The sequence below is a fragment of the Cucumis melo genome, unplaced genomic scaffold (genome assembly GCF_025177605.1).
Source record: "Cucumis melo cultivar AY unplaced genomic scaffold, USDA_Cmelo_AY_1.0 utg000291l, whole genome shotgun sequence".
In the NCBI taxonomy this organism is placed as follows: Eukaryota; Viridiplantae; Streptophyta; class Magnoliopsida; order Cucurbitales; family Cucurbitaceae; genus Cucumis; species Cucumis melo.
The window spans coordinates 1-102928 of NW_026123892.1; the positions used below are offsets into that span (position 1 = coordinate 1).

The following is a 102928-nucleotide window of genomic DNA, read 5'->3' on the forward strand; positions in this document are numbered from 1 at the left end:
CTCCCAACGTACCAAAAAGTCAAGAACTGTGAAAAAAGCACTTCAAAGACCACAAAAGAAATGGCAACCAAATGTGTAAGTACAACAAACTTACCCTCAAACCAACCTTAAAAGTGTTCAAAACGAGTCTAATTATCACTTGAATTTTAGAAACGATCTAACAAAGCTTATGTGTAAGTTCGTTACTCATAACCTAGCAAAAAGTTAAAAAAAAGTGAGAAAAGAGCCTTTCAAGACCCAAAATGGCAACAAAGTGCGTAAGTTCAACAAACTAAGTTTAAAACAAACCTAAAAGGTGTTGAAAACATGTCTACGTATCACTTGGACCTTAAAAAACGACCTAAGACATCTTAAGTGTAAGTTCATAGCTCACAACCTAGCGGAAAGTTCAAAAAGTGTGAAAAAAGCACTTTAAGACCCAAAGTGGCAACCGTGTGTGTGAGTGCAACAAACTTAGTGTCAAACCAACCTAAAACGCATTCAAAACATGTCCAAGTATCACTTGAACTTTCAAAACGATCTAACAAATCTTAACTGTAAGTTCGTAACTCACAACGTACCAAAAAGTTCAAAAAAGATTGAAAAAAAGCACTTCAAGACCTAGAATGCCAAGTGTGTAAGTGCAACAAACTTAGATTCAAACCGACCAAAAAGGCATTCGAAACACGTCTTAGCTTTCAAACGACCCAATGACGCTTAAGTGCAAAAGCTTGTAACTCATAACTTGCCAAAAAGTTCAAAAAAGTGTGGAAAAAGCCCTTCGATGGCAATCATGTCTGTATGTGCAACAAACTTAGTTCGAAACAACCTAACACCTGTTCAAAACATGTCTAAGTACCATTCGAACTTAAAAAATGGCCTAACAATGCTCAAGTATAATTTCGTAACTCATAACCTACCAAGAAAATTCAAACATTGTAAAAAAAGCACTTCAAGACCCAAAATGGCAATTAAGTGTGTGGATGCAACAAACTGAGTCTCAAACAAACCTAAAAGGTGTTCAAATCGTGTCTAAGTATCACTTGAACTATCAAAATGACCCAACAAAACTTAAGTGTAATTTCGTAAACCATAACCTACCAAAAAATTCAAAAAGTGTGGAAAAAGCACTTCAAGACCGAAAATGGCAACCAAGTGTGTTAGTGCCACAAACTTTGTTTCAGACCAACCTAAAAAGAGTTCAAAACGTGTGTAAGCTTTCAAAACGATCGAACAATGCTTAAGTATAAGTTCGCAAATCACAACCGACCAAAATTCCAAAAAGTGCGATAAAAGCACTCTAACACCCAACATGTCAGCCAAGTGTGCAAGTTCAACAAACTTAGTTCCAAACCAAAATAAAAAGAGTTTAAAACCTCTGAACATTGCTTGAGTGTAAATTCGCAACTCATAACCGACTAAAAAGTTCAAAAAAGAGTGAAAAAAGCACCGAGGACCTAAAATGGCACAACCCGACCAAGCATGTAAGTGCAACAGACTTAGTCTCAAACAAACTTAAAAAGTGTTCCAACCGAGCCTACGTATCACTTGACCCTTAAAAGCAACCTCACAAAGTTTAAGTGTAAGTTTACAACTCCCAACGTACCAAAAAGTCAAGAACTGTGAAAAAAGCACTTCAAAGACCACAAAAGAAATGGCAACCAAATGTGTAAGTACAACAAACTTACCCTCAAACCAACCTTAAAAGTGTTCAAAACGAGTCTAATTATCACTTGAATTTTAGAAACGATCTAACAAAGCTTAAGTGTAAGTTCGTTACTCATAACCTAGCAAAAAGTTAAAAAAAAGTGAGAAAAGAGCCTTTCAAGACCCAAAATGGCAACAAAGTGCGTAAGTTCAACAAACTAAGTTTAAAACAAACCTAAAAGGTGTTGAAAACATGTCTACGTATCACTTGGACCTTAAAAAACGACCTAAGACATCTTAAGTGTAAGTTCATAGCTCACAACCTAGCGGAAAGTTCAAAAAGTGTGAAAAAAGCACTTTAAGACCCAAAGTGGCAACCGTGTGTGTGAGTGCAACAAACTTAGTGTCAAACCAACCTAAAACGCATTCAAAACATGTCCAAGTATCACTTGAACTTTCAAAACGATCTAACAAATCTTAACTGTAAGTTCGTAACTCACAACGTACCAAAAAGTTCAAAAAAGATTGAAAAAAAGCACTTCAAGACCTAGAATGCCAAGTGTGTAAGTGCAACAAACTTAGATTCAAACCGACCAAAAAGGCATTCGAAACACGTCTTAGCTTTCAAACGACCCAATGACGCTTAAGTGCAAAAGCTTGTAACTCATAACTTGCCAAAAAGTTCAAAAAAGTGTGGAAAAAGCCCTTCGATGGCAATCATGTCTGTATGTGCAACAAACTTAGTTCGAAACAACCTAACACCTGTTCAAAACATGTCTAAGTACCATTCGAACTTAAAAAATGGCCTAACAATGCTCAAGTATAATTTCGTAACTCATAACCTACCAAGAAAATTCAAACATTGTAAAAAAAGCACTTCAAGACCCAAAATGGCAATTAAGTGTGTGGATGCAACAAACTGAGTCTCAAACAAACCTAAAAGTTGTTCAAATCGTGTCTAAGTATCACTTGAACTATCAAAATGACCCAACAAATATAATTTCGTAACTCATAACTCATAACCTACCAACATGTCTAAGTACCATTCGAACTTAAAAAATAGCCTAACAATGCTCAAGTATAATTTCGTAAGTCATAACTTACCAAAAAAATTCAAACATTGTAAAAAAAGCACTTCAAGTCCCAAAATAGCAATTAAGTGTGTAGATGCAACAAATTGAGTCTCAAACAAACCTAAAAGGTGTTCAAAACAAACCTAAACCAAACATGGGAACAATCAAGAACAACCTCAAGATTTTCAAGAATGGCATGAAAACATGCAACAAAAACTATTAAGAAAGCAAAAATTACCTCAGGTAGTCTAGAATTTCCACCAAGAATTAAAGAACCTACAAGATTACCTCAGATGATTGGAAACAAAAAAGAAGACCTTTGTATAGATTTAGATTCTTCTAAGAAAGAGGAATTAATTCCTAAATCTTCATTCCAACATTCCTGCAAGATTTCAACCCCTAACTTTGTTTCATACCCATTCAACATTACAGAAACATGAATCAAAAAAGTTTCCAAGATTCAAAAGCAGAATCCGACTCAAACAAAAGAGAAATGCAATTTCATTCAGATTTTCAAGTAAAAAAGATAGTTGTTTCAATATCCAATCTCAAATTCAGCAGACTTTAATTTTTTTTACAAAACCAACATTAAATTAAAGACTATATCAACCTTAATTTTCATGAAGTATTCCAAACCTCTCAACTTAAATAGATTAACATTACCTGTCAAGATCGACATTACTATCGATTGCAAAAGTTAAAGAAATGGGAGCCATGGAATCTCTCGCCCATTTCTCAATGAATCCAGTGCCCCTCTTGTTATGGTTCTTCTATTCAATGTTAGCTCACCTCCTTTTCCAGCCTACATCTTTTAGAAATCAAACTTAATCATGCGATTGAAACGACCAAAATTGAATTCAATTAAGTCACTTCATTCTTAAAAATTTGAAAGCGAAATTAAATGAATTTAGAATCACATATTCACATTGAGTTTACTTGATATATGTATGAATTTAGACTCATATATGTATGTGTCTACTTGACCTAACCGGTTGGACTCTAAGGGATGGGTAGGTCTGGTTTTGGTTAGGCCAAGAGTGAAGAGTTCCCCACACAAGCTCTGATACTGAGGGAGCTCAACGCATTCTACTTGACCTAACTGGCTGGAATCTAAGGGCTAGGCAGGTCTGGTTTTGGTTAGGCCAAAAGTGAAGAGTTCCCCACACAAGCTCTGATACTGAGGGAGCTCAACGCATTCTACTTGACCTAACCGGCTGGACTCTAAGGGCTAGGCAAGTCTGGTTTTGGTTAGGCGAAAAGTGAAGAGTTCCCCACACAAGCTCTGATACTGAGGGAGCTCAACGCATTCTACTTCACCTAACCGGTTGGGTTTTAAAGGCTAGGAAGGTCTGGTTTTGGTTAGGCCAAGAGTGAAGAGTTCCCCACACAAGCTCTGATACTGAGGGAGCTCAACGCATTCTACTTGACCTAACCGGCTGGACTCTAAGGGCTAGGCAGGTCTGGTTTTGGTTAGGTGAAAAGTGAAGAGTTCCCCACACAAGCTCTGATACTGAGGGAGCTCAACGCATTCTACTTCACCTAACTGGTTGGGTTTTAAAGGCTAGAAAGGTCTGGTTTTGGTTAGGCCAAAAGTGAAGAGTTCCCCACACAAGCTCTGATACTGAGGGAGCTCAACACATTCTACTTGACCTAACCGGCTGGACTTTATGTGCTAGGTAGGTCTGGTTTTGGTTAGGCCAAAAGTGAAGAGTTCCCCACACAAGCTCTGATACTGAGGGAGCTCAACGCATTCTACTTGACCTAACCGGCTGGACTTTAAGGGCTAGGTAGGTCTGGTTTTGGTTAGGCGAAAAGTGAAGAGTTCCCCACACAAGCTCTGATACTGAGGGAGCTCAACGCATTCTACTTCACCTAACCGGTTGGGTTTTAAAGGCTAGGAAGGTCTGGTTTTGGTTAGGCCAAAAGTGAAGAGTTCCCCACACAAGCTCTGATACTGAGGGAGCTCAACGCATTCTACTTGACCTAACCGGCTGGACTCTAAGGGCTAGGCAGGTCTGGTTTTGGTTAGGTGAAAAGTGAAGAGTTCCCCACACAAGCTCTGATACTGAGGGAGCTCAACGCATTCTACTTCACCTAACTGGTTGGGTTTTAAAGGCTAGAAAGGTCTGGTTTTGGTTAGGCCAAAAGTGAAGAGTTCCCCACACAAGCTCTGATACTGAGGGAGCTCAACGCATTCTACTTGACCTAACCGGCTGGACTTTAAGGGCTAGGTAGGTCTGGTTTTGGTTAGGCCAAAAGTGAAGAGTTCCCCACACAAGCTCTGATACTGAGGGAGCTCAACGCATTCTACTTGACCTAACCGGCTGGACTCTAAGGGCTAGGCAGGTCTGGTTTTGGTTAGGTGAAAAGTGAAGAGTTCCCCACACAAGCTCTGATACTGAGGGAGCTCAACGCATTCTACTTCACCTAACTGGTTGGGTTTTAAAGGCTAGAAAGGTCTGGTTTTGGTTAGGCCAAAAGTGAAGAGTTCCCCACACAAGCTCTGATACTGAGGGAGCTCAACGCATTCTACTTGACCTAACCGGCTGGACTTTAAGGGCTAGGTAGGTCTGGTTTTGGTTAGGCCAAAAGTGAAGAGTTCCCCACACAAGCTCTGATACTGAGGGAGCTCAACGCATTCTACTTGACCTAACCGGCTCGACTGTAAGGGCTAGGCAGGTCTGGTTTTGGTTAGGCCAAAAGTGAAGAGTTCCCCACACAAGCTCTGATACTGAGGGAGCTCAACGCATTCTACTTGACCTAACCGGCTGGACTTTATGTGCTAGGTAGGTCTGGTTTTGGTTAGGCCAAAAGTGAAGAGTTCCCCACACAAGCTCTGATACTGAGGGAGCTCAACGCATTCTACTTGACCTAACCGGCTGGACTTTAAGGGCTAGGTAGGTCTGGTTTTGGTTAGGCGAAAAGTGAAGAGTTCCCCACACAAGCTCTGATACTGAGGGAGCTCAACGCATTCTACTTCACCTAACCGGTTGGGTTTTAAAGGCTAGGAAGGTCTGGTTTTGGTTAGGCCAAAAGTGAAGAGTTCCCCACACAAGCTCTGATACTGAGGGAGCTCAACGCATTCTACTTGACCTAACCGGCTGGACTCTAAGGGCTAGGCAGATCTGGTTTTGGTTAGGCCATGTTTTCAACAGCACATGTTTTCAACACATATTATTAAGTATGTACAGTATTTACAATATTTAGAAAATGAATAGCATGTCTTCTACGCATTTCTATGCTATCAAAGAATGCATTTTCAACATATTTAAGATATTCAAATGACAAACACAATCACAAACCCGAGCTCCATGCTCAAGGGTTAGGCAGACATGCTTGTCTAAACTAGAAAGCAAATTAGACATGGTATTTATTTTAAGAATAAAGACATTGAAAAAGTTTAAAATTTGAACATTTCTGGCAAAATGAAAATTTCCCAAAGGACATAGAACATGCAAAGCTACAACCCTACCCCCCACTTAAAACTTTAATTTGTCTTCAAAGCATTTTAAGCAAGATTGTAAGGATCGAAAAAAGAGATAGGGAACAGAAAACTTCCCCTTGCTTGCAAAGGTTCCAAATTCGATTAGACTCCATTTTTTCCTTTATTCCTACAAAAAGAAAACAAGATTTTCTATCAAATTTTATTAAAGAGGTTAAACTAAAAATTTATGGATATCTAGGATGTTAAAATCAGCGAGAAAAATAAGTCCTCCTGCCTTAATAAGAACATCCTCAACTATGCCTAAGGGGCTAACATATAGGACCTATCCACTAATTGGATGCTTACATTGGTCTTTTGCAAATTATTTAACCCCTAGTTCTTTTCCCACATACCCCACAAATCATCAATTGATGGGTATCTAAATCCATATCCTCTTAAGCTTGGAATGAGAACTAAAACCACCGCCTACACACGAGTATTTTTCACATGCATCAGAATAATACCATCACCCTAAATAAATAAAAAGGCTACGATCTTGGGGTCTACATATAATCTATCAATTCCAATTCCTTGAAAGTTAAATTCTTCCATCTATTACAGCGAGGAAAAGGGATACTAAACATCCAAGTACAACGAAACATCCATCATACGTTCCACAATTTAATTATAGATCAAATATCATCCCAGATTCGTTAATTTGTATGCACTTCAAAATTTTAGACTACTTGCTTAGTTGCTTTCACATGGGAGACTTCAGCAGCTGGTTTTTAAATGTTTGCATGTGGAAAAACTTCATAGCAGCTATGAAATATCTATTCAAGATACTTTCATTGGCCACTCTCTAATCTACTTTTTCTGTGATTTTATTATGTCAAAAGAATGGAATGATCTAGAGTTTCACTAGCGGTGCATTAAGGATCCCATCCGAAACGAGATGCATAAAAGTGGACAGACAGAAAAGACAAGCATACCAGTCCAGAAGCTGGTGGCATTCCATATTCCAAAGCAGTAAGAAAATCATCATCAAGTGTCACTTCATAAGAATCATCCTCATCTTTTTGGCAATTGAAGTCCAAAGAGTCATTACATAAGAAACGAGATACATAAGAAACAGCTGAGCCATGCTTCTCATTGTGTTGCCTGATCTGGTCTTCTAATCATCCTCTGTGCCAATTTTGTTTGTTTTAAAAGAAAAAGATCATTACAACCATTCCAATTATCATGGAACCGGAACACTAAAACGTTCCAATAGAAACTATTATTTCTTGACATGGCACATAAACCAATAATGCACAAGTATACCAAGCAAGAAGAATAGAATGCTCATGTAGAGCTTGGACGCACATTGTTATGGAGTTAAGCACATAACACATAACAAAAACGATTCCTTTGGTAACCTTTCGACTGAAAGGGTCTATACAAGATGGAACAAAGTACAGGAAAGTTATCTTCCAAAAGGTGATAGACTATCCAGTTTAACTTGAGTTCAATACTAATGTACTTTCTCTCTTTCAAATGCCATGAAATTGGCTAAAAAGTTTCATCATCTGTGCACCCTTCTAACATTAATGATTGATATAATCACCTCTTACCTGATAAATACGATCGATCAATTCGAAAAATGCATTGGCCAGCTCACGACCACAAATGAAAAGTTCAAATCTTTCTGTAAACCCTGCATGGCTAATAATGCACAAGAAATGAAAATTTTTAACCCCTCCCAGGTAAGAAGAAAGAAAAGATAGAAAAGACATTCAAACAGCTGTTGGTGTAAAGATTTGAGATCTCAATCATGGTCATCCTCCAATAATTTCCCAAAGAGGAGAATAATTGAATATTTTAGGATGGAAAACAAAATTGATAATGACCCAGAGCTTATTTCTTTGGAGTTCTTGTAGATTACTAAAGGGATTAGACAATACGACTTTGTGTTTTAACATCAAGAGTGGATATCTTGTTATAGCACAAACTTAACTTAGGACAGTATGCTCCGTAAATTATGCTTTTATGTTTCTGCTTGAATAATTAGTTGTTTTTGTGTGTGCACTCTCACATATATATTCTAAATGATGATTATCTTTCTTGTCCTACAAATGAATCCTTGGTTACAAATGGAATGGACAAATTTGACAATAAGATTGATAGAATCTAAGCCAGCAAAAGGCTGAAGTTTCATACCTGGGGGAGTGGAAGAACTGAAAGAACGTCAATTGTGAAGTAAGATAAAAAGAATCTCCAAGCTCTTGTGCAAACACCATCATCGGCTTCATCAGGTTTTGCATTATAAAATTTGGAATATCTAAAATGAAAATGACAGACTATAAGAATTATGTAGAGGAAGTCTATGATTGAGCTAACAATTACAACTACTATTCTCATCTTGTTGTCAAATCCAACACATCTTTTGCCTTAATCAACCAACAAGGTGTAACAGAACAAAGGATCCAACAAGGTAGCAATCACACACAACATGACAAGTATTTCATTCCACAAATGAAGAAATACCGGGTTCCTATCACCCAAACATTTAAGATATCCCAAACCTTTACTCCTAACTTCTCGATCAAATCTTATGTTTCCAAAACTCGTAAGCCTATCAAAACTAGTAGTAAAGCTTGTTGAAATTGATCTCAATGTTCTCAGTGAGCATGTTTCTCCAATATACGAAGGTTTACTCCTGGACAGGGAACAAAGCAAGTGGAACAAATGAACCAACAGATACTTCTACTATTTGATTTTGAAGAAAAGAATCACAGGAGATGGGGGACATCAGAAGAATTTCAACCGCACACAGAAAACAGATAAAAAATAGTATAGTTGACAACCCAACAACCATTTAACTGCAATACTTCCTAAATGATTAGCTGGTAATTATTTAATCTTAGAAGAGAACTAGAAATCGCCCTGGTCTATAGACAATACATAGAGAAATGACAATGATGTGAGTGATTGTTACTAAAGGAAAAAAATAGTTTACTGATGATGAATTGAAGTAGCCTTTCCTTTGTAATTGAATGATTTAAAGAGTGATCTAATGAATGTTATAAAAAATAAATGAGGGGAGAAACTCAACCATGGAGAGAAAATGGATGGTGAATGAAGTACCAAAAAACAAACTAGCAAATGCAGTCATAGTTAAAATAAAACCATCTTCAAAAGTAGTCATAACTCAACCAAATGGCACTTATTTTCTACAAACCCAACTACTTTTCACTTTTTAAATATTCAATTTGTGTTAGTTCCTACACACAAAAAGATCACAAACTCCTGAAATGGATAGAATTACAGGGCTACAGGTTATAGTATTTTTGTGAATCTAAAGCAATTATGAAGCATAACCAAGTAGCAAACACAAACACTTGATGAAACTACTAACAGTCACAAAAACTTTGGAAGTTAGAAGTGCAGAGAAAGAAAGTGAGAGAAGTCAATTCTGGCAAAGTGAGAGAAGTCAGTTTTGGCTTAAAAAATCCCTTTTGACTCCTTCCCAACTTCCCAGATGCAGTTGAACCCCTTCAAAATGACCACAACTGACTCAACTTACAGTAAAAAATCAAATTGAGTGAACATATGGCAAGTGGGTCCAATTCCTTTTACCACATAAAACTATAATACAAGTTCTTTCACTACCTAAAACCCAAATTCCACAACCACAGTTATGCAAGAAGAAGAACAACAACAAAAATGCCTCTCAAACTCCAACAAGAAGTACAGAAGAACTTGAATTCCAAAAGGGAACTTTACTTACCTCCGTACATCCATGGCTGAATTGAGTGAGCTAGAAATTAGAAAACACAAAGAATGAAGCTGATTTTGAGGTGCATCCGGAAGGCAATTTAAAGCTTTTGGCAGTAGCTATGTAACAAGTTTCCAAAGTGAGCCACCATAATCGACTAAAAATGGAAACCAAAATGAATGAGCAATCAATGAAATATTAAGTATATCTGAAGAAACAAACATATTATTCTGATAAACCCTGCATAATTATTCTGAGATTATAAAGATGGTGTTTAAAATTGTATTCGATTCATTTTAAAAGGTTAACCATGAAAAGGAAGAACAGTGGAGACCATGAACTACTAAAGGCATGCAATTTTTCACAATATCATGATGAGAGACTTCATGCTTTAAGTAGTCTTTGACACAAATCAAGACTATAAAGTGTCGAACATTTTCTAATCTTTATTAAAGTTTATCTTTTTTCATGCTTTAGTAATAGAACTAATTTCACTTAACAAGGTCCAAAACTTGATGATTAATCTTGAGTTTATGATTTCAACCGCATACTGAAGTCAGTTCAACCAATCTACGAAATTACAAAATTAAAAATATAAAGGATGGCATACAAATTATATATAGACATTTTGGACAACTGCAACTTTTTTTTAGTACACGGTTGCAGGGATAGGGGTGCACTCAGGTGCGCATATTAGCACGAGGAAGATAAAAACCTTCATTAGAAGCCGAGTAACGGCTGCCATTGTGGATACACACTCCTCTGTTAAATTTTCTACACCAGATTTTACATCTTCTCTAATCTGTGAGATGATTCAACATAAGACCAAATTAATTTTTCATATTACAGGAAAATATCATTTCACCACACAAATTAAGAAAAAAATATACCAAAACATCCATAATCACACCACGTAAACTACCTTAACAACAGAATCAGACAACCCAGGGATGGAATTCTCAGGAACGGTCTCCATACTGAGCTTCCGCTTAAGTGGGTTAGAAGATGGAGCAGGCTCTTCAACTTAGTCGGCGAGGGTTTGGAATCGGGAACCATGGAGTTGGGAATTTGGGATCTGACGGTGAAGCATTTTCTTTGGAAGACGACATAGGCTTCCGAGGGGTCTTCCGCCCTTGATTCCGGCGCCGTTAGCGCATGGAATAGAAAATGGCAGTGGATCGGCGAGATGGGTATTTAGCAAGATAGGGTTTCTTGGGTGGATGCTTCATTTTAGAGAATAGAAATTGAGAGAAAGGAAGAGTGAAGATTCTGAGGAAGACGAAGGAGACAAGAGATCGAGAGAGAAGGGGAGGCGGAGAGAGGGGGAAGAGGAGGGAGATAGTTGCCGTTGAGAAGAAAGATGAAGAAATTTAGAAATGAGAGAGAAGCTGCGAAGGGAAGTTGTTTTTTGAAATTTGAAATGAAATGAAATGAAACTTTTTAATTTTTAACTAAGTTATTAGAGATTTTGAATTAAAAAAATAATATATAATTAAAGTTAAAAGAATGTATACGTGCATACACATTTTTTGCAAAAGAATACTTAATGCACTTGTTTTTTTAAATAGTTTTTAGACAAACTATTATAAATAGTGATACTATTTTACTAATAGACATTATTTAATAGAATCTAAAAATTTAATATATTTAAAAACGACTCTAATTTTTAAAACAACTCTATTTTTATATTAATAAAAATAATAAAACAGATAAAATATTTTTCTATCAAGTATAAAAAAATTTATCTCGGAGAGGTTTCTTATTAAACATAAATAACTATATGTCATTAAAATATTTTATTTATAAATATTTTAAAAAATAAATTCTGTTATTTAAAATAATTTCTTCAGAACTTTTCATCAAACTATGTTTTCTCCATAAATGATTTATTTTGTATTTCTATAGCCACGTGGAGAAAAAAACAAAAGGTGTGGAAATGTGTCCTATCGAGCGCCGATTCGATGTTTCGTTTTAGTGCCCGAAATTCAACCATTTATCTATTTAACTACAATTTACAATAAATCACAACTCATTCTTATTTCTTAATTCTCCCTATTTAAGTATTCCGTAATTAGTTATAAGTTTCCACCATATAATTTGATCACAATTGAGTCTTATCATATTTCATGACTTTAGTTTAATATTTATGGGGAAAATATAAAAAAGTACATAGTCATTTCTATAAAAAAAAAAAATAAAGAAACCTAAATTCTTTTGAAACGTTACAATATTGTTATTATTGTTTACTTTGGAAATAGTTGCAAAATTAAAATTAGATTCAATAGAATCTTGAAGAAATTTCTAATACTAGGATAGCAAGAGATTCATAAATTATTTATAGTACCTTTATTGGCTATATCTAAGCATTGCTTAAAAATTGTAAAAGAGCACTTAAGCTCCCTTTTTTAAATAGCTATCTATGTCGCAAAAATGTGAGCGTTCAAGGCATTGTGGAAATGGCTCGAAGTTGGAATACAAAGAAGGTCCACCCGTAGCTGCTGCTTGCTGACGTAGATTCTCAATCACACTTAATTATCTAATGTATAAAATTTTCAAAATTTTATTTATTTGTTTTTCCTTTTCAATATTTGGTAATCTCCTTTAACCAAGGAACAAATTAACCCCCACCCTCTGGACCAACAAATTTTGACAGATCACAATAAACTCTTCTTTACCCATTTCTCATTTTTCAACCTCCTGCCTACTCTTTTTACCCAAAAATAAAAGCTGTAACTCTCTTTTATATAACCTCTTCTCTAACTTTTTCAAGAAAGTTCTTAAGCTGTATTGTAAGATTAATGATTTTTGTTAAAAAAAATAATGTTATCTATTAACTAATCAAATGGTCCAAAGTTTAACATGGTATATTTGTCAGAAAGTGAGCATCAAAATGACAGATTGTTAGATGTATATATTTCATTAACTAAGAGTTGTTAAGAACTTCAATGTATGATCAAGCTTTTGATTTCTTATCATGCTTGCTGGAGCTATGGATATATCTTTAGCATTCGGTAGAAATTCCAGGACATGGGTGGGTAAAAAAAGTTTCCTAGTTTTATATCTGCTCTTTGTGAGAAAAAAAGAAAAATGCAAGAGAGGCCTTAACTAGAAAGACAATAAAATTAAAAGTAATAGTATTAAGGGCAGAATTTGTTCATCACCTTATGAAATTGTACTTGGATTGGAAAACCACGTGAACGACTTAATTAGGACTTGAGGAATGATCTAGGATTAGGAAAACCACAAATCTTTTTCCCTTTTTTTTTTCACAACCACCAACTGAACAGAACACTCTATCTCCATTAATGAGTGAATATTTATAAGGCAAAGATCTCAAACTGATGCACAATTCATTATTTGAACTTCCTTAAAAAACAATCTACGAATCTAATCTTGCTTTTGTACTTACCATTGGATACATGTACTCCATTTGGATTTTAAACCTAATTGTCATATTAACTAGATTTTCAATCTACTATATTGTCTACAAAGATAGATTGTAAAAACTCAAAATGGATCATTTATGGGTCTACTCACTTACCTTCTCTGTATTTTGTTCATTGAAAGACAAGGGCCAAACTTGTTCAACTACAATAATGTCTCTATGTTACGAGACTTATGACTAATGACAAATATTATAATTTTATTTCTTTCTTTTTTGTTTATTGTAGTATGACTAATATTGACTTTAATAACTCTTTGCTCCACAAGGGCTAAGTGACTTCAAGTGTAAAAAAGTAACTAGTAGCTGGGAGGTAGTTATACATTTCATTGAATTGGGATACTTTATGTTTTTTTTTTTTACGGTAGGATTCTTGTACTCAAACTGATGTTTTATTGATTTTACAATATCAGATTATGTATATGACTATTTAATTCCCCAGATCATTTTCCAATAATTCAAAAGAATGTCTATTCTTGCTATTATGAATCTATAGAACGAGAAATAATTAGGGACATGCATAATAATAATAATAATGCTTCAGAACCAACTTCCTTTCTTTGTTCTTCAAGCTATGTATGACCAGCTAGTTTCGTCAAATAAATATTTTCCAACGAACGTAACCAAGGTTGGGATATATGATGGAAGAAGGTGATGTTCGAAAAAAGAAAAGAAGGAAGAAGAGCATCCATAGCTACGAATTCACATGAAGAAGAGGAACTCGACGAACTCAAATGGCAAATCGGAGGAGTGGGTAGCAAATTAGAGAGATGGAGAGAGTTTTCGTGGAAGGGGAAGGGTAATTTCACAAATAATCAAAGACAAACCTTTTTTATTACCAACCAATTTTTAAAGATTTTATTAGGTATGACAAAATATAAATCTATATTGTTACCTTTATCTATTCAATTTTATTCAACTTAACTTTATGTTTTCTTTTTCTCTCCATCTAACTTTTTCGATGATCACCTCCCTCCCTCACTCACACCTCACCTCACCTCCGACGGTCACACCACTTTCAGTCTCTTAAATCTGGTTGTCTCCACTCCAACATCTCTCACTCTTACCGCTACCGCCATGCCATGCCACTCTCACTCTCTCATAGCCACGATCACTTTCAGGAATTTAAAAAATATATAAAAAAAAAAACATATGTTGATAAAAGGCAAACTGTGAAGCCAAACCAAACCACATAATGCAATTTGATTTTCGATTTTGGTCTGATTCTATTCTAGAAAACACAAGCTCCAACAAACTATGAACACACCCATATATAATAGGGTAGATTATTAGTTTAGTCTCTTTTTTTCACTTTTTTTTCAAAATATTTAATAACACATTAATGTTAACACTATTAGGCCAACCAATAATAATAACAATAAAATTTATAGCTACATGATTTTATGTATCAATACTTCATCCTATCTAACCTATTTGTTCAACCATCAAATATTGCTTATGTTTATGGATGTCTCTTAGCAATTGCCAAATAACATGGCTAATTAAGCAATAATTAAAATCTCATATACTAGTTCAACGAGTCACTATAATTTTGATCCCAGGGAATTTGAGACTTTGTATTGAAAAAAAACAAAGGCAGGTAAGTGTCAACAATGTATACATCGATAATTATGTAGAAAAAATGTAGTCCATGAAACCGTTGCTTAATTAAATAATTTATAAATACACTAAAGTCTAAATTGAGCTGGGCCATATATTCGAATGTTAGGGACTGCACGAAGGTTTTCATATAGATAATTCGCCAATTCTTCCTGTTAGCATACAACACCTCCTCGTCGTTAGACTAAAGTCTTAAAACTAGTAAACATATTTATCATATCATTCTGAATTTTCAGTGTTCCAGGTAACCTAGTTGATAGAAAAATAATACATAAATTCCTTGATTAAAGAAAAAAAATTCTATTACTAACTTACTATGAAGGTATTTATTTAGTTGATACCCTGATTTAGTTGCTTCACGCATTTTTCACCGCCCAAAAATTCTCAAACAAAGGGTATATACCAAATTTCAATCAACTCACTTCGTAACTATGAATTTTTTGCATTTCGATCCTAGATAGATAATCAATAGCAGCTCCCCAAACCAATTGCTTCTCCAATTGTAGGCGTCCCAGCTTCAAATCTAACGAAGGGGGATATGAGTAATTAGTAGAATTAAGGACAATATTGTCCACCAAAAAGACTTCTTAATGCAAATATCAAAAGGCATTTGGGTAGGAAGAGAATACATAGAAGAGATGAAAGGATATGTAAAAAGGCATCAATTAATGAATAGTTCGAATAAAATAGACATCACAAAATGTTAGCACCATTCAAGAAGTCATCTATTTAAATCTCATAATGACTTCAAAAAGATGATTTATCAAGTGTCAATTATTATGAGAACAAATGAGCAAACAAATAATGCTAAATAAACGACAGTTATTTAGGTCTCTTGCAATTCTTGAGCCCTATATATTGAACGTTTTAATTTTTCCACATCATATAAAATAAATACATTGAGAAAAATTTCATTTTAAAGTAAAAAGAAAAGGACAAAATTGCAACCATGGAGTCCACTAACCTGGAACGAGGTTGTGCAAATGTGGAATGGTCAAGAAATCTCCACCATCTAGAGCCATGTAGGACCAAATATGAAAATTAGATATTGACTTCTTAAAAACGAACTGATGCAATTTTAATTTCATAACTTATCTTCTCAAAGGACATACCTAAGAATGGAGGCATTGCAAACAATAGATCAATCTACAAGAATCCAATGCCTGTAGGCCCACACATCTGAAGCATGTTTATTCCTTATCTTCATATGCCCAAATGTAAGGCTTGCCATTTAATTAATAAGAAAACAACCTAACCTTGTGAGAAGAAGCAATAAGAAAGTCAGCATCAAGTGCCTAGATGTCGACAACTATGTGTAGAACACTCTAGCACGAATCTACAAGCACTTTTGCCCCAAAATGATGTGCTAAGCCAACTATTTCTTCAATTGGAAGAACATAAGTTGCAGAGAAAAAAATCAAATCATACTGAATTCCACTATTTGCATATAGTTATTATTAGAAAGATATCAAGAGTAACTGGACACAGATCAAGAGAAGGAAAAATGTCTGACAGTTCTTTTCATTCTTCATTCATTTGACTTTATTATTTTTATTCAGCTGCAAACCTTTCCACTAGAAGTGTGATAACTGAAGTAATATGATAACACTTCAGTTTGAAATATTCACCTACTACTTGTTTTATTTGAGTAATGTTTATAAATTGAATGGTATAAAAAGGAAATAGATTAAAAAAAATGCTAAATATCAAATAGAATGGTGTACCCAGTACATTTTGAGACATGATAGGTAACCACAAGCTTTGTTTTTGTTGAAAACATTTCCTTTAACTCTAGTAAGTTTGGGACATTATGTTCACCTAAACTTACAAACTTCAGAACAACACCGGTCCTTTCAGCTATAAGTTGCCAAGGAACAATGGCACTATGATGTTCAGCAACCGTAAGTATGATTTGCACTGAAAGAATAGATTGTTACAGTTTAAACTTAAAGTTAAAGCAGTATATGGCTACACATGTTTAAAGAGATAAAGGATGCAACTTCATGATGTAGGAATGTAAAACACTTTCATTAACTTAAATATGAAATCATAATCTTCACAAATAAAACCTTAAAGCCTACTGTTAGAATTAGTAGGGCTTTGTCCTTAGAGTATTTTTGGAAAGAATAATATATAAGATTTTATTTCCTAAATATTTCCTAGATCTTTTCCTTTCTTACTCCTATTGTACTATATTTATTTTCTCTATTTGTACCAATTGTATTCATAAGAAAAATAATAAAAACTAAAGTATCGTGGTTTTTCTCCCAGTTCTCTGGTTTCCACGTAAGTCTCGGGTTGTTGTTAATTGCTTTCAATATGGTATCAGAGCAAAGCAATAACAAAACCCTAGGAGAAACCCAGATCGAAATTGAACCCGTCACTGTCGTCGCTGCCGCCATGGAGAAACTGCTTCAAAACCTACAGAAACCGCCGATCTACCCAACGGGAGTGGTTTCGCAGTCGTACGAGCCACCGTCTGACCAGAAGATGCTTCACGCGCCGCTTCTCTCCAGCGCATGGGCCGTTTCATCTCACCGCCCAGCCCATTCCCTTTTACGCGCCGTCGGATGTCCAACCGTCAAGCCCTTCCGGGCATTCGCATCCTCACGCGCCGCCTATGAGCTCCGGACAGCAACCCTCAACCGTAAATCTTTCAAATCTGTACAGTAAGCATCCGCTGTACGTTGACTCTTTACAGCAACCGTTGTTTTCTGGTAACGGAATTAATCAACCTCAGAACAGATCAAACATTGAAGCGGGTGAGTCTTTGATGCATTTCAAACCAACCGAGTTACCGATGTATTCCAAGAACCCGATAACTTCGTTCCCTAATTTACTGTCAAATTATATAACTGGCTCTTTGGGTTCGTCTACAGAGAATTTTTCAGGTGAAAAATTAAATGGGCAAAATTATTTTTCTTGGTCCCAATCAATAAAGATGTTCCTCGAAGGTCGCCACCAGTTCGACTTCTTAACTGGAGGGACTGTACGTCCTCTACCAGGAGACGCCTTGGAACGACTTTGGAAAGGGGAGGACTCACTTATTCGGTCCATGTTGATTAATAGTATGGAACCACAGATCGACAAGCCTCTACTATCTGCTGCCACAGCAAAAGATTTGTGGGATACAACTCAAACCCTTTACTCGAAACGACAGAATGCCTCTCGGTTGTATACACTGCGAAAACAGGTCCATAATTGCAAACAAGGGACTCTGAACGTGACTACCTATTTTAACAAGCTCTCTCTCCTCTGGAAAGAGATGGATTTGTGCAGAGAGACAGTTTGGGACACACCAAATGACGATACTCAATATGCTAAACTTGAAGAGGTTGACCGTGTTTATGACTTCCTTGCAAGACTTAATCCCAAATTTGATACTGTTTGTGGTCGTATACTCGGACAAAGACCTCTTCCCTCCCTAATGGAAGTTTGTTTTGAAGTCCGCCTGGAAGAGGATCGCACTAATGCCATGGGTGTACTACTACCCCTACCATTGACTCCGCTGCCTTTAGCGCTCGGTCCTCAAATCATGACAGTGACAAGAATAATGGGAAGTCAATTCCTGTGTGTAAGCACTGCAAGAAACAATGGTACACCAAGGATCAGTGTTGGAAACTCCACAGTCGTCCCCCAAGAGGTAACAAACGATCCTCCAACGAGAAACAGAACTCATGACGTGCATACATTAGTGAGACTACCCCTGCCAGCACCTCTCAATCAACTGATCCTACTGCGAGCCAGACCAAGACTCCGACTCTGGGTGCCATTGCTCAGTCAGATATGCCTCAGTCCCTTGGGCTTATTAGCGTTGATGGGAAGAATCCCTGGATCTTAGACTCAAGGGCTATAGATCACTTGAAAGGTTCTTCGAAACACTTTATCTCTTATGCCCCGTGTACCGGTAATGAAAAAATTCGAATAGCTGATGGCTCTCTAGCTCTAATCGCTGGCAAAGGACAAATAGTTCCCTCTGACGGTTTTACTCTCCAGAGTGTTTTGCATGTCCCTAAACTGTCTTACAATTTGTTATCTATAAGCAAGATCACTCGTGAATTGCATTGTAAAGCTATCTTCTTATCTGTATCGGTTTATTTTCAGGACATAAGCTCGAGGAGGACGATTGGCACTGCTTGACATAGAAGGGGACTTTACATCCTTGATGATGATACCTCCTATAGTAGTTTGTCTAGGGTTAGTTTACTGTCATCTTACTTTAGCACTTTTGAACAAAGACTGTATGTTGTGGCATTTTCGACTGGGCCACCCAAACTTTACATATATGCAATATTTATTTCCCCACCTTTTTTCTAAACTTGATGTCTCTTCTCTATCTTGCGATATGTGTATCCGGGCTAAACAACATCGGGTCTCTTTTCCCTCACAACCATATAAACCTACACAACCGTCTACCCTCATCCATAGTGACGTTTGGGGCCCTTCCAAGGTCACCACCTCATCGGGAAAGCGGTGGTTTGTAACTTTCATCGATGACCATACCCGTCTTACCTGGGTCTACCTAATAACAGATAAATCCGAGGTTTCGTCCATTTTCCAAAACTTCTATCATACTATTGAAACATAATTTCATAAAAAATTGCAATTCTTCGAAGTGATAATGGTCGGGAATTCCAAAACCATAACCTTAGTGAATTTCTAACCTTCAAAGGGATTGCTCACCAAACCTCATGTGCCTACACTCCTCAACAAAATGGAGTGGTCGAACAAAAAAACCGTCACCTTGTGGAAGTAGCTCGCTCCCTTATGCTTTCCACTTCCCTTCCATCATACCTGTGGGGAGATGTTATTCTTACAGCCACTCACTTAATCAATAGAATGCCTTCTCGTATCCTCCCCCTTCAGACTCCCTTAGATCGTCTTAAGGAGTCTTACCCCTCTACTCGCCTTGTGTCTGAGGTTCCTCTTCGTGTGTTTGGGTGTAACGTCCCAACAAACTCGTTTTTGTTCATCTTACTATTAATATTTATGTATGGTCTTGGAAAAGACAAATTTATTGGGAGAACCTTATCATTTTGAATTTTCCGGTTTATTAAAGTTGGGTTTTCCACTTTTTTTATTATTAAGTATTTTTCTATTATGTTACCTATTTTAGTATTTAGAAATTATTTAATGAGTTATTGCTAATTGAAAGGAGGGTTGGTTGAGTTTGGTGAGATTTGGAGAGAGAGAGGAGATGGTTGGTTTGGGTTATTTAAAGGAAAAGAAAAGAGATATTGTCTTATAAAAAGCCTTGGGTCTCGTGCATAAAGAAGAAGAGAAAAATCAAAGAAAGAAAGGGGAAAAGAAAAGAGAAAAAGGGAGAAAAAAAAATTATTAATAAAACCCTAGCCGCCGCCGCGAACCCGAGCCGCCAAGCCTTCCTCTCTCTGTTCAGCAGCGCAGTCGAGTCTGCAGTCCACCCGAGCCGTCGCCGAGCTTCCAGCCGCATCAGAAGAATCGTCCAAGCCGATCCGCGCACGCCGAGCGTCCGCCGGAGCAGCCATCTCTCGCAGCCGTCGCCTGAAGCCGAGCCCGCGTCACCCTTTGCGATCCGCAGCCGATCCGTCATCAAGCCGCGTCGCGCCGCTTCGATCCGACGCAGCGCAGCCGAAACGTCCGTCTGCAGCCGTCGCCGAGCGAAGCCGTGGTGTAGCCGGAACACCCGCAGCCGTCGCGCCACCCGGATCCGGAAGCCAGCGCCTCGTCGCGTGAGGACCCGACCCGGCCGAAGCCCCGCTCCGTGACCCGAAGCCTGGCCCGTGCCGCGTGCCTCTGACCCGGAACCCGAGCCGCGTGCACCCGCGAGCCGAGCAGCGCCCGCGTGCGAGCCGCACGTGCGTAGACGCTGTACCAAGCCGAGCCGCGCCTGTCTGCACCACGAGCCGCGCCAGTCTGCGCCGCAAGCCGAGTCGATCTTCAACCTCCAAGCCGAGCCGGTCCTTGTTCTCTTTCCAGCCGAGCCGCCAAGCCTAATTTGGCTCCTGCCATCCAATTTTGGATAATTAAACTAATTATTTTGGCATTACCCAGTAAGACTTAATGACTTTGGACACTAAATAATTTAATTTGGAATTAAATTAAATTATTTTCCTTAAGGGACGTCTTGGACCAAGTAACTGCTGCAGCGTGGGATTTCTTCAGTAGGGGCTCAGCATTGCAACCTCTTTCTAGGGTAAGTCATTTCAACTGAATTTTGAACCGTTAGTCGTTGGTGACTTAATTACGAATTTTGGCGTATTAAACAGTTAGGACCTCGTTGCTTGGAAAGCACACTTGCCTCGCGGTTAGAACTCGCCAAGTAAATCTCCAGGTAAGAGATTTCTACTACTAGCTCCATGTTTAGAATTATGAGGTCACGTATACCTTCAATTGTGCATGTCGAGGACTAGACTGTACGATGCATGAAATTAATGATAGTATGATGCGATTGATGATATGGTTATATTATAGCATGATGTTGTGATGACGAGAACTGTTATGGCTGTACGACGGGTGTCGAGATGGAGAGTGTAATGATGATTTATCTGTTATGTTATATGATGACGCCATGTGTATGTATACTGCGATTAGGGTACCTGTTAGTTTAACCTGTTAGAGTCGTACCTGCATGGGTGTCCTTCGGGATCACCACCTATTTAGGACTGTGCGGTCCGACGGGACACCAGTCTAGCATGGATATAGATATGACTCGAGTGACTCGACGGGGTCCTCGCATCCCGATTGTCCTAGGTGTCCCCCGGGGCACCGAAGACCAGAGTTACGTTCCTACGGGAGCGCATGTTGCACGTGTTCGGGAACGTGCCAACGATTGGGTACCAGTTACAGGACTCTGACAGGAAGCTAACAGGCACCTAGTGGGACTAGTAGTGGGTCCCTTACTGAGTATTTTGTACTCACTCTTTTCATGTCATGTTTTCAGGTAGAGGACGAGGTAAGGGCAAAGGCAAGCTGGCGAGCGACCAGAAATGACCGTGGCAAGCCATAGGGATTTCTGCTTCTGCCTATTCTTGTTTTTGACTTTAGTACCTGAGTTTGAGTATTCTTCACTATTTACCATTTCGTTTTAGATAGGGCCCGAGTAGGACTTTAGAACGAAACATCATTTTTTTTTTTTTGCATGTTACCTTGTTGGATTTTCATAAATAAATTTCTAAAACCTTATACGTTTTTACTAAATTTTGTCCTAAACCACTTGTCCTATATTTAGTAATGACTTCGACTCAGTATAAGGAGTTGGGCCGTTACATTGGGTGTACCACTTATGTCCATAATTTTGGCCCTAATTAGACTAAATTTACCCCTCGGGCTCAGGCCTGTGTGTTTGTTGGATATCCCATTCACCAAAGCGGGTATAAATGTTTTCACCCGTCGTTTAGAAAATACTTTGTCACTATGGATGTTACTTTCTGTGAAAACCGACCCTACTTTCCTGTTAGCCATCTTCAGGGGGAGAGTGTGAGTGAAAAGTCTAACAACACTTTCGAATTTACTGAACCTACTCCTAGTACTGTATCTGACGTTGATCCTCATCCCATAATCTTACCTGCAAACCAAGTTCCTTGGAAAACATATTACAGGAGGAATCTCATAAAGGAAGTTGGGTCCCCTACTAGTCAACCGCCGGCTCCAGTCCAAGACTTCGAACCTCCTCGAGACCAAGGTATGGAAAACCCTACAGAACCTTGTACTAATAATACGATGAGTGAGAATGACAAGTCTGATGTTGCTGTTCTTGAAAATATGGAAGAAAAGAACCATGGTGATGACATTGAGGTTAGAATAGAAATCAGTAATGATGAAGCAGAACAGGGTCATACAAGGAAACTTGATGAGTATGATCCCTCTCTTGACATTCCCATTGCTTTGAGAAAAGGTACCAGATCCTGCACTAAACATCCCATTTGCAACTATGTTTTCTATGATAATCTCTCTTCATAGTTTAGAGCGTTTACAGCAAGCCTTGACTCTACCATAATACCGAAAAATATCTACACTGCTCTAGAGTGTCCTGAATGGAAAAATGTTGTTATGGAAGAGATGAAGGTTCTTGAAAACAATAGAACTTGGGAGATCTGTGCTCTACCCAAGGACATAAAACTGTAGGATGCAAATGGGTGTTTTCTCTCAAATACAAAGCAGATGGTACACTTGATAGACACAAGGCAAGGTTAGTTGCAAAAAGATTTACTCAGACCTATGATATTGACTATTCAGAAACCTTTTCTCCAGTTGCTAAGTTGAATACTGTTAGAGTCTTGCTATTTGTTGTTGTGAACAAAGATTGGCCTCTATACCAGCTAGATGTTAAGAATGCTTCTTTGAATCGAGACCTTGTGGAGGAAGTCTACATGAGCCCCCCGCCAAGATTTGAAGCCCAATTTGGTCAGTAGGTGTGTAAACTCCAAAAATCCCTATATGGTCTGAAAAAGTCTCCGAGAGCATGGTTTGACAGATTCACTATCTTTGTCAAGTCTCAAGGGTATAGTCAAGGGCACTCTAATCATACTCTATGTACAAAGGTTTCCAAGACAGGAAAGATTGCTATTCTAATAGTTTATGTAGATGACATTGTTTTGACCGGAGATGATCACACAAAAATCAATCAATTAAAACTGAGAATGGGTGATGAATTTGAAATCAAGGATTTGGGAAATCAGAAATATTTCCCTAAAAAAGCACTTCAAGACCTAGAATGCCAAGTGTGTAAGTGCAACAAACTTAGATTCAAACAAACCAAACAAACTTAGATTCAAACCAACCAAACAAACTTAAAAAGTGTTCCAACCGAGCCTACGTATCACTTGACCTTTAAAAGAAACCTCACAAAGTTTAAGTGTAAGTTTACAACTCCCAACGTACCAAAAAGTCAAGAACTGTGAAAAAAGCATTCGAAACACGTCTTAGCTTTCAAACGACCCAATGACGCTTAAGTGCAAAAGCTTGTAACTCATAACTTGCCAAAAAGTTCAAAAAAGTGTGGAAAAAGCCCTTCGATGGCAATCATGTCTGTATGTGCAACAAACTTAGTTCGAAACAACCTAACACCTGTTCAAAACATGTCTAAGTACCATTCGAACTTAAAAAATGGCCTAACAATGCTCAAGTATAATTTCGTAACTCATAACCTACCAAGAAAATTCAAACATTGTAAAAAAGCACTTCAAGACCCAAAATGGCAATTAAGTGTGTGGATGCAACAAACTGTGTCTCAAACAAACCTAAAAGGTGTTCAAATCGTGTCTAAGTATCACTTGAACTATCAAAATGACCCAACAAAACTTAAGTGTAATTTCGTAAACCATAACCTACCAAAAAATTCAAAAAGTGTGAAAAAAGCACTTCAAGACCGAAAATGGCAACCAAGTGTGTTAGTGCCACAAACTTTGTTTCAGACCAACCTAAAAAGAGTTCAAAACGTGTGTAAGCTTTCAAAACGATCGAACAATACTTAAGTATAAGTTCGCAAATCACAACCGACCAAAATTCCAAAAAGTGCGATAAAAGCACTCTAACACCCAACATGTCAGCCAAGTGTGCAAGTTCAACAAACTTAGTTCCAAACCAAAATAAAAAGAGTTTAAAACCTCTGAACATTGCTTGAGTGTAAATTCGCAACTCATAACCGACTAAAAAGTTCAAAAAAGAGTGAAAAAAGCACCGAGGACCTAAAATGGCACAACCTGACCAAGCATGTAAGTGCAACAGACTTAGTCTCAAACAAACTTAAAAAGTGTTCCAACCGAGCCTACGTATCACTTGACCTTTAAAAGCAACCTCACAAAGTTTAAGTGTAAGTTTACAACTCCCAGCGTACCAAAAAGTCAAGAACTGTGAAAAAAGCACTTCAAAGACCACAAAAGAAATGGCAACCAAATGTGTAAGTACAACAAACTTACCCTCAAACCAACCTTAAAAGTGTTCAAAACGAGTCTAATTATCACTTGAATTTTAGAAACGATCTAACAAAGCTTAAGTGTAAGTTCGTTACTCATAACCTAGCAAAAAGTTAAAAAAAAGTGAGAAAAGAGCCTTTCAAGACCCAAAATGGCAACAAAGTGCGTAAGTTCAACAAACTAAGTTTAAAACAAACCTAAAAGGTGTTGAAAACATGTCTACGTATCACTTGGACCTTAAAAAACGACCTAAGACATCTTAAGTGTAAGTTCATAGCTCACAACCTAGCGGAAAGTTCAAAAAGTGTGAAAAAAGCACTTTAAGACCCAAAGTGGCAACCGTGTGTGTGAGTGCAACAAACTTAGTGTTAAACCAACCTAAAACGCATTCAAAACATGTCCAAGTATCACTTGAACTTTCAAAACGATCTAACAAATCTTAACTGTAAGTTCGTAACTCACAACGTACCAAAAAGTTCAAAAAAGATTGAAAAAAAGCACTTCAAGACCTAGAATGCCAAGTGTGTAAGTGCAACAAACTTAGATTCAAACCGACCAAAAAGGCATTCGAAACACGTCTTAGCTTTCAAACGACCCAATGACGCTTAAGTGCAAAAGCTTGTAACTCATAACTTGCCAAAAAGTTCAAAAAAGTGTGGAAAAAGCCCTTCGATGGCAATCATGTCTGTATGTGCAACAAACTTAGTTCGAAACAACCTAACACCTGTTCAAAACATGTCTAAGTACCATTCGAACTTAAAAAATGGCCTAACAATGCTCAAGTATAATTTCGTAACTCATAACCTACCAAGAAAATTCAAACATTGTAAAAAAAGCACTTCAAGACCCAAAATGGCAATTAAGTGTGTGGATGCAACAAACTGAGTCTCAAACAAACCTAAAAGGTGTTCAAATCGTGTCTAAGTATCACTTGAACTATCAAAATGACCCAACAAAACTTAAGTGTAATTTCGTAAACCATAACCTACCAAAAAATTCAAAAAGTGTGGAAAAAGCACTTCAAGACCGAAAATGGCAACCAAGTGTGTTAGTGCCACAAACTTTGTTTCAGACCAACCTAAAAAGAGTTCAAAACGTGTGTAAGCTTTCAAAACGATCGAACAATGCTTAAGTATAAGTTCGCAAATCACAACCGACCAAAATTCCAAAAAGTGCGATAAAAGCACTCTAACACCCAACATGTCAGCCAAGTGTGCAAGTTCAGCAAACTTAGTTCCCAACCAAAATAAAAAGAGTTTAAAACCTCTGAACATTGCTTGAGTGTAAATTCGCAACTCATAACCGACTAAAAAGTTCAAAAAAGAGTGAAAAAAGCACCGAGGACCTAAAATGGCACAACCCGACCAAGCATGTAAGTGCAACAGACTTAGTCTCAAACAAACTTAAAAAGTGTTCCAACCGAGCCTACGTATCACTTGACCTTTAAAAGCAACCTCACAAAGTTTAAGTGTAAGTTTACAACTCCCAGCGTACCAAAAAGTCAAGAACTGTGAAAAAAGCACTTCAAAGACCACAAAAGAAATGGCAACCAAATGTGTAAGTACAACAAACTTACCTTCAAACCAACCTTAAAAGTGTTCAAAACGAGTCTAATTATCACTTGAATTTTAGAAACGATCTAACAAAGCTTAAGTGTAAGTTCGTTACTCATAACCTAGCAAAAAGTTAAAAAAAAGTGAGAAAAGAGCCTTTCAAGACCCGAAATGGCAACAAAGTGCGTAAGTTCAACAAACTAAGTTTAAAACAAACCTAAAAGGTGTTGAAAACATGTCTACGTATCACTTGGACCTTAAAAAACGACCTAAGACATCTTAAGTGTAAGTTCATAGCTCACAACCTAGCGGAAAGTTCAAAAAGTGTGAAAAAAGCACTTTAAGACCCAAAGTGGCAACCGTGTGTGTGAGTGCAACAAACTTAGTGTCAAACCAACCTAAAACGCATTCAAAACATGTCCAAGTATCACTTGAACTTTCAAAACGATCTAACAAATCTTAACTGTAAGTTCGTAACTCACAACGTACCAAAAAGTTCAAAAAAGATTGAAAAAAAGCACTTCAAGACCTAGAATGCCAAGTGTGTAAGTGCAACAAACTTAGATTCAAACCGACCAAAAAGGCATTCGAAACACGTCTTAGCTTTCAAACGACCCAATGACGCTTAAGTGCAAAAGCTTGTAACTCATAACTTGCCAAAAAGTTCAAAAAAGTGTGGAAAAAGCCCTTCGATGGCAATCATGTCTGTATGTGCAACAAACTTAGTTCGAAACAACCTAACACCTGTTCAAAACATGTCTAAGTACCATTCGAACTTAAAAAATGGCCTAACAATGCTCAAGTATAATTTCGTAACTCATAACCTACCAAGAAAATTCAAACATTGTAAAAAAAGCACTTCAAGACCCAAAATGGCAATTAAGTGTGTGGATGCAACAAACTGAGTCTCAAACAAACCTAAAAGGTGTTCAAATCGTGTCTAAGTATCACTTGAACTATCAAAATGACCCAACAAAACTTAAGTGTAATTTCGTAAACCATAACCTACCAAAAAATTCAAAAAGTGTGGAAAAAGCACTTCAAGACCGAAAATGGCAACCAAGTGTGTTAGTGCCACAAACTTTGTTTCAGACCAACCTAAAAAGAGTTCAAAACGTGTGTAAGCTTTCAAAACGATCGAACAATGCTTAAGTATAAGTTCGCAAATCACAACCGACCAAAATTCCAAAAAGTGCGATAAAAGCACTCTAACACCCAACATGTCAGCCAAGTGTGCAAGTTCAGCAAACTTAGTTCCCAACCAAAATAAAAAGAGTTTAAAACCTCTGAACATTGCTTGAGTGTAAATTCGCAACTCATAACCGACTAAAAAGTTCAAAAAAGAGTGAAAAAAGCACCGAGGACCTAAAATGGCACAACCCGACCAAGCATGTAAGTGCAACAGACTTAGTCTCAAACAAACTTAAAAAGTGTTCCAACCGAGCCTACGTATCACTTGACCTTTAAAAGCAACCTCACAAAGTTTAAGTGTAAGTTTACAACTCCCAGCGTACCAAAAAGTCAAGAACTGTGAAAAAAGCACTTCAAAGACCACAAAAGAAATGGCAACCAAATGTGTAAGTACAACAAACTTACCTTCAAACCAACCTTAAAAGTGTTCAAAACGAGTCTAATTATCACTTGAATTTTAGAAACGATCTAACAAAGCTTAAGTGTAAGTTCGTTACTCATAACCTAGCAAAAAGTTAAAAAAAAGTGAGAAAAGAGCCTTTCAAGACCCGAAATGGCAACAAAGTGCGTAAGTTCAACAAACTAAGTTTAAAACAAACCTAAAAGGTGTTGAAAACATGTCTACGTATCACTTGGACCTTAAAAAACGACCTAAGACATCTTAAGTGTAAGTTCATAGCTCACAACCTAGCGGAAAGTTCAAAAAGTGTGAAAAAAGCACTTTAAGACCCAAAGTGGCAACCGTGTGTGTGAGTGCAACAAACTTAGTGTCAAACCAACCTAAAACGCATTCAAAACATGTCCAAGTATCACTTGAACTTTCAAAACGATCTAACAAATCTTAACTGTAAGTTCGTAACTCACAACGTACCAAAAAGTTCAAAAAAGATTGAAAAAAAGCACTTCAAGACCTAGAATGCCAAGTGTGTAAGTGCAACAAACTTAGATTCAAACCGACCAAAAAGGCATTCGAAACACGTCTTAGCTTTCAAACGACCCAATGACGCTTAAGTGCAAAAGCTTGTAACTCATAACTTGCCAAAAAGTTCAAAAAAGTGTGGAAAAAGCCCTTCGATGGCAATCATGTCTGTATGTGCAACAAACTTAGTTCGAAACAACCTAACACCTGTTCAAAACATGTCTAAGTACCATTCGAACTTAAAAAATGGCCTAACAATGCTCAAGTATAATTTCGTAACTCATAACCTACCAAGAAAATTCAAACATTGTAAAAAAAGCACTTCAAGACCCAAAATGGCAATTAAGTGTGTGGATGCAACAAACTGAGTCTCAAACAAACCTAAAAGGTGTTCAAATTGTGTCTAAGTATCACTTGAACTATCAAAATGACCCAACAAAACTTAAGTGTAATTTCGTAAACCATAACCTACCAAAAAATTCAAAAAGTGTGAAAAAAGCACTTCAAGACCGAAAATGGCAACCAAGTGTGTTAGTGCCACAAACTTTGTTTCAGACCAACCTAAAAGGAGTTCAAAACGTGTGTAAGCTTTCAAAACGATCGAACAATGCTTAAGTATAAGTTCGCAAATCACAACCGACCAAAATTCCAAAAAGTGCGATAAAAGCACTCTAACACCCAACATGTCAGCCAAGTGTGCAAGTTCAACAAACTTAGTTCCAAACCAAAATAAAAAGAGTTTAAAACCTCTGAACATTGCTTGAGTGTAAATTCGCAACTCATAACCGACTAAAAAGTTCAAAAAAGAGTGAAAAAAGCACCGAGGACCTAAAATGGCACAACCCGACCAAGCATGTAAGTGCAACAGACTTAGTCTCAAACAAACTTAAAAAGTGTTCCAACCGAGCCTACGTATCACTTGACCTTTAAAAGCAACCTCACAAAGTTTAAGTGTAAGTTTACAACTCCCAACGTACCAAAAAGTCAAGAACTGTGAAAAAAGCACTTCAAAGACCACAAAAGAAATGGCAACCAAATGTGTAAGTACAACAAACTTACCCTCAAACCAACCTTAAAAGTGTTCAAAACGAGTCTAATTATCACTTGAATTTTAGAAACGATCTAACAAAGCTTAAGTGTAAGTTCGTTACTCATAACCTAGCAAAAAGTTAAAAAAAAGTGAGAAAAGAGCCTTTCAAGACCCGAAATGGCAACAAAGTGCGTAAGTTCAACAAACTAAGTTTAAAACAAACCTAAAAGGTGTTGAAAACATGTCTACGTATCACTTGGACCTTAAAAAACGACCTAAGACATCTTAAGTGTAAGTTCATAGCTCACAACCTAGCGGAAAGTTCAAAAAGTGTGAAAAAAGCACTTTAAGACCCAAAGTGGCAACCGTGTGTGTGAGTGCAACAAACTTAGTGTCAAACCAACCTAAAACGCATTCGAAACATGTCCAAGTATCACTTGAACTTTCAAAACGATCTAACAAATCTTAACTGTAAGTTCGTAACTCACAACGTACCAAAAAGTTCAAAAAAGATTGAAAAAAAGCACTTCAAGACCTAGAATGCCAAGTGTGTAAGTGCAACAAACTTAGATTCAAACCGACCAAAAAGGCATTCGAAACACGTCTTAGCTTTCAAACGACCCAATGACGCTTAAGTGCAAAAGCTTGTAACTCATAACTTGCCAAAAAGTTCAAAAAAGTGTGGAAAAAGCCCTTCGATGGCAATCATGTCTGTATGTGCAACAAACTTAGTTCGAAACAACCTAACACCTGTTCAAAACATGTCTAAGTACCATTCGAACTTAAAAAATGGCCTAACAATGCTCAAGTATAATTTCGTAACTCATAACCTACCAAGAAAATTCAAACATTGTAAAAAAAGCACTTCAAGACCCAAAATGGCAATTAAGTGTGTGGATGCAACAAACTGAGTCTCAAACAAACCTAAAAGGTGTTCAAATCGTGTCTAAGTATCACTTGAACTATCAAAATGACCCAACAAAACTTAAGTGTAATTTCGTAAACCATAACCTACCAAAAAATTCAAAAAGTGTGGAAAAAGCACTTCAAGACCGAAAATGGCAACCAAGTGTGTTAGTGCCACAAACTTTGTTTCAGACCAACCTAAAAAGAGTTCAAAACGTGTGTAAGCTTTCAAAACGATCGAACAATGCTTAAGTATAAGTTCGCAAATCACAACCGACCAAAATTCCAAAAAGTGCGATAAAAGCACTCTAACACCCAACATGTCAGCCAAGTGTGCAAGTTCAGCAAACTTAGTTCCCAACCAAAATAAAAAGAGTTTAAAACCTCTGAACATTGCTTGAGTGTAAATTCGCAACTCATAACCGACTAAAAAGTTCAAAAAAGAGTGAAAAAAGCACCGAGGACCTAAAATGGCACAACCCGACCAAGCATGTAAGTGCAACAGACTTAGTCTCAAACAAACTTAAAAAGTGTTCCAACCGAGCCTACGTATCACTTGACCTTTAAAAGCAACCTCACAAAGTTTAAGTGTAAGTTTACAACTCCCAGCGTACCAAAAAGTCAAGAACTGTGAAAAAAGCACTTCAAAGACCACAAAAGAAATGGCAACCAAATGTGTAAGTACAACAAACTTACCTTCAAACCAACCTTAAAAGTGTTCAAAACGAGTCTAATTATCACTTGAATTTTAGAAACGATCTAACAAAGCTTAAGTGTAAGTTCGTTACTCATAACCTAGCAAAAAGTTAAAAAAAAGTGAGAAAAGAGCCTTTCAAGACCCGAAATGGCAACAAAGTGCGTAAGTTCAACAAACTAAGTTTAAAACAAACCTAAAAGGTGTTGAAAACATGTCTACGTATCACTTGGACCTTAAAAAACGACCTAAGACATCTTAAGTGTAAGTTCATAGCTCACAACCTAGCGGAAAGTTCAAAAAGTGTGAAAAAAGCACTTTAAGACCCAAAGTGGCAACCGTGTGTGTGAGTGCAACAAACTTAGTGTCAAACCAACCTAAAACGCATTCAAAACATGTCCAAGTATCACTTGAACTTTCAAAACGATCTAACAAATCTTAACTGTAAGTTCGTAACTCACAACGTACCAAAAAGTTCAAAAAAGATTGAAAAAAAGCACTTCAAGACCTAGAATGCCAAGTGTGTAAGTGCAACAAACTTAGATTCAAACCGACCAAAAAGGCATTCGAAACACGTCTTAGCTTTCAAACGACCCAATGACGCTTAAGTGCAAAAGCTTGTAACTCATAACTTGCCAAAAAGTTCAAAAAAGTGTGGAAAAAGCCCTTCGATGGCAATCATGTCTGTATGTGCAACAAACTTAGTTCGAAACAACCTAACACCTGTTCAAAACATGTCTAAGTACCATTCGAACTTAAAAAATGGCCTAACAATGCTCAAGTATAATTTCGTAACTCATAACCTACCAAGAAAATTCAAACATTGTAAAAAAAGCACTTCAAGACCCAAAATGGCAATTAAGTGTGTGGATGCAACAAACTGAGTCTCAAACAAACCTAAAAGGTGTTCAAATCGTGTCTAAGTATCACTTGAACTATCAAAATGACCCAACAAAACTTAAGTGTAATTTCGTAAACCATAACCTACCAAAAAATTCAAAAAGTGTGGAAAAAGCACTTCAAGACCGAAAATGGCAACCAAGTGTGTTAGTGCCACAAACTTTGTTTCAGACCAACCTAAAAAGAGTTCAAAACGTGTGTAAGCTTTCAAAACGATCGAACAATGCTTAAGTATAAGTTCGCAAATCACAACCGACCAAAATTCCAAAAAGTGCGATAAAAGCACTCTAACACCCAACATGTCAGCCAAGTGTGCAAGTTCAACAAACTTAGTTCCAAACCAAAATAAAAAGAGTTTAAAACCTCTGAACATTGCTTGAGTGTAAATTCGCAACTCATAACCGACTAAAAAGTTCAAAAAAGAGTGAAAAAAGCACCGAGGACCTAAAATGGCACAACCCGACCAAGCATGTAAGTGCAACAGACTTAGTCTCAAACAAACTTAAAAAGTGTTCCAACCGAGCCTACGTATCACTTGACCTTTAAAAGCAACCTCACAAAGTTTAAGTGTAAGTTTACAACTCCCAACGTACCAAAAAGTCAAGAACTGTGAAAAAAGCACTTCAAAGACCACAAAAGAAATGGCAACCAAATGTGTAAGTACAACAAACTTACCCTCAAACCAACCTTAAAAGTGTTCAAAACGAGTCTAATTATCACTTGAATTTTAGAAACGATCTAACAAAGCTTAAGTGTAAGTTCGTTACTCATAACCTAGCAAAAAGTTAAAAAAAAGTGAGAAAAGAGCCTTTCAAGACCCGAAATGGCAACAAAGTGCGTAAGTTCAACAAACTAAGTTTAAAACAAACCTAAAAGGTGTTGAAAACATGTCTACGTATCACTTGGACCTTAAAAAACGACCTAAGACATCTTAAGTGTAAGTTCATAGCTCACAACCTAGCGGAAAGTTCAAAAAGTGTGAAAAAAGCACTTTAAGACCCAAAGTGGCAACCGTGTGTGTGAGTGCAACAAACTTAGTGTCAAACCAACCTAAAACGCATTCGAAACATGTCCAAGTATCACTTGAACTTTCAAAACGATCTAACAAATCTTAACTGTAAGTTCGTAACTCACAACGTACCAAAAAGTTCAAAAAAGATTGAAAAAAAGCACTTCAAGACCTAGAATGCCAAGTGTGTAAGTGCAACAAACTTAGATTCAAACCGACCAAAAAGGCATTCGAAACACGTCTTAGCTTTCAAACGACCCAATGACGCTTAAGTGAATCAGATTATGTATATGACTATTTAATTCCCCAGATCATTTTCCAATAATTCAAAAGAATGTCTATTCTTGCTATTATGAATCTATAGAACGAGAAATAATTAGGGACATGCATAATAATAATAATAATAATGCTTCAGAACCAACTTCCTTTCTTTGTTCTTCAAGCTATGTATGACCAGCTAGTTTCGTCAAATAAATATTTTCCAACGAACATAACCAAGGTTGGGATATATGATGGAAGAAGGTGATGTTCGAAAAAAGAAAAGAAGGAAGAAGAGCATCCATAGCTACGAATTCACATGAAGAAGAGGAACTCGACGAACTCAAATGGCAAATCGGAGGAGTGGGTAGCAAATTAGAGAGATGGAGAGAGTTTCCGTGGAAGGGGAAGGGTAATTTCACAAATAATCAAAGACAAACCTTTTTTATTACCAACCAATTTTTAAAGATTTTATTAGGTATGACAAAATATAAATCTATATTGTTACCTTTATCTATTCAATTTTATTCAACTTAACTTTATGTTTTCTTTTTCTCTCCATCTAACTTTTTCGATGATCACCTCCCTCCCTCACTCACACCTCACCTCACCTCCGACGGTCACACCACTTTCAGTCTCTTAAATCTGGTTGTCTCCACTCCAACATCTCTCACTCTTACCGCTACCGCCATGCCATGCCACTCTCACTCTCTCATAGCCACGATCACTTTCAGGAATTTAAAAAATATATAAAAAAAAACATATGTTGATAAAAGGCAAACTGTGAAGCCAAACCAAACCACATAATGCAATTTGATTTTCGATTTTGGTCTGATTCTATTCTAGAAAACACAAGCTCCAACAAACTATGAACACACCCATATATAATAGGGTAGATTATTAGTTTAGTCTCTTTTTTTCACTTTTTTTTCAAAATATTTAATAACACATTAATGTTAACACTATTAGGCCAACCAATAATAATAACAATAAAATTTATAGCTACATGATTTTATGTATCAATACTTCATCCTATCTAACCTATTTGTTCAACCATCAAATATTGCTTATGTTTATGGATGTCTCTTAGCAATTGCCAAATAACATGGCTAATTAAGCAATAATTAAAATCTCATATACTAGTTCAACGAGTCACTATAATTTTGATCCCAGGGAATTTGAGACTTTGTATTGAAAAAAAACAAAGGCAGGTAAGTGTCAACAATGTATACATCGATAATTATGTAGAAAAAATGTAGTCCATGAAACCGTTGCTTAATTAAATAATTTATAAATACACTAAAGTCTAAATTGAGCTGGGCCATATATTCGAATGTTAGGGACTGCACGAAGGTTTTCATATAGATAATTCGCCAATTCTTCCTGTTAGCATACAACACCTCCTCGTCGTTAGACTAAAGTCTTAAAACTAGTAAACATATTTATCATATCATTCTGAATTTTCAGTGTTCCAAGTAACCTAGTTGATAGAAAAATAATACATAAATTCCTTGATTAAAGAAAAAAAATTCTATTACTAACTTACTATGAAGGTATTTATTTAGTTGATACCCTGATTTAGTTGCTTCACGCATTTTTCACCGCCCAAAAATTCTCAAACAAAGGGTATATACCAAATTTCAATCAACTCACTTCGTAACTATGAATTTTTTGCATTTCGATCCTAGATAGATAATCAATAGCAGCTCCCCAAACCAATTGCTTCTCCAATTGTAGGCGTCCCAGCTTCAAATCTAACGAAGGGGGATATGAGTAATTAGTAGAATTAAGGACAATATTGTCCACCAAAAAGACTTCTTAATGCAAATATCAAAAGGCATTTGGGTAGGAAGAGAATACATAGAAGAGATGAAAGGATATGTAAAAAGGCATCAATTAATGAATAGTTCGAATAAAATAGACATCACAAAATGTTAGCACCATTCAAGAAGTCATCTATTTAAATCTCATAATGACTTCAAAAAGATGATTTATCAAGTGTCAATTATTATGAGAACAAATGAGCAAACAAATAATGCTAAATAAACGACAGTTATTTAGGTCTCTTGCAATTCTTGAGCCCTATATATTGAACGTTTTAATTTTTCCACATCATATAAAATAAATACATTGAGAAAAATTTCATTTTCAAGTAAAAAGAAAAGGACAAAATTGCAACCATGGAGTCCACTAACCTGGAACGAGGTTGTGCAAATGTGGAATGGTCAAGAAATCTCCACCATCTAGAGCCATGTAGGACCAAATATGAAAATTAGATATTGACTTCCTAAAAACGAACTGATGCAATTTTAATTTCATAACTTATCTTCTCAAAGGACATACCTAAGAATGGAGGCATTGCAAACAATAGATCAATCTACAAGAATCCAATGCCTGTAGGCCCACACATCTGAAGCATGTTTATTCCTTATCTTCATATGCCCAAATGTAAGGCTTGCCATTTAATTAATAAGAAAACAACCTAACCTTGTGAGAAGAAGCAATAAGAAAGTCAGCATCAAGTGCCTAGATGTCGACAACTATGTGTAGAACACTCTAGCACGAATCTACAAGCACTTTTGCCCCAAAATGATGTGCTAAGCCAACTATTTCTTCAATTGGAAGAACATAAGTTGCAGAGAAAAAAATCAAATCATACTGAATTCCACTATTTGCATATAGTTATTATTAGAAAGATATCAAGAGTAACTGGACACAGATCAAGAGAAGGAAAAATGTCTGACAGTTCTTTTCATTCTTCATTCATTTGACTTTATTATTTTTATTCAGCTGCAAACCTTTCCACTAGAAGTGTGATAACTGAAGTAATATGATAACACTTCAGTTTGAAATATTCACCTACTACTTGTTTTATTTGAGTAATGTTTATAAATTGAATGGTATAAAAAGGAAATAGATTAAAAAAAATGCTAAATATCAAATAGAATGGTGTACCCAGTACATTTTGAGACATGATAGGTAACCACAAGCTTTGTTTTTGTTGAAAACATTTCCTTTAACTCTAGTAAGTTTGGGACATTATGTTCACCTAAACTTACAAACTTCAGAACAACACCGGTCCTTTCAGCTATAAGTTGCCAAGGAACAATGGCACTATGATGTTCAGCAACCGTAAGTATGATTTGCACTGAAAGAATAGATTGTTACAGTTTAAACTTAAAGTTAAAGCAGTATATGGCTACACATGTTTAAAGAGATAAAGGATGCAACTTCATGATGTAGGAATGTAAAACACTTTCATTAACTTAAATATGAAATCATAATCTTCACAAATAAAACCTTAAAGCCTACTGTTAGAATTAGTAGGGCTTTGTCCTTAGAGTATTTTTGGAAAGAATAATATATAAGATTTTATTTCCTAAATATTTCCTAGATCTTTTCCTTTCTTACTCCTATTGTACTATATTTATTTTCTCTATTTGTACCAATTGTATTCATAAGAAAAATAATAAAAACTAAAGTATCGTGGTTTTTCTCCCAGTTCTCTGGTTTCCACGTAAGTCTCGGGTTGTTGTTAATTGCTTTCAATATGGTATCAGAGCAAAGCAATAACAAAACCCTAGGAGAAACCCAGATCGAAATTGAACCCGTCACTGTCGTCGCTGCCGCCATGGAGAAACTGCTTCAAAACCTACAGAAACCGCCGATCTACCCAACGGGAGTGGTTTCGCAGTCGTACGAGCCACCGTCTGACCAGAAGATGCTTCACGCGCCGCTTCTCTCCAGCGCATGGGCCGTTTCATCTCACCGCCCAGCCCATTCCCTTTTACGCGCCGTCGGATGTCCAACCGTCAAGCCCTTCCGGCCATTCGCATCCTCACGCGCCGCCTATGAGCTCCGGACAGCAACCCTCAACCGTAAATCTTTCAAATCTGTACAGTAAGCATCCGCTGTACGTTGACTCTTTACAGCAACCGTTGTTTTCTGGTAACGGAATTAATCAACCTCAGAACAGATCAAACATTGAAGCGGGTGAGTCTTTGATGCATTTCAAACCAACCGAGTTACCGATGTATTCCAAGAACCCGATAACTTCGTTCCCTAATTTACTGTCAAATTATATAACTGGCTCTTTGGGTTCGTCTACAGAGAATTTTTCAGGTGAAAAATTAAATGGGCAAAATTATTTTTCTTGGTCCCAATCAATAAAGATGTTCCTCGAAGGTCGCCACCAGTTCGACTTCTTAACTGGAGGGACTGTACGTCCTCTACCAGGAGACGCCTTGGAACGACTTTGGAAAGGGGAGGACTCACTTATTCGGTCCATGTTGATTAATAGTATGGAACCACAGATCGACAAGCCTCTACTATCTGCTGCCACAGCAAAAGATTTGTGGGATACAACTCAAACCCTTTACTCGAAACGACAGAATGCCTCTCGGTTGTATACACTGCGAAAACAGGTCCATAATTGCAAACAAGGGACTCTGAACGTGACTACCTATTTTAACAAGCTCTCTCTCCTCTGGAAAGAGATGGATTTGTGCAGAGAGACAGTTTGGGACACACCAAATGACGATACTCAATATGCTAAACTTGAAGAGGTTGACCGTGTTTATGACTTCCTTGCAAGACTTAATCCCAAATTTGATACTGTTTGTGGTCGTATACTCGGACAAAGACCTCTTCCCTCCCTAATGGAAGTTTGTTTTGAAGTCCGCCTGGAAGAGGATCGCACTAATGCCATGGGTGTACTACTACCCCTACCATTGACTCCGCTGCCTTTAGCGCTCGGTCCTCAAATCATGACAGTGACAAGAATAATGGGAAGTCAATTCCTGTGTGTAAGCACTGCAAGAAACAATGGTACACCAAGGATCAGTGTTGGAAACTCCACAGTCGTCCCCCAAGAGGTAACAAACGATCCTCCAACGAGAAACAGAACTCATGACGTGCATACATTAGTGAGACTACCCCTGCCAGCACCTCTCAATCAACTGATCCTACTGCGAGCCAGACCAAGACTCCGACTCTGGGTGCCATTGCTCAGTCAGGTATGCCTCAGTCCCTTGGGCTTATTAGCGTTGATGGGAAGAATCCCTGGATCTTAGACTCAAGGGCTATAGATCACTTGAAAGGTTCTTCGAAACACTTTATCTCTTATGCCCCGTGTACCGGTAATGAAAAAATTCGAATAGCTGATGGCTCTCTAGCTCTAATCGCTGGCAAAGGACAAATAGTTCCCTCTGACGGTTTTACTCTCCAGAGTGTTTTGCATGTCCCTAAACTGTCTTACAATTTGTTATCTATAAGCAAGATCACTCGTGAATTGCATTGTAAAGCTATCTTCTTATCTGTATCGGTTTATTTTCAGGACATAAGCTCGAGGAGGACGATTGGCACTGCTTGACATAGAAGGGGACTTTACATCCTTGATGATGATACCTCCTATAGTAGTTTGTCTAGGGCTAGTTTACTGTCATCTTACTTTAGCACTTTTGAACAAAGACTGTATGTTGTGGCATTTTCGACTGGGCCACCCAAACTTTACATATATGCAATATTTATTTCCCCACCTTTTTTCTAAACTTGATGTCTCTTCTCTATCTTGCGATATGTGTATCCGGGCTAAACAACATCGGGTCTCTTTTCCCTCACAACCATATAAACCTACACAACCGTCTACCCTCATCCATAGTGACGTTTGGGGTCCTTCCAAGGTCACCACCTCATCGGGAAAGCGGTGGTTTGTAACTTTCATCGATGACCATACTCGTCTTACCTGGGTCTACCTAATAACAGATAAATCCGAGGTTTCGTCCATTTTCCAAAACTTCTATCGTACTATTGAAACATAATTTCATAAAAAATTGCAATTCTTCGAAGTGATAATGGTCGGGAATTCCAAAACCATAACCTTAGTGAATTTCTAACCTCCAAAGGGATTGCTCACCAAACCTCATGTGCCTACACTCCTCAACAAAATGGAGTGGTCGAACAAAAAAACCGTCACCTTGTGGAAGTAGCTCGCTCCCTTATGCTTTCCACTTCCCTTCCATCATACCTGTGGGGAGATGTTATTCTTACAGCCACTCACTTAATCAATAGAATGCCTTCTCGTATACTCCCCCTTCAGACTCCCTTAGATCGTCTTACCCCTCTACTCGCCTTGTGTCTGAGGTTCCTCTTCGTGTGTTTGGGTGTAACGTCCCAACAAACTCGTTTTTGTTCATCTTACTATTAATATTTATGTATGGTCTTGGAAAAGACAAATTTATTGGGAGAACCTTATCATTTTGAATTTTCCGGTTTATTAAAGTTGGGTTTTCCACTTTTTTTATTATTAAGTATTTTTCTATTATGTTACCTATTTTAGTATTTAGAAATTATTTAATGAGTTATTGCTAATTGAAAGGAGGGTTGGTTGAGTTTGGTGAGATTTGGAGAGAGAGAGGAGATGGTTGGTTTGGGTTATTTAAAGGAAAAGAAAAGAGATATTGTCTTATAAAAAGCCTTGGGTCTCGTGCGTAAAGAAGAAGAGAAAAATCAAAGAAAGAAAGGGGAAAAGAAAAGAGAAAAAGGGAGAAAAAAAATTTATTCATAAAACCCTAGCCGCCGCCACGAACCGAGCCGCCAAGCCTTCCTCTCTCTGTTCAGCAGCGCAGTCGAGTCTGCAGTCCACCCGAGCCGTCGCCGAGCTTCCAGCCGCATCAGAAGAATCGTCCAAGCCAATCCGCGCACGCCGAGCGTCCGCCGCAGCAGCCATCTCTCGCAGCCGTCGCCTGAAGCCGAGCCCGCGTCACCCTTTGCGATCCGCAGCCGATCCGTCATCCAGCCGCGTCGCGCCGCTTCGATCCGACGCAGCGCAGCCGAAACGTCCGTCTGCAGCCGTCGCCGAGCGAAGCCGTGGTGTAGCCGGACCACCCGCAGCCGTCGCGCCACCCGGATCCGGAAGCCAGCGCCTCGTCGCGTGAGGACCCGACCGAAGCCCCGCTCCGTGACCCGAAGCCTGGCCCGTGCCGCGTGCCTCTGACCCGGAACCCGAGCCGCGTGCACCCGCGAGCCGAGCAGCGCCCGCGTGCGAGCCGCACGTGCGTAGACGCTGTACCAAGCCGAGCCGCGCCTGTCTGCACCACGAGCCGCGCCAGTCTGCGCCGCAAGCCGAGCCGATCTTCAACCTCCAAGCCGAGCCGGTCCCTGTTCTCTTTCCAGCCGAGCCGCCAAGCCTAATTTGGCTCCTGCCATCCAATTTTCGATAATTAAACTAATTATTTTGGCATTACCCAGTAAGACTCAATGACTTTGGACACTAAATAATTTAATTTGGAATTAAATTAAATTATTTTCCTTAAGGGACGTCTTGGACCAAGTAACTGCTGCAGCGTGAGATTTCTTCAGTAGGGGCTTAGCATTGCAACCTCTTTCTAGGGTAAGTCATTTCAACTGAATTTTGAACCGTTAGTTGTTGGTGACTTAATTACGAATTTTGGCGTATTAAACAGTTAGGACCTCGTTGCTTGGAAAGCACACTTGCCTCGCGGTTAGAACTCGCCAAGTAAATCTCCAGGTAAGAGATTTCTACTACTAGCTCCATGTTTAGAATTATGAGGTCACGTATACCTTCAATTGTGCATGTCGAGGACTAGACTGTACGATGCATGAAATTAATGATAGTATGATGCGATTGATGATATGGTTATATTATAGCATGATGTTGTGATGACGAGAACTGTTATGGCTGTACGACGGGTGTCGAGATGGAGAGTGTAATGATGATTTATCTGTTATGTTATATGATGACGCCATGTGTATGTATACTGCGATTAGGGTACCTGTTAGTTTAACCTGTTAGAGTCGTACCTGCATGGGTGTCCTTCGGGATCACCACCTATTTAGGACTGTGCGGTCCGACGGGACACCAGTCTAGCATGGATATAGATATGACTCGAGTGACTCGACGGGGTCCTCGCATCCCGATTGTCCTAGGTGTCCCCCGGGGCACCGAAGACCAGAGTTACGTTCCTACGGGAGCGCATGTTGCACGTGTTCGGGAACGTGCCAGCGATTGGGTACCAGTTACAGGACTCGGACAGGAAGCTAACAGGCACCTAGTGGGACTAGTAGTGGGTCCCTTACTGAGTATTTTGTACTCACTCTTTTCATGTCATGTTTTCAGGTAGAGGACGAGGTAAGGGCAAAGGCAAGCTGGCGAGCGACCAAAAGTGACCGTGGCAAGCCATAGGGATTTCTGCTTCCGCCTATTCTTGTTTTTGACTTTAGTACCTGAGTTTGAGTATTCTTCACTATTTACCATTTCGTTTTAGATAGGGCCCGAGTAGGACTTTAGAACGAAACATCATTTTTTTTTTTGCATGTTACCTTGTTGGATTTTCATAAATAAATTTCTAAAACCTTATACGTTTTTACTAAATTTTGTCCTAAACCACTTGTCCTATATTTAGTAATGACTTCGACTCAGTATAAGGAGTTGGGCCGTTATAGTTGGTATCAGAGCACAGTGTTTTAGGTTCTGTAGACTGACCTACGATGTAAGTCATTGTTTTGTTTTGGTTTTACTTCACCCTATGGCTATACGGTCCTTCGACACTCGCCAGGTATGTCTAAAGCCTTGCTAATGTTAAGATTACAATTTTGCCTGAATAGACTAGACCTAGAGATAGGTGTGTTAAGTTCTTGTGGTGAAAAGTTTTGTTGGTGAATTTTAGGGAGAATGCCGCCACGTAGAGGTGCACGCCGAGAAGGTGGTAGGGGAGGCAGAGGAGCTGGTCGTGGCCAGCTGGAGGCGCAACCTGCTGCACCGGTGGTCGACCCTAACGCACCGGTCACCCAGGCGGATCTCGCCGCGATGGAGCAGCGTTATCAGGACATGCTGCAAGCTGCTTTGGCACCTTTCCTCGCCGCCCAGCAGAACCAGGCCACCCCTGTTCAGGCCCAGGCCGACGTTCCTCCAGCCCCTGAGGAAGCTCAACCCGTACCAGTTCAACTGTCGGCCGAGACTAAACACTTACGGGACTTTAGGAAGTATAATCCTAAGACCTTTGACGGATCCATGGACAACCCCACAAAGGCCCAAATGTGGTTGACGTCCATAGAGACTATCTTCCGGTACATGAAGTGCCCAGAAGACTAGAAGGTGCAGTGTGCAGTTTTCTTCTTGGAGGATAGGGGCACCGCCTGGTGGGAGACTGCTGAGAGAATGCTGGGGGGCGACGTCAGCAAGATAACTTGGGAGCAGTTCAAGGAGAACTTCTATGCTAAGTTCTTCCCTGCCAACGTGAAGCACGCTAAGCTGCAAGAGTTCCTAAACTTGGAGCAAGGCGATATGACGGTGGAGCAGTACGACGCCGAGTTCGACATGCTGTCCCGTTTTGCTCCCGATGTGGTAAGGGATGAGGCTGCCAGGACGGAGAAATTCGTTAGAGGACTCAGGCTAGACCTTCAGGGCATTGTCCGAGCTCTCCGGCCAACCACTCATGCTGATGCACTACGAATAACACTGGATTTGAGCCTGCATGAGAGAGCTGATTCGTCTAAGGCTGCCGGCAGAGGGTCAGCCTTGGGACAGAAAAGAAAGGTGGAGATGCAGCCTGACGTAATACCGCAGCGAACTCTGAGGTCAGGAGGTGTCTTTCAGAGACACCGACGGGAGCTTGCAGCAGCCGGGAGGACTTTGAGAGAGCTACCCGCTTGTACTACCTGTGGGAGAGTCCACGGAGGTCGTTGCTTGGCTGGAAGTGGAGTCTGCTTCAGGTGCAGACAGCCGGGGCACACTGCTGATATGTGTCCTCAGAAACCCTTTGAGACGACACCGCCCCAGCCTTCTGCTTCCCAGCAGGGGAGAGTTTTTACCACTACTCGGCAGGAGGCCGAGCGAGCTGGTACAGTGGTGACAGGTACGCTCCCAATTTTGGGGCATTATGCTTTTGTACTATTTGACTCTGGGTCATCCCACTCGTTTATATCTTCTGTTTTCGTTCAGCATGTGGGTTTGGAGGTAGAACCTTTGGGTAGTGTTTTGTCTGTTTCTACTCCATCTGGGGAGGTCCTGTTGTCCAAAGAACAAATAAAGGCATGTCGGGTAGAGATAGCGAATCATATGTTAGACGTGACCTTACTAGTGTTAGACATGCAGGATTTCGACATGATTCTAGGCATGGATTGGCTGTCAGCTAACCATGCAAATATAGATTGTTTTGGCAAGGAAGTTGTCTTTAACCCTCCCTTCGGGGCTAGTTTCAAATTTAGGGGGGCAGGCATGGTATGTATACCCAAGGTCATCTCAGCCATGAAGGCTAGTAAACTACTCAGCCAGGGTACTTGGAGCATCTTGGCAAGCGTAGTGGATATTAGAGAGCCAGAAGTTTCCCTATCTTCCGAACCAGTGGTAAGGGAGTACCCTGATGTTTTCCCCGACGAACTCCCAGTACTTCCGCCTCCCAGGGAGGTAGACTTCGCCATCAAGTTAGAGCTGGGCACTGCCCCTATCTCGAGGGCCCCTTACAGAATGGCTCCAGCCGAGCTAAAAGAGTTGAAGGTCCAGTTACAGGAGTTGCTGGACAAAGGTTTCATCCGGCCCAGTGTGTCGCCTTGGGGAGCCCCAGTGTTGTTCGTGAAGAAGAAGGATGGGTCGATGCGCCTTTGTATTGACTACCGAGAGCTGAACAAGGTGACAGTTAAAAACTGCTACCCTTTGCCCAGGATTGATGACTTGTTCGATCAGTTGCAGGGAGCCACTGTCTTTTCCAAGATCGACATGCGGTCAGGCTATCACCAGTTGAGGATTAGGGACGGTGACATTCCCAAGACGGCCTTTCGTTCGAGGTACGGACATTACGAGTTCGTTGTGATGTCTTTCGGCTTGACTAACGCTCCTGCAGTGTTCATGGATTTGATGAACAGGGTGTTTAAGGATTTTCTAGACTCGTTCGTCATAGTCTTCATTGATGACATCTTGATTTACTCTAAAACTGAGGCTGAGCACGAGGAGCACTTGCACCAGGTTTTGGAGACTCTTCGAGCCAACAAGTTGTATGCCAAGTTCTCCAAGTGTGAATTCTGGTTAAGGAAGGTGACGTTCCTTGGCCACGTGGTTTCCAGTGAGGGAGTTTCAGTGGATCCAACAAAGATTGAAGCGGTGACCAACTGGCCTCGACCGTCCACAGTTAGTGAAATTCGAAGTTTTCTGGGCTTGGCAGGTTACTACAGGAGATTCGTGGAAGACTTCTCACGTATAGCCAGCCCGTTGACCCAGTTGACCAGGAAGGGAACCCCTTTTGTCTGGAGCCCAGCATGCGAGAGTAGCTTTCAGGAGCTCAAGCAGAAGCTGGTGACTGCACCAGTCCTGACAGTGCCCGATGGGTCGGGAAACTTTGTGATCTATAGTGATGCTTCCAAGAAGGGACTGGGCTGTGTCCTGATGCAGCAAGGTAAGGTAGTTGCTTATGCCTCCCGCCAGTTGAAGATTCATGAGCAGAACTACCCTACCCACGACTTGGAGTTGGCAGCTGTAGTCTTTGCACTGAAGATATGGAGGCACTACCTGTACGGTGAGAAGATACAGATTTACACCGATCATAAGAGCCTGAAGTACTTCTTCACTCAGAAGGAGTTGAACATGAGGCAGAGGAGGTGGCTCGAGTTGGTGAAAGACTATGACTGCGAGATCCTGTACCACCCAGGTAAAGCAAATATAGTGGCTGACGCGCTGAGTAGGAAGGTTGCACATTCAGCAGCGCTAATCACCAAGCAGACCCCCTTACTCAGAGATTTTGAGAGAGCCGAGATTGCAGTCTCAGTAGGTGAGGTCACCGCACAGTTGGCTCAGTTGTCAGTTCAGCCAACCTTGAGGCAAAAGATCATCGCTGCTTAGCTGAATGATCTTTACTTGGTCGAGAAGCGTCGTATGGTAGAGACAGGGCAAGGTGAGGACTTCTCCATATCCTCTGACGATGGCCTTATGTTTGAGGGACGCTTGTATGTGCCGGAAGACAGCGCAGTCAAGACAGAACTTTTGATTGAGGCTCACAGTTCTCCATTTACCATGCACCCTGGAAGTACGAAGATGTACCAGGACTTGAGGAGTGTCTACTGGTGGAGGAACATGAAGAGGGAAGTGGCAGACTTTGTTAGTAGGTGCTTGGTGTGCCAGCAGGTGAAGGCACCTAGACAACGTCCAGCCGAGTTGTTACAACCCTTGAGTGTGCCAGGGTGGAAGTGGGAGAGTGTGTCGATGGATTTTATTACGGGACTGCCCAAGACCCTAAAGGGCTATACAGTGATCTGGGTTGTGGTCGACAGACTCACGAAGTCGGCCCATTTCGTGCCAGGGAAATCCACTTACACTGCCAGTAAGTGGGGCAGTTATATATGACAGAGATTGTGAGACTACATGGAGTACCCGTATCCATCATTTCAGACAGAGACGCTCGTTTCACATCGAAGTTCTGGAAAGGACTTCAACTTGCTTTAGGTACGAGGTTAGACTTCAGCACGGCATTCCACCCTCAGACTGATGGTCAAACAGAGAGATTGAACCAGATTTTGGAAGACATGCTACGGGCCTGCGTGCTAGAGTTTTCAGGAAGTTGGGACTCTCATCTGCATCTGATGGAGTTTGCCTATAATAACAGCTACCAGGCTACTATCGGTATGGCACCGTTCGAGGCTCTATATGGCAAGTGTTGTAGATCTCCTGTCTGCTGGGGCGAGGTTGGAGAGCAGAGGATGCTAGGCCCCGAGTTAGTGCAGACTACCAATGCAGCCATACAGAAGATCCGAGCTCGTATGCTGACAGCACAGAGCAGACAGAAGAGTTATGCTGATGTACGACGTAAGGATCTCGAGCTTGAAGTGGGAGACATGGTCTTTCTGAAGGTAGCACCTATGAAGGGTGTTCTGAGGTTCGTGAAGAAGGGGAAGCTGAGTCCACGCTTCGTAGGGCCGTTTGAGATACTGGAGCGGATTGGCCCCGTGGCTTATCGCTTGGCGCTACCCCCATCTTTTGCTGCAGTGCATGACGTATTCCATATCTCCATGCTGAGGAAATATGTCGCAGACCCAACACATGTGGTGGACTTCGAGCCACTACCGATCAGCGAGAACTTGAGCTACGAGGAGCAGCCTGTCGAGGTCTTGGCAAGGGAGGTCAAGAAGCTTCGTAGTCGAGAAATTCCACTGGTCAAAGTCCTTTGGCAGAACCATGGAGTGGAAGAGGCCACGTGGGAGAAAGAAGAGGACATGAGAGCTCAGTACCCCGAGCTGTTCGAGGATTAGAACTTTCGAGGACGAAAGTTTTCTAAGGAGTGGAGTATGTAACGCCCCAACAAACTTGTTTTTGTTCATCTTACTATTAATATTTATGTATGGTCTTGGAAAAGACAAATTTATTGGGAGAACCTTATCATTTTGAATTTTCCGGTTTATTAAAGTTGGGTTTTCCACTTTTTTTATTATTAAGTATTTTTCTATTATGTTACCTATTTTAGTATTTAGAAATTATTTAGTGAGTTATTGCTAATTGAAAGGAGGGTTGGTTGAGTTTGGTGAGATTTGGAGAGAGAGAGGAGATGGTTGGTTTGGGTTATTTAAAGGAAAAGAAAAGAGATATTGTCTTATAAAAAGCCTTGGGTCTCGTGCGTAAAGAAGAAGAGAAAAATCAAAGAAAGAAAGGGGGAAAAGAAAAGAGAAAAAGGGAGGAAAAAAAAGATTTATTAATAAAACCCTAGCAGCCGCCGCCGCGAACCCGAGCCGCCAAGACTTCCCCTCTCTGTTCAGCAGCGCAGCCGAGTCTTCAGTCCACCCGAGCCGTCGCCGAGCTTCCAGCCGCGTCGGAAGAATCGTCCAAGCCGATCCGCGCACGCCGAGCGTCCGCCGGAGCAGCCGTCTCTCGCAGCCGTCGCCCGAAGCCGAGCCGCGTCACCCTTCGCGATCCGCAGCCGATCCGTCAGCCAGCCGCGTCGCGCCGCTTCGATCCGACGCAGCGCAGCCGAAACGTCCGTCTGCAGCCGTCGCCGAGCGAAGCCGTGGTGTAGCCGGACCACCCGCAGCCGTCGCGCCACCCGGATCCGGAAGCCAGTGCCTCGTCGCGTGAGGACCCCACCCGGCCGAAGCCCCGCTCCGTGACCCGAAGCTCGGCCCGTGCCGCGTGCCTCTGACCCGGAACCCGAGCCGCGTGCACCCGCGAGCCGAGCAGCGCCCACGTGCGAGCCGCACGTGCGTAGACGCTGTACCAAGCCGAGCTGCGCTTGTCTGCACCACGAGCCGCGCCAGTCTGCGCCGCGAGCCGAGCCGATCTTCAACCTCCAAGCCGAGCCGATCCTTGTTCTCTTTCCAGCCGAGCCGCCAAGCCTAATTTGGCTCCTGCCATCCAATTTTGGATAATTAAACTAATTATTTTGGCATTACTTAGTAAGACTTAATGACTTTGGACACTAAATAATTTAATTTGGAATTAAATTAAATTATTTTCCTTAAGGGATGTCTTGGACCAAGTAACTGCTGCAGCGTGGGATTTCTTCAGTAGGGGCTCAGCATTGCAACCTCTTTCTAGGGTAAGTCATTTCAACTGAATTTTGAACCGTTAGTCGTTGGTGACTTAATTACGAATTTTGGCGTATTAAACAGTTAGGACCTCGTTGCTTGGAAAGCACACTTGCCTCGCGGTTAGAACTCGCCAAGTAAATCTCCAGGTAAGAGATTTCTACTACTAGCTCCATGTTTAGAATTATGAGGTCACGTATACCTTCAATTGTGCATGTCGAGGACTAGACTGTACGATGCATGAAATTAATGATAGTATGATGCGATTGATGATATGGTTATATTATAGCATGATGTTGTGATGACGAGAACTGTTATGGCTGTACGACGGGTGTCGAGATGGAGAGTGTAATGATGATTTATCTGTTATGTTATATGATGACGCCATGTGTATGTATACTGCGATTAGGGTACCTGTTAGTTTAACCTGTTAGAGTCGTACCTGCATGGGTGTCCTTCGGGATCACCACCTATTTAGGACTGTGCGGTCCGACGGGACACCAGTCTAGCATGGATATAGATATGACTCGAGTGACTCGACGGGGTCCTCGCATCCCGATTGTCCTAGGTGTCCCCCGGGGCACCGAAGACCAGAGTTACGTTCCTACGGGAGCGCATGTTGCACGTGTTCGGGAACGTGCCAGCGATTGGGTACCAGTTACAGGACTCTGACAGGAAGCTAACAGGCACCTAGTGGGACTAGTAGTGGGTCCCTTACTGAGTATTTTGTACTCACTCTTTTCATGTCATGTTTTCAGGTAGAGGACGAGGTAAGGGCAAAGGCAAGCTGGCGAGCGACTAGAAATGACCGTGGCAAGCCATAGGGATTTCTGCTTCTGCCTATTCTTGTTTTTGACTTTAGTACCTGAGTTTGAGTATTCTTCACTATTTACCATTTCGTTTTAGATAGGGCCCGAGTAGGACTTTAGAACGAAACATCATTTTTTTTTTTTTGCATGTTACCTTGTTGGATTTTCATAAATAAATTTCTAAAACCTTATACGTTTTTACTAAATTTTGTCCTAAACCACTTGTCCTATATTTAGTAATGACTTCGACTCAGTATAAGGAGTTGGGCCGTTACATTGGGTGTACCACTTATGTCCATAATTTTGGCCCTAATTAGACTAAATTTACCCCTCGGGCTCAGGCCTGTGTGTTTGTTGGATATCCCATTCACCAAAGCGGGTATAAATGTTTTCACCCGTCGTTTAGAAAATACTTTGTCACTATGGATGTTACTTTCTGTGAAAACCGACCCTACTTTCCTGTTAGCCATCTTCAGGGGGAGAGTGTGAGTGAAAAGTCTAACAACACTTTCGAATTTACTGAACCTACTCCTAGTACTGTATCTGACGTTGATCCTCATCCCATAATCTTACCTGCAAACCAAGTTCCTTGGAAAACATATTACAGGAGGAATCTCATAAAGGAAGTTGGGTCCCCTACTAGTCAACCGCCGGCTCCAGTCCAAGACTTCGAACCTCCTCGAGACCAAGGTATGGAAAACCCTACAGAACCTTGTACTAATAATACGATAAGTGAGAATGACAAGTCTGATGTTGCTGTTCTTGAAAATATGGAAGAAAAGAACCATGGTGATGACATTGAGGTTAGAATAGAAATCAGTAATGATGAAGCATAACAGGGTCATACAAGAAAACTTGATGAGTATGATCCCTCTCTTGACATTCCCATTGCTTTGAGAAAAGGTACCAGATCCTGCACTAAACGTCCCATTTGCAACTATGTTTTCTATGATAATCTCTCTTCATAGTTTAGAGCGTTTACAGCAAGCCTTGACTCTACCATAATACCGAAAAATATCTACACTGCTCTAGAGTGTCCTGAATGGAAAAATGTTGTTATGGAAGAGATGAAGGTTCTTGAAAACAATAGAACTTGGGAGATCTGTGCTCTACCCAAGGACATAAAACTGTAGGATGCAAATGGGTGTTTTCTCTCAAATACAAAGCAGATGGTACACTTGATAGACACAAGGCAAGGTTAGTTGCAAAAAGATTTACTCAGACCTATGATATTGACTATTCAGAAACCTTTTCTCCAGTTGCTAAGTTGAATACTGTTAGAGTCTTGCTATTTGTTGTTGTGAACAAAGATTGGCCTCTATACACGCTAGATGTTAAGAATGCTTCTTTGAATCGAGACCTTGTGGAGGAAGTCTACATGAGCCCCCCGCCAAGATTTGAAGCCCAATTTGGTCAGTAGGTGTGTAAACTCCAAAAATCCCTATATGGTCTGAAAAAGTCTCCGAGAGCATGGTTTGACAGATTCACTATCTTTGTCAAGTCTCAAGGGTATAGTCAAGGGCACTCTAATCATATTCTATGTACAAAGGTTTCCAAGACAGGAAAGATTGCTATTCTAATAGTTTATGTAGATGACATTGTTTTGACCGGAGATGATCAAACAAAAATCAATCAATTAAAACTGAGAATGGGTGATGAATTTGAAATCAAGGATTTGGGAAATCAGAAATATTTCCCTAAAAAAGCACTTCAAGACCTAGAATGCCAAGTGTGTAAGTGCAACAAACTTAGATTCAAACAAACCAAACAAACTTAGATTCAAACCAACCAAACAAACTTAAAAAGTGTTCCAACCGAGTCTACGTATCACTTGAACTTTAAAAGCAACCTCACAAAGTTTAAGTGTAAGTTTACAACTCCCAACGTACCAAAAAGTCAAGAACTGTGAAAAAAGCACTTCAAAGACCACAAAAGAAATGGCAACCAAATGTGTAAGTACAACAAACTTACCCTCAAACCAACCTTAAAAGTGTTCAAAACGAGTCTAATTATCACTTGAATTTTAGAAACGATCTAACAAAGCTTAAGTGTAAGTTCGTTACTCATAACCTAGCAAAAAGTTAAAAAAAAGTGAGAAAAGAGCCTTTCAAGACCCAAAATGGCAACAAAGTGCGTAAGTTCAACAAACTAAGTTTAAAACAAACCTAAAAGGTGTTGAAAACATGTCTACGTATCACTTGGACCTTAAAAAACGACCTAGGACATCTTAAGTGTAAGTTCATAGCTCACAACCTAGCGGAAAGTTCAAAAAGTGTGAAAAAAGCACTTTAAGACCCAAAGTGGCAACCGTGTGTGTGAGTGCAACAAACTTAGTGTCAAACCAACCTAAAACGCATTCAAAACATGTCCAAGTATCACTTGAACTTTCAAAACGATCTAACAAATCTTAACTGTAAGTTCGTAACTCACAACGTACCAAAAAGTTCAAAAAAGATTGAAAAAAAGCACTTCAAGACCTAGAATGCCAAGTGTGTAAGTGCAACAAACTTAGATTCAAACCGACCAAAAAGGCATTCGAAACACGTCTTAGCTTTCAAACGACCCAATGACGCTTAAGTGCAAAAGCTTGTAACTCATAACTTGCCAAAAAGTTCAAAAAAGTGTGGAAAAAGCCCTTCGATGGCAATCATGTCTGTATGTGCAACAAACTTAGTTCGAAACAACCTAACACCTGTTCAAAACATGTCTAAGTACCATTCGAACTTAAAAAATGGCCTAACAATGCTCAAGTATAATTTCGTAACTCATAACCTACCAAGAAAATTCAAACATTGTAAAAAAAGCACTTCAAGACCCAAAATGGCAATTAAGTGTGTGGATGCAACAAACCGAGTCTCAAACAAACCTAAAAGGTGTTCAAATCGTGTCTAAGTATCACTTGAACTATCAAAATGACCCAACAAAACTTAAGTGTAATTTCGTAAACCATAACCTACCAAAAAATTCAAAAAGTGTGGAAAAAGCACTTCAAGACCGAAAATGGCAACCAAGTGTGTTAGTGCCACAAACTTTGTTTCAGACCAACCTAAAAAGAGTTCAAAACGTGTGTAAGCTTTCAAAACGATCGAACAATGCTTAAGTATAAGTTCGCAAATCACAACCGACCAAAATTCCAAAAAGTGCGATAAAAGCACTCTAACACCCAACATGTCAGCCAAGTGTGCAAGTTCAACAAACTTAGTTCCAAACCAAAATAAAAAGAGTTTAAAACCTCTGAACATTGCTTGAGTGTAAATTCGCAACTCATAACCGACTAAAAAGTTCAAAAAAGAGTGAAAAAAGCACCGAGGACCTAAAATGGCACAACCCGACCAAGCATGTAAGTGCAACAGACTTAGTCTCAAACAAACTTAAAAAGTGTTCCAACCGAGCCTACGTATCACTTGACCCTTAAAAGCAACCTCACAAAGTTTAAGTGTAAGTTTACAACTCCCAACGTACCAAAAAGTCAAGAACTGTGAAAAAAGCACTTCAAAGACCACAAAAGAAATGGCAACCAAATGTGTAAGTGCAACAAACTTACCCTCAAACCAACCTTAAAAGTGTTCAAAACGAGTCTAATTATCACTTGAATTTTAGAAACGATCTAACAAAGCTTAAGTGTAAGTTCGTTACTCATAACCTAGCAAAAAGTTAAAAAAAAGTGAGAAAAGAGCCTTTCAAGACCCAAAATGGCAACAAAGTGCGTAAGTTCAACAAACTAAGTTTAAAACAAACCTAAAAGGTGTTGAAAACATGTCTACGTATCACTTGGACCTTAAAAAACGACCTAGGACATCTTAAGTGTAAGTTCATAGCTCACAACCTAGCGGAAAGTTCAAAAAGTGTGAAAAAGCACTTTAAGACCCAAAGTGGCAACCGTGTGTGTGAGTGCAACAAACTTAGTGTCAAACCAACCTAAAACGCATTCAAAACATGTCCAAGTATCACTTGAACTTTCAAAACGATCTAACAAATCTTAACTGTAAGTTCGTAACTCACAACGTACCAAAAAGTTCAAAAAAGATTGAAAAAAAGCACTTCAAGACCTAGAATGCCAAGTGTGTAAGTGCAACAAACTTAGATTCAAACCGACCAAAAAGGCATTCGAAACACGTCTTAGCTTTCAAACGACCCAATGACGCTTAAGTGCAAAAGCTTGTAACTCATAACTTGCCAAAAAGTTCAAAAAAGTGTGGAAAAAGCCCTTCGATGGCAATCATGTCTGTATGTGCAACAAACTTAGTTCGAAACAACCTAACACCTGTTCAAAACATGTCTAAGTACCATTCGAACTTAAAAAATGGCCTAACAATGCTCAAGTATAATTTCGTAACTCATAACCTACCAAGAAAATTCAAACATTGTAAAAAAAGCACTTCAAGACCCAAAATGGCAATTAAGTGTGTGGATGCAACAAACCGAGTCTCAAACAAACCTAAAAGGTGTTCAAATCGTGTCTAAGTATCACTTGAACTATCAAAATGACCCAACAAAACTTAAGTGTAATTTCGTAAACCATAACCTACCAAAAAATTCAAAAAGTGTGGAAAAAGCACTTCAAGACCGAAAATGGCAACCAAGTGTGTTAGTGCCACAAACTTTGTTTCAGACCAACCTAAAAAGAGTTCAAAACGTGTGTAAGCTTTCAAAACGATCGAACAATGCTTAAGTATAAGTTCGCAAATCACAACCGACCAAAATTCCAAAAAGTGCGATAAAAGCACTCTAACACCCAACATGTCAGCCAAGTGTGCAAGTTCAACAAACTTAGTTCCAAACCAAAATAAAAAGAGTTTAAAACCTCTGAACATTGCTTGAGTGTAAATTCGCAACTCATAACCGACTAAAAAGTTCAAAAAAGAGTGAAAAAAGCACCGAGGACCTAAAATGGCACAACCCGACCAAGCATGTAAGTGCAACAGACTTAGTCTCAAACAAACTTAAAAAGTGTTCCAACCGAGCCTACGTATCACTTGACCTTTAAAAGCAACCTCACAAAGTTTAAGTGTAAGTTTACAACTCCCAACGTACCAAAAAGTCAAGAACTGTGAAAAAAGCACTTCAAAGACCACAAAAGAAATGGCAACCAAATGTGTAAGTACAACAAACTTACCCTCAAACCAACCTTAAAAGTGTTCAAAACGAGTCTAATTATCACTTGAATTTTAGAAACGATCTAACAAAGCTTAAGTGTAAGTTCGTTACTCATAACCTAGCAAAAAGTTAAAAAAAAGTGAGAAAAGAGCCTTTCAAGACCCAAAATGGCAACAAAGTGCGTAAGTTCAACAAACTAAGTTTAAAACAAACCTAAAAGGTGTTGAAAACATGTCTACGTATCACTTGGACCTTAAAAAACCACCTAAGACATCTTAAGTGTAAGTTCATAGCTCACAACCTAGCGGAAAGTTCAAAAAGTGTGAAAAAAGCACTTTAAGACCCAAAGTGGCAACCGTGTGTGTGAGTGCAACAAACTTAGTGTCAAACCAACCTAAAACGCATTCAAAACATGTCCAAGTATCACTTGAACTTTCAAAACGATCTAACAAATCTTAACTGTAAGTTCGTAACTCACAACGTACCAAAAAGTTCAAAAAAGATTGAAAAAAAGCACTTCAAGACCTAGAATGCCAAGTGTGTAAGTGCAACAAACTTAGATTCAAACCGACCAAAAAGGCATTCGAAACACGTCTTACCTTTCAAACGACCCAATGACGCTTAAGTGCAAAAGCTTGTAACTCATAACTTGCCAAAAAGTTCAAAAAAGTGTGGAAAAAGCCCTTCGATGGCAATCATGTCTGTATGTGCAACAAACTTAGTTCGAAACAACCTAACACCTGTTCAAAACATGTCTAAGTACCATTCGAACTTAAAAAATGGCCTAACAATGCTCAAGTATAATTTCGTAACTCATAACCTACCAAGAAAATTCAAACATTGTAAAAAAAGCACTTCAAGACCCAAAATGGCAATTAAGTGTGTGGATGCAACAAACTGAGTCTCAAACAAACCTAAAAGTTGTTCAAATCGTGTCTAAGTATCACTTGAACTATCAAAATGATCCAACAAATATAATTTCGTAACTCATAACTCATAACCTACCAACATGTCTAAGTACCATTCGAACTTAAAAAATAGCCTAACAATGCTCAAGTATAATTTCGTAAGTCATAACTTACCAAAAAAATTCAAACATTGTAAAAAAAGCACTTCAAGTCCCAAAATAGCAATTAAGTGTGTAGATGCAACAAATTGAGTCTCAAACAAACCTAAAAGGTGTTCAAAACAAACCTAAACCAAACATGGGAACAATCAAGAACAACCTCAAGATTTTCAAGAATGGCATGAAAACATGCAACAAAAACTATTAAGAAAGCAAAAATTACCTCAGGTAGTCTAGAATTTCCACCAAGAATTAAAGAACCTACAAGATTACCTCAGATGATTGGAAACAAAAAAGAAGACCTTTGTATAGATTTAGATTCTTCTAAGAAAGAGGAATTAATTCCTAAATCTTCATTCCAACATTCCTGCAAGATTTCAACCCCTAACTTTGTTTCATACCCATTCAACATTACAGAAACATGAATCAAAAAAGTTTCCAAGATTCAAAAGCAGAATCCGACTCAAACAAAAGAGAAATGCAATTTCATTCAGATTTTCAAGTAAAAAAGATAGTTGTTTCAATATCCAATCTCAAATTCAGCAGACTTTAATTTTTTTTACAAAACCAACATTAAATTAAAGACTATATCAACCTTAATTTTCATGAAGTATTCCAAACCTCTCAACTTAAATAGATTAACATTACCTGTCAAGATCGACATTACTATCGATTGCAAAAGTTAAAGAAATGGGAGCCATGGAATCTCTCGCCCATTTCTCAATGAATCCAGTGCCCCTCTTGTTATGGTTCTTCTATTCAATGTTAGCTCACCTCCTTTTCCAGCCTACATCTTTTAGAAATCAAACTTAATCATGCGATTGAAACGACCAAAATTGAATTCAATTAAGTCACTTCATTCTTAAAAATTTGAAAGCGAAATTAAATGAATTTAGAATCACAGATTCACATTGAGTTTACTTGATATATGTATGAATTTAGACTCATATATGTATGTGTCTACTTGACCTAACCGGTTGGACTCTAAGGGATGGGTAGGTCTGGTTTTGGTTAGGCCAAGAGTGAAGAGTTCCCCACACAAGCTCTGATACTGAGGGAGCTCAACGCATTCTACTTGACCTAACTGGCTGGAATCTAAGGGCTAGGCAGGTCTGGTTTTGGTTAGGCCAAAAGTGAAGAGTTCCCCACACAAGCTCTGATACTGAGGGAGCTCAACGCATTCTACTTGACCTAACCGGCTGGACTCTAAGGGCTAGGCAAGTCTGGTTTTGGTTAGGCGAAAAGTGAAGAGTTCCCCACACAAGCTCTGATACTGAGGGAGCTCAACGCATTCTACTTCACCTAACCGGTTGGGTTTTAAAGGCTAGGAAGGTCTGGTTTTGGTTAGGCCAAAAGTGAAGAGTTCCCCACACAAGCTCTGATACTGAGGGAGCTCAACGCATTCTACTTGACCTAACCGGCTGGACTCTAAGGGCTAGGCAGGTCTGGTTTTGGTTAGGTGAAAAGTGAAGAGTTCCCCACACAAGCTCTGATACTGAGGGAGCTCAACGCATTCTACTTCACCTAACTGGTTGGGTTTTAAAGGCTAGAAAGGTCTGGTTTTGGTTAGGCCAAAAGTGAAGAGTTCCCCACACAAGCTCTGATACTGAGGGAGCTCAACACATTCTACTTGACCTAACCGGCTGGACTTTATGTGCTAGGTAGGTCTGGTTTTGGTTAGGCCAAAAGTGAAGAGTTCCCCACACAAGCTCTGATACTGAGGGAGCTCAACGCATTCTACTTGACCTAACCGGCTGGACTTTAAGGGCTAGGTAGGTCTGGTTTTGGTTAGGCGAAAAGTGAAGAGTTCCCCACACAAGCTCTGATACTGAGGGAGCTCAACGCATTCTACTTCACCTAACCGGTTGGGTTTTAAAGGCTAGGAAGGTCTGGTTTTGGTTAGGCCAAAAGTGAAGAGTTCCCCACACAAGCTCTGATACTGAGGGAGCTCAACACATTCTACTTGACCTAACCGGCTGGACTTTATGTGCTAGGTAGGTCTGGTTTTGGTTAGGCCAAAAGTGAAGAGTTCCCCACACAAGCTCTGATACTGAGGGAGCTCAACGCATTCTACTTGACCTAACCGGCTGGACTTTAAGGGCTAGGTAGGTCTGGTTTTGGTTAGGCGAAAAGTGAAGAGTTCCCCACACAAGCTCTGATACTGAGGGAGCTCAACGCATTCTACTTCACCTAACCGGTTGGGTTTTAAAGGCTAGGAAGGTCTGGTTTTGGTTAGGCCAAAAGTGAAGAGTTCCCCACACAAGCTCTGATACTGAGGGAGCTCAACGCATTCTACTTGACCTAACCGGCTGGACTCTAAGGGCTAGGCAGGTCTGGTTTTGGTTAGGTGAAAAGAGAAGAGTTCCCCACACAAGCTCTGATACTGAGGGAGCTCAACGCATTCTACTTCACCTAACTGGTTGGGTTTTAAAGGCTAGAAAGGTCTGGTTTTGGTTAGGCCAAAAGTGAAGAGTTCCCCACACAAGCTCTGATACTGAGGGAGCTCAACGCATTCTACTTGACCTAACCGGCTGGACTTTAAGGGCTAGGTAGGTCTGGTTTTGGTTAGGCGAAAAGTGAAGAGTTCCCCACACAAGCTCTGATACTGAGGGAGCTCAACGCATTCTACTTCACCTAACCGGTTGGGTTTTAAAGGCTAGGAAGGTCTGGTTTTGGTTAGGCCAAAAGTGAAGAGTTCCCCACACAAGCTCTGATACTGAGGGAGCTCAACGCATTCTACTTGACCTAACCGGCTGGACTCTAAGGGCTAGGCAGATCTGGTTTTGGTTAGGCCATGTTTTCAACAGCACATGTTTTCAACACATATTATTAAGTATGTACAGTATTTACAATATTTAGAAAATGAATAGCATGTCTTCTACGCATTTCTATGCTATCAAAGAATGCATTTTCAACATATTTAAGATATTCAAATGACAAACACAATCACAAACCCGAGCTCCATGCTCAAGGGTTAGGCAGACATGCTTGTCTAAACTAGAAAGCAAATTAGACATGGTATTTATTTTAAGAATAAAGACATTGAAAAAGTTTAAAATTTGAACATTTCTGGCAAAATGAAAATTTCCCAAAGGACATAGAACATGCAAAGCTACAACCCTACCCCCCACTTAAAACTTTAATTTGTCTTCAAAGCATTTTAAGCAAGATTGTAAGGATCGAAAAAAGAGATAGGGAACAGAAAACTTCCCCTTGCTTGCAAAGGTTCCAAATTCGATTAGACTCCATTTTTTCCTTTATTCCTACAAAAAGAAAACAAGATTTTCTATCAAATTTTATTAAAGAGGTTAAACTAAAAATTTATGGATATCTAGGATGTTAAAATCAGCGAGAAAAATAAGTCCTCCTGCCTTAATAAGAACATCCTCAACTATGCCTAAGGGGCTAACATATAGGACCTATCCACTAATTGGATGCTTACATTGGTCTTTTGCAAATTATTTAACCCCTAGTTCTTTTCCCACATACCCCACAAATCATCAATTGATGGGTATCTAAATCCATATCCTCTTAAGCTTGGAATGAGAACTAAAACCACCGCCTACACACGAGTATTTTTCACATGCATCAGAATAATACCATCACCCTAAATAAATAAAAAGGCTACGATCTTGGGGTCTACATATAATCTATCAATTCCAATTCCTTGAAAGTTAAATTCTTCCATCTATTACAGCGAGGAAAAGGGATACTAAACATCCAAGTACAACGAAACATCCATCATACGTTCCACAATTTAATTATAGATCAAATATCATCCCAGATTCGTTAATTTGTATGCACTTCAAAATTTTAGACTACTTGCTTAGTTGCTTTCACATGGGAGACTTCAGCAGCTGGTTTTTAAATGTTTGCATGTGGAAAAACTTCATAGCAGCTATGAAATATCTATTCAAGATACTTTCATTGGCCACTCTCTAATCTACTTTTTCTGTGATTTTATTATGTCAAAAGAATGGAATGATCTAGAGTTTCACTAGCGGTGCATTAAGGATCCCATCCGAAACGAGATGCATAAAAGTGGACAGACAGAAAAGACAAGCATACCAGTCCAGAAGCTGGTGGCATTCCATATTCCAAAGCAGTAAGAAAATCATCATCAAGTGTCACTTCATAAGAATCATCCTCATCTTTTTGGCAATTGAAGTCCAAAGAGTCATTACATAAGAAACGAGATACATAAGAAACAGCTGAGCCATGCTTCTCATTGTGTTGCCTGATCTGGTCTTCTAATCATCCTCTGTGCCAATTTTGTTTGTTTTAAAAGAAAAAGATCATTACAACCATTCCAATTATCATGGAACCGGAACACTAAAACGTTCCAATAGAAACTATTATTTCTTGACATGGCACATAAACCAATAATGCACAAGTATACCAAGCAAGAAGAATAGAATGCTCATGTAGAGCTTGGACGCACATTGTTATGGAGTTAAGCACATAACACATAACAAAAACGATTCCTTTGGTAACCTTTCGACTGAAAGGGTCTATACAAGATGGAACAAAGTACAGGAAAGTTATCTTCCAAAAGGTGATAGACTATCCAGTTTAACTTGAGTTCAATACTAATGTACTTTCTCTCTTTCAAATGCCATGAAATTGGCTAAAAAGTTTCATCATCTGTGCACCCTTCTAACATTAATGATTGATATAATCACCTCTTACCTGATAAATACGATCGATCAATTCGAAAAATGCATTGGCCAGCTCACGACCACAAATGAAAAGTTCAAATCTTTCTGTAAACCCTGCATGGCTAATAATGCACAAGAAATGAAAATTTTTAACCCCTCCCAGGTAAGAAGAAAGAAAAGATAGAAAAGACATTCAAACAGCTGTTGGTGTAAAGATTTGAGATCTCAATCATGGTCATCCTCCAATAATTTCCCAAAGAGGAGAATAATTGAATATTTTAGGATGGAAAACAAAATTGATAATGACCCAGAGCTTATTTCTTTGGAGTTCTTGTAGATTACTAAAGGGATTAGACAATACGACTTTGTGTTTTAACATCAAGAGTGGATATCTTGTTATAGCACAAACTTAACTTAGGACAGTATGCTCCGTAAATTATGCTTTTATGTTTCTGCTTGAATAATTAGTTGTTTTTGTGTGTGCACTCTCACATATATATTCTAAATGATGATTATCTTTCTTGTCCTACAAATGAATCCTTGGTTACAAATGGAATGGACAAATTTGACAATAAGATTGATAGAATCTAAGCCAGCAAAAGGCTGAAGTTTCATACCTGGGGGAGTGGAAGAACTGAAAGAACGTCAATTGTGAAGTAAGATAAAAAGAATCTCCAAGCTCTTGTGCAAACACCATCATCGGCTTCATCAGGTTTTGCATTATAAAATTTGGAATATCTAAAATGAAAATGACAGACTATAAGAATTATGTAGAGGAAGTCTATGATTGAGCTAACAATTACAACTACTATTCTCATCTTGTTGTCAAATCCAACACATCTTTTGCCTTAATCAACCAACAAGGTGTAACAGAACAAAGGATCCAACAAGGTAGCAATCACACACAACATGACAAGTATTTCATTCCACAAATGAAGAAATACCGGGTTTCTATCACCCAAACATTTAAGATATCCCAAACCTTTACTCCTAACTTCTCGATCAAATCTTATGTTTCCAAAACTCGTAAGCCTATCAAAACTAGTAGTAAAGCTTGTTGAAATTGATCTCAATGTTCTCAGTGAGCATGTTTCTCCAATATACGAAGGTTTACTCCTGGACAGGGGACAAAGCAAGTGGAACAAATGAACCAACAGATACTTCTACTATTTGATTTTGAAGAAAAGAATCACAGGAGATGGGGGACATCAGAAGAATTTCAACCGCACACAGAAAACAGATAAAAAATAGTATAGTTGACAACCCAACAACCATTTAACTGCAATACTTCCTAAATGATTAGCTGGTAATTATTTAATCTTAGAAGAGAACTAGAAATCGCCCTGGTCTATAGACAATACATAGAGAAATGACAATGATGTGAGTGATTGTTACTAAAGGAAAAAAATAGTTTACTGATGATGAATTGAAGTAGCCTTTCCTTTGTAATTGAATGATTTAAAGAGTGATCTAATGAATGTTATAAAAAATAAATGAGGGGAGAAACTCAACCATGGAGAGAAAATGGATGGTGAATGAAGTACCAAAAAACAAACTAGCAAATGCAGTCATAGTTAAAATAAAACCATCTTCAAAAGTAGTCATAGCTCAACCAAATGGCACTTATTTTCTACAAACCCAACTACTTTTCACTTTTTAAATATTCAATTTGTGTTAGTTCCTACACACAAAAAGATCACAAACTCCTGAAATGGATAGAATTACAGGGCTACAGGTTATAGTATTTTTGTGAATCTAAAGCAATTATGAAGCATAACCAAGTAGCAAACACAAACACTTGATGAAACTACTAACAGTCACAAAAACTTTGGAAGTTAGAAGTGCAGAGAAAGAAAGTGAGAGAAGTCAATTCTGGCAAAGTGAGAGAAGTCAGTTTTGGCTTAAAAAATCCCTTTTGACTCCTTCCCAACTTCCCAGATGCAGTTGAACCCCTTCAAAATGACCACAACTGACTCAACTTACAGTAAAAAATCAAATTGAGTGAACATATGGCAAGTGGGTCCAATTCCTTTTACCACATAAAACTATAATACAAGTTCTTTCACTACCTAAAACCCAAATTCCACAACCACAGTTATGCAAGAAGAAGAACAACAACAAAAATGCCTCTCAAACTCCAACAAGAAGTACAGAAGAACTTGAATTCCAAAAGGGAACTTTACTTACCTCCGTACATCCATGGCTGAATTGAGTGAGCTAGAAATTAGAAAACACAAAGAATGAAGCTGATTTTGAGGTGCATCCGGAAGGCAATTTAAAGCTTTTGGCAGTAGCTATGTAACAAGTTTCCAAAGTGAGCCACCATAATCGACTAAAAATGGAAACCAAAATGAATGAGCAATCAATGAAATATTAAGTATATCTGAAGAAACAAACATATTATTCTGATAAACCCTGCATAATTATTCTGAGATTATAAAGATGGTGTTTAAAATTGTATTCGATTCATTTTAAAAGGTTAACCATGAAAAGGAAGAACAGTGGAGACCATGAACTACTAAAGGCATGCAATTTTTCACAATATCATGATGAGAGACTTCATGCTTTAAGTAGTCTTTGACACAAATCAAGACTATAAAGTGTCGAACATTTTCTAATCTTTATTAAAGTTTATCTTTTTTCATGCTTTAGTAATAGAACTAATTTCACTTAACAAGGTCCAAAACTTGATGATTAATCTTGAGTTTATGATTTCAACCGCATACTGAAGTCAGTTCAACCAATCTACGAAATTACAAAATTAAAAATATAAAGGATGGCATACAAATTATATATAGACATTTTGGACAACTGCAACTTTTTTTTAGTACACGGTTGCAGGGATAGGGGTGCACTCAGGTGCGCATATTAGCACGAGGAAGATAAAAACCTTCATTAGAAGCCGAGTAACGGCTGCCATTGTGGATACACACTCCTCTGTTAAATTTTCTACACCAGATTTTACATCTTCTCTAATCTGTGAGATGATTCAACATAAGACCAAATTAATTTTTCATATTACAGGAAAATATCATTTCACCACACAAATTAAGAAAAAAATATACCAAAACATCCATAATCACACCACGTAAACTACCTTAACAACAGAATCAGACAACCCAGGGATGGAATTCTCAGGAACGGTCTCCATACTGAGCTTCCGCTTAAGTGGGTTAGAAGATGGAGCAGGCTCTTCAACTTAGTCGGCGAGGGTTTGGAATCGGGAACCATGGAGTTGGGAATTTGGGATCTGACGGTGAAGCATTTTCTTTGGAAGACGACATAGGCTTCCGAGGGGTCTTCCGCCCTTGATTCCGGCGCCGTTAGCGCATGGAATAGAAAATGGCAGTGGATCGGCGAGATGGGTATTTAGCAAGATAGGGTTTCTTGGGTGGATGCTTCATTTTAGAGAATAGAAATTGAGAGAAAGGAAGAGTGAAGATTCTGAGGAAGACGAAGGAGACAAGAGATCGAGAGAGAAGGGGAGGCGGAGAGAGGGGGAAGAGGAGGGAGATAGTTGCCGTTGAGAAGAAAGATGAAGAAATTTAGAAATGAGAGAGAAGCTGCGAAGGGAAGTTGTTTTTTGAAATTTGAAATGAAATGAAATGAAACTTTTTAATTTTTAACTAAGTTATTAGAGATTTTGAATTAAAAAAATAATATATAATTAAAGTTAAAAGAATGTATACGTGCATACACATTTTTTGCAAAAGAATACTTAATGCACTTGTTTTTTTAAATAGTTTTTAGACAAACTATTATAAATAGTGATACTATTTTACTAATAGACATTATTTAATAGAATCTAAAAATTTAATATATTTAAAAACGACTCTAATTTTTAAAACAACTCTATTTTTATATTAATAAAAATAATAAAACAGATAAAATATTTTTCTATCAAGTATAAAAAAATTTATCTCGGAGAGGTTTCTTATTAAACATAAATAACTATATGTCATTAAAATATTTTATTTATAAATATTTTAAAAAATAAATTCTGTTATTTAAAATAATTTCTTCAGAACTTTTCATCAAACTATGTTTTCTCCATAAATGATTTATTTTGTATTTCTATAGCCACGTGGAGAAAAAAACAAAAGGTGTGGAAATGTGTCCTATCGAGCGCCGATTCGATGTTTCGTTTTAGTGCCCGAAATTCAACCATTTATCTATTTAACTACAATTTACAATAAATCACAACTCATTCTTATTTCTTAATTCTCCCTATTTAAGTATTCCGTAATTAGTTATAAGTTTCCACCATATAATTTGATCACAATTGAGTCTTATCATATTTCATGACTTTAGTTTAATATTTATGGGGAAAATATAAAAAAGTACATAGTCATTTCTATAAAAAAAAAAAAATAAAGAAACCTAAATTCTTTTGAAACGTTACAATATTGTTATTATTGTTTACTTTGGAAATAGTTGCAAAATTAAAATTAGATTCAATAGAATCTTGAAGAAATTTCTAATACTAGGATAGCAAGAGATTCATAAATTATTTATAGTACCTTTATTGGCTATATCTAAGCATTGCTTAAAAATTGTAAAAGAGCACTTAAGCTCCCTTTTTTAAATAGCTATCTATGTCGCAAAAATGTGAGCGTTCAAGGCATTGTGGAAATGGCTCGAAGTTGGAATACAAAGAAGGTCCACCCGTAGCTGCTGCTTGCTGACGTAGATTCTCAATCACACTTAATTATCTAATGTATAAAATTTTCAAAATTTTATTTATTTGTTTTTCCTTTTCAATATTTGGTAATCTCCTTTAACCAAGGAACAAATTAACCCCCACCCTCTGGACCAACAAATTTTGACAGATCACAATAAACTCTTCTTTACCCATTTCTCATTTTTCAACCTCCTGCCTACTCTTTTTACCCAAAAATAAAAGCTGTAACTCTCTTTTATATAACCTCTTCTCTAACTTTTTCAAGAAAGTTCTTAAGCTGTATTGTAAGATTAATGATTTTTGTTAAAAAAAATAATGTTATCTATTAACTAATCAAATGGTCCAAAGTTTAACATGGTATATTTGTCAGAAAGTGAGCATCAAAATGACAGATTGTTAGATGTATATATTTCATTAACTAAGAGTTGTTAAGAACTTCAATGTATGATCAAGCTTTTGATTTCTTATCATGCTTGCTGGAGCTATGGATATATCTTTAGCATTCGGTAGAAATTCCAGGACATGGGTGGGTAAAAAAAGTTTCCTAGTTTTATATCTGCTCTTTGTGAGAAAAAAGAAAAATGCAAGAGAGGCCTTAACTAGAAAGACAATAAAATTAAAAGTAATAGTATTAAGGGCAGAATTTGTTCATCACCTTATGAAATTGTACTTGGATTGGAAAACCACGTGAACGACTTAATTAGGACTTGAGGAATGATCTAGGATTAGGAAAACCACAAATCTTTTTCCCTTTTTTTTTTTCACAACCACCAACTGAACAGAACACTCTATCTCCATTAATGAGTGAATATTTATAAGGCAAAGATCTCAAACTGATGCACAATTCATTATTTGAACTTCCTTAAAAAACAATCTACGAATCTAATCTTGCTTTTGTACTTACCATTGGATACATGTACTCCATTTGGATTTTAAACCTAATTGTCATATTAACTAGATTTTCAATCTACTATATTGTCTACAAAGATAGATTGTAAAAACTCAAAATGGATCATTTATGGGTCTACTCACTTACCTTCTCTGTATTTTGTTCATTGAAAGACAAGGGCCAAACTTGTTCAACTACAATAATGTCTCTATGTTACGAGACTTATGACTAATGACAAATATTATAATTTTATTTCTTTCTTTTTTGTTTATTGTAGTATGACTAATATTGACTTTAATAACTCTTTGCTCCACAAGGGCTAAGTGACTTCAAGTGTAAAAAAGTAACTAGTAGCTGGGAGGTAGTTATACATTTCATTGAATTGGGATACTTTATGTTTTTTTTTTTTTTACGGTAGGATTCTTGTACTCAAACTGATGTTTTATTGATTTTACAATATCAGATTATGTATATGACTATTTAATTCCCCAGATCATTTTCCAATAATTCAAAAGAATGTCTATTCTTGCTATTATGAATCTATAGAACGAGAAATAATTAGGGACATGCATAATAATAATAATAATGCTTCAGAACCAACTTCCTTTCTTTGTTCTTCAAGCTATGTATGACCAGCTAGTTTCGTCAAATAAATATTTTCCAACGAACATAACCAAGGTTGGGATATATGATGGAAGAAGGTGATGTTCGAAAAAAGAAAAGAAGGAAGAAGAGCATCCATAGCTACGAATTCACATGAAGAAGAGGAACTCGACGAACTCAAATGGCAAATCGGAGGAGTGGGTAGCAAATTAGAGAGATGGAGAGAGTTTTCGTGGAAGGGGAAGGGTAATTTCACAAATAATCAAAGACAAACCTTTTTTATTACCAACCAATTTTTAAAGATTTTATTAGGTATGACAAAATATAAATCTATATTGTTACCTTTATCTATTCAATTTTATTCAACTTAACTTTATGTTTTCTTTTTCTCTCCATCTAACTTTTTCGATGATCACCTCCCTCCCTCACTCACACCTCACCTCACCTCCGACGGTCACACCACTTTCAGTCTCTTAAATCTGGTTGTCTCCACTCCAACATCTCTCACTCTTACCGCTACCGCCATGCCATGCCACTCTCACTCTCTCATAGCCACGATCACTTTCAGGAATTTAAAAAATATATAAAAAAAAACATATGTTGATAAAAGGCAAACTGTGAAGCCAAACCAAACCACATAATGCAATTTGATTTTCGATTTTGGTCTGATTCTATTCTAGAAAACACAAGCTCCAACAAACTATGAACACACCCATATATAATAGGGTAGATTATTAGTTTAGTCTCTTTTTTTCACTTTTTTTTCAAAATATTTAATAACACATTAATGTTAACACTATTAGGCCAACCAATAATAATAACAATAAAATTTATAGCTACATGATTTTATGTATCAATACTTCATCCTATCTAACCTATTTGTTCAACCATCAAATATTGCTTATGTTTATGGATGTCTCTTAGCAATTGCCAAATAACATGGCTAATTAAGCAATAATTAAAATCTCATATACTAGTTCAACGAGTCACTATAATTTTGATCCCAGGGAATTTGAGACTTTGTATTGAAAAAAAACAAAGGCAGGTAAGTGTCAACAATGTATACATCGATAATTATGTAGAAAAAATGTAGTCCATGAAACCGTTGCTTAATTAAATAATTTATAAATACACTAAAGTCTAAATTGAGCTGGGCCATATATTCGAATGTTAGGGACTGCACGAAGGTTTTCATATAGATAATTCGCCAATTCTTCCTGTTAGCATACAACACCTCCTCGTCGTTAGACTAAAGTCTTAAAACTAGTAAACATATTTATCATATCATTCTGAATTTTCAGTGTTCCAGGTAACCTAGTTGATAGAAAAATAATACATAAATTCCTTGATTAAAGAAAAAAAATTCTATTACTAACTTACTATGAAGGTATTTATTTAGTTGATACCCTGATTTAGTTGCTTCACGCATTTTTCACCGCCCAAAAATTCTCAAACAAAGGGTATATACCAAATTTCAATCAACTCACTTCGTAACTATGAATTTTTTGCATTTCGATCCTAGATAGATAATCAATAGCAGCTCCCCAAACCAATTGCTTCTCCAATTGTAGGCGTCCCAGCTTCAAATCTAACGAAGGGGGATATGAGTAATTAGTAGAATTAAGGACAATATTGTCCACCAAAAAGACTTCTTAATGCAAATATCAAAAGGCATTTGGGTAGGAAGAGAATACATAGAAGAGATGAAAGGATATGTAAAAAGGCATCAATTAATGAATAGTTCGAATAAAATAGACATCACAAAATGTTAGCACCATTCAAGAAGTCATCTATTTAAATCTCATAATGACTTCAAAAAGATGATTTATCAAGTGTCAATTATTATGAGAACAAATGAGCAAACAAATAATGCTAAATAAACGACAGTTATTTAGGTCTCTTGCAATTCTTGAGCCCTATATATTGAACGTTTTAATTTTTCCACATCATATAAAATAAATACATTGAGAAAAATTTCATTTTAAAGTAAAAAGAAAAGGACAAAATTGCAACCATGGAGTCCACTAACCTGGAACGAGGTTGTGCAAATGTGGAATGGTCAAGAAATCTCCACCATCTAGAGCCATGTAGGACCAAATATGAAAATTAGATATTGACTTCCTAAAAACGAACTGATGCAATTTTAATTTCATAACTTATCTTCTCAAAGGACATACCTAAGAATGGAGGCATTGCAAACAATAGATCAATCTACAAGAATCCAATGCCTGTAGGCCCACACATCTGAAGCATGTTTATTCCTTATCTTCATATGCCCAAATGTAAGGCTTGCCATTTAATTAATAAGAAAACAACCTAACCTTGTGAGAAGAAGCAATAAGAAAGTCAGCATCAAGTGCCTAGATGTCGACAACTATGTGTAGAACACTCTAGCACGAATCTACAAGCACTTTTGCCCCAAAATGATGTGCTAAGCCAACTATTTCTTCAATTGGAAGAACATAAGTTGCAGAGAAAAAAATCAAATCATACTGAATTCCACTATTTGCATATAGTTATTATTAGAAAGATATCAAGAGTAACTGGACACAGATCAAGAGAAGGAAAAATGTCTGACAGTTCTTTTCATTCTTCATTCATTTGACTTTATTATTTTTATTCAGCTGCAAACCTTTCCACTAGAAGTGTGATAACTGAAGTAATATGATAACACTTCAGTTTGAAATATTCACCTACTACTTGTTTTATTTGAGTAATGTTTATAAATTGAATGGTATAAAAAGGAAATAGATTAAAAAAAATGCTAAATATCAAATAGAATGGTGTACCCAGTACATTTTGAGACATGATAGGTAACCACAAGCTTTGTTTTTGTTGAAAACATTTCCTTTAACTCTAGTAAGTTTGGGACATTATGTTCACCTAAACTTACAAACTTCAGAACAACACCGGTCCTTTCAGCTATAAGTTGCCAAGGAACAATGGCACTATGATGTTCAGCAACCGTAAGTATGATTTGCACTGAAAGAATAGATTGTTACAGTTTAAACTTAAAGTTAAAGCAGTATATGGCTACACATGTTTAAAGAGATAAAGGATGCAACTTCATGATGTAGGAATGTAAAACACTTTCATTAACTTAAATATGAAATCATAATCTTCACAAATAAAACCTTAAAGCCTACTGTTAGAATTAGTAGGGCTTTGTCCTTAGAGTATTTTTGGAAAGAATAATATATAAGATTTTATTTCCTAAATATTTCCTAGATCTTTTCCTTTCTTACTCCTATTGTACTATATTTATTTTCTCTATTTGTACCAATTGTATTCATAAGATTGAAAAAAGTTCAAAAAAGATTGAAAAAAAGCACTTCAAGACCTAGAATGCCAAGTGTGTAAGTGCAACAAACTTAGATTCAAACCGACCAAAAAGGCATTCGAAACACGTCTTAGCTTTCAAACGACCCAATGACGCTTAAGTGCAAAAGCTTGTAACTCATAACTTGCCAAAAAGTTCAAAAAAGTGTGGAAAAAGCCCTTCGATGGCAATCATGTCTGTATGTGCAACAAACTTAGTTCGAAACAACCTAACACCTGTTCAAAACATGTCTAAGTACCATTCGAACTTAAAAAATGGCCTAACAATGCTCAAGTATAATTTCGTAACTCATAACCTACCAAGAAAATTCAAACATTGTAAAAAAAGCACTTCAAGACCCAAAATGGCAATTAAGTGTGTGGATGCAACAAACTGAGTCTCAAACAAACCTAAAAGGTGTTCAAATCGTGTCTAAGTATCACTTGAACTATCAAAATGACCCAACAAAACTTAAGTGTAATTTCGTAAACCATAACCTACCAAAAAATTCAAAAAGTGTGGAAAAAGCACTTCAAGACCGAAAATGGCAACCAAGTGTGTTAGTGCCACAAACTTTGTTTCAGACCAACCTAAAAAGAGTTCAAAACGTGTGTAAGCTTTCAAAACGATCGAACAATGCTTAAGTATAAGTTCGCAAATCACAACCGACCAAAATTCCAAAAAGTGCGATAAAAGCACTCTAACACCCAACATGTCAGCCAAGTGTGCAAGTTCAACAAACTTAGTTCCAAACCAAAATAAAAAGAGTTTAAAACCTCTGAACATTGCTTGAGTGTAAATTCGCAACTCATAACCGACTAAAAAGTTCAAAAAAGAGTGAAAAAAGCACCGAGGACCTAAAATGGCACAACCCGACCAAGCATGTAAGTGCAACAGACTTAGTCTCAAACAAACTTAAAAAGTGTTCCAACCGAGCCTACGTATCACTTGACCTTTAAAAGCAACCTCACAAAGTTTAAGTGTAAGTTTACAACTCCCAGCGTACCAAAAAGTCAAGAACTGTGAAAAAAGCACTTCAAAGACCACAAAAGAAATGGCAACCAAATGTGTAAGTACAACAAACTTACCCTCAAACCAACCTTAAAAGTGTTCAAAACGAGTCTAATTATCACTTGAATTTTAGAAACGATCTAACAAAGCTTAAGTGTAAGTTCGTTACTCATAACCTAGCAAAAAGTTAAAAACAATTGAGAAAAGAGCCTTTCAAGACCCGAAATGGCAACAAAGTGCGTAAGTTCAACAAACTAAGTTTAAAACAAACCTAAAAGGTGTTGAAAACATGTCTACGTATCACTTGGACCTTAAAAAACGACCTAAGACATCTTAAGTGTAAGTTCATAGCTCACAACCTAGCGGAAAGTTCAAAAAGTGTGAAAAAAGCACTTTAAGACCCAAAGTGGCAACCGTGTGTGTGAGTGCAACAAACTTAGTGTCAAACCAACCTAAAACGCATTCAAAACATGTCCAAGTATCACTTGAACTTTCAAAACGATCTAACAAATCTTAACTGTAAGTTCGTAACTCACAACGTACCAAAAAGTTCAAAAAAGATTGAAAAAAAGCACTTCAAGACCTAGAATGCCAAGTGTGTAAGTGCAACAAACTTAGATTCAAACCGACCAAAAAGGCATTCGAAACACGTCTTAGCTTTCAAACGACCCAATGACGCTTAAGTGCAAAAGCTTGTAACTCATAACTTGCCAAAAAGTTCAAAAAAGTGTGGAAAAAGCCCTTCGATGGCAATCATGTCTGTATGTGCAACAAACTTAGTTCGAAACAACCTAACACCTGTTCAAAACATGTCTAAGTACCATTCGAACTTAAAAAATGGCCTAACAATGCTCAAGTATAATTTCGTAACTCATAACCTACCAAGAAAATTCAAACATTGTAAAAAAAGCACTTCAAGACCCAAAATGGCAATTAAGTGTGTGGATGCAACAAACTGAGTCTCAAACAAACCTAAAAGGTGTTCAAATCGTGTCTAAGTATCACTTGAACTATCAAAATGACCCAACAAAACTTAAGTGTAATTTCGTAAACCATAACCTACCAAAAAATTCAAAAAGTGTGGAAAAAGCACTTCAAGACCGAAAATGGCAACCAAGTGTGTTAGTGCCACAAACTTTGTTTCAGACCAACCTAAAAAGAGTTCAAAACGTGTGTAAGCTTTCAAAACGATCGAACAATGCTTAAGTATAAGTTCGCAAATCACAACCGACCAAAATTCCAAAAAGTGCGATAAAAGCACTCTAACACCCAACATGTCAGCCAAGTGTGCAAGTTCAACAAACTTAGTTCCAAACCAAAATAAAAAGAGTTTAAAACCTCTGAACATTGCTCGAGTGTAAATTCGCAACTCATAACCGACTAAAAAGTTCAAAAAAGAGTGAAAAAAGCACCGAGGACCTAAAATGGCACAACCCGACCAAGCATGTAAGTGCAACAGACTTAGTCTCAAACAAACTTAAAAAGTGTTCCAACCGAGCCTACGTATCACTTGACCTTTAAAAGCAACCTCACAAAGTTTAAGTGTAAGTTTACAACTCCCAACGTACCAAAAAGTCAAGAACTGTGAAAAAAGCACTTCAAAGACCACAAAAGAAATGGCAACCAAATGTGTAAGTACAACAAACTTACCCTCAAACCAACCTTAAAAGTGTTCAAAACGAGTCTAATTATCACTTGAATTTTAGAAACGATCTAACAAAGCTTAAGTGTAAGTTCGTTACTCATAACCTAGCAAAAAGTTAAAAAAAAGTGAGAAAAGAGCCTTTCAAGACCCGAAATGGCAACAAAGTGCGTAAGTTCAACAAACTAAGTTTAAAACAAACCTAAAAGGTGTTGAAAACATGTCTACGTATCACTTGGACCTTAAAAAACGACCTAAGACATCTTAAGTGTAAGTTCATAGCTCACAACCTAGCGGAAAGTTCAAAAAGTGTGAAAAAAGCACTTTAAGACCCAAAGTGGCAACCGTGTGTGTGAGTGCAACAAACTTAGTGTCAAACCAACCTAAAACGCATTCAAAACATGTCCAAGTATCACTTGAACTTTCAAAACGATCTAACAAATCTTAACTGTAAGTTCGTAACTCACAACGTACCAAAAAGTTCAAAAAAGATTGAAAAAAAGCACTTCAAGACCTAGAATGCCAAGTGTGTAAGTGCAACAAACTTAGATTCAAACCGACCAAAAAGGCATTCGAAACACGTCTTAGCTTTCAAACGACCCAATGACGCTTAAGTGCAAAAGCTTGTAACTCATAACTTGCCAAAAAGTTCAAAAAAGTGTGGAAAAAGCCCTTCGATGGCAATCATGTCTGTATGTGCAACAAACTTAGTTCGAAACAACCTAACACCTGTTCAAAACATGTCTAAGTACCATTCGAACTTAAAAAATGGCCTAACAATGCTCAAGTATAATTTCGTAACTCATAACCTACCAAGAAAATTCAAACATTGTAAAAAAAGCACTTCAAGACCCAAAATGGCAATTAAGTGTGTGGATGCAACAAACTGAGTCTCAAACAAACCTAAAAGGTGTTCAAATCGTGTCTAAGTATCACTTGAACTATCAAAATGACCCAACAAAACTTAAGTGTAATTTCGTAAACCATAACCTACCAAAAAATTCAAAAAGTGTGGAAAAAGCACTTCAAGACCGAAAATGGCAACCAAGTGTGTTAGTGCCACAAACTTTGTTTCAGACCAACCTAAAAAGAGTTCAAAACGTGTGTAAGCTTTCAAAACGATCGAACAATGCTTAAGTATAAGTTCGCAAATCACAACCGACCAAAATTCCAAAAAGTGCGATAAAAGCACTCTAACACCCAACATGTCAGCCAAGTGTGCAAGTTCAACAAACTTAGTTCCAAACCAAAATAAAAAGAGTTTAAAACCTCTGAACATTGCTTGAGTGTAAATTCGCAACTCATAACCGACTAAAAAGTTCAAAAAAGAGTGAAAAAAGCACCGAGGACCTAAAATGGCACAACCCGACCAAGCATGTAAGTGCAACAGACTTAGTCTCAAACAAACTTAAAAAGTGTTCCAACCGAGCCTACGTATCACTTGACCTTTAAAAGCAACCTCACAAAGTTTAAGTGTAAGTTTACAACTCCCAGCGTACCAAAAAGTCAAGAACTGTGAAAAAAGCACTTCAAAGACCACAAAAGAAATGGCAACCAAATGTGTAAGTACAACAAACTTACCCTCAAACCAACCTTAAAAGTGTTCAAAACGAGTCTAATTATCACTTGAATTTTAGAAACGATCTAACAAAGCTTAAGTGTAAGTTCGTTACTCATAACCTAGCAAAAAGTTAAAAAAAAGTGAGAAAAGAGCCTTTCAAGACCCGAAATGGCAACAAAGTGCGTAAGTTCAACAAACTAAGTTTAAAACAAACCTAAAAGGTGTTGAAAACATGTCTACGTATCACTTGGACCTTAAAAAACGACCTAAGACATCTTAAGTGTAAGTTCATAGCTCACAACCTAGCGGAAAGTTCAAAAAGTGTGAAAAAAGCACTTTAAGACCCAAAGTGGCAACCGTGTGTGTGAGTGCAACAAACTTAGTGTCAAACCAACCTAAAACGCATTCAAAACATGTCCAAGTATCACTTGAACTTTCAAAACGATCTAACAAATCTTGACTGTAAGTTCGTAACTCACAACGTACCAAAAAGTTCAAAAAAGATTGAAAAAAAGCACTTCAAGACCTAGAATGCCAAGTGTGTAAGTGCAACAAACTTAGATTCAAACCGACCAAAAAGGCATTCGAAACACGTCTTAGCTTTCAAACGACCCAATGACGCTTAAGTGCAAAAGCTTGTAACTCATAACTTGCCAAAAAGTTCAAAAAAGTGTGGAAAAAGCCCTTCGATGGCAATCATGTCTGTATGTGCAACAAACTTAGTTCGAAACAACCTAACACCTGTTCAAAACATGTCTAAGTACCATTCGAACTTAAAAAATGGCCTAACAATGCTCAAGTATAATTTCGTAACTCATAACCTACCAAGAAAATTCAAACATTGTAAAAAAAGCACTTCAAGACCCAAAATGGCAATTAAGTGTGTGGATGCAACAAACTGAGTCTCAAACAAACCTAAAAGGTGTTCAAATCGTGTCTAAGTATCACTTGAACTATCAAAATGACCCAACAAAACTTAAGTGTAATTTCGTAAACCATAACCTACCAAAAAATTCAAAAAGTGTGGAAAAAGCACTTCAAGACCGAAAATGGCAACCAAGTGTGTTAGTGCCACAAACTTTGTTTCAGACCAACCTAAAAAGAGTTCAAAACGTGTGTAAGCTTTCAAAACGATCGAACAATGCTTAAGTATAAGTTCGCAAATCACAACCGACCAAAATTCCAAAAAGTGCGATAAAAGCACTCTAACACCCAACATGTCAGCCAAGTGTGCAAGTTCAACAAACTTAGTTCCAAACCAAAATAAAAAGAGTTTAAAACCTCTGAACATTGCTCGAGTGTAAATTCGCAACTCATAACCGACTAAAAAGTTCAAAAAAGAGTGAAAAAAGCACCGAGGACCTAAAATGGCACAACCCGACCAAGCATGTAAGTGCAACAGACTTAGTCTCAAACAAACTTAAAAAGTGTTCCAACCGAGCCTACGTATCACTTGACCTTTAAAAGCAACCTCACAAAGTTTAAGTGTAAGTTTACAACTCCCAACGTACCAAAAAGTCAAGAACTGTGAAAAAAGCACTTCAAAGACCACAAAAGAAATGGCAACCAAATGTGTAAGTACAACAAACTTACCCTCAAACCAACCTTAAAAGTGTTCAAAACGAGTCTAATTATCACTTGAATTTTAGAAACGATCTAACAAAGCTTAAGTGTAAGTTCGTTACTCATAACCTAGCAAAAAGTTAAAAAAAAGTGAGAAAAGAGCCTTTCAAGACCCGAAATGGCAACAAAGTGCGTAAGTTCAACAAACTAAGTTTAAAACAAACCTAAAAGGTGTTGAAAACATGTCTACGTATCACTTGGACCTTAAAAAACGACCTAAGACATCTTAAGTGTAAGTTCATAGCTCACAACCTAGCGGAAAGTTCAAAAAGTGTGAAAAAAGCACTTTAAGACCCAAAGTGGCAACCGTGTGTGTGAGTGCAACAAACTTAGTGTCAAACCAACCTAAAACGCATTCAAAACATGTCCAAGTATCACTTGAACTTTCAAAACGATCTAACAAATCTTAACTGTAAGTTCGTAACTCACAACGTACCAAAAAGTTCAAAAAAGATTGAAAAAAAGCACTTCAAGACCTAGAATGCCAAGTGTGTAAGTGCAACAAACTTAGATTCAAACCGACCAAAAAGGCATTCGAAACACGTCTTAGCTTTCAAACGACCCAATGACGCTTAAGTGCAAAAGCTTGTAACTCATAACTTGCCAAAAAGTTCAAAAAAGTGTGGAAAAAGCCCTTCGATGGCAATCATGTCTGTATGTGCAACAAACTTAGTTCGAAACAACCTAACACCTGTTCAAAACATGTCTAAGTACCATTCGAACTTAAAAAATGGCCTAACAATGCTCAAGTATAATTTCGTAACTCATAACCTACCAAGAAAATTCAAACATTGTAAAAAAAGCACTTCAAGACCCAAAATGGCAATTAAGTGTGTGGATGCAACAAACTGAGTCTCAAACAAACCTAAAAGGTGTTCAAATCGTGTCTAAGTATCACTTGAACTATCAAAATGACCCAACAAAACTTAAGTGTAATTTCGTAAACCATAACCTACCAAAAAATTCAAAAAGTGTGGAAAAAGCACTTCAAGACCGAAAATGGCAACCAAGTGTGTTAGTGCCACAAACTTTGTTTCAGACCAACCTAAAAAGAGTTCAAAACGTGTGTAAGCTTTCAAAACGATCGAACAATGCTTAAGTATAAGTTCGCAAATCACAACCGACCAAAATTCCAAAAAGTGCGATAAAAGCACTCTAACACCCAACATGTCAGCCAAGTGTGCAAGTTCAACAAACTTAGTTCCAAACCAAAATAAAAAGAGTTTAAAACCTCTGAACATTGCTTGAGTGTAAATTCGCAACTCATAACCGACTAAAAAGTTCAAAAAAGAGTGAAAAAAGCACCGAGGACCTAAAATGGCACAACCCGACCAAGCATGTAAGTGCAACAGACTTAGTCTCAAACAAACTTAAAAAGTGTTCCAACCGAGCCTACGTATCACTTGACCTTTAAAAGCAACCTCACAAAGTTTAAGTGTAAGTTTACAACTCCCAGCGTACCAAAAAGTCAAGAACTGTGAAAAAAGCACTTCAAAGACCACAAAAGAAATGGCAACCAAATGTGTAAGTACAACAAACTTACCCTCAAACCAACCTTAAAAGTGTTCAAAACGAGTCTAATTATCACTTGAATTTTAGAAACGATCTAACAAAGCTTAAGTGTAAGTTCGTTACTCATAACCTAGCAAAAAGTTAAAAAAAAGTGAGAAAAGAGCCTTTCAAGACCCGAAATGGCAACAAAGTGCGTAAGTTCAACAAACTAAGTTTAAAACAAACCTAAAAGGTGTTGAAAACATGTCTACGTATCACTTGGACCTTAAAAAACGACCTAAGACATCTTAAGTGTAAGTTCATAGCTCACAACCTAGCGGAAAGTTCAAAAAGTGTGAAAAAAGCACTTTAAGACCCAAAGTGGCAACCGTGTGTGTGAGTGCAACAAACTTAGTGTCAAACCAACCTAAAACGCATTCAAAACATGTCCAAGTATCACTTGAACTTTCAAAACGATCTAACAAATCTTGACTGTAAGTTCGTAACTCACAACGTACCAAAAAGTTCAAAAAAGATTGAAAAAAAGCACTTCAAGACCTAGAATGCCAAGTGTGTAAGTGCAACAAACTTAGATTCAAACCGACCAAAAAGGCATTCGAAACACGTCTTAGCTTTCAAACGACCCAATGACGCTTAAGTGCAAAAGCTTGTAACTCATAACTTGCCAAAAAGTTCAAAAAAGTGTGGAAAAAGCCCTTCGATGGCAATCATGTCTGTATGTGCAACAAACTTAGTTCGAAACAACCTAACACCTGTTCAAAACATGTCTAAGTACCATTCGAACTTAAAAAATGGCCTAACAATGCTCAAGTATAATTTCGTAACTCATAACCTACCAAGAAAATTCAAACATTGTAAAAAAAGCACTTCAAGACCCAAAATGGCAATTAAGTGTGTGGATGCAACAAACTGAGTCTCAAACAAACCTAAAAGGTGTTCAAATCGTGTCTAAGTATCACTTGAACTATCAAAATGACCCAACAAAACTTAAGTGTAATTTCGTAAACCATAACCTACCAAAAAATTCAAAAAGTGTGGAAAAAGCACTTCAAGACCGAAAATGGCAACCAAGTGTGTTAGTGCCACAAACTTTGTTTCAGACCAACCTAAAAAGAGTTCAAAACGTGTGTAAGCTTTCAAAACGATCGAACAATGCTTAAGTATAAGTTCGCAAATCACAACCGACCAAAATTCCAAAAAGTGCGATAAAAGCACTCTAACACCCAACATGTCAGCCAAGTGTGCAAGTTCAACAAACTTAGTTCCAAACCAAAATAAAAAGAGTTTAAAACCTCTGAACATTGCTTGAGTGTAAATTCGCAACTCATAACCGACTAAAAAGTTCAAAAAAGAGTGAAAAAAGCACCGAGGACCTAAAATGGCACAACCCGACCAAGCATGTAAGTGCAACAGACTTAGTCTCAAACAAACTTAAAAAGTGTTCCAACCGAGCCTACGTATCACTTGACCTTTAAAAGCAACCTCACAAAGTTTAAGTGTAAGTTTACAACTCCCAACGTACCAAAAAGTCAAGAACTGTGAAAAAAGCACTTCAAAGACCACAAAAGAAATGGCAACCAAATGTGTAAGTACAACAAACTTACCCTCAAACCAACCTTAAAAGTGTTCAAAACGAGTCTAATTATCACTTGAATTTTAGAAACGATCTAACAAAGCTTAAGTGTAAGTTCGTTACTCATAACCTAGCAAAAAGTTAAAAAAAAGTGAGAAAAGAGCCTTTCAAGACCCGAAATGGCAACAAAGTGCGTAAGTTCAACAAACTAAGTTTAAAACAAACCTAAAAGGTGTTGAAAACATGTCTACGTATCACTTGGACCTTAAAAAACGACCTAAGACATCTTAAGTGTAAGTTCATAGCTCACAACCTAGCGGAAAGTTCAAAAAGTGTGAAAAAAGCACTTTAAGACCCAAAGTGGCAACCGTGTGTGTGAGTGCAACAAACTTAGTGTCAAACCAACCTAAAACGCATTCAAAACATGTCCAAGTATCACTTGAACTTTCAAAACGATCTAACAAATCTTGACTGTAAGTTCGTAACTCACAACGTACCAAAAAGTTCAAAAAAGATTGAAAAAAAGCACTTCAAGACCTAGAATGCCAAGTGTGTAAGTGCAACAAACTTAGATTCAAACCGACCGAAAAGGCATTCGAAACACGTCTTAGCTTTCAAACGACCCAATGACGCTTAAGTGCAAAAGCTTGTAACTCATAACTTGCCAAAAAGTTCAAAAAAGTGTGGAAAAAGCCCTTCGATGGCAATCATGTCTGTATGTGCAACAAACTTAGTTCGAAACAACCTAACACCTGTTCAAAACATGTCTAAGTACCATTCGAACTTAAAAAATGGCCTAACAATGCTCAAGTATAATTTCGTAACTCATAACCTACCAAGAAAATTCAAACATTGTAAAAAAAGCACTTCAAGACCCAAAATGGCAATTAAGTGTGTGGATGCAACAAACTGAGTCTCAAACAAACCTAAAAGGTGTTCAAATCGTGTCTAAGTATCACTTGAACTATCAAAATGACCCAACAAAACTTAAGTGTAATTTCGTAAACCATAACCTACCAAAAAATTCAAAAAGTGTGGAAAAAGCACTTCAAGACCGAAAATGGCAACCAAGTGTGTTAGTGCCACAAACTTTGTTTCAGACCAACCTAAAAAGAGTTCAAAACGTGTGTAAGCTTTCAAAACGATCGAACAATGCTTAAGTATAAGTTCGCAAATCACAACCGACCAAAATTCCAAAAAGTGCGATAAAAGCACTCTAACACCCAACATGTCAGCCAAGTGTGCAAGTTCAACAAACTTAGTTCCAAACCAAAATAAAAAGAGTTTAAAACCTCTGAACATTGCTTGAGTGTAAATTCGCAACTCATAACCGACTAAAAAGTTCAAAAAAGAGTGAAAAAAGCACCGAGGACCTAAAATGGCACAACCCGACCAAGCATGTAAGTGCAACAGACTTAGTCTCAAACAAACTTAAAAAGTGTTCCAACCGAGCCTACGTATCACTTGACCTTTAAAAGCAACCTCACAAAGTTTAAGTGTAAGTTTACAACTCCCAACGTACCAAAAAGTCAAGAATTGTGAAAAAAGCACTTCAAAGACCACAAAAGAAATGGCAACCAAATGTGTAAGTACAACAAACTTACCCTCAAACCAACCTTAAAAGTGTTCAAAACGAGTCTAATTATCACTTGAATTTTAGAAACGATCTAACAAAGCTTAAGTGTAAGTTCGTTACTCATAACCTAGCAAAAAGTTAAAAAAAAGTGAGAAAAGAGCCTTTCAAGACCCGAAATGGCAACAAAGTGCGTAAGTTCAACAAACTAAGTTTAAAACAAACCTAAAAGGTGTTGAAAACATGTCTACGTATCACTTGGACCTTAAAAAACGACCTAAGACATCTTAAGTGTAAGTTCATAGCTCACAACCTAGCGGAAAGTTCAAAAAGTGTGAAAAAAGCACTTTAAGACCCAAAGTGGCAACCGTGTGTGTGAGTGCAACAAACTTAGTGTCAAACCAACCTAAAACGCATTCAAAACATGTCCAAGTATCACTTGAACTTTCAAAATGATCTAACAAATCTTAACTGTAAGTTCGTAACTCACAACGTACCAAAAAGTTCAAAAAAGATTGAAAAAAAGCACTTCAAGACCTAGAATGCCAAGTGTGTAAGTGCAACAAACTTAGATTCAAACCGACCGAAAAGGCATTCGAAACACGTCTTAGCTTTCAAACGACCCAATGACGCTTAAGTGCAAAAGCTTGTAACTCATAACTTGCCAAAAAGTTCAAAAAAGTGTGGAAAAAGCCCTTCGATGGCAATCATGTCTGTATGTGCAACAAACTTAGTTCGAAACAACCTAACACCTGTTCAAAACATGTCTAAGTACCATTCGAACTTAAAAAATGGCCTAACAATGCTCAAGTATAATTTCGTAACTCATAACCTACCAAGAAAATTCAAACATTGTAAAAAAAGCACTTCAAGACCCAAAATGGCAATTAAGTGTGTGGATGCAACAAACTGAGTCTCAAACAAACCTAAAAGGTGTTCAAATCGTGTCTAAGTATCACTTGAACTATCAAAATGACCCAACAAAACTTAAGTGTAATTTCGTAAACCATAACCTACCAAAAAATTCAAAAAGTGTGGAAAAAGCACTTCAAGACCGAAAATGGCAACCAAGTGTGTTAGTGCCACAAACTTTGTTTCAGACCAACCTAAAAAGAGTTCAAAACGTGTGTAAGCTTTCAAAACGATCGAACAATGCTTAAGTATAAGTTCGCAAATCACAACCGACCAAAATTCCAAAAAGTGCGATAAAAGCACTCTAACACCCAACATGTCAGCCAAGTGTGCAAGTTCAACAAACTTAGTTCCAAACCAAAATAAAAAGAGTTTAAAACCTCTGAACATTGCTTGAGTGTAAATTCGCAACTCATAACCGACTAAAAAGTTCAAAAAAGAGTGAAAAAAGCACCGAGGACCTAAAATGGCACAACCCGACCAAGCATGTAAGTGCAACAGACTTAGTCTCAAACAAACTTAAAAAGTGTTCCAACCGAGCCTACGTATCACTTGACCTTTAAAAGCAACCTCACAAAGTTTAAGTGTAAGTTTACAACTCCCAGCGTACCAAAAAGTCAAGAACTGTGAAAAAAGCACTTCAAAGACCACAAAAGAAATGGCAACCAAATGTGTAAGTACAACAAACTTACCCTCAAACCAACCTTAAAAGTGTTCAAAACGAGTCTAATTATCACTTGAATTTTAGAAACGATCTAACAAAGCTTAAGTGTAAGTTCGTTACTCATAACCTAGCAAAAAGTTAAAAAAAAGTGAGAAAAGAGCCTTTCAAGACCCGAAATGGCAACAAAGTGCGTAAGTTCAACAAACTAAGTTTAAAACAAACCTAAAAGGTGTTGAAAACATGTCTACGTATCACTTGGACCTTAAAAAACGACCTAAGACATCTTAAGTGTAAGTTCATAGCTCACAACCTAGCGGAAAGTTCAAAAAGTGTGAAAAAAGCACTTTAAGACCCAAAGTGGCAACCGTGTGTGTGAGTGCAACAAACTTAGTGTCAAACCAACCTAAAACGCATTCAAAACATGTCCAAGTATCACTTGAACTTTCAAAACGATCTAACAAATCTTAACTGTAAGTTCGTAACTCACAACGTACCAAAAAGTTCAAAAAAGATTGAAAAAAAGCACTTCAAGACCTAGAATGCCAAGTGTGTAAGTGCAACAAACTTAGATTCAAACCGACCGAAAAGGCATTCGAAACACGTCTTAGCTTTCAAACGACCCAATGACGCTTAAGTGCAAAAGCTTGTAACTCATAACTTGCCAAAAAGTTCAAAAAAGTGTGGAAAAAGCCCTTCGATGGCAATCATGTCTGTATGTGCAACAAACTTAGTTCGAAACAACCTAACACCTGTTCAAAACATGTCTAAGTACCATTCGAACTTAAAAAATGGCCTAACAATGCTCAAGTATAATTTCGTAACTCATAACCTACCAAGAAAATTCAAACATTGTAAAAAAAGCACTTCAAGACCCAAAATGGCAATTAAGTGTGTGGATGCAACAAACTGAGTCTCAAACAAACCTAAAAGGTGTTCAAATCGTGTCTAAGTATCACTTGAACTATCAAAATGACCCAACAAAACTTAAGTGTAATTTCGTAAACCATAACCTACCAAAAAATTCAAAAAGTGTGGAAAAAGCACTTCAAGACCGAAAATGGCAACCAAGTGTGTTAGTGCCACAAACTTTGTTTCAGACCAACCTAAAAAGAGTTCAAAACGTGTGTAAGCTTTCAAAACGATCGAACAATGCTTAAGTATAAGTTCGCAAATCACAACCGACCAAAATTCCAAAAAGTGCGATAAAAGCACTCTAACACCCAACATGTCAGCCAAGTGTGCAAGTTCAACAAACTTAGTTCCAAACCAAAATAAAAAGAGTTTAAAACCTCTGAACATTGCTTGAGTGTAAATTCGCAACTCATAACCGACTAAAAAGTTCAAAAAAGAGTGAAAAAAGCACCGAGGACCTAAAATGGCACAACCCGACCAAGCATGTAAGTGCAACAGACTTAGTCTCAAACAAACTTAAAAAGTGTTCCAACCGAGCCTACGTATCACTTGACCTTTAAAAGCAACCTCACAAAGTTTAAGTGTAAGTTTACAACTCCCAACGTACCAAAAAGTCAAGAACTGTGAAAAAAGCACTTCAAAGACCACAAAAGAAATGGCAACCAAATGTGTAAGTACAACAAACTTACCCTCAAACCAACCTTAAAAGTGTTCAAAACGAGTCTAATTATCACTTGAATTTTAGAAACGATCTAACAAAGCTTAAGTGTAAGTTCGTTACTCATAACCTAGCAAAAAGTTAAAAAAAAGTGAGAAAAGAGCCTTTCAAGACCCGAAATGGCAACAAAGTGCGTAAGTTCAACAAACTAAGTTTAAAACAAACCTAAAAGGTGTTGAAAACATGTCTACGTATCACTTGGACCTTAAAAAACGACCTAAGACATCTTAAGTGTAAGTTCATAGCTCACAACCTAGCGGAAAGTTCAAAAAGTGTGAAAAAAGCACTTTAAGACCCAAAGTGGCAACCGTGTGTGTGAGTGCAACAAACTTAGTGTCAAACCAACCTAAAACGCATTCAAAACATGTCCAAGTATCACTTGAACTTTCAAAACGATCTAACAAATCTTAACTGTAAGTTCGTAACTCACAACGTACCAAAAAGTTCAAAAAAGATTGAAAAAAAGCACTTCAAGACCTAGAATGCCAAGTGTGTAAGTGCAACAAACTTAGATTCAAACCGACCGAAAAGGCATTCGAAACACGTCTTAGCTTTCAAACGACCCAATGACGCTTAAGTGCAAAAGCTTGTAACTCATAACTTGCCAAAAAGTTCAAAAAAGTGTGGAAAAAGCCCTTCGATGGCAATCATGTCTGTATGTGCAACAAACTTAGTTCGAAACAACCTAACACCTGTTCAAAACATGTCTAAGTACCATTCGAACTTAAAAAATGGCCTAACAATGCTCAAGTATAATTTCGTAACTCATAACCTACCAAGAAAATTCAAACATTGTAAAAAAAGCACTTCAAGACCCAAAATGGCAATTAAGTGTGTGGATGCAACAAACTGAGTCTCAAACAAACCTAAAAGGTGTTCAAATCGTGTCTAAGTATCACTTGAACTATCAAAATGACCCAACAAAACTTAAGTGTAATTTCGTAAACCATAACCTACCAAAAAATTCAAAAAGTGTGGAAAAAGCACTTCAAGACCGAAAATGGCAACCAAGTGTGTTAGTGCCACAAACTTTGTTTCAGACCAACCTAAAAAGAGTTCAAAACGTGTGTAAGCTTTCAAAACGATCGAACAATGCTTAAGTATAAGTTCGCAAATCACAACCGACCAAAATTCCAAAAAGTGCGATAAAAGCACTCTAACACCCAACATGTCAGCCAAGTGTGCAAGTTCAACAAACTTAGTTCCAAACCAAAATAAAAAGAGTTTAAAACCTCTGAACATTGCTTGAGTGTAAATTCGCAACTCATAACCGACTAAAAAGTTCAAAAAAGAGTGAAAAAAGCACCGAGGACCTAAAATGGCACAACCCGACCAAGCATGTAAGTGCAACAGACTTAGTCTCAAACAAACTTAAAAAGTGTTCCAACCGAGCCTACGTATCACTTGACCTTTAAAAGCAACCTCACAAAGTTTAAGTGTAAGTTTACAACTCCCAACGTACCAAAAAGTCAAGAACTGTGAAAAAAGCACTTCAAAGACCACAAAAGAAATGGCAACCAAATGTGTAAGTACAACAAACTTACCCTCAAACCAACCTTAAAAGTGTTCAAAACGAGTCTAATTATCACTTGAATTTTAGAAACGATCTAACAAAGCTTAAGTGTAAGTTCGTTACTCATAACCTAGCAAAAAGTTAAAAAAAAGTGAGAAAAGAGCCTTTCAAGACCCGAAATGGCAACAAAGTGCGTAAGTTCAACAAACTAAGTTTAAAACAAACCTAAAAGGTGTTGAAAACATGTCTACGTATCACTTGGACCTTAAAAAACGACCTAAGACATCTTAAGTGTAAGTTCATAGCTCACAACCTAGCGGAAAGTTCAAAAAGTGTGAAAAAAGCACTTTAAGACCCAAAGTGGCAACCGTGTGTGTGAGTGCAACAAACTTAGTGTCAAACCAACCTAAAACGCATTCAAAACATGTCCAAGTATCACTTGAACTTTCAAAACGATCTAACAAATCTTAACTGTAAGTTCGTAACTCACAACGTACCAAAAAGTTCAAAAAAGATTGAAAAAAAGCACTTCAAGACCTAGAATGCCAAGTGTGTAAGTGCAACAAACTTAGATTCAAACCGACCGAAAAGGCATTCGAAACACGTCTTAGCTTTCAAACGACCCAATGACGCTTAAGTGCAAAAGCTTGTAACTCATAACTTGCCAAAAAGTTCAAAAAAGTGTGGAAAAAGCCCTTCGATGGCAATCATGTCTGTATGTGCAACAAACTTAGTTCGAAACAACCTAACACCTGTTCAAAACATGTCTAAGTACCATTCGAACTTAAAAAATGGCCTAACAATGCTCAAGTATAATTTCGTAACTCATAACCTACCAAGAAAATTCAAACATTGTAAAAAAAGCACTTCAAGACCCAAAATGGCAATTAAGTGTGTGGATGCAACAAACTGAGTCTCAAACAAACCTAAAAGGTGTTCAAATCGTGTCTAAGTATCACTTGAACTATCAAAATGACCCAACAAAACTTAAGTGTAATTTCGTAAACCATAACCTACCAAAAAATTCAAAAAGTGTGGAAAAAGCACTTCAAGACCGAAAATGGCAACCAAGTGTGTTAGTGCCACAAACTTTGTTTCAGACCAACCTAAAAAGAGTTCAAAACGTGTGTAAGCTTTCAAAACGATCGAACAATGCTTAAGTATAAGTTCGCAAATCACAACCGACCAAAATTCCAAAAAGTGCGATAAAAGCACTCTAACACCCAACATGTCAGCCAAGTGTGCAAGTTCAACAAACTTAGTTCCAAACCAAAATAAAAAGAGTTTAAAACCTCTGAACATTGCTTGAGTGTAAATTCGCAACTCATAACCGACTAAAAAGTTCAAAAAAGAGTGAAAAAAGCACCGAGGACCTAAAATGGCACAACCCGACCAAGCATGTAAGTGCAACAGACTTAGTCTCAAACAAACTTAAAAAGTGTTCCAACCGAGCCTACGTATCACTTGACCTTTAAAAGCAACCTCACAAAGTTTAAGTGTAAGTTTACAACTCCCAACGTACCAAAAAGTCAAGAACTGTGAAAAAAGCACTTCAAAGACCACAAAAGAAATGGCAACCAAATGTGTAAGTACAACAAACTTACCCTCAAACCAACCTTAAAAGTGTTCAAAACGAGTCTAATTATCACTTGAATTTTAGAAACGATCTAACAAAGCTTAAGTGTAAGTTCGTTACTCATAACCTAGCAAAAAGTTAAAAAAAAGTGAGAAAAGAGCCTTTCAAGACCCGAAATGGCAACAAAGTGCGTAAGTTCAACAAACTAAGTTTAAAACAAACCTAAAAGGTGTTGAAAACATGTCTACGTATCACTTGGACCTTAAAAAACGACCTAAGACATCTTAAGTGTAAGTTCATAGCTCACAACCTAGCGGAAAGTTCAAAAAGTGTGAAAAAAGCACTTTAAGACCCAAAGTGGCAACCGTGTGTGTGAGTGCAACAAACTTAGTGTCAAACCAACCTAAAACGCATTCAAAACATGTCCAAGTATCACTTGAACTTTCAAAACGATCTAACAAATCTTAACTGTAAGTTCGTAACTCACAACGTACCAAAAAGTTCAAAAAAGATTGAAAAAAAGCACTTCAAGACCTAGAATGCCAAGTGTGTAAGTGCAACAAACTTAGATTCAAACCGACCGAAAAGGCATTCGAAACACGTCTTAGCTTTCAAACGACCCAATGACGCTTAAGTGCAAAAGCTTGTAACTCATAACTTGCCAAAAAGTTCAAAAAAGTGTGGAAAAAGCCCTTCGATGGCAATCATGTCTGTATGTGCAACAAACTTAGTTCGAAACAACCTAACACCTGTTCAAAACATGTCTAAGTACCATTCGAACTTAAAAAATGGCCTAACAATGCTCAAGTATAATTTCGTAACTCATAACCTACCAAGAAAATTCAAACATTGTAAAAAAAAGCACTTCAAGACCCAAAATGGCAATTAAGTGTGTGGATGCAACAAACTGAGTCTCAAACAAACCTAAAAGGTGTTCAAATCGTGTCTAAGTATCACTTGAACTATCAAAATGACCCAACAAAACTTAAGTGTAATTTCGTAAACCATAACCTACCAAAAAATTCAAAAAGTGTGGAAAAAGCACTTCAAGACCGAAAATGGCAACCAAGTGTGTTAGTGCCACAAACTTTGTTTCAGACCAACCTAAAAAGAGTTCAAAACGTGTGTAAGCTTTCAAAACGATCGAACAATGCTTAAGTATAAGTTCGCAAATCACAACCGACCAAAATTCCAAAAAGTGCGATAAAAGCACTCTAACACCCAACATGTCAGCCAAGTGTGCAAGTTCAACAAACTTAGTTCCAAACCAAAATAAAAAGAGTTTAAAACCTCTGAACATTGCTTGAGTGTAAATTCGCAACTCATAACCGACTAAAAAGTTCAAAAAAGAGTGAAAAAAGCACCGAGGACCTAAAATGGCACAACCCGACCAAGCATGTAAGTGCAACAGACTTAGTCTCAAACAAACTTAAAAAGTGTTCCAACCGAGCCTACGTATCACTTGACCTTTAAAAGCAACCTCACAAAGTTTAAGTGTAAGTTTACAACTCCCAACGTACCAAAAAGTCAAGAACTGTGAAAAAAGCACTTCAAAGACCACAAAAGAAATGGCAACCAAATGTGTAAGTACAACAAACTTACCCTCAAACCAACCTTAAAAGTGTTCAAAACGAGTCTAATTATCACTTGAATTTTAGAAACGATCTAACAAAGCTTAAGTGTAAGTTCGTTACTCATAACCTAGCAAAAAGTTAAAAAAAAGTGAGAAAAGAGCCTTTCAAGACCCGAAATGGCAACAAAGTGCGTAAGTTCAACAAACTAAGTTTAAAACAAACCTAAAAGGTGTTGAAAACATGTCTACGTATCACTTGGACCTTAAAAAACGACCTAAGACATCTTAAGTGTAAGTTCATAGCTCACAACCTAGCGGAAAGTTCAAAAAGTGTGAAAAAAGCACTTTAAGACCCAAAGTGGCAACCGTGTGTGTGAGTGCAACAAACTTAGTGTCAAACCAACCTAAAACGCATTCAAAACATGTCCAAGTATCACTTGAACTTTCAAAACGATCTAACAAATCTTAACTGTAAGTTCGTAACTCACAACGTACCAAAAAGTTCAAAAAAGATTGAAAAAAAGCACTTCAAGACCTAGAATGCCAAGTGTGTAAGTGCAACAAACTTAGATTCAAACCGACCGAAAAGGCATTCGAAACACGTCTTAGCTTTCAAACGACCCAATGACGCTTAAGTGCAAAAGCTTGTAACTCATAACTTGCCAAAAAGTTCAAAAAAGTGTGGAAAAAGCCCTTCGATGGCAATCATGTCTGTATGTGCAACAAACTTAGTTCGAAACAACCTAACACCTGTTCAAAACATGTCTAAGTACCATTCGAACTTAAAAAATGGCCTAACAATGCTCAAGTATAATTTCGTAACTCATAACCTACCAAGAAAATTCAAACATTGTAAAAAAAGCACTTCAAGACCCAAAATGGCAATTAAGTGTGTGGATGCAACAAACTGAGTCTCAAACAAACCTAAAAGGTGTTCAAATCGTGTCTAAGTATCACTTGAACTATCAAAATGACCCAACAAAACTTAAGTGTAATTTCGTAAACCATAACCTACCAAAAAATTCAAAAAGTGTGGAAAAAGCACTTCAAGACCGAAAATGGCAACCAAGTGTGTTAGTGCCACAAACTTTGTTTCAGACCAACCTAAAAAGAGTTCAAAACGTGTGTAAGCTTTCAAAACGATCGAACAATGCTTAAGTATAAGTTCGCAAATCACAACCGACCAAAATTCCAAAAAGTGCGATAAAAGCACTCTAACACCCAACATGTCAGCCAAGTGTGCAAGTTCAACAAACTTAGTTCCAAACCAAAATAAAAAGAGTTTAAAACCTCTGAACATTGCTTGAGTGTAAATTCGCAACTCATAACCGACTAAAAAGTTCAAAAAAGAGTGAAAAAAGCACCGAGGACCTAAAATGGCACAACCCGACCAAGCATGTAAGTGCAACAGACTTAGTCTCAAACAAACTTAAAAAGTGTTCCAACCGAGCCTACGTATCACTTGACCTTTAAAAGCAACCTCACAAAGTTTAAGTGTAAGTTTACAACTCCCAACGTACCAAAAAGTCAAGAACTGTGAAAAAAGCACTTCAAAGACCACAAAAGAAATGGCAACCAAATGTGTAAGTACAACAAACTTACCCTCAAACCAACCTTAAAAGTGTTCAAAACGAGTCTAATTATCACTTGAATTTTAGAAACGATCTAACAAAGCTTAAGTGTAAGTTCGTTACTCATAACCTAGCAAAAAGTTAAAAAAAAGTGAGAAAAGAGCCTTTCAAGACCCGAAATGGCAACAAAGTGCGTAAGTTCAACAAACTAAGTTTAAAACAAACCTAAAAGGTGTTGAAAACATGTCTACGTATCACTTGGACCTTAAAAAACGACCTAAGACATCTTAAGTGTAAGTTCATAGCTCACAACCTAGCGGAAAGTTCAAAAAGTGTGAAAAAAGCACTTTAAGACCCAAAGTGGCAACCGTGTGTGTGAGTGCAACAAACTTAGTGTCAAACCAACCTAAAACGCATTCAAAACATGTCCAAGTATCACTTGAACTTTCAAAACGATCTAACAAATCTTAACTGTAAGTTCGTAACTCACAACGTACCAAAAAGTTCAAAAAAGATTGAAAAAAAGCACTTCAAGACCTAGAATGCCAAGTGTGTAAGTGCAACAAACTTAGATTCAAACCGACCGAAAAGGCATTCGAAACACGTCTTAGCTTTCAAACGACCCAATGACGCTTAAGTGCAAAAGCTTGTAACTCATAACTTGCCAAAAAGTTCAAAAAAGTGTGGAAAAAGCCCTTCGATGGCAATCATGTCTGTATGTGCAACAAACTTAGTTCGAAACAACCTAACACCTGTTCAAAACATGTCTAAGTACCATTCGAACTTAAAAAATGGCCTAACAATGCTCAAGTATAATTTCGTAACTCATAACCTACCAAGAAAATTCAAACATTGTAAAAAAAGCACTTCAAGACCCAAAATGGCAATTAAGTGTGTGGATGCAACAAACTGAGTCTCAAACAAACCTAAAAGGTGTTCAAATCGTGTCTAAGTATCACTTGAACTATCAAAATGACCCAACAAAACTTAAGTGTAATTTCGTAAACCATAACCTACCAAAAAATTCAAAAAGTGTGGAAAAAGCACTTCAAGACCGAAAATGGCAACCAAGTGTGTTAGTGCCACAAACTTTGTTTCAGACCAACCTAAAAAGAGTTCAAAACGTGTGTAAGCTTTCAAAACGATCGAACAATGCTTAAGTATAAGTTCGCAAATCACAACCGACCAAAATTCCAAAAAGTGCGATAAAAGCACTCTAACACCCAACATGTCAGCCAAGTGTGCAAGTTCAACAAACTTAGTTCCAAACCAAAATAAAAAGAGTTTAAAACCTCTGAACATTGCTTGAGTGTAAATTCGCAACTCATAACCGACTAAAAAGTTCAAAAAAGAGTGAAAAAAGCACCGAGGACCTAAAATGGCACAACCCGACCAAGCATGTAAGTGCAACAGACTTAGTCTCAAACAAACTTAAAAAGTGTTCCAACCGAGCCTACGTATCACTTGACCTTTAAAAGCAACCTCACAAAGTTTAAGTGTAAGTTTACAACTCCCAGCGTACCAAAAAGTCAAGAACTGTGAAAAAAGCACTTCAAAGACCACAAAAGAAATGGCAACCAAATGTGTAAGTACAACAAACTTACCCTCAAACCAACCTTAAAAGTGTTCAAAACGAGTCTAATTATCACTTGAATTTTAGAAACGATCTAACAAAGCTTAAGTGTAAGTTCGTTACTCATAACCTAGCAAAAAGTTAAAAAAAAGTGAGAAAAGAGCCTTTCAAGACCCGAAATGGCAACAAAGTGCGTAAGTTCAACAAACTAAGTTTAAAACAAACCTAAAAGGTGTTGAAAACATGTCTACGTATCACTTGGACCTTAAAAAACGACCTAAGACATCTTAAGTGTAAGTTCATAGCTCACAACCTAGCGGAAAGTTCAAAAAGTGTGAAAAAAGCACTTTAAGACCCAAAGTGGCAACCGTGTGTGTGAGTGCAACAAACTTAGTGTCAAACCAACCTAAAACGCATTCAAAACATGTCCAAGTATCACTTGAACTTTCAAAACGATCTAACAAATCTTAACTGTAAGTTCGTAACTCACAACGTACCAAAAAGTTCAAAAAAGATTGAAAAAAAGCACTTCAAGACCTAGAATGCCAAGTGTGTAAGTGCAACAAACTTAGATTCAAACCGACCGAAAAGGCATTCGAAACACGTCTTAGCTTTCAAACGACCCAATGACGCTTAAGTGCAAAAGCTTGTAACTCATAACTTGCCAAAAAGTTCAAAAAAGTGTGGAAAAAGCCCTTCGATGGCAATCATGACTGTATGTGCAACAAACTTAGTTCGAAACAACCTAACACCTGTTCAAAACATGTCTAAGTACCATTCGAACTTAAAAAATGGCCTAACAATGCTCAAGTATAATTTCGTAACTCATAACCTACCAAGAAAATTCAAACATTGTAAAAAAAGCACTTCAAGACCCAAAATGGCAATTAAGTGTGTGGATGCAACAAACTGAGTCTCAAACAAACCTAAAAGGTGTTCAAATCGTGTCTAAGTATCACTTGAACTATCAAAATGACCCAACAAAACTTAAGTGTAATTTCGTAAACCATAACCTACCAAAAAATTCAAAAAGTGTGGAAAAAGCACTTCAAGACCGAAAATGGCAACCAAGTGTGTTAGTGCCACAAACTTTGTTTCAGACCAACCTAAAAAGAGTTCAAAACGTGTGTAAGCTTTCAAAACGATCGAACAATGCTTAAGTATAAGTTCGCAAATCACAACCGACCAAAATTCCAAAAAGTGCGATAAAAGCACTCTAACACCCAACATGTCAGCCAAGTGTGCAAGTTCAACAAACTTAGTTCCAAACCAAAATAAAAAGAGTTTAAAACCTCTGAACATTGCTTGAGTGTAAATTCGCAACTCATAACCGACTAAAAAGTTCAAAAAAGAGTGAAAAAAGCACCGAGGACCTAAAATGGCACAACCCGACCAAGCATGTAAGTGCAACAGACTTAGTCTCAAACAAACTTAAAAAGTGTTCCAACCGAGCCTACGTATCACTTGACCTTTAAAAGCAACCTCACAAAGTTTAAGTGTAAGTTTACAACTCCCAACGTACCAAAAAGTCAAGAACTGTGAAAAAAGCACTTCAAAGACCACAAAAGAAATGGCAACCAAATGTGTAAGTACAACAAACTTACCCTCAAACCAACCTTAAAAGTGTTCAAAACGAGTCTAATTATCACTTGAATTTTAGAAACGATCTAACAAAGCTTAAGTGTAAGTTCGTTACTCATAACCTAGCAAAAAGTTAAAAAAAAGTGAGAAAAGAGCCTTTCAAGACCCGAAATGGCAACAAAGTGCGTAAGTTCAACAAACTAAGTTTAAAACAAACCTAAAAGGTGTTGAAAACATGTCTACGTATCACTTGGACCTTAAAAAACGACCTAAGACATCTTAAGTGTAAGTTCATAGCTCACAACCTAGCGGAAAGTTCAAAAAGTGTGAAAAAAGCACTTTAAGACCCAAAGTGGCAACCGTGTGTGTGAGTGCAACAAACTTAGTGTCAAACCAACCTAAAACGCATTCAAAACATGTCCAAGTATCACTTGAACTTTCAAAACGATCTAACAAATCTTAACTGTAAGTTCGTAACTCACAACGTACCAAAAAGTTCAAAAAAGATTGAAAAAAAGCACTTCAAGACCTAGAATGCCAAGTGTGTAAGTGCAACAAACTTAGATTCAAACCGACCGAAAAGGCATTCGAAACACGTCTTAGCTTTCAAACGACCCAATGACGCTTAAGTGCAAAAGCTTGTAACTCATAACTTGCCAAAAAGTTCAAAAAAGTGTGGAAAAAGCCCTTCGATGGCAATCATGTCTGTATGTGCAACAAACTTAGTTCGAAACAACCTAACACCTGTTCAAAACATGTCTAAGTACCATTCGAACTTAAAAAATGGCCTAACAATGCTCAAGTATAATTTCGTAACTCATAACCTACCAAGAAAATTCAAACATTGTAAAAAAAGCACTTCAAGACCCAAAATGGCAATTAAGTGTGTGGATGCAACAAACTGAGTCTCAAACAAACCTAAAAGGTGTTCAAATCGTGTCTAAGTATCACTTGAACTATCAAAATGACCCAACAAAACTTAAGTGTAATTTCGTAAACCATAACCTACCAAAAAATTCAAAAAGTGTGGAAAAAGCACTTCAAGACCGAAAATGGCAACCAAGTGTGTTAGTGCCACAAACTTTGTTTCAGACCAACCTAAAAAGAGTTCAAAACGTGTGTAAGCTTTCAAAACGATCGAACAATGCTTAAGTATAAGTTCGCAAATCACAACCGACCAAAATTCCAAAAAGTGCGATAAAAGCACTCTAACACCCAACATGTCAGCCAAGTGTGCAAGTTCAACAAACTTAGTTCCAAACCAAAATAAAAAGAGTTTAAAACCTCTGAACATTGCTTGAGTGTAAATTCGCAACTCATAACCGACTAAAAAGTTCAAAAAAGAGTGAAAAAAGCACCGAGGACCTAAAATGGCACAACCCGACCAAGCATGTAAGTGCAACAGACTTAGTCTCAAACAAACTTAAAAAGTGTTCCAACCGAGCCTACGTATCACTTGACCTTTAAAAGCAACCTCACAAAGTTTAAGTGTAAGTTTACAACTCCCAACGTACCAAAAAGTCAAGAACTGTGAAAAAAGCACTTCAAAGACCACAAAAGAAATGGCAACCAAATGTGTAAGTACAACAAACTTACCCTCAAACCAACCTTAAAAGTGTTCAAAACGAGTCTAATTATCACTTGAATTTTAGAAACGATCTAACAAAGCTTAAGTGTAAGTTCGTTACTCATAACCTAGCAAAAAGTTAAAAAAAAGTGAGAAAAGAGCCTTTCAAGACCCGAAATGGCAACAAAGTGCGTAAGTTCAACAAACTAAGTTTAAAACAAACCTAAAAGGTGTTGAAAACATGTCTACGTATCACTTGGACCTTAAAAAACGACCTAAGACATCTTAAGTGTAAGTTCATAGCTCACAACCTAGCGGAAAGTTCAAAAAGTGTGAAAAAAGCACTTTAAGACCCAAAGTGGCAACCGTGTGTGTGAGTGCAACAAACTTAGTGTCAAACCAACCTAAAACGCATTCAAAACATGTCCAAGTATCACTTGAACTTTCAAAACGATCTAACAAATCTTAACTGTAAGTTCGTAACTCACAACGTACCAAAAAGTTCAAAAAAGATTGAAAAAAAGCACTTCAAGACCTAGAATGCCAAGTGTGTAAGTGCAACAAACTTAGATTCAAACCGACCGAAAAGGCATTCGAAACACGTCTTAGCTTTCAAACGACCCAATGACGCTTAAGTGCAAAAGCTTGTAACTCATAACTTGCCAAAAAGTTCAAAAAAGTGTGGAAAAAGCCCTTCGATGGCAATCATGTCTGTATGTGCAACAAACTTAGTTCGAAACAACCTAACACCTGTTCAAAACATGTCTAAGTACCATTCGAACTTAAAAAATGGCCTAACAATGCTCAAGTATAATTTCGTAACTCATAACCTACCAAGAAAATTCAAACATTGTAAAAAAAGCACTTCAAGACCCAAAATGGCAATTAAGTGTGTGGATGCAACAAACTGAGTCTCAAACAAACCTAAAAGGTGTTCAAATCGTGTCTAAGTATCACTTGAACTATCAAAATGACCCAACAAAACTTAAGTGTAATTTCGTAAACCATAACCTACCAAAAAATTCAAAAAGTGTGGAAAAAGCACTTCAAGACCGAAAATGGCAACCAAGTGTGTTAGTGCCACAAACTTTGTTTCAGACCAACCTAAAAAGAGTTCAAAACGTGTGTAAGCTTTCAAAACGATCGAACAATGCTTAAGTATAAGTTCGCAAATCACAACCGACCAAAATTCCAAAAAGTGCGATAAAAGCACTCTAACACCCAACATGTCAGCCAAGTGTGCAAGTTCAACAAACTTAGTTCCAAACCAAAATAAAAAGAGTTTAAAACCTCTGAACATTGCTTGAGTGTAAATTCGCAACTCATAACCGACTAAAAAGTTCAAAAAAGAGTGAAAAAAGCACCGAGGACCTAAAATGGCACAACCCGACCAAGCATGTAAGTGCAACAGACTTAGTCTCAAACAAACTTAAAAAGTGTTCCAACCGAGCCTACGTATCACTTGACCTTTAAAAGCAACCTCACAAAGTTTAAGTGTAAGTTTACAACTCCCAACGTACCAAAAAGTCAAGAACTGTGAAAAAAGCACTTCAAAGACCACAAAAGAAATGGCAACCAAATGTGTAAGTACAACAAACTTACCCTCAAACCAACCTTAAAAGTGTTCAAAACGAGTCTAATTATCACTTGAATTTTAGAAACGATCTAACAAAGCTTAAGTGTAAGTTCGTTACTCATAACCTAGCAAAAAGTTAAAAAAAAGTGAGAAAAGAGCCTTTCAAGACCCGAAATGGCAACAAAGTGCGTAAGTTCAACAAACTAAGTTTAAAACAAACCTAAAAGGTGTTGAAAACATGTCTACGTATCACTTGGACCTTAAAAAACGACCTAAGACATCTTAAGTGTAAGTTCATAGCTCACAACCTAGCGGAAAGTTCAAAAAGTGTGAAAAAAGCACTTTAAGACCCAAAGTGGCAACCGTGTGTGTGAGTGCAACAAACTTAGTGTCAAACCAACCTAAAACGCATTCAAAACATGTCCAAGTATCACTTGAACTTTCAAAACGATCTAACAAATCTTAACTGTAAGTTCGTAACTCACAACGTACCAAAAAGTTCAAAAAAGATTGAAAAAAAGCACTTCAAGACCTAGAATGCCAAGTGTGTAAGTGCAACAAACTTAGATTCAAACCGACCGAAAAGGCATTCGAAACACGTCTTAGCTTTCAAACGACCCAATGACGCTTAAGTGCAAAAGCTTGTAACTCATAACTTGCCAAAAAGTTCAAAAAAGTGTGGAAAAAGCCCTTCGATGGCAATCATGTCTGTATGTGCAACAAACTTAGTTCGAAACAACCTAACACCTGTTCAAAACATGTCTAAGTACCATTCGAACTTAAAAAATGGCCTAACAATGCTCAAGTATAATTTCGTAACTCATAACCTACCAAGAAAATTCAAACATTGTAAAAAAAGCACTTCAAGACCCAAAATGGCAATTAAGTGTGTGGATGCAACAAACTGAGTCTCAAACAAACCTAAAAGGTGTTCAAATCGTGTCTAAGTATCACTTGAACTATCAAAATGACCCAACAAAACTTAAGTGTAATTTCGTAAACCATAACCTACCAAAAAATTCAAAAAGTGTGGAAAAAGCACTTCAAGACCGAAAATGGCAACCAAGTGTGTTAGTGCCACAAACTTTGTTTCAGACCAACCTAAAAAGAGTTCAAAACGTGTGTAAGCTTTCAAAACGATCGAACAATGCTTAAGTATAAGTTCGCAAATCACAACCGACCAAAATTCCAAAAAGTGCGATAAAAGCACTCTAACACCCAACATGTCAGCCAAGTGTGCAAGTTCAACAAACTTAGTTCCAAACCAAAATAAAAAGAGTTTAAAACCTCTGAACATTGCTTGAGTGTAAATTCGCAACTCATAACCGACTAAAAAGTTCAAAAAAGAGTGAAAAAAGCACCGAGGACCTAAAATGGCACAACCCGACCAAGCATGTAAGTGCAACAGACTTAGTCTCAAACAAACTTAAAAAGTGTTCCAACCGAGCCTACGTATCACTTGACCTTTAAAAGCAACCTCACAAAGTTTAAGTGTAAGTTTACAACTCCCAACGTACCAAAAAGTCAAGAACTGTGAAAAAAGCACTTCAAAGACCACAAAAGAAATGGCAACCAAATGTGTAAGTACAACAAACTTACCCTCAAACCAACCTTAAAAGTGTTCAAAACGAGTCTAATTATCACTTGAATTTTAGAAACGATCTAACAAAGCTTAAGTGTAAGTTCGTTACTCATAACCTAGCAAAAAGTTAAAAAAAAGTGAGAAAAGAGCCTTTCAAGACCCGAAATGGCAACAAAGTGCGTAAGTTCAACAAACTAAGTTTAAAACAAACCTAAAAGGTGTTGAAAACATGTCTACGTATCACTTGGACCTTAAAAAACGACCTAAGACATCTTAAGTGTAAGTTCATAGCTCACAACCTAGCGGAAAGTTCAAAAAGTGTGAAAAAAGCACTTTAAGACCCAAAGTGGCAACCGTGTGTGTGAGTGCAACAAACTTAGTGTCAAACCAACCTAAAACGCATTCAAAACATGTCCAAGTATCACTTGAACTTTCAAAACGATCTAACAAATCTTAACTGTAAGTTCGTAACTCACAACGTACCAAAAAGTTCAAAAAAGATTGAAAAAAAGCACTTCAAGACCTAGAATGCCAAGTGTGTAAGTGCAACAAACTTAGATTCAAACCGACCGAAAAGGCATTCGAAACACGTCTTAGCTTTCAAACGACCCAATGACGCTTAAGTGCAAAAGCTTGTAACTCATAACTTGCCAAAAAGTTCAAAAAAGTGTGGAAAAAGCCCTTCGATGGCAATCATGTCTGTATGTGCAACAAACTTAGTTCGAAACAACCTAACACCTGTTCAAAACATGTCTAAGTACCATTCGAACTTAAAAAATGGCCTAACAATGCTCAAGTATAATTTCGTAACTCATAACCTACCAAGAAAATTCAAACATTGTAAAAAAAGCACTTCAAGACCCAAAATGGCAATTAAGTGTGTGGATGCAACAAACTGAGTCTCAAACAAACCTAAAAGGTGTTCAAATCGTGTCTAAGTATCACTTGAACTATCAAAATGACCCAACAAAACTTAAGTGTAATTTCGTAAACCATAACCTACCAAAAAATTCAAAAAGTGTGGAAAAAGCACTTCAAGACCGAAAATGGCAACCAAGTGTGTTAGTGCCACAAACTTTGTTTCAGACCAACCTAAAAAGAGTTCAAAACGTGTGTAAGCTTTCAAAACGATCGAACAATGCTTAAGTATAAGTTCGCAAATCACAACCGACCAAAATTCCAAAAAGTGCGATAAAAGCACTCTAACACCCAACATGTCAGCCAAGTGTGCAAGTTCAACAAACTTAGTTCCAAACCAAAATAAAAAGAGTTTAAAACCTCTGAACATTGCTTGAGTGTAAATTCGCAACTCATAACCGACTAAAAAGTTCAAAAAAGAGTGAAAAAAGCACCGAGGACCTAAAATGGCACAACCCGACCAAGCATGTAAGTGCAACAGACTTAGTCTCAAACAAACTTAAAAAGTGTTCCAACCGAGCCTACGTATCACTTGACCTTTAAAAGCAACCTCACAAAGTTTAAGTGTAAGTTTACAACTCCCAACGTACCAAAAAGTCAAGAACTGTGAAAAAAGCACTTCAAAGACCACAAAAGAAATGGCAACCAAATGTGTAAGTACAACAAACTTACCCTCAAACCAACCTTAAAAGTGTTCAAAACGAGTCTAATTATCACTTGAATTTTAGAAACGATCTAACAAAGCTTAAGTGTAAGTTCGTTACTCATAACCTAGCAAAAAGTTAAAAAAAAGTGAGAAAAGAGCCTTTCAAGACCCGAAATGGCAACAAAGTGCGTAAGTTCAACAAACTAAGTTTAAAACAAACCTAAAAGGTGTTGAAAACATGTCTACGTATCACTTGGACCTTAAAAAACGACCTAAGACATCTTAAGTGTAAGTTCATAGCTCACAACCTAGCGGAAAGTTCAAAAAGTGTGAAAAAAGCACTTTAAGACCCAAAGTGGCAACCGTGTGTGTGAGTGCAACAAACTTAGTGTCAAACCAACCTAAAACGCATTCAAAACATGTCCAAGTATCACTTGAACTTTCAAAACGATCTAACAAATCTTAACTGTAAGTTCGTAACTCACAACGTACCAAAAAGTTCAAAAAAGATTGAAAAAAAGCACTTCAAGACCTAGAATGCCAAGTGTGTAAGTGCAACAAACTTAGATTCAAACCGACCAAAAAGGCATTCGAAACACGTCTTAGCTTTCAAACGACCCAATGACGCTTAAGTGCAAAAGCTTGTAACTCATAACTTGCCAAAAAGTTCAAAAAAGTGTGGAAAAAGCCCTTCGATGGCAATCATGTCTGTATGTGCAACAAACTTAGTTCGAAACAACCTAACACCTGTTCAAAACATGTCTAAGTACCATTCGAACTTAAAAAATGGCCTAACAATGCTCAAGTATAATTTCGTAACTCATAACCTACCAAGAAAATTCAAACATTGTAAAAAAAGCACTTCAAGACCCAAAATGGCAATTAAGTGTGTGGATGCAACAAACTGAGTCTCAAACAAACCTAAAAGGTGTTCAAATCGTGTCTAAGTATCACTTGAACTATCAAAATGACCCAACAAAACTTAAGTGTAATTTCGTAAACCATAACCTACCAAAAAATTCAAAAAGTGTGGAAAAAGCACTTCAAGACCGAAAATGGCAACCAAGTGTGTTAGTGCCACAAACTTTGTTTCAGACCAACCTAAAAAGAGTTCAAAACGTGTGTAAGCTTTCAAAACGATCGAACAATGCTTAAGTATAAGTTCGCAAATCACAACCGACCAAAATTCCAAAAAGTGCGATAAAAGCACTCTAACACCCAACATGTCAGCCAAGTGTGCAAGTTCAACAAACTTAGTTCCAAACCAAAATAAAAAGAGTTTAAAACCTCTGAACATTGCTTGAGTGTAAATTCGCAACTCATAACCGACTAAAAAGTTCAAAAAAGAGTGAAAAAAGCACCGAGGACCTAAAATGGCACAACCCGACCAAGCATGTAAGTGCAACAGACTTAGTCTCAAACAAACTTAAAAAGTGTTCCAACCGAGCCTACGTATCACTTGACCTTTAAAAGCAACCTCACAAAGTTTAAGTGTAAGTTTACAACTCCCAACGTACCAAAAAGTCAAGAACTGTGAAAAAAGCACTTCAAAGACCACAAAAGAAATGGCAACCAAATGTGTAAGTACAACAAACTTACCCTCAAACCAACCTTAAAAGTGTTCAAAACGAGTCTAATTATCACTTGAATTTTAGAAACGATCTAACAAAGCTTAAGTGTAAGTTCGTTACTCATAACCTAGCAAAAAGTTAAAAAAAAGTGAGAAAAGAGCCTTTCAAGACCCAAAATGGCAACAAAGTGCGTAAGTTCAACAAACTAAGTTTAAAACAAACCTAAAAGGTGTTGAAAACATGTCTACGTATCACTTGGACCTTAAAAAACGACCTAAGACATCTTAAGTGTAAGTTCATAGCTCACAACCTAGCGGAAAGTTCAAAAAGTGTGAAAAAAGCACTTTAAGACCCAAAGTGGCAACCGTGTGTGTGAGTGCAACAAACTTAGTGTCAAACCAACCTAAAACGCATTCAAAACATGTCCAAGTATCACTTGAACTTTCAAAACGATCTAACAAATCTTAACTGTAAGTTCGTAACTCACAACGTACCAAAAAGTTCAAAAAAGATTGAAAAAAAGCACTTCAAGACCTAGAATGCCAAGTGTGTAAGTGCAACAAACTTAGATTCAAACCGACCAAAAAGGCATTCGAAACACGTCTTAGCTTTCAAACGACCCAATGACGCTTAAGTGCAAAAGCTTGTAACTCATAACTTGCCAAAAAGTTCAAAAAAGTGTGGAAAAAGCCCTTCGATGGCAATCATGTCTGTATGTGCAACAAACTTAGTTCGAAACAACCTAACACCTGTTCAAAACATGTCTAAGTACCATTCGAACTTAAAAAATGGCCTAACAATGCTCAAGTATAATTTCGTAACTCATAACCTACCAAGAAAATTCAAACATTGTAAAAAAAGCACTTCAAGACCCAAAATGGCAATTAAGTGTGTGGATGCAACAAACTGAGTCTCAAACAAACCTAAAAGGTGTTCAAATCGTGTCTAAGTATCACTTGAACTATCAAAATGACCCAACAAAACTTAAGTGTAATTTCGTAAACCATAACCTACCAAAAAATTCAAAAAGTGTGGAAAAAGCACTTCAAGACCGAAAATGGCAACCAAGTGTGTTAGTGCCCACAAACTTTGTTTCAGACCAACCTAAAAAGAGTTCAAAACGTGTGTAAGCTTTCAAAACGATCGAACAATGCTTAAGTATAAGTTCGCAAATCACAACCGACCAAAATTCCAAAAAGTGCGATAAAAGCACTCTAACACCCAACATGTCAGCCAAGTGTGCAAGTTCAACAAACTTAGTTCCAAACCAAAATAAAAAGAGTTTAAAACCTCTGAACATTGCTTGAGTGTAAATTCGCAACTCATAACCGACTAAAAAGTTCAAAAAAGAGTGAAAAAAGCACCGAGGACCTAAAATGGCACAACCCGACCAAGCATGTAAGTGCAACAGACTTAGTCTCAAACAAACTTAAAAAGTGTTCCAACCGAGCCTACGTATCACTTGACCTTTAAAAGCAACCTCACAAAGTTTAAGTGTAAGTTTACAACTCCCAACGTACCAAAAAGTCAAGAACTGTGAAAAAAGCACTTCAAAGACCACAAAAGAAATGGCAACCCAAATGTGTAAGTACAACAAACTTACCCTCAAACCAACCTTAAAAGTGTTCAAAACGAGTCTAATTATCACTTGAATTTTAGAAACGATCTAACAAAGCTTAAGTGTAAGTTCGTTACTCATAACCTAGCAAAAAGTTAAAAAAAAGTGAGAAAAGAGCCTTTCAAGACCCAAAATGGCAACAAAGTGCGTAAGTTCAACAAACTAAGTTTAAAACAAACCTAAAAGGTGTTGAAAACATGTCTACGTATCACTTGGACCTTAAAAAACGACCTAAGACATCTTAAGTGTAAGTTCATAGCTCACAACCTAGCGGAAAGTTCAAAAAAGTGTGAAAAAAGCACTTTAAGACCCAAAGTGGCAACCGTGTGTGTGAGTGCAACAAACTTAGTGTCAAACCAACCTAAAACGCATTCAAAACATGTCCAAGTATCACTTGAACTTTCAAAACGATCTAACAAATCTTAACTGTAAGTTCGTAACTCACAACGTACCAAAAAGTTCAAAAAAGATTGAAAAAAAGCACTTCAAGACCTAGAATGCCAAGTGTGTAAGTGCAACAAACTTAGATTCAAACCGACCAAAAAGGCATTCGAAACACGTCTTAGCTTTCAAACGACCCAATGACGCTTAAGTGCAAAAGCTTGTAACTCATAACTTGCCAAAAAGTTCAAAAAAGTGTGGAAAAAGCCCTTCGATGGCAATCATGTCTGTATGTGCAACAAACTTAGTTCGAAACAACCTAACACCTGTTCAAAACATGTCTAAGTACCATTCGAACTTAAAAAATGGCCTAACAATGCTCAAGTATAATTTCGTAACTCATAACCTACCAAGAAAATTCAAACATTGTAAAAAAAGCACTTCAAGACCCAAAATGGCAATTAAGTGTGTGGATGCAACAAACTGAGTCTCAAACAAACCTAAAAGGTGTTCAAATCGTGTCTAAGTATCACTTGAACTATCAAAATGACCCAACAAAAACTTAAGTGTAATTTCGTAAACCATAACCTACCAAAAAATTCAAAAAGTGTGGAAAAAGCACTTCAAGACCGAAAATGGCAACCAAGTGTGTTAGTGCCACAAACTTTGTTTCAGACCAACCTAAAAAGAGTTCAAAACGTGTGTAAGCTTTCAAAACGATCGAACAATGCTTAAGTATAAGTTCGCAAATCACAAACCGACCAAAATTCCAAAAAGTGCGATAAAAGCACTCTAACACCCAACATGTCAGCCAAGTGTGCAAGTTCAACAAACTTAGTTCCAAACCAAAATAAAAAGAGTTTAAAACCTCTGAACATTGCTTGAGTGTAAATTCGCAACTCATAACCGACTAAAAAAGTTCAAAAAAGAGTGAAAAAAGCACCGAGGACCTAAAATGGCACAAACCCGACCAAGCATGTAAGTGCAACAGACTTAGTCTCAAACAAACTTAAAAAGTGTTCCAACCGAGCCTACGTATCA

At 37.7% G+C, this 102928-nt stretch overlaps 3 protein-coding genes across 38 annotated transcripts; all 3 read right to left on the reverse strand.

Annotated features, from left to right (window-relative positions):
- Positions 1-1373: 1373 nt before the first annotated feature.
- Positions 1374-11309, reverse strand: LOC127145829 (cyclic nucleotide-gated ion channel 1-like). 14 transcript variants are annotated; one of them, XR_007817534.1, is made up of 8 exons: positions 10803-11306; positions 10596-10682; positions 9893-10037; positions 8323-8443; positions 7737-7827; positions 7116-7308; positions 3363-3507; positions 2770-3081 (listed from the first exon to the last, which is right to left on the reverse strand). XR_007817534.1 is itself a non-coding variant. In XM_051080708.1 (6 exons), the coding sequence occupies exons 1-5, from the start codon at positions 10854-10856 to the stop codon at positions 7754-7756; spliced, it is 435 nt and encodes a 144-aa protein (XP_050936665.1). In that variant the 5' UTR covers positions 10857-11305; the 3' UTR covers positions 7154-7308; positions 7737-7753. The 14 variants fall into 14 exon arrangements, 5 of the variants coding, with proteins under 5 accessions (XP_050936665.1, XP_050936666.1, XP_050936664.1 ...); XR_007817535.1 differs by having other exon boundaries at positions 1380-3081; positions 7116-7819; positions 10803-11308; XR_007817533.1 differs by having other exon boundaries at positions 7116-7827; positions 10803-11308.
- Positions 11310-14800: 3491 nt separating this feature from the next.
- On the reverse strand, positions 14801-69534 carry LOC127145830 (cysteine desulfurase 1, chloroplastic-like). Of its 16 annotated transcripts, none has more exons than XM_051080714.1 (5): positions 68515-69516; positions 35642-35780; positions 35494-35541; positions 34952-35052; positions 34488-34681 (listed from the first exon to the last, which is right to left on the reverse strand). In XM_051080714.1, the coding sequence occupies exons 2-5, from the start codon at positions 35655-35657 to the stop codon at positions 34598-34600; spliced, it is 249 nt and encodes an 82-aa protein (XP_050936671.1). In that variant the 5' UTR covers positions 35658-35780; positions 68515-69516; the 3' UTR covers positions 34488-34597. The 16 variants fall into 16 exon arrangements, 8 of the variants coding, with proteins under 8 accessions (XP_050936673.1, XP_050936674.1, XP_050936672.1 ...); XR_007817545.1 differs by lacking the exons at positions 34488-34681; positions 68515-69516 and adding exons at positions 36348-40677; positions 47819-49533 and having other exon boundaries at positions 34810-35052; XR_007817544.1 differs by lacking the exons at positions 34488-34681; positions 68515-69516 and adding exons at positions 36348-40677; positions 47819-49533 and having other exon boundaries at positions 34810-35052; positions 35642-35785.
- On the reverse strand, positions 57183-63051 carry LOC127145828 (cyclic nucleotide-gated ion channel 1-like). 8 transcript variants are annotated; one of them, XR_007817529.1, is made up of 7 exons: positions 62546-63048; positions 62339-62425; positions 61636-61780; positions 60066-60186; positions 59480-59570; positions 58859-59051; positions 57183-58053 (listed from the first exon to the last, which is right to left on the reverse strand). XR_007817529.1 is itself a non-coding variant. In XM_051080702.1 (6 exons), exons 1-5 carry the CDS (start codon positions 62597-62599, stop codon positions 59497-59499), a joined length of 435 nt encoding a protein of 144 aa, XP_050936659.1. In that variant the 5' UTR covers positions 62600-63048; the 3' UTR covers positions 58897-59051; positions 59480-59496. The 8 variants fall into 8 exon arrangements, 5 of the variants coding, with proteins under 5 accessions (XP_050936659.1, XP_050936661.1, XP_050936660.1 ...); XR_007817528.1 differs by lacking the exon at positions 57183-58053 and having other exon boundaries at positions 58897-59051; positions 61636-61742; positions 62546-63047; XM_051080702.1 differs by lacking the exon at positions 57183-58053 and having other exon boundaries at positions 58897-59051; positions 59480-59562; positions 61636-61742.
- Positions 69535-102928: the final 33394 nt, after the last annotated feature.

Bases quoted from the DNA above. Each gene is read 5' to 3' on its own strand.
- LOC127145829 (XM_051080706.1), bottom strand. From the start codon at position 10,856: ATGGAGACCGTTCCTGAGAATTCCATCCCTGGGTTGTCTGATTCTGTT. The intron at 10,000-10,595 runs GTTTTTATCTTC...CTTGTTACATAG, and splicing joins TTACTCGGCTTCTAATGAAG to CTACTGCCAAAAGCTTTAAA. The intron at 8,822-9,892 runs GTAAGTAAAGTT...TTCCCTGTCCAG, and splicing joins TCAGCCATGGATGTACGGAG to GAGTAAACCTTCGTATATTG.
- LOC127145828 (XM_051080701.1), bottom strand. From the start codon at position 62,599: ATGGAGACCGTTCCTGAGAATTCCATCCCTGGGTTGTCTGATTCTGTT. The intron at 61,743-62,338 runs GTTTTTATCTTC...CTTGTTACATAG, and splicing joins TTACTCGGCTTCTAATGAAG to CTACTGCCAAAAGCTTTAAA. The intron at 60,565-61,635 runs GTAAGTAAAGTT...TCCCCTGTCCAG, and splicing joins TCAGCCATGGATGTACGGAG to GAGTAAACCTTCGTATATTG.
- LOC127145830 (XM_051080716.1), bottom strand. The intron at 15,466-15,906 runs GTTAGTGGACTC...CCCCTTCGTTAG, and splicing joins TTTGCACAACCTCGTTCCAG to ATTTGAAGCTGGGACGCCTA. The intron at 15,095-15,364 runs GTGAGTTGATTG...GTATGCTAACAG, and splicing joins AAAAAATTCATAGTTACGAA to GAAGAATTGGCGAATTATCT.